General features: G+C 46.8%; 1 long non-coding RNA gene across 1 annotated transcript; it reads left to right on the top strand.

Moving 5' to 3' along the window:
- Positions 1-47,577: 47,577 nt before the first annotated feature.
- On the top strand, positions 47,578-141,109 carry LOC146869681 (uncharacterized). Its single transcript, XR_014981459.1, has 3 exons — positions 47,578-47,607; positions 77,791-77,831; positions 138,346-141,109. It is a non-coding gene; the product is annotated as an uncharacterized LOC146869681 (long non-coding RNA).
- The last annotated feature ends 3,070 nt before the right edge of the window (positions 141,110-144,179 follow it).

Here is a 144,179-nt window from a genome sequence, read left to right as displayed (position 1 = left end):
GAAGTCGTCCAACCCAGTGAGAACTCGATTCACCAGCCTTTGGAAGGTGGCAGGTGCATTTTTCAAACCAAAGGGCATTACCACAAACTGATAATGCCCACCCGGGGTAGAAAATGCTGTTTTGGGCTTGGCCTCCTCAGCTAACCTGATTTGCCAATACCCAGCTGTCAGGTCAAACGTACTTAAGTAGTTGGCCGAGGCCAACCGGTCGATAAGTTCGTCTGCTCTTGGTATCGGGTGGGCGTCAGTCTTAGTGACCGCATTGAGACCTCTGTAGTCCACGCAAAACCTCATCTCTTTCTTACCGCCCTGGGTGTGAGGTTTCGGCACGAGCACTACGGGACTAGCCCAGGGGCTGTCCGAGGGTTCAATGACTCCCGGCTCCAACATTTTCTGCACCTCTGTCTTGATGCAGTCTCTGACATGATCAGGTTGCCGATAGATTTTACTCTTTACGGGCAGACTGTCCCCAGTGTTGACCTCATGGGTACACCACTTGGTCTGACTGGGTGTCAGAGAGAACATATGTCGAAAGGATTGAAGAACCTGTTTACAATCCTCTTGTTGATGTCCAGAGAGGCTGCCACAAAAGACAACACCATCTACTGATCCATCGTCAGGGTTCTGAGAGAGCAGGTCTGGGAGAGGGTCACTCTCCTCCTCCTGTCCCTCATCTGTGGCCATGAGCAAGCCCATGCCCTCCCTGTCGACATATGCCTTGAGCCTGTTTACATGGAGCACCCTGTGGGGGCTCCGGGGAGTTCCCAGGTCTACCAAGTAGGTGACCTCTCCCTTTTGCTCAATGATCGTGTGGGGCCCAGACCATTTGTCTTTGAGTGCTGCTGGGGCCACTGGCTCCAGCACCCACACCTTCTGTCCAGGCTGGTACACAGTCAGGACAGCCTTTTGGTCGTGCCAAGCTTTCTGTAATTCTTGGCTCGCCTCCAGGTTTTTAGACGCCTTTTCCATGTACTCCGCCATCCGCGAGCGGAGACCGAGTACCTAGTCCACAATGTTTGATGCCGGCTTTCTGAGAGGTCTCTCCCATCCTTCCTTTACCAAACAAAGGGTTCCCCTTACAGGATGTCCGAACAGAAGCTCAAAAGGGCTGTAGCCAACCCCCTTCTGCGGGACCTCTCTGTAGGCGAACAAGAGGCAGGGTATCAGGACATCCCATCTCCGCCGAAGCTTTTCAGGTAGTCCGTGAATCATCCCTTTTAGGGTCCTGTTGAATCTCTCAACAAGCCCATTGCATTGTGGGTGATAGGGTGTGGTGAACTTGTAGTTGACACCACATTCCTTCCACATAGCAGTCAGATATCCCGACATGAAGTTTGCACCTCTGTCTGAGACGACCTCCTTAGGGAAGCCCACTCTGGAGAACACTCCAAGTAGGGCCCGTGCCACCACAGGTGCTGTAGTGGTCCTAAGGGGAATAGCTTCAGGATACCTGGTGGCGTGGTCCACCACCACCAGTATAAACTTGTGCCCTGATGCTGTCTGGGGTTCCATTGGTCCGACAATGTCGATCCCCACTCGTTCAAAGGGTACCCCCACCACTGGTAGTGGTATGAGGGGGGCCTTTGTCGTGCCACCTGACTTACCACTGGCTTGGCAAGTGACACAGGAGCGGCAAAACTCCTTCGTATCTTCGGACATGTGGGGCCAGTGAAAGTGTGGAACAATTCTGTCCCAAGTCTTATTCTGGCCTAAGTGACCTGCAAGGGGAATCTCGTGGGCCAAGGTGAGAAGGAAACCTCTCAGAGACAAGGGGATGACCAGCCTCCTGGTCGCACCAGGTTTGGGGTCTCTTGCCTCAGAGTACAGGAGTCCATCGTCCCAGTACACTTTGTGGGTACCTGTGGCGTTCCCTGCAGCCTCAGCAGCAGCCTGCTGTCTGAGGGGTTCAAGTGAGGGGCAGTTTAACTGTGCCTTCCCCAGGTCTTCCCTGGAGGGTCCCCCTGAGCCCAGAAACTCAACCTGACCAGGTTCAAGCTCTTGCGGCTCAGTTTCCCTCAGTTCTTTAAGGTCAGCCTCCTCGGAGACTTGATCCACGACCTGGGGCAAGGGGGAAGGCGAAGCCTTACCCTTACTGCTCCTTTTCTTGGAAGGTGTCTGGTCCGTTCTTCCAGGATCCAGCACCTGTTCAGTGGGGCATCTTTTGGCCTGTGACCTGGTCACAGCAAGGACATGTGCTGGCAAGCCTAACATCTCCATGTGAGTCCTCTGCTCCACTTCTGACCATTGTGACGTTTCCAAATCATTGCCCAACAGACATTCTACGGGGAGGTCTGAACTAACCACAACCTTTTTCGGGCCACTTACCCCTCCCCAGGAGAAATCAACAACTGCCATACTGTGATTGGTAGTGACGTTGCTGGCATTGGTCACTAGGTAACTGGTACCTAGCATGATCTGTCCAGGGTCCACGAAGTTAGGCGTCACCATGGTGACACTGGCACACGTGTCCCTGTAGGCCTGAGCCACTCTTCCATTTATCAAAGGTGTCTGTCTGTATTTGCCCAAAGTATTGGGACTGGCATCAGGGGACATATCCATATCCCCTGTACAGACAAGGACGGCCTGAGTGAGCGTGCCGACTAAGTCGTCACTCCCCTCGGTTCCCAAGGTTAACCCAACTAATGCCTTGGGAGGCGCACTACCACTGCTGACTGTACTAGGGGGCGCAGGTGCCTTAGGGGCTGCAGTGGCAGGAGTTTGCCCTCCTTTCTTGGTGCACTCACTAAACCAGTGAGTCTTACTTTTACAGTATTGGCACCACCTTTTTGACTGGCCTTCTTGAGTCTTCTTCTTCTGTGAAGCCTGACCCCCACCCTCTTTGGTTTGTTGGGGACCTGTCGAAGACTTCTGGTCATTTTGTTCGTTCTTGTTACCCTTTTGGTCTGCTTTCTTCTGACCACCCTGGTTCTGATTCTGGTTCTGCTTGACCCTTGTTCTGACCCATCTGTCCGCCTTCTTTCCCAATTCTTGGGGAGAGGTCAGATCCGAGTCGACAAGGTGCTGATGCAACAATTGGTTCTGACAGTTGTTTAAAATCTGTTCTCGCATGATAAGATTGTACAATCCTGTGTAATCAGTAACCTTGCTACCCAGCAACCAGCCTTCCAAAGCCTTAGTGGCACAATCGACAAAGTCAGCCCAATCCTGAGACTGAATTTTCTGGGTGTCCCGGAACAGCACCCGGTACTGTTCCGTGGTTAAGCCGAACCCATCAATCAGTGTGTTCTTCAGGACTTGGTAGTTGTTAGCATCCTCAGCTCTTGTAGTGAGGAGCTTGTCCCTTCCTTTACCTTCAAAGGAAAGCCACAGTATAGCTGCCCACTGACTTGGGGGGACTCACTGGACAGTGCAGGCCCTCTCCAAGGCAGTTATCCACTTGTGGATGTCGTCCCCTTGTTTAAAGGGGGGCACTATTTTACTCAGGTGTCTAGTGTCTATACCCCTGTCTTTCTCTCTATTGAGAATGCTGCCACCAGTGGGATCTAACCCACTTAATTTCTGCTCTCGGGCCAAGGCAAGTCTTTCTTTGGCGAGGGCAAGTTCTTCCCGCTCGATCCTCAGATTGACCTCCCGCATCTTCGCTTCATGCTCCCTCCTCTGAGGGGAAGTCATTCCTCTCTGAGAAGATGCCTGAGAGACATGTGTATGAACCGATCTGCCAGAGCCTCTGGAGAGAGACCTAGCTCGTCCGTTCCCAAGGTTAAGCCTGCTTGAGCGTGGGCCCGGGGCTCCCCCAGCTCCATTCTCATGCCTGCTTAAGTTGGTCCTTGTAAGCCTGCCGACTACCACTGGACCTTTGTCTGCCTCGTCTCCCGACAACTCGTCCTCGTCCTCCTCCTCTGTGTGGAGGTCGAGGTCCGTGGTACTCCTCTGTTGAAGGGGAGCAAGAGCCAGTCTGGAGCAACCAGACTAGTGATGAAACAAAACGTGGTGCGTCGTGAAGAGGGCCACAAGCCGGTCGGCAAGTGGTCGGACAACGCGGTGAACAGCAAGGAGCGGAAGGGCCCCCACGCAGATCTCGTGGATGCTGGGGAGACAGACTTCGATGCTGGAGCTACTCAGGGTTTAGGGCTTCTCAAACCCTAGGTGCACTCACTCGAGGGTCCCTCGGTGGGCGTGCTAGATAAGCGTCGTGCAGGTTCTGAAGATAGCCGGTCCCGCAGGTCTCGTCACACCTACGACTCTCAGCTGGGCTGATGAGGTAGGTAAAAGGTCAGAGATGGCAGGGTACTCGGGTCTCGTCGAGCTGGGCAGTCTTGATCCGTAGGAGAGACTTACAGCAAACCGCAAGCGCTTAGGTGGTGCCTGCTGGTGCAGGGTGGCTACTCCTTAGCCACAAGGGAGAGTCTTCAGAAATAGTCAAGAGTTCCTTTCGTGGAAAGTGGTTCGTGATTCGGAGTTATCCGATTATCTGATTATCCAATTTGGGAAGGGGACTCGCTCCTACCTTTATTCTAAGAAAAGGGGCTGGCCCGTGACTAGGTTCTACCTATGGGTGGAGCCAGGAGGGGGGTGGTTACACCCCTAACCTTTGTCCGGCTTCGCGCCAGCTCAGGGGCTGGTGTGCCCCCGAAACTGGTTTGAGCCGGGCTATGCACAGTGAGCACCGGGGTGCCACTTGCAATCACCTTCCTTTCAGCCCTGCCTACCTGGGATACACAAACCCTGTCTGGGACGGTGCTAACACCGCCCTCGACAGGAAACCCTTTGTCCAAGCTCCCCTTTCTGGAAGGTCCCCCAGCAGCAGGAGGTCAGACTTGTGTCTGGTGGCAGCATCCATTTTGTGATGCTGAGGCTTGAGTCAACTTTAACCGGGTTTCAAGGTTACTTCCATGTCGTGTCCCTCTAAAGGGGGGGAATGCTAACCCCGTCACCAGGACTGGCGAGGGGTTCGTATTCCCATTCGTATGACACCTTACTCGACATGTATAGGTGATGTGAGGCCAAAGTTAGCAAATGCATTAAAAGTAGTTGGCCCGCGTCACCATGGAACGGCTATTAGGACTTGGTTCCGCAAGCCGTCGACGGGCTCAGCTCGCGCCAGAGCACCGTCCCACATGATCCCCTGCACTCTGCCTTCAGGATTGATAAGGCCTGCTATAGGAGTGACTGATAGGAATCCATGTGTCCATGTTAGGGTTTAGGTGTAGGAATACTACACCTACAGCAACGGGTGATTACACCACGTGGCCCCAGCTGTCGTGCAGCCAGTTGTGTCAGATTTGGGCGGCCATTCCAGGGGTGGCATAATACATGCTTCCGCCCCTGGTAGGCCCTGGGTACACCGATGCCCTGGATACCTGTGGTATGCTGAGACAGGGACTGACAAGGCGGCCCAGTTCCAATTAGTGGATGCACCTAACGTACATGTGTGTTAATTTCGAGAGAGAACAGCTAGGCTGTGGGTCTGATTGGCAGGCCCACAGCCGGAGAAAGTCGTAAACCAATGAAGCAAAAGCAAAAAATCTGGGTGATCATAGGATTGCAGACCCTACTCTCCTACAATGATTACATAGTATCATCAGTCATATTTCAAAAAACCAGTTATATATCAGTGCATTAATCATAATATACATATATAGAGATCGGCACAACTCCCAAATTTCTTATTTATAATCTTTAAGAATATAAGTGGCTAGAGCATATCAATCGCAACATTTTTTATACAAACTTCCAATATCACTGAATTCTAACCATAGTTTCATACCTTAAACAGTGTTCAATCGTGTTAATTAGTCTGTAATTAAATTGGTGAATATCCTAAATGTAGGAGGATGTATCTTTTAATAGCTTTTAGGTCATCGCTATTTTCGGCATCTAGAAAACAAAGGTAAAAACAAAACTCTTTTGCATATGCCAAACAATCACATATGTGTATTACCATGTACGCATAGTAACAAGTTGCATAAGTCTAAATCAGTACAACTACGTGCAGAAAAATAAGCAGACTGCCCTCATTAGTCCTAAGTAATCAGTAAGCGAGGCTATTCTTAACGCCATTATCGCCCATCTTCAAAAAGGCACAGAGTTGGTGGTTTCCAAAGGGTTGTCACTCTATTACCAAGCTTCACAAGCCGGGCATGTTCAGCAAGTCACGGGCTTAAGAAGCCAAATCTCAAGATTGGTGGATGGACTCTCAGGCATATATCATGTAAAGTATAACCGCCATCTTGGAGGGGCTTTTTAATCAGATTCTACTGTACATGTAATGAGTCTCCATTTATATTTGACACATAACACCAAACGGTTTGCGATCTCTACATGAAAAATTAAACCTTAATATTTTAAGGCACATAATTCTAGATGCCAAATAGCTATTCCTATCGCAACATACTAAAGTCAACCTGTTGTTAAGCGGGAACTAATCACATATACGCGTAGATACATGACACAAGAAAGTTTTCGTTTTTCTACAAAAGCGTGCAGCATGAGCATATGATTTTAATGTAAAAACATGAAGAAATCAAGTTTGTTTTGTGTCAGTATGGTCTTTTTATTAATCCTCTGACAGTACTCTATGAGTTTCCCATACTGTCTAATTTCCATACTGACACACATGGTACCTCTACTATTATTGTTATGAAGGACTATGTGCCTGGTGGATTGGATCCATGAACCTTTTGAAATGTAAAATTGCATCGAATCAATACAATTATAATTGTAAATCTGACTGTTTTTTTTATAAAAAAGTTAAAAAAATCAGAAAAAGAAGCTTTTATGATAAAAAGTTTTTTAACAATAGTTATTATTTATGTTGTAGCCCTGAAGAAGTCCTTAAACAGGATGAAACGCGTTGGCTACTAGGAAGGCTACTAGAAGAAAGAATATGAAAATAAAGAACAATTTAAAAACACACAAATTGGATGGACTTGTGTCTTGCATTTGAGTGCGGATCAAAATTTCTAATATCCCTGACTACTTTTGACCCTCCAAGAGACAGTAGAGGGGTGGACCTTCATTGGGGGGAATGCTGGGGGGTTTCCCTAGATCTTTTAACATAAGGTCCTGCAGCTAGGTGAGGCCCAACAGGTGAGGGGCCATTGGCTCCACTGATGACATGCAGGTGCTGTGCAAGACGGCCAAAGCCATGGGGTCTGGGAAGTGAGGTTGTCCTATTGCTGAAGAAAGCATTTGCAAACAATTCCACCAACTACAGACTGATCTCCATGCTACCATTCCAGGCCAAAGTCGCAGAGAAAATCATCAACAGATGCCTCACTGAATACCTCAACAACCACTTACTCCTCAGCCTGGTTTCAGACCCAACCACAGCACTGAGACCTCCCTCATCGCCACCACGGATGGCATCCACATGACTCTGGATGAAAGAGACACAGAGTCCTTCATCCTCCTGGACCTCTCCGCAGTGTTTGACATGGTCTCCTACTCCATCCTCACCCAACCCTTACACAACATCCGAATCGAAGAAAACGTACTCCGATGGATCTGTTCCTTCCTGACTGGAAGGATACAGTCAGCATAGCACTGTACAACTTGGACACCTGCAACCTCATCTACCGAGTTCCACATGGATCCTCACTGAGCCCAACCCTTTTCAATGCATACACAATGCCTCTAGCCAGCATCATCTGCTCACAACATCAACATCTGATTCTACAACAATGACACACAACTCTTTCTGTCTCTCATGGACAAGATGCCCACTACCCGGATTGCGTTTAATGCTAAACACCGACAAGACTTAAATCGTGATCTTCAGAAAGAGCACTTCACAGTTGGTCTCCTCCTGGTGGCCAACAGAGCTAGGACCTAACCCCACCCCCATCACCCATGTCAAGAACCTTGGGATTGTCAACGACAGCAAACTCAACATGACCACTGAAGCCAAAGCCATCACCGCCTCCTGAAGATGCTGAGGAAATTTTCAAATGGTTCCCAAACAGCATCTGGGAAGCCATCACACACACCTTTGTCACAAGTAGCTAGACACCCCCTATACAGGGATTAACAAAAAGCTCACCAGAATACTGCACACCATTCAGACGTTGGTGGCCAGAATCACTCTCAACCTGCCATGCCACACTCACATCATACCACACCTGAAGGAGCTCTACTGGCTCCCCACACACAGACTAGCACAATTCTCCTCACCAACACTTTCAAGGCTCTATATAATACTGGCCCCGCATACCTCAACAATCACATCGGCTTTCACAAATCTTTCAGATACCTCTGATTGTCTGTACTAGGACTTGCATACATCCCAAACATACAGAAAAACATATCCAGCAGACAAGCCTTCTCCTGCATCACTCCTAAAGAGTGCAATGACCTGCAGCTACACATTAGAACCTCCACCTTCCCTTGAATTCCACAGGAAGTTGACAACCTGGTTTTTCGAGTACTCCAAATAGGCCCTAGGTTTGGCTAAACTAACGCCTACTCAGTGTCAGGATACCCTTTGGGTGATGGTGTGTTCTACAAACCTACAGAACATAACATAACTCTGCAGCAAACTTTGAACGGGCTGCTTTAGGAAGCCTGTTGGAGATGGCCCTTTCTGCAGGGTTATCCCCAAACTTGTTGCTTCTTCCTCCTGTTGTTTCCTGACCTGCTGTTATTGGTTTTAGGACTCTGGGCACTTTACTACTGCTATTCAGTGCTAAAGTGCATATGCTCTCTGTGAAATCTGTATTATGGATTGGTGTTTTCATGATTGGCATATTTGATTTACTAGTCAGTCCCTAGTACAGTGCACTGTGTGTGCCCAGGGCCTGTAAATCAAATGCTACTAGTGGGACTGCAGCAATGATTGTGCCACCCACATGAGTAGCCCTGAAAAGGTAACTCAGACCTGCCACTGCAGAGTCTGCGCACAGTTTGTAACTGCCATGTCGACTTGGCAAGGGCACCCACTTGCCAGGCCCTAATCTTCCCTTTTCTTACACGTGAGTCACCCCTCAGGTAGGCCCAAGGTACCCCTGTGGACAGGGTGCAGTGTATGTAAAAGGGAGGACATGCCCTGGTGTGTGTGGCATGTCCTCATAGTGAAATACCGCCAATTTTGTTTTTCACTATTGCAAGTATTCCTGTTACCATAGGATAGAATGGGGAGTTTGCTTATAACATCTTATAAACATAACAACCCCTGGGAACAAGGTGGGGAAATAAAGTTCAGTATGCTTGAACTCAGAATCTAAATATGCATCTTTTAATAAAGGTGATTAATAAATTCTGTATTTGAAAAGACCCCTTTTAGAAAGTAGGTATTTTCTTGCTTAGCCATCCAGTGTGCCTATGCTAGGATGTGTATTGACTGTCTTACTTTGGATGAATAGACCTGGGCTGCATTCAGAGTAGTGGGAGGAGTTGTCACTAGAACCTGAATAGGCCCGGTCTGCATTTAGAGTGGTGGGAGGAGATTTCCTTTGCACCTGAATAGGCCCTGTCTGCCTTGGACAATGCTGTCTCCGCCTCCTGCTGGGACACTGGGTCAGAGAGACCAAACTGGTTTGGACTAAGCACAGACACTCTCTGCCTGAGAGGACAAAGGAATTTGGAGTATAAATATTGGGGCCCTGACCCCAGATCTTTAAAACTCTTTTGGACCAAGAAGACTGTCAAGAACAAGAGCTGGAGAAGCTGTGGGGAGGAGCTACCACTTTTCTGTGTGCTTTTCTGTGTTGGCCTGCAGTGGCTGCTTCTGTCTTGGGCAGTGAAAGGACTGGGCTGAACTTTCTGCAATCTCTTTTTGTGAATTTCTCCAAGGGCTTGAGGTAGAGCTTGCCCCCTGTTCAAGAAGTCTCAGGAACAGCAAAGACTTCAAGTTCTTCTGCTCTCAGAACTGGGGACTGTGTGTTTTGTGCTGCAACAGAAGAAAAAGCAACCTGATGTCGTCTACGACGCCGCTGCTGACTCTGTGTCCTTAAAGCACCGCAGAGGGCACCGCCGCAATGCCGCACCACAACCCTGGTCTCACCGATGATGCCACCGGATGCAGCAACCGAGCTGATGCTTGTTCCGCGACCTGTGGACCCCGCACTCAGCACTGCTTCGCTTCACACCATTACTTGGTATCCCCAATGCTGCCGCTTCACGCCGACATCAATGCTGCTGCTTGCACCGTGGTTCAAGGGCACCGCTCGTAAGATACACAAACATACCATCCTCATCCCGCAACGCAGCCTTGGCCTACCCATGCTGGTGCCATCGACTCAAGTTTGTCAGCTGACGGCAGCGCAACGATGACGCCGCTGCTTGCACCGTGACCTGCCAGCACCGCGACGAGCCTCGCTGCACTTCGCACCATAGCACCCGACGCCTGCTGACACAAGCGCTCCTGACTTCAGCCGCATGGAGTTCGATCTGCAACTTATGTGACTTCAAGGGCCTGACGACTCCTGCACCGACCTCTGGAACTGACGCCTGCAGATGCCGTGCTTTCGGACTTCAATGAGAGGTCACCGACGCCCTGCATTTCTACAGGTATTGTTTTGCAGGTCTTCCCGACACCACAGCTGGCCCGTGACGCAGCGGTCAGCCAGAACAGTTTGGAATTTGTTGTTCACGATGCTGTGATAGTCCAGACGGAGGTATCGACTTCAAGGAACTTTATTCCAAGTTTATTTTGATAACTGAAGATTTCTAAGTGCTGTATTGTGGATTTTTAATCTTTTTTGGTCTTGTCTTAAGTATATAAAAATATTAGATATCTTTCTAATCTGGTGTGGTTTCCTTTTGTGGTGCTTTCTCTGTGTTACTGTTGGTTATCTGCAAATGCTTAACACACTGCCTCTAAGATAAGCCTGACTGCTCGTGCCAAGCTACCAAGGGGGTGAGCAGGGGTTATTTTCAGAGTGTAACTCCCTTCTCTTGACTAGAAGGAAGGGCCACTACTTGGACAAAGATGCAACTAGAGACCCTTATTTCTAACATTAAGCCCCAGGGAGAAAGAATGTGTCAGGAACCCAGACAGAGGACAGGTCCAGTAGCTGGAGCAGAAAGCCAAGCTCCAGCAATACAAAACAGATTTAGAGGCCAGATGGTCTCAACAAAATGCTACTGGTGGCTAGAGCTGACCACTAGGAGCAGAACAACACCACAATGGTGCCAACTGGCCCCACGAGCCAAAGAGAATAGCTGGAAAATATTGGTATCTCAGGAGTACTGGGGGAGAACAGACAATCTAACACTCTGCTACCATAATTGGAAATGCCCCTGTGGATGGACAAGTTTCCAGGAATTGGGGCAATTTCAATATTTGTATTTTTTACGGGGAGTTGGTATTTATGGAGCCTGGTCACTGAGCAAATGTTGGCCCTGGCACCCCATGCCCCAGGGCCTGACACAGTAAAAATTACAATTTGTCCAGGGACGTAAGAGGATGAGTGCCACGGCGATCCAGCTTCCTGTGCCTGTTTCTGGTGGGAGCGGGGGGCATGCCACCAACATCTCCCCACCCGTGGGGACTGTGAGCGTGAACACAGTGGAATAGAACTGGTGTTCTAAGTGTCCAAGCTCCCCTAGTTGTCCTTATCTCCCAGAAGTGCCTGTATTTCAATGCTGAGATTCTGACTCACAGGAAAGTTAAAGAAATGCCCCCAAATACTGGAGGATGGGATGGTTTATCATTCTAACTCCAGTTCATTAAATATTTGGGGAAAGTGCTTGTTTGTGCGCATTGGCATGCGCACCAGAAACTAGGGGATATTGACAAATGAGGAGCCCAAATAGATGAAACACTGACCCACATGTGTCACACGAAGAGTGCAGAACCCTCAGGGAGTCAGCCAGGGCTTTAAGGGCCTTGGGGCTCCCCCCATGAACACCTGCAACTGGGCACCTGAGCGGGCACCAGTACCCAATGTTAAACAAGAAAAATAAAATGAAACACACAGTGCATGGCTGCATTTAAAATGAAATAAAGCCTTCCTAAGCAAGCAGCAAAGCTGCTCATTCATTATTCATTCAGGCTGGGGCCAAGGATCAACCCATGAGCCCCTGGAAGGGCTTTAAATGTACATAATGTTTGTTCCGAGGTGCCCCTGGAAGGGCAGGGGCACCACCAATGTCCAGAGAGAATGTTTGGGGTGCCACACAAAAGTTGCCCTAGGTCCCTAGAGGTCCTTAGGGGTTTGTTCGATGCCCCAGGGAGAAGGTTTACCACATTTAAAGCAATCCTGGAATTTGTGCTTTTGTACACAGGTTCTGGAGTGAATAGATTTCTGTTGGATAATGGGCCTTAAAAGTGCAGTAACAGTATGTTAAAAGTAGAAATGTGGTTCTCGAACATTGTGATGGTGTCTCCATAGGCATTTCTTTCTACCTACTTGTACGTATTTGTAAATTCATGCATTGTATTCAGTAGAGTGTGCATAATAATTATTTTCCAGAACTGACTGTTGAGTGTTGTTATTTTCATTCACATTCCTTTGGGTTAGCCACACACGATAGACACCCTACAATTATTCTAACATCACAAACTGAATCCAGCCCCTACTGCTTCACATTACCCTCCCCTTATGGTTTTTCATTCTACTTACTGTTTCAACTTTCCTAAGCCCTTTTCATCTTGCCCCTATTTCTGCAATATCAGCATTATCTTTATTACTAAGACCTGTTTCCCCTAAAAGAAAGCCAAAGGCTTGACATTGGCCACCAACATCCGAATTGTGAATTCCATATACTGCCCACTTCGCCAAATGTTCTCTACTCTATTACTGTTGTACTTGGCCCTTCCTGAAGGGTCATACCCAGACTTCTCGCCTTCACCTTCCTGTTTTCCAAACCCATTATTGTTTGTTTTTAGCACTCTGTGCACTTTACCACTGATAATCAGTGCTCCCCTTTTACACGGTAAAGTTGGCTTACACCCATTTATTTGTAAGTCCCTAGTCAAATGGTACTACATGTACCCAGGGCCTGCAAATTGAATACTACCAGTGGCCTGCAGCACTGATTGTGTCACTCACTGAAGTGCCCTTTAAACATATCTCAGGTCTGCCACTTCAACCTGGCAAAATAATTCTCTTGCCAAGCCTAAACCTTCCTTTGTAATACATATAAGTCACCTGTAGGTTAGGCTCTATACAGCTCATAGGGCACGGTGCAGTGTATTTAACTTTAAGGACATGTACTATTAAGTTTACATCTCCTAGTACTGAAAAACTCCTAAATTTGTGTGTTCACAACTGCATGGCTTGCCTCTCCTATAGGATACCATTGGACTTACCATATTACATTTAATAAGTGATAACTTACAATTGAGAGCAGGTAAACATGTTTAGTTTGGTGTCTAAAGAATTGTAATTTAAAGCTCACTTTAATGGTAAAGTCAAATTTTAAGTCACAATTCTGAAAATGCCACTTTTAGAAAGTTGTTGTTTTCTTGCCCTGCAGGAAAGTAAAATCTGCTTCTTATGGTTACCCCTACTTTTTGCTTGATGTGATGCTGTTTTAGACTAGTCTGACTGGGATCCTGCTAATCAGGACCCCCATCTATCTGCTTTCTCCTTAGACTGTTGAGTCATGTACTTAAGTACATCCCAGATTTGATACTGGGGTACCCTTGTCACCCTAGTTCCTGGTGCGGATGTACCCAGTGCATAGGTACCCCCAGAGGTCTCCCATGGGCTGAAGCATGTATTATGCCACCCATGAGAGACCATTCAAAAAGGAACTACAGGCCTGCCATTGCAGCCTGTGTAAGTTGGTGCATGCACCACTTACTAAAGATATAGATTTACTATATCTTAGTGTCACTTCACTTAAAACCTATAAGTCGCCCCTATAGCAGGCCATTACAAACCTGAAGGCAGGGTGCTTGGTTCTAAGTGAGAGGGTGCCACTGCATGAGCAGGATACCCCCGCAGCCTACGGAGTCCATTCTCCCTGGTTGTCAAAGAAGCAGCCATATACTTTATAGAGGGTCACCGCGTAATCACGCAATGACTATCTTGAAACGGCTGCAACAAATCCTATCATTGGTATCAAACATGTTGGAATCATACCCCCACACTGTAAATGGTGTGGGAGGTATGATTCCAAGCACTGGAAGAGCCCTCGGTTAGGCTCTCAGTGTTCCAGGGTACCAGCCTTCTAGTCCTGCACAGCAAAAAAATGTTGCTGCAGACAAGGGACACATTTCTGCCCTCCTGCTGCTGAGCCAAGCTCGAGCCGGGGAAGGTAGAACAATAGGCATCCTGTCACAGGTAGGTGTGACCACCTTCTAGACAGGATTTAGTGTATTAGGGCTGGGTGGGTGCACTTGCCAGCGCCTGAGAGTCTGCATGAGGGGAATATTTGGTGTCCCTGTGAATAGTCCAGTTCAAATCAGTCCTGGGAGCCGTTGGCTCCCGCTCTGGTGCGAAACTGGACAAAGGACATGGAAGTAACCTTCCCCCTGTCCAGACCCTCCCCTGGGAAGGTCCCCTGAATCTTCTCAACCCTCTCCTTATGGTAGTTAAGGGCTTACCTGGTTGTAGGTCCCTAGATTTATTGTAGAATAAGATTCAGAATTGAAACCACTGCACTTCTACTGCCTGGGCACTCTGGACTTCGCTGGACTTTGTATGGGCCTGACTTTGTCTACCTTCCAGTCTGCTACATCGTCTGTGCCGGTGCATCATACAGGAACCGTCCAAGGCCTGTGAAGCATCAAGGACTACCGAAGTAATCTCCCTTGGAGTGCAGGAGTCATTCCCCTGCAGAGTCAAGGTCACCATCATCCTACCTGAAGCACCTGACATCGGAGGGCATTCGTCTTCCAAGTCTTCTGGTCACCCCTAAGTGACATATACACTGTCCCCTCTGCTTTCAGGTACTCCTCTTCAAGAATCCACGTTTGGCTTCCTCTGGACACTGTCTCTTCTTCCAGCAGCGACACTTTCCTGAAGTCCTCCATTGAGTTTGACTGCGGTTTCCGACGTCATTTCACACCTATGCACTCGGCCCCCCTGTGATAGGTAACTCGGGTACCATGGTATCCACCGGTAGGGTGTCTCTCCAACCTTCTGTCTTCCACTGGTTTTCTTCATGGTTCAATGGGAAGGGTCTCTAATCTTTAAAAATCCAACAGTAACTCACACAGACTTGTACGGATCACGCAGGATTGCGCACACGCTGCACACACTCTCTCCGTGGGTCCCTATCTACTTACCTTGGGTAGTTCTGTGAGTCCCCAGCAATTCTACTTCCTCTCCACATTATCATTCTGGTAAAACAAGCTGCTTTACACTCTTTCAAGACTAAGCCTGGAGGCTGCTTCCCACAGCTACCACTTGGATAGCTTTCTAAGGTTGTCTGAGACCTCTTAAATACCCATAAGGGTCTACTGGATTGGTGCAAGGTGCCCACTTACATTAGTGGACATCATATACCAGGCCAGCTTCTCACATGCCCTAACCATTTGGTGCCTGCAGCCTGTATCCTGGGTCACATGACTAGGTGTAGCTGGCACTTGGTCTTTGTTTATTGCTCCCGGACAGTGAGACGAAGGGAAGCTAGTGGTTGGCAGGATGGGCCACTTTGACTTAACAAAGGGGCAGGTGCTGTCACATACCTCACTTGCACATCACAAAGGTTCTGCCTGCACACACTCACAAAGGATTTGGCACTAGTTTTTTGTGTCCCCAGGCAAGCGGGGGCAGGGCAGGAAGGAAGAAAACTTCAAACAGCTCTGGGGCTGGACCCTTCTAGAAACTGATATGTGAACCCTTACAAGAAGAATGACTGTTGTGCTGCTGAAAGGAGTGCCATCCTGATGGATTGCCGCCCTGAAGGACTGCTGCCCTGCTGTGTTGTCCTGCTGCCTTCCTGCCTGAGTGATAAGCACTAGACCTGCATCTTGAACCCAGGACCACCAGAGTAACTCCAAGGGCTAGTTGGCTGGCATCCTGGTTAGAGCCTTAGGAACATAACCGTCTCTAATAATCTTGAACCCAGCATCTGTACTCTGCCAAATGTGAGTCCTACCCTCACAAGTGGTACTACCCCAGTCCTTGGCCTTAGAAGTGGAACTGAAGGTGCTCTACCAGCCATCTGTGGTCCCAGCAGAAATGACACAGGGTGAAGCATCTCTTCACAGGACTCTGAATTGCTGCTGCAGCGCAATGTTTCCCTGACAGAGGACTTTGCAACTCAATCTGCAGCCCATTGGAACAACCCCGGCACGATGCATCTCCACACAAGGACCTTGCATCGCCAACGCAGCTCCTTGGGACCCCCGCTGCATGATGCATCTCCACAGACAGACCTTGCATGACAATCTTTATCTTCCCCAGAACAGCTGCTGTGTGACACATCTCTATGCAAGGTCCTCGCATCATCTCTGCTGTGCGACACATCCTCAACGTGGGACTCTGCATCGCTTCTCAATCAGGATTTAATGTACTTTGTTCACCGGGCTTAACTGGGACCCTGTAGCTGGCTTGCGCTCCATGACTGTCAGCCTGAACTTGGGAGTTTGTCCCAGTCTAGCACGACGACCAGATAACAACAGTTGGCGCCATGTGCTTTTTGCCACTATTTTCACCTAATTCTTTAAAACTGCATATCTCAGGTTCTAGTTGTTAGATATTTGTCATTTTGGTCTTTTTTCATTTATTAAACTTTACTCTGTTTAATAAATAGGTGTGAGATTTTTCTTGCGTTGTGTTTTAACGTTATTACTGTTTGAAGTGCTGCATATATACTTTACACATTGCCTCTGAGTTAAGCCTGACTGCTTTGTTTCAAGCTACCAGAGGACTGAGCACAGGTTCATTTGATGTTTGCTTGTGACTTCATCCTGACAAGGATTCTGGTTGCTACTTGAGTAGGGTTCTAACCCCCTCAACCAGTAACCCATTTTTTTCCATTTCCCATTTCGCTTGCACACTTGGTACCTGGCAGCCATTTGCCATTCATCCCTCAATGCTCCTTTGGTCAACATCAGTGCCCTCCATATCGGTCTCTACCCAGCACACCTATATCCTGGCCACATTGACCTTCAAAATGTATCATCTACTTTTCCAGGTAGTAACCTACCAAACCTGTCATCTCATCTCATTAGCCCCAAATCTCCTTCCTCCTTGAGCCATCTTCCTCCTGCCTCCATAGTGTCCTCCAGTTAAAGCCCCCAAAATATTTTGCCCAGCTATGACTCTTACTTTACTTACACAGGAATACAAAACATATTACTCCAAAAAGCCATTCTCCCAGGCATCTATCATCTTTCTCCCTACTCCCTGCCTTCTTGTCACTGCAATCTTAGTCCAGCTTTTACCTGCTGGATCCCCTGGCCTATACTCATTCCCAAATAGCCCTGTTCAGCTTGTACATCCTTATCCGCTAAAATTCTACTCAAGCCTGGAGTGAGAATGTAGCCTAACAGCTAGGGCGGTCGATCTCAAATCTGGGGAACCGGGTTCGAGTCTAGGCAATGACACTCAACATCCTGTGATTCTGGGCAAATTAATTAATCTCCCCGTGCCTAACAAAAAAACCCCCCAAAAAATCTGTCCTTGTAAGCAACTGGTGCTCATGTAAAGCGCTGACATATCTGATACATTTGGGTCAAGTTTGTGCTATATAAAACTCAGAAAAAGAAAAGCCACTTAACATGCTCTGTTAGTTGTGAGTACCTCCTTCCTTCAACATTAAAAACCACAACTGTTAACTCCTCATGTCTCTTCATCACATATATCTTTCTCCTCTGAACTCCGACACTAACCCCACCATTGAATATCCCAGCTCATCTATAATCCACCCTCATCTACTCTGTCAGTAAACCTGCGGCAATGCTTGTCCCATCCATTTCCTTATCTCCAGGGTGCCACTGCCAACAATGCTGCCGCTCTCCACCCTCCTGGCTCCGTCGGCCACCGCCACAATGCTGCTGCCCTCCTGGCTCTCTCAGCCAACGCCACCAATGCTGCTGCCCTCCACCCTCCTGGCTCTCTCAGCCACTGCCACCAATGCTGCCGCTCTCCACCCTCCTGGCTCCCTCGGCTACCGCCACCAATGCTGCTGCCCTCCACCCTCCTGGCTTTCTAAGCCACGGCCACCAATGCTGCCGCCCTCCACCCTCCTGGCTCTCTCAAACACTGCCACCAGTGCTGCTGCCCTGCACCCTCATGGCTGCCTCAGCCACTGCCACCAGTGCTGCCGCCCTCCACCCTCCTGGCTGTCTCAGCCACTGCCACCAATGCTGCCGCTCTCCACCCTCCTGGCTCCGTCGGCCACCACCACAATGCTGCTGCCCTCCTGGCTCTCTCAGCCAACGCCACCAATGCTGCTGCCCTCCACCCTCCTGGCTCTCTTAGCCACTGCCACCAATGCTGCTGCTCTCCACCCTCCCGGCTCCCTCGGCTACCGCCACCAATGCTGCTGCCCTCCACCCTCCTGGCTGTCTAAGCCACCGCCACCAATGCTGCTGCCCTCCACCCTCCTGGCTCTCTCAAACACTGCCACCAATGCTGCTGCCCTCCACCCTCCTGGCTGCCTCAGCCACAGCCACCAGTGCTGCCGCCCTCCACCCTCCTGGCTCTCTCAGCCACTGCCACCAATGCTGCCGCTCTCCACCCTCCTGGCTCCCTCGGCTACCGCCACCAATGCTGCTGCCCTCCACCCTCCTGGCTCTCTCAAGCACTGCCACCAATGCTGCTGCCCTCCACCCTCCTGGCTGCCTCAGCCACTGCCACCAGTGCTGCTGCCCTCCACCCTCCTGGCTGTCTCAGCTACTGCCACCAATGCCGCCATGCTCTACCCTCCTGGCTCTCTCAGCTCCCGCCACCAATGCTACTGCCCTCCACCCTCTGGCTCTCTCAGTCACTGCCATCAATGCTGCTGCTCTCCACCCTCCTGGCTCTCTCAAACACCGCCACCAATGCTGCTGCCCTCCACCCTCCTGGCTGCCTCAGCCACTGCCACCAATTCTGCCGCGCTCCACCCTCCTGGCTGCCTCAGCCACTGCCACCAATTCTGCCGCGCTCCACCCTCCTGGCTTCCTTGGGAGCTGCCACCAGTGCTGCTGCCCTCCACCCTCCTGGCTCTCTCAGCTACTGCCACCAATGCTGCCGTGCTCTACCCTCCTGGCTCTCTCAGCTCGCGCCACCAATGCTACTGCCCTCCACCCTCTGGCTCTCTCAGCCACTGCCACCAATGCTGCTGCCCTCCACCCTCCTGGCTCTCTCAAACACCGCCACCAATGCTGCTGCCCTCCACCCTCCTGGCTACCTCAGCCACTGCCACCAATGCTGCCGCGCTCCACCCTCCTGGCTTCCTCGGGAGCTGCCAACAATGCTGCTGCCCTCCATCCTCCTGGCTCCCTCGGGCTCCGCCACAAATGCTACTGCCCTCCACCCTTCTGGCTGCCTCAGCCACTGCCACAAATGCTGCTGCCCTCCACCCTCCTGGCTGTCTCAGCCACTGCCACCAATGCTGCCACGCTCCACCCTCCTGGCTTCCTTGGGAGCTGCCACCAATGCTGCTGCCCTTCATCCTCCTGGCTCCCTCGGGCACTGCCACCAATGCTGCTGCCCTCCACCCTCCTGGCTGTCTAGGCCACCGCCACCAATGCTGCTGCCCTCCACCCTCCTGGCTCTCTCAAACACTGCCACCAATGCTGCTGCCCTCCACCCTCCTGGCTGCCTCAGCCACTGCCACCAGTGCTGCCGCCCTCCACCCTCCTGGCTGTCTCAGCTACTGCCACCAATGCTGCCGTGCTCTACCCTCCTGGCTCTCTAAGCTCCCGCCACCAATGCTACTGCCCTCCACCCTCTGGCTCTCTCAGCCACTGCCACCAATGCTGCTGCCCTCCACCCTCCTGGCTGCCTCAGCCACTGCCACTGGCTTTGTTTGGAGCAGAGAATTCAGCCAGATACTGAGAGATTTCTTATAATAGGTCATCTAAGGATTGAGGTTGGTGGAATGCCAGCTTGTGGCATTATTAGCAGTAATGATGTAGTATTGTCCTATACAGAAACAGTAGAGCGGTCCTTGTGTTCTCTGGGTGCCTCAGTGACCGCGTCTTCCAGGACATCTGTGTAGCTCAGCACAGTGCACGGCGACAGAACCGGAGAAGGTGGAATTTCATGCGGTACACCACTTCAATGATATCAGAAATGCTACAGAATCAGATTCCTGGTTAGAGCAGGAACCATCTCCATACCCAGTAGTCCTGTCAAGAGAGGGTGCAGCATCTCACTGGTATTAATGTGGTCCTAATTTTCTTAATAAAGGGCGGGTCATTTGTAGGAAAGAGGGAGTCCTCACCTACAGATAATCAGTCAAATACTCATTAACACTAAGGAAATGCTTGTCCAGCACACAGTGCATTTGGTGCCATCCTAGGCTGCAGGGAAGAAACATTCTTAGCATTGCCCATATATGTGATATCAGGCTATGAAACTGTGCGCACAAGTTCCCAATGTCCCAATTCAGCACTCTCCCAACCTGACCGCCTCAGGTCATCTAAACTGTCTGCATGCAAGTCCAGTTCTTTCTATTTCCGGAGACAATAACTAATGCCACGGAGGCAGCCAGCCTGCTGGCCCTACAGAATCAACGAACCACACAAAGCCCCCGCGGCAGAGGACAGAGAGGCGTAAAGGATGCCGACTGCAGAGGCCTAGTAAGTCTCATCAGCTGGGACTCCACTTTACTTCCGGCACACGGGACTCTCAGAATGATTCATGTTAGAACTGGCGGGGTCTCTAATTGGCAGAGGTAGGTACCTTTGACGAAATAGGGACCCTTGCTTCTAAGTCAGGGAAAGTGGACTACACTACTGGATAACCCCTGCTCACCCCCTTGGTAGCTTGGCTTGAGCAGGCAGGCTCATCTCAGAGGTAGTGTGTTATGCATTTGTGAACACATACAGTAATACAGTGAAAACACTACAGATGGACACCACACAGGTTTTATAAAAATAAGTATTCTTTATATAGACTAAACACAAGACCACAAACGACAAAAATCCACAATACTGTTCTCAAAATAGACTTAAAGATGGTAGAATTCAACAGACAGACAGATAAGCCCAACTGGAGTTATCACGACGTCAATGTCAAAGAAGTACCAAAGTACGGCCCCGACCACGAGGTGCGCGGCGTTGGGCCCGAAGTCAAAACAGACACACAAAAAACAGCAGCTGCACAGCAGGTCTTCTTTCTTCTTGTTCTTCTTTCTTGTTTCGGATTCGGGATCTGAGGAAGGAAGGTTCAAGGTGCCCCTAAATAATAAATTTAGGGGCATTACAGGTAGGTAGAGGTCAGGGACCAATGGGTCCCTTCCCTTGGGTGGGTACACCCCCTAGCCTGACACTCTCCAGTGGGAGGGGGCAGGAGCCTAGTCCTGAAAGGGTAGGGCTCCCCATTTTCAAGTTGGCGAGTGCCCGGAGTTGTGCTTCACCTCGCCTCCCCGACCTGAGGGGTGGGGTTGGCAGAGGCTGGCACACCCCCTTTCCTCACTTGGGTTTTCCCGCCGATCTTCCTGCCAGAGTGGGGGTCAGAACCGGTGGAGATGCCAGGTTGTCACTACCTTGGGTGGTTCCTTGGGGTCCCAGCGATTCTACAGGCTCTAGGCCTTGTGTCTAGTTAAGTCGTTGTTAATAAAGGTTGTCTTTAACGTGAGAAGATGGTCTGGTATATGCTGTCCACTAGTTATAGTGGGCACCCTGTACCAGTCCAAACAACCCCTTATTGGTTATAAGTTAAAAGACAACCTTTATTGAAAGCTATCCTAGTGGTAGCTATGGAGAGCAGCGTTCAGGTTAAGTCTTGAAGGAATGTAAAGCAGCTTGTTTTACCAGTCTATAATCTGCCTAAATGAAAGACAACCACACCAGGTATATATATAAAATATATGTATTTATTACTAAACACACCCTCCTAGACTCTTTATGAGACTAGAGGTCAAAACACATAAGTTACACTTCAAATTTTACAGTAAAATAGCACAAATACACATCAGGCCCTAGGGGCGAGCCAAACCATATACTAAAATAGTGGTATAAGAACCACGACTTAACTAGACACAAGGCCCAGAGCCTGTAGAATTCCTGGGACCCCAAGGAACCACCCAAGGTAGTGACACAGGGGACCCACGGGGGCCGTGTGCAGTGTGTGAACACAGCCGCGAGCTCCCGTTAGCTTCTATGGGAAAAGTCGCAGTTAGATTTTTAAAGATTAGGGACACTTAGAAGTGAGTCAGGACCAAACCCTTTGGGACTTAGGAAGTTCTAGGGCCAACACCCACGGGAGCACCGGAGTACTCGTGCTACCTCACCCAGGGAAGCTGGGTGCATAGGTGTCAAATGGTGTTGGGTCGCATCGTCGATTTTAATGGGAGCTGGCAAAGAAGTGCTCCTGCCGGGAAGATGCGAAGTGTCCGAAGAGATCCAAGCCTGGATCGAAGATGAGAAGAACCTGAAAGCAGAGGAGACAGAGTCTGGGTCACTAGGCAGTGACCAGGAAGGCGATAGGCAGATGCCTACCGATGTCGGGTGATTTCAGGTGAAGAAGGTGAAGCTTGACTCTTCAGCCACGAGGACCAGGTGTCGAGGATGACCAGGAGCTGGATTCGAGCTGTCCCACAAAGGATGTTGAGTGCTGCAGCATCGGTGCCTGGATTGGACACAACAAGCCTTGGCAACAGCAACCCATGCAGAACGAGAAAGGTGCTTCGGTGCAGACCAGCAAGGTCTGTGGGACTCACCTCATGGTAGGGAGTCCGGGCACGTCTGGAGCAACCAGGAAAGCCCAAGGAAATTCAAAGTTACCCTCTCAGGGACCCACCAGTTGACGGACCAGGGATCACAAAGGGACCTTGAGACGAACCACAAAATGGCGGCCCACGGGTCACTCGGAGTGACCAGGCTGACAATCTTCAGTGGATTCAGTGCTCGAGGTGGGTGCTACAAATCAGCCCATGCACAACTTCAGGAGACGTCGAGAAGTCAATGCACTTGCAAAAGTGCACAGTGACCAGGAGTTCCGGTTCCACGCTGCTCACGAGGGCTGCGGGTCTCAAATTTGCTGGGCACTCGGGTCGGCCTGTGAGATGTCTGGAAATCCTCTTCCTGGGCTGCAAATACTTCGGAGTCCAGCGGGAGCTTCAGAAATGCAGACCGGCAAATTGCTTTGTTGGTGCCTGCCAAGCAGGGGAGTCACTCCTTGACCTCAAGGGATATTTCTTCAGTCCTCTCGTCTTGAGTAGAGCGTCGAAGTTCCAGGATTCAGCTTCAGTGTTTTGTCCACGGATATCTAAAGTTCTGGTTACAGAGGTTCCTTACTTATACCTAAGGAAGGGGTTGGACTAGCTCTGGGGACCCACCTATGGGAGGGTTTGGAAAGAGGGGAGGCTACACCCATTTCCTTTGTCCAGTTTCGCGCCAGAGCAGGTACTGGAAGCCCCTGAACCGGTTTGAGCTGGACTATGCACAGGGACATCAAATGTGTCCCCAGTGCAGGACTGCAAAGCATGCAGAGAGTGCTCCCACCCAGCCCCAATACACATCAGCCTGTCTGGGAGGTGGTTACACCTCCCTGTGACAGGAAACCTATTGTCTAGGCCTTCCCTGCCGGAGTTTCGGTCAGCAGCAGGAGGCCAGACCCGTGTCTGTGGCTGCAGCATCCATTTTGTGATGCCAGGGCTCTGTTAAGTTTCTACCAGGTAACCCAGTACTGCTATGTCTCTCCCTCTAGAAGGGTGGGATCATACTCCCACTCCAGTTCCTGGTGTGGGGGTATGATTCCAAGATGTTTGACACCAAACACGACATGTTTCCGTGCAGCCAGTCCAAAGTTAGCATTTACCGTTTGGTTATAATGCACTTAAGAGTATATAGTCAGGCTGCAGCACTGACAACCCCGGAGAAGAGATTCCGAAGGCTGCAGAGGGGCTCAGCTCATGCCTTGGCACCTTCTCACATATAACCAAGCACCTTGCCTTCAGGATTGATAAGGCCTGCCATAGGGGTGACTAATAGGTTTGTATGTGCAGTGATAGGTGAGGTATAGTGAACCTATACCTCAGTGAGGGGTGCATGCACCATCTTACCCAGTCTGCAGTAGCAGACCTGTGGTGTCATTTTGGGTGGTTTTCCAGGGGTGGCATAATACATGCTTCTGCCCCTGGTAGGTCTCTGGGGTACCTATGCACTGGGTACATAGGGTACCATATACAAGGGTACCTCAGGATCCAATCTGTGGTGTACCTAAAGTAGATGCAATCAATTTAGAGAGGAAGCAGCTAGGCTGGGGCCCTGCATAGCAGGGTCCCAGCCAGACTGAAGTCGAAAAACTGTGATACACCAGCAAAATGTGGGGGTAAACATGTGAAGCAGATCCTACTCTCCTACACCAGTAAGCTCTCAAATATAAGAAATATAACAAATTGAACTTGTAAGAAATTACGTAATTGGTTGAGGGGGTGAAATCCTACTCAAGCAGCCACCAAAATCCTTGTGAGGGTGAAGTCACAACCAAACCCCACATCAACCTGTGAGTAGGATCCACATGCGGGTGTGAGCAGTAACCAGCCTAGACTCCAGTAAGACTCCATGAGGTTAAGTTATGATAAAATTAAGTTCTTCTTTAATCGTGAAGGGCCCACAACCGCACTGACCACCGGACAAGCTCTGAGATGAACACTAACCTTCACATTCCATAACCAGCCCAGTGCTCCACGCCAATAGAATTCGAAATAGAGCAAATAACAGCACAATAACATACCTCATGGAATTCAATATAAGAATACAGAATATTTACATATATGAATACTAGACTGTGCATAACCCACTCATACCTTGGTACAAAAGCACTCAGGCTTAGCTTAGGGGCATTGCTTAAAGTATTCATATAGCACTTCAAACAGTAATAAAGTGAAACACAACACAAGAAGAATCCCACACCAAATAGAGTACAATTTAATAAATAATGCAAGGCCAAAATGACAAAAATCCAATCAGTAGAACCAAAGATATGCAGTTTTAAAGATGTAAGTACTAATATTGCCTAAAAGCACAAAGAGCCAACTGTGGTTATCTGGTCATGCCAAAGCGGGACAAAGTCACAAGGTCAGGCTGTCCACAAAGGAGTGTTTGCCAGATACAGAGATCCAGTTAGGACCAGTGAACAAAGTACCTTAAATCTTGGTTGCGGAACGTTTCAAGACCTCACGTCGAGGATGCATTACACAGTGCAGTTCCAGGAAGGTATGTGGTGCAATGCAGGGTCCTGTGAGAAGGATGCTTCACACAGAGAGCAGCAGTTTCGAGGAGATGCAATGCTAAGTCCTGTGTTGAGAGTGCGTTGTGCAACAGCATTTCCGATGAGCTGTGAAGGTCCTGTGTCGGGGAGGCATTGCACAGGGATTCCATTGCAGGGCTGCGAGGCGATGCATCACGATGTGTCATGTCGCGCTGCAAGTGTTCTGCTGGGACCAGAGCTGGGCTGGCAGAGCACCTTCAGGCCCACTTCCAAGTGTTCGGGACTGGGGTAATACCACTTGGAGGGCAAGACTCACAACAGGCAGAGTCATGGTGCAGAGTTGCAGGGTGGTTGGAGCCTTTTCTGTCCCTGAGACTCTGGTCTGCCCTTCTCAGTCTGGCAGCAGGGTAGTAGGGCAGCAGTGTAGTAGGACAGCAGAGGAGCAGTCCCTCTTGCAGTAGAGCAGCACAGCAGTCCTTCTTCTGAGTATTCCATAGGTCCAGATGTGTACTGAAGAGTTAGGGCTGAGAGTCCACTGCTCATCCCTGGTGCCATCCTTTGAAGTAAAGGTTTCTAGAGGTTCCCACCCCAAAGTTGTTTGAAGTTTCCATCCTCCCTCTCCTGCCACCAGCTTATCTGGGGGTACAAAGGACTAGTGTCCTTTGTGATTTGTGAGTGTGGTGGATAGGAGCTCCTCCCCCTCATCCTGACAGAGATGGCCCATGTTGACACTCCTATTCCCCCTTAGTCTGTCTGGAAGCAACACACAAAGACCAACTGCCAGCTACACCTGGTCATGTGATCCAGGATGCAGGCACCAAATAGTTAGGACAAGAAAATGCAAACTTTCTAAAAGTGCCTTTTTTAGAACTGTGACTTGAAATCTGATTTTACCATTAGAGAGGGTTTTAAATTACAATTCTTCAGACAACAAACTCAACCTGTCCACCTGCTCCTAGTTGAAAGTTTTCACTTATTAAATGTAATAAGGTAACCCAATGTTATCCTATGGGAGAGGTAGGCCTTGCAGTAGTGAAAAACAAATGTAAGAGTTCTTCATTACCAGAGCATGTAAAACTTCAAAATACATGGCTCAAATTTTGAATACATGGCACCCTGCCATCTGGGCTGCGCAGGGCCTATCCTATGGATGACTAATATGTATTCAATAGGAAGGTTTAGGCCTGGCAAAAGGATTCTTTTGCCAGGTCGAAAGGGCACTTTTAAAACCGTCTACACAGGCTGCAATGACAGGCCTGAGACATGTTTTAAAAGGCTTCTTAAGTGGTTGGCGCAAGCAGTGTTGCAGGCCCACTAATAGTATTTAATTTACAAACCATGGGTACATGTAGTACCACTTTATTAGGGACTTACAACTAAAAATAAATGACTGTAGGAAAGTGGGTTTTTTTTTGCAGTAAGCCTCCACGTTTTGCCTAGCCTTTGATGCAACTTTGACTGTAGAGTACTCAATTCCTGCTAACCAGGTTCCCAGTACCAATGTTCTTTCCCTATAACTATACCACAGTTGGAACAAGTTCAGCTACCCCTGTAAGTTCCTAATAATTGGTGCCTCTGGTATCTAGGTCTTTGGTACTGAAGAGGTTCCTCTGGGGCTGTAGCCCTAGTTGTGCAACTCAAGGAATCCCTCACCAAGACTATGCACTCTGCTATTGCAAGCTGCGTGTTTTGGTGCAGAGAAATCCAAAGAGTCGACATGGCACACAGTCCTCTGTGCCATGCCTCCCATACACTGCATGGGATATAGGTATGTCACCCCTATTGTAGGCCTTTAGCCCTAGGGCAGGGTGCTCTATGTCCTATGTGTGGGCATATCAGCATGAGCAGATATGCCCTTACAATGTCCAGTTCATTCTAAGATGCTGTAAGTACACAGGGAAGCCATAAAGAGTACACAGGCTGGATACTTTTCAACATGGGTTTCCTAGCTCCATGATGGCTTCACTGATTTCTAAGATGTTTGTCCATTGACTACTACCTGTCTCCTCTTGTTACACCCCTAAATTTAGTATTCGGGTGGCACCCCGAGACCTGAAAACCAAATGTGATAAACAAGAGAAGACCTTGAGAACTGAAGCCATGCTGCAGAAGAAAAAGGCGCCAAATCCTGCCTGCTGCTCCCAGTACTCTCTAATCATTGCTGTTGTGTCATGTTGAACCTGAGAGGACTCCAAGAATCCCGGAACACCTCCAGCCTCAGAGAAATCTCTGTGAAACTCCCTTGGAGTGAAGGTATCACTCCACTGCACACTGCAGGCATTGATCCCATGAAGTCTGGTTTGTCGACATGCTGCTCCCTGACGACTTTGAGGCAGCACAAAATCAGAAAAGGTACAACAGCTCCAGAAGGTCAGATCTGCATCCCCGCTAAGTTTGGAGGTACCAGGACCTACCGAAGCCACGGTATACCAATATCCTGGGTAATGGACCCCCAACAGCAAAAACCGAGACAAAGAGTGCATCCTGGACTCCTGAAGCACCAGAAGCAATCACCCATCAAGGGATGTCAAGACACCCGAGACCCTCTTCCTTAGTGGCCCAGCTGTCCGGAGATCACCTCTCCAAGTTGCCTGCTCCTGACCGTGAGGACCTCAAGACACATCGCCCACTGACCTGTTCGCTCTGCACCCGGAACTTTGGTCCCGGTATTGACCTACAATGAGAAGGTGAACTTCATGAAAGCATTGGCTGAATTTCTGTGCAATATTCAGTTTTTTTCCCATTGTTCCTATGGTGCGTAATTGTGCACAGAAGTGATATACTTAATGAACTTTGAAAATTCATAAATCTGAAATTATTTATCCTAGAACTGTTTTTATGGTCTTAAAAATGATGTAAAAATGTATGTTATTTTTACAAATTGGCCTCAGATTTATTCTTGAGTGTGTGTCTCATTTATTGCCTCTGTGAGTAGAGCAAATGCCTAACACTACCCTCTCATAAGCCAAACTGCTCACCCACACTACCACAAAAAGAGAGTTAGTGTTATCTACTTTGACCTCTACCTGCCTTTTTGAGATCTCTTGAATTCTCTATCTAATGTAATTATTTTGAGTACACTGTACAGAGAGGCAGTTTCCCACATTAGTGGGTCAGTGGTGGGATACACAACATTGCATTTGCTGGACAACTTTGACAATAAGTGACCAAGTGAGTAAATCCCAAGGTTCTTAGAAAGTTCCCTCTTTTGGCATGGTTGCCCCCACTTTTTGCTAAATTGCTGATGTACTTTCACTGAGTGTGCCCTGGGCTCCTGATAATCAGGTACCCAGGGCCTATGTTCTTTCCCTAAACCTGCTTTGAAAACAAAACCCAATTGGCACTCTGGCCACAGGTCAGCATCTTGTAAAGGGTACCACAGGTACCAAGGGCACTGTGGCCAGGGAAGGCCTCTAAGGGCTGCAGCACTTATTGTGCCACCCCTAGAGGCCCTGTACATTTACACACACACTGCCTTTGCAGGCTGCATGTTTTGGTGCAGAAAAAGTGTGCCATGCCTACAACCCACTGCCCTGGCATAGATCAGCCACCCCTCCATCTGGGTTCACTATACCAGTGGTGAGGGTACAGGTGCATGATCCCATTACCCCTACATTGTCTAAGCAAATTCTTAGACATTGTAAGTGTGGTAATGCCTTTAAGAGTAAATGCTGCTGGGAGTTTGTCATTACGAACTCCTTAGTACCATAATGGCTTTACTGGAAACTGGGAAGTTTGGTATCAAACTTCTCAGCACATTAAACCCACACTAATGCCATTTTGGGATTTCATGAAAAATGCACACAAAGGGCATCTTAGAGATGCCCCCTGAAAACGAACCCACCACCAGTGTCAAGGCTGAGAGGCTGCTTTCAGCTACCACCACAAGACATGGTTCTGGACCCCTGGGTCAAGAGCCTGCTGCTCTCGGACGTCTGAAACAATGCATGTCCTGGGACGAGGTGCCAAGCCTCCTCCCCCAGGATGGGCAGGGCCCACAAAGGGGAATCTTCAAAGGCTTGCCACCTTTGTGAGCTTCCCCAGGCCTTTTTGCTGCTTCCAGCAACTGGCCCCCGCCGGTTCTGTCCCCCACTTTGGGCAGCAGAATCGGTGGGAAAACCAAGTGAGGAAGGGAGGTGTACCCACCTTTGTTAACCCCACCCTTCAGGTGGGGGAGGTGAGGTGAAGCACACCTCTTGCAGATGAGGGTACCCAGCCAACCAGAGTGAGGCATATGCCCCCTCCCACTGGAGGGTGGGATAATAGGGGCTGTACCCACCCCAAGGAAGGGACCCATTGTTCCCAACCTTTACTTACCTGTAACACCCCTAAATCTATCATCTAATTTTTCATTGGTCTAATTTTACTACATTTCTAAATTAACTGCGTGGGCCTTGGTTAAGCCCCGGAAACCAAGTGGCTAGAAATGTAAAAGTCTGTGCTTTAGTTAGGACAAAGTATTCAGCGATAGTTATTTTTTGTAACTTCCTAAAAAGGTCCCAACTTTAGTAAAATAATGCCTGATTCCAATAGCCAAGATCAGGAGCTCGACACAACCCCTTACATCGACCTGATTGCTCAACTGAGGGCCCACTGTAAGGGAAATAGAATCAAACCAGGCAAAAGCCATAAAAAGGAATATACCAGGCAAATGATATCTCAGTTGGAGAAAGATCATCCAGAACTAGCAGCCAGTCTGAGGATGATGATTATACAAGTGAAGATGACACTGAGGATGGACACGGGTCAGTCCCCTCAAGCACAGATGAGACCCCCTCAGATGAGCACCTCATGCTGTAAAGATTGACCAGGAGACTGAACTTAGAGGCTCAGCTTCTGGATCTAGAAAGGCAAAGGAAAGAGATGAGCCTAGGACGTATCTCTGGTGGCAGCATACACGTAATTAGGGAGAATAACAGTTCCTATCATTCAAAACTCCCCAAAGGGATTGTCCCTCACTATTTGGAAGGTGATGACATTGCCAAATGGTTTACTGCATTTGAAAGAGCCTGTATTGTATAGAAACTAGCTAGACTAAATTGCGCTCCTCTCTTGTGGGAACTGTTCTCAGGGAAATGCAGGGATAAACTCCTGAGATTTGTATGACCTCATTAAGGGTACCCTGATTGTGGGCTTTGGACCACTGAAGAGTATAGAATAAGATTGATGGAGACTCAAAACACCTAGAGTCAGTCCTGGGTGGAATTAGTTGACTTTTCAGTAAAAACACTAGTTGGTTGATTGACAGGTAACAATGTGAATGACTTTGAAGGGCTTTACAATTTAAATATGAAAGAGTACCTTTTAAGTAATTGTTTCCAGGAAAAGTTGCATCAGTGTCTAGTAGACCTGGGGAAGAAGGCTGATCATTGGGTTAGAACCAGAGTGACCAAGACTAGGCATGGTGGGGGTGACCATAAAACAGAGGCCAAAAAGACAAGCCAGATGAAACAGTGGGTCACTCTGAAAAAGATAAAAGTAAGGAGCTCCCTGTAGGCCCCCAAACTCCTGCCCAGGAGAGTAGGCCCAGAGACAACACCAAAATAAAAGTGAGTACCAGGGTAAGAACTGGGACGCCCAGAAGGCTTGGTGCTTTAACTTTAACAAGACAGGGCACCTCACCAGGGACACCTGTTGTCCTGAAAAAAAATAAACACTTGTACATACCCAGGGGTTGCTAGTGTAGCTTTTGAGGGCAACTCCTCAGATGAGGAAGTCCTCCTAGCCTTCAACTGAGAAATGGGCCCAAAAGGTGAGTTGGAGATTCCAGAGGGAAGTAGACACTTCCACCACCTATTGGTGAATGGAATCCCAGCTACTGCCCTGAGAGATAACTGTGCCAGTCACACTGTGGTGCATGAGAGGTTGGTTCTCTCAAACCAGTATTTCTCAGGGTAAACAAAAAGAGTAAAGGCTATCCCAGGGGAGGTCACTTTTGGGCCTGTGGCTGTAGTGCCCCTAGAAAAAGCTGGATCTCTTAGTTGGAGAAGGTCAGTAGTCAGTAGAGACCCCCCCCCATTCACTGTCTCCTTGGGAATGCCCACCCATGGGTTGGTCTGAGCCAAAGTGAGATTCCGGCCCAGTGCCAGCCCTCACTCAAAGTTTCGGGGGGGGGGGGTTGCTAAACCTGCAGCTATTGTCCCAAACAAAAATAAACAAAGAAGAAGTAGTGTAGGAAAGGTGGACAACTACTAGCCAGAGTTCTAGTGAGCCAAGGAGATTCTACACCAGTAGGGGAGAACTCCAATGCTGGCAATGGTGAAGTCCTTCTGGTGAAGTCCTTCTTCACACACAAAAAGACCTGACTAATCAGGCAACTGCTCAGCGTGAGTTGGTGGCGCCTCAGCTGACAGAAGAGAGAGTGGAATTGGGGTTCACACTACCAGAAGTGGTGTCCCACCACTCTAAAACAGGAAACTGGCAACCTGAATCAAAAGAAGCCTATAAGTTAGCACCCTTGCCTGTCAGTGATGAGCTAAAGGTGTGGTTCTGGGCACTGACAGCATTCAGTGGCTTCTGCTGGGTATTAGCCTTTATGAATACACAATCCTTGGGTGGACATCCTTTGCAACGACTGCGTTACAACGCAGTACATTACCCCGCATTTTTTACTACGCAAAAACTTTTATAATGCAGGGCTTTAAACCGCAAACCATTACAACGCATTCCCCATTACAACGCCCCGGTGGAGTTAGTATAGTAAATTGCAATGTAATGGATTATGCGTTATAATGGAATGCGTTGTAAAACCCTGCATTGTAAAAGATTTCACGGAGTAAAAAATGCGGGGTAATGTACTGCGTTGTAAATGCATGCGGAGGAAAGAGACATATTCCTATCCTTGGCATGGTGGTCTGACCCCCTGCCGAACATCAAGTTTGGCCCCCTGACCCTGTTGGTCATGGTGGGGTTGCTCAAGTTGTGGGTGCCCTCTCTGTTCAAGCTGGGTGTTGCCCTGTCTAAGTTAGAATTTGCAGTGTTGAACAGCTCTGATCCCAAACTAAAAAGATTGGTTAGAGACACTGAGGAGTTAGAAAAGGGGCATTGTAAGCTAGGTCCTGAAAGTGATGAGGTAGGCCAGCTCCCCAAAGGGACTGGCATGCACAGAAGGATGTAAGGCAGAGATGGGTGGAGGGGGGTCTTGGTGTCTGGTGGGGGGGCAAGCAGGGACAGCTTTAGTAACCTTAGTAACCTTAAGAAACATTGTGATTGTGAAGGACTTTGGTATTTATATTTATCTTTTCACTGCTCAGTATCTCCAATACTCAATTTACATTATATGACAGTATGTGACCTATTGCTCAGACATGGACTAACTTGCTGTGATGGCTAGCATCAGAGTATGTTCTTGGAACGTCTGTGGCCTCAATAATAAAAAGAAAAGGGGAATATGTGCACAAATAATACAGAGTATGCGGTTAGATTTTCTCTGCATACAGGAAACCCACCTTAAATGGAATAACAGAGCTTGGTTGGCTGATTTGGGTATGCATGTAATTGGCTGTACTAATCAGGGTACCACTACTAAGGGGGTGGCTATCCTTAGTAGAAGAAATCAGGCTATCCTGAAATGGATCAAGACCGACCAGTATGGTCGGTGGGCAATAGCCGAAATCTTAGTAGACTGTACCTCGTGGACTCTTTGTTCTATCTATGGCTCAAATACAGATGATCCTGACTTGCTTAATTTTTTAAGTGTAGAACTTGCAGACTGGCCTTCCACCCTTATCCTTTGTGGCGATTTAAACATTCATTTGGAAACAGATTTTGATATTCTTCATGAGTCGCCATATACAGGATAAAAAAAAAAGATGTTTAAGGCATTACGTAGTTTGGTCTCTGAATTGGGACTTCAGGGCGTAGGATTTGTAAAAAGAAATTCTCTTTCCGGCTATACTTTCTTCTCAGCCCCCCATCAAAAATGTGTTTGTTTGGACTATTTTCTCATATCTTCTATTTTAATATCTGACTGCAAGTATGAGATTTTCCCAAAAATAATCTCGGATCATAATCCCATTGTAATAGAGATTAAAATAGACTCTGGATCACTGGGTAAAGTAACGACATGGACATTCGAACAGAGGCTTTTAAGAGATCCATCTTACATTGAGCATATGGAAAAATGGATTAAGGATTTTTTTTAGTTTAATATGGGATCAACGTCCATTCAGATGGTATGGGATGCTTTTAAACAGGGGTGAGAGGGGAGACTCTCTCTTTTTCAATCAATAAACAAAACAAGTATCAGCGTAAATTAACAACTTATTATAACGCAGTACTGGAATGTGAAACAAAACTAGCTGTAGCCATTAAGAACTCTTTAGATACTGAGCAGATCAAAGCTACTTTAGCCATATTTAAGTCTAGGCTATATGAGAATTTTGCTTCCAAACTTGCAGAACAGCTCGCTGCTTTTAGGGCACAGGTATACGAGCTGGGTGAGAGGTCAGGACATATTCTGGCAAAAAAAATCCGGCAAAAAGAAATCCTTAACACTATAAATAAAATACAGGACGAATTTGGCCAAGTCCACGATCAGCCCGATAAAATTTTGGAGGTTTTTCGTCTGTTTTACAAGAATTTATATACGGAGGACTTGATATCGTATACATCAGACTCGATCTTAAACTTTACTGCCAATAATATTATCCCTAGGTTATCATCCACACAGACAGCCCTATTAGACAAAGATATCACCTGGGATGAGATAGAAGCAGCCATTCTTTCTCTACCAGCGGGTAAGGCCATGGGACCAGACAGAATTCCTCTTGAGTTTTACAGATCTTTCCGGCATGTTTTAAAACATGCGTTACTTTTCATATGTTTGGAAGCACAGAAAGGGACAACTCCCCCTTCTTGGAGTGAGTCAATTATCATGGCATTCCTTAAAAAGGAGAAACCACCTTTACAACCGGCCTCATACAGACCCATATCTCTTTTAAATGCAGACAGTAAAATCTACTCAAAAATATTGGCCTCGGGGAGGAGCCTAGCGCGCAACCAAGATGGCCGCGTAGGTGCGAGGCTCCCGAGGACCTCCGCGACCTCCTACGAATATCCTGACATTATCCTGCCCTGGATGAGGGGACTAGGTTGGTGAACCTGAGCTGAGGTGGCACCCGTTTCCCGCTTCCGAATCGGACCTCGGACACCGGAGTGAGCACCGATTGAAGTGTGCGGCCTTCCCCTCACCGGACCCCGGATTTGCGCAGTGGGGTGATCCAGGGACAAAGTGAACAACAGCGGCAGGCAGGGCCTGGCGACTCGCGTGCCCCGCACTTTCACTTTCACTTTCGCACCACCTTATTGTCTCTGCAAGGTTGGGTCGCGGAGCCCTTGGTGTTGGTGTGGTGTGGCCTGGCTGGGAGACCCTGCCTGCCTGCCGGCTGTTTCCACCCCGCTGCCCCGAGGGGGCCCCCCCGGGGCCTGTGTCTGCTTTCCTGCCCTACACGGCGTGGCTGGTGCGACTGGGAGACTGGCGGCCATGGCCACGAAACAAGATGGAGACCGGGTAAAGACCAAATCGACCCGGCGCGGTGCCGTCCATCAGGCCAACAGTATGGACCGCTACACCCTCCAGAAGGGATCGCCCGATGGACCGCGCAAGCCCCCTGAGAGTCCTCCTGATGCCCCAGACCTGCCCGCAGATTTGACTCTGCGAGATGTTATGGGCGCCATTGCCGAGATGAAGGCCTCGGTGGGCCAGCGGTTTGATACACTGGCGCAGAAGATTGACTCGGTCCTTGTGGATGTTGGCCTGGTGAGGGCCGATCTTTCCAAAACCAATGACCGAGTAGATTCTTTGGCCCACACCGCATCGGGCATAACGACAGATGTGGCGGCCTTGCAAACGGAGGTGCGCCGACTTAGTCGGGCGACGGCGCTAATGGATCGGCGCCTGGAGGACTCCGAGAGTCGGGCACGGAGGAACAACATCCGCATTATCGGGGTGCCCGAGGGACGCGAGGAGGCGGCGGCGGATCTTTTTGTGGAGGACCTGATTGCTACCCATCTCCAGCCACGGGGGCTGAGCAAGTTCTTCGCTGTGGAGAGGGCTCACAGGGTTCCCGGGGGTCGGCCTAATGTCGGAGCCCCTCCGAGACCTCTCATCGCCCGGATTTTCAATTTTCGGGATAGAGACGCTATCCTGCAAACCTCCAGACTGCATGGACCGGTCAAGCTAGACAATATGGAGGTTAATTTCTATCCTGATTTCACTCCAGCGGTCCAGAAGCAGAGACTGAGCTTCCTAGGTGTCAAACGCCGTCTTCGGGACCTAAACCTCAAGTATGCCATACTTTTCCCGGCCAAGTTGCGTGTGGAGGCAGATGGTCGCACGCATTTCTTTGATCGTCCCGAGGCGGCCGGGGACTGGCTGGATACTCTGCCCGGAGATCGTGATCGGGGGGGCGGGGGGGGGGGGCGGCGGGGGGTGACGGCACGCTGGATCAGGACTGAGGGTCTCATAATGGGCCTCACTCTGGACGAAAATGATGCCACTTTTAATTCTGCGTCAGTTTTTTGTAAGTTCCCCTCCTATGGAGGTTGTGTTGGGTCTCTTGGGGGTTCTCCCTCCTCCTCTAGGGGGCTTAGTTAGTCTAACTATATATGGGGTGACAGGCACACTGCACGTTGGGGGGGCTGTTTGGGCTCATGCAGGGGTGCAGGGAGGGGGGAGTTCTGTTGGGGTGGGTGGGTTGGGATGGGGTGTTGTTCGTTCTTACCACAAGGCAAACGTATTATTGTGTTGGTTTTAAAGTGCTCTCCGGGGTACGAATGATGGCTCTTGTATATGATGGGGGGTAGGGAACTAACTTTGTTATCCTGGAATGTGAATGGACTGGGGGACAGGATCAAACGGGGTGTGGTCCTGCAATTTTTGAAGCGAATCTCGCCTGATGTAGTCTTTCTGCAGGAGACACACCTCATTGGTAACTCCTTCTGCGCCATGAATCGGCGTGGATATCGCCTAGTGGCTCACTCGGGCTTTACGTCCGGCTCACGGTGTGTGGGCATCATGGTGAAGAACTCGCTCCCGTTGGAGATTGATGAGGTGCTCCACGATGATAGGGGACGCTATACGGTCTTGGTGGGAAGACTGGACGGCAAAGTGGTTGTCTTTGTGTCAATATACATCCCGCCGGGGCTGCAGTCGACCACCTTTGCGGACCTTGGGCGCCTTCTCCTTGGCCTTCCGGGGGGGCTTTTGGTTGTGGGGGGGGATTTCAATGCGGTGGTATCTGGATCTTTGGATCGTCACCCCCCTAGGGACCTCCCCCGGGCACAGGCGTGGCTCCCCGGCCTCTTAGATACATTCGGATTAGTGGACTGCTGGCGTTTAAAACACCCCGCGCAGTTACAGTATACTTTCCACTCGGGAGCCCATGGTAGTCTCTCACGACTGGACTATGTCCTTGTCCCGGCGGCCTATGTTGGGAGGGTGGGAGAGGTACGCCATTTGCCACGGGGTATTTCGGACCACTCCCCGCTCCTACTGCACTTTGATGTCTTTCCGAGGGGTGAGGGTAGGGTGGTCCCAATCAATCCTTGGTACCTACGCGACCCCTCCATTCGCGCTGCATTGATTAAATCCCTTCAGCGATATTTTGATGAGAATGTGGGGTCTGTGCCTTCGGCCATACCGCTATGGGAGGCCTTCAAGACAGTACTCCGAGGAGAGGCCCTATCCCTCATTTCCCATGCCCGGAGGCGCGAGCGGGAGGAGGTGACCCGGATGGAGGCTGAAATAGCCGAGTTGGAGGGGAATCTAGAAGGTGGGGTGACGGATGCTGCATTACATGTCCTCCAACTCAAGCAGGCGGCCTACAGGGCCCTCGTCACGGAGGCGGCCAGGGGCCTCAGTAGAGAGCAACAGGGGCGTTTGTATGATGTGGGTGATAAGGCTGGTAAGCTTATAGCGTGGTTGGACAAAAAAGAGAGAGCGAATCGTGTGGTCCCGCAGATTGAGAAAACGGATGGTGTGTGCGTGACCGAGCCAGAAGAAATTGTCTCCTGCTTTGCGGATTATTTCCATGGGGTGTATTCCCCGGTGTCTCCCTGCTCGGAAGAGGATTCCCTCGCCCTGCTCAGTGATATCGCGCTGCCCTCCCTTTCTGGGGAGGACAGGGTGTCGTTGGACGCCGCTCCCACCTCCGACGAGATCGCCCTCGCCATACGCTCGGTCGCTTCCGGCAAGGCCATGGGTCCGAATGGTCTCCCTATCGAGTTGTACAAGTTACGACCGTATACGCTGGCACCCCACCTCCGGGCTATGTTCCTGGCGGCACACTCGGTGGGCTCCCTCCCGCCGGACCAGCGTCTGGCTACAATCGTGGTCATCCACAAGGAGGGGAGACCTCGGAACCGGGTTACATCCTATCGGCCCATCTCGCTGCTGAATGCGGAGCCCAAGATTCTCGCTAAGGTACTGGCCAATCGGCTGGTCGGCGTGGTGGGCGATTTGGTTCATCAGGACCAGTCTGGCTTTATTCCTCATCGCAACACGGCCCTTAATCTGCGGCGTTTGCACGGTGTGCTCGCACGTGCCCCGTTTATACGGGAGCCGGCCATTTTGGCATCGTTAGACGCCACCATGGCGTTTGACACGCTTGAATGGCCATATATCTGGGCGATGCTTGCGAAGTTTGGATTTGGCCCAGGGTTCATCAGTTGGGTCAAATTGCTGTATTCGGGCCCATTGGCGCAGGTGGTGGTGAACGGAAGAGTATCGGCTCCGTTTGAGCTGGGCCGAGGCACTCGACAGGGCTGCCCCTTATCGCCGCTCCTTTTTGCACTTGCCTTGGAGCCCCTGGCGGAGTGGCTGCGGTGGGAGCCTTCCATCCGTGGTCTCCGCTGGACCCCCGAGTATGAGGACCGTGTATCCCTATACGCTGATGACATCCTCTTGTACCTAGCTTCCCCACGTAAATCACTCATAGTACTAGTTGATGTTCTGCATTCATTCGGTCGTAACTCCGGTCTGGTCATCAACTGGGCTAAATCGTGTGTGTACGTTCTCTCTGGGGAGGCTCCTATCCTCCCGCAGGGCTGTCCGATCCAGGTCGCCCCGCAGGGATTTAGGTACCTGGGTGTCTTCATTACTCTGGACCCGGAGGCTCGGTATGATCGGAACTTGCTTCCCCCCCTCCAGCGTCTGAAAGAGGATGTCGCGCGCTGGCGGCGTTTGCCGCTCTCGCCGCTCGGCCGGGCCGCATTGTTTAAAATGATGTCGTTGCCGCGTTTCCTGTACGCGTTACAGAACACGATGGACCTTATCCCGGCGCGCTACTTCCGAGAGGTGGAGAGTTTGCAGCGCCGCCTGTTCTGGGACGGGAGGCCACGTATTGCCCTGGCTAAGCTGACGCTCCCCTGGTATGATGGGGGGATTGCCCTCCCGGATATTAAACGGTATTATTGGGCCTCCCAGCTAGCCGCAATTAATCAGGGCCTATATGGGCCAGCCTTAAACCCTGCGTTTGAAATGGATAGGATGCTACTTCCAGGTGGTGACTATAATCGAGCGCTCTACTCTAGCGCGCCCGACGCTCGCCTGACGGGCCCCACGCGTGTCATGGTGCAAGTGTGGCACACGGCTAATGCTGCAATGGGGTGGAAGGACCATTTGACCCGGGCGTCACCACTATACGCATCTGAGCGGTTGGGCTCCTTGTGGACCTCGAAGGGCTTTGAGAAATGGGATTTAATAGGCATCAGCAGAGTGGGGGATCTCTGGACGAGGGGAGGATTTAAAACGTTCGAGATGCTGCAGACGGAATTTCAGTTGCAGGGCAGCGAGTACTTTCGGTACTTGCAGGTCCGGCATGCGCTGGGCTCCGTCTTTCCGGACGTCGCCTCCATCCCGGAGTGCTCCCCCCTGGAGGATAGAGTGCTGGACGGACACGTCCCTGACAGCACGATATCACTGATCTATAAAAAACTAATCAACGATCGCTCAGACTTGCTGACTGCCCTTCGTGAGGCTTGGGTAGCCGATGGGCTGGAGCTGGACGACGAGGACTGGATCTCCGCGGTGGCCTCCCCGAAAGAGGTGGCCATACCGGCTCGCCTTCGTTTCGTCCAGCTCAAGATACTCCACAGGGTCTATATGACGGGGCCAAAGCTCCTGCATATGGGCTATGCTGAGGACGGTTTGTGTAAGCGTGGGTGTGGTGCGCTGGGGACCTTTTTGCATATCCTTTGGGAGTGCCCGCAGGTGGAGGGATTCTGGCGAGGTGTGCATGAGGTGCTGCGAGTGGTCACGCATGTGGCGCTGTTGCCCGAAGCGAGGAGATGCCTGTTGAATGTGTGGGAGCTTACCGACTACTCGGTGCCGCAGACGTGGTGGGTGACTCTGGGATATATGGTTGCCAAGCGTGATATTGCCCAGCTGTGGGGATCCCAGAGCACCCCGACAGTCTCGGCCTGGAAGGAGCATATGGACTGGTGCATGTTTCGGGAAAAGGTGGTGTATGTGGCGAGAGGTAAGCCTGCGACATGGGTGAAAGTGTGGGGCCCCTGGAACGCCTACCGCGGGGGAATCTGTGCTCCGCCCCTACTGCCTGATCCATCGCCGGCCCCGTCCCCTTAGCCAACTCATCCCCCCGGTACCTGGGCATCGGGTGTCCCCAATCCTAGTTCTGATCTCTCCCCCCCTCTTGAGACTCCTATAGATGGCTAGATTCCCCCTCTAGGGGAGCACGTGTTGCTATTTCGATTGAGGATTGCCTTGTGGGTTTGTTTGTGTTTGCTGTGCTTTAAATTTAAAATGGAACCGTATGATGGGGTCTGCATAATGTGACACGCAACGATGTTATCTCCTGTAAAAGCTCGGCAGCGGCACCATGTGTTTTACAAATGTATACCGTATGCTCCTTATATTGCTAGCGGCCGGCCGGAAGGTTGTAGGCCCATACTTGTACAATTTTTTTGAGTCCTGTAATAAACGGTTTCAAAAAAAAAAAAAAAGAAAATATTGGCCTCTCGCCTTTCTGGGGTTATTTCTACAATTGTTTCGCATCTGCAGCATGGGTTCATTCCAAACCGTGATACTACTGACCATATCAGACGAGTGATTGCCTTAATGGACTGGGCCCATGGCTCAAATATAGATTTGGGAATCACCCTGTTGGATGCCGAAAAGGCATTCGACAGGGTGGCGTGGCCATATCTTTGGGATCTTCTCACCTGTAAGGGCTTTGGTCCTAAAATGGTTACGGCTTTAAAAGCGCTTTACGTCGCCCCCTTTTCCTGTATTAGCATTGGTGGGAAGAAATCTCTTCCCTTTAGCATCCATTGTGGTACTCAACAGGGTTGCCCTGCTTCACCTCTTCTTTTTGCTTTATATATTGATATTTTTTTAAATAGACTGAATAACGCAGACGATATAAAACCAGTTCAAGTGGCTGCTACGACATATAGAGCTTTAGCTTACGCGGACGACATAGTAGTACTGACAACGGATATTAAGGGGGCAATACCAATAATTCAAGATCTTGCATCCCAATTTGGCAATTTTTCTGGCTACCGGCTAAATATACAAAAACATAAATTTTGTTTGTCGGACTGAATCCCCCAGTACAACTAAATATAGTTCCAGTGGCCACCTATTAGGGCATAAAAATTACATCACCAGTTGCAGCTATCCCAGAACTTAACCTGACTCCTGTACTGAAAAAAGTGAACTCTTCTCTAGAACGCATTGATCATCTTCATTTATCTTTATTTGGCAGATGTAGCGTTTTAAAAATGATGATCCTACCTACATTTTTATACATGTTTAGGGCAATCCCATTAGTGTTCCCCTCGACTCTTTTTCAACAGCTGGAAAGAATGTCTGCTAGATTTCTTTGGGGGTACAGAGGGCATCGTAGGTCATACAAAAAAATGATCCTTCCTAAATCAAGAGGAGGTTGGGGAGTCCCTCATTTTCTTTACTATTACCTGGCTGCAGTGCTACAATTCATCTCACCACTGATAATTGGGCCCAGAATATGTATCCCACCTAGTCATTCACCACCAATCTATGAATTTGCAATGGGCACAGAATACCAAGGAAGCTTTTTGAGAATTATTGAGCCTAGCTACTTCAAAAAAAACAAGTTTAAGATTTTGAGTGCTGAGTTTGGTGCTTGGCGGTTAATTAAAAGACAAATGGGCATAGATAAAATCTTGGTGTATACTCCATTTAAATCATCTAGTATCTTTCCAGCAACCTTTCAGGATGCAGTAATGATTCGGTGGCGTAACTTAGGTATTAGTTGCATAGGTGATCTCTGGCAGGATGGTCAGCTAATTCCCTTTTCATCATTAGAGAGCAAATATAACTTAACCTGCAATGATTATTTCAAATATGTACAGATACATAGCTTTTTTAATACTCTCCATCTGCAAGATCGATCTCGCTTAAAGAGGATCCCACTTATTGATAGTCTCTTTACAAAAAAAAAGATTGGCTCATACTATAATTTACTCTTGGCTTCACTTTCAGATGATATTCTGTTATATCAAAACAGATGGAATGAAAAATTGGGTATTGCCAACATTAAAATTCATGAATCTATAGTTCTGGCTAACATTATATTAATAACTGGGAGAGCCCGTACACAACATTATATGGCCTTATTTGATCTATATTATTCAATCCTTCAAAATTAGTAAATGGTGTACTACTGTAGGTACCTCATGTAACAGATGTGGACTTTTTGCAGCAGATGCGAATTCACATGTTTTTTGCGTGCCCTCGATTCTCTTCAGTATTGTCTGAAATTCAAACTTTTCTTAAAATATTGATGGGTCAGACAATTGTTTTGTCAGGAGAACTAGCGCTAATAGGTGTATCGTCTATCGATCTATCTGAAGGTCAGACAAACTTTCTTTTTATTTCTATGGCAACTTGGAGGGCATGCATTACTCAAGCTTGGGTGAGCCCAGACCCCCCTCTTTTTCTTCTTGGAGAGCACGCTTACTAGCTAAATATAATTTGGAATGGGCTATATACAGGGCTAAAGGCAGGAAAAGGAGAATGATGGGTGAACAACTGTGGGCGCCTCTAGAGAATTGGATTAATGAGATTACGAACTAAGATGTTTATTTATTTATCATGTGCCTGGACGCCCTTTATTTTTGCTAATAATCTGTATACTGTGTTAATATATTATGTGTTCTGTTTTTTGCATTAGTTATACAATCATGTTTCCTGCTTGCATTTAATGAAACGGACAATAAAGAGATTAAAAAAAAAAAAAGGCAGAGATGGTTCTGCAATATTCAAACCTCTTCCTCAAATCTTCCTCGCCTGAGAGACTAGAAAGAGTCTCCCAGGGTTGGTTGAGTCACCTGGCCTGTGGGCTGGGGAGCTCATGTAGGAAAGTGGGTTTCTGTTGCAGTAATCCCCCCACTTTTTACCTGGCTTTTGATGCAACTTTGACTGTAGAGAACTGGTTCCCTGTTAACCAGGTTCCCAGTACCAGTGTACTTTCCCTATACCTATACCACAATTGAAACAACTTCAGCTACCCCTGGAAGACCCTAACAAATGATACACCTGGTACCTAGGGCATGGGTACTTTATAGGGTCCTCTCGGGCTGTAGCACTGCTTGTGCCACGCCAGGGACACCGCACCAAGGCCATGAACTCTGACCTTGCAGGCTGTGTGTCTTGGTGCAGAGAAATCTGAAAAGTCGACATGGCTCACAGCCCTGTGTGCTATGCCACCCATACACTGCTTATGGTATAGGTAAGTCACCCCACTGCAGGCCTTTAGCCCTAAAGCAGGGTGCACTATATCCTATGTGTGCGAATATCAGCATGAGCAGATATGCCCCTACAATGTCCAGTTCATTTTGTGATGTTGTAAGTGAACAGAGAAGCATGGGCTGGATACTTGTCAGCACGAGTTTCCTAGCTCCATGATGGCTTCACTGATTCCTAAGGTGGTACTAAAGATCTTGTCTTAATAAATCCTCACTGATGTCAGTGTTGGATTTATTAATAAATGCACACAGGAGTCCCCTGCAAACTTACCAAGCAATGGTGTGGTTCCTGGCTTGTTTTCGCCAGCCTGCCACTACCAGACATGTTTCTGAGCTCATGGGGTGAGAGCCAGCACTCTCAGAAGACAGAGACAAAGCCTGTTCTGGGCTGAGGTCCTTCACACCTCCTCCAGGACAGGATGGCCTTCCTGGAAGGTAACTTCAAAGGCAATGTCACCTTTGAAACCAACCAAGGAACCCCCAGATAGAGGGGGAGGCCAAGCACCTTTTCCTGCTTCAGTTTTGGCAGGAGGAAAGGTGGGAAAATTATCAAGGTTTGGAGGAGGGTCTCCACTTAGCTTACACCACCCCTAGGGTGGGGCAGGTGATTGGAACCCCTCTCCTGAAATTCCACCATCTTGAGATAGTGAGAAAACCTCCTATCAGGGCTAGGATAGTGCTTCTTCCCATAGGAAGTGGTCACAAGTGGGTGTAGATATCCTATAGGTAAGTAGCCCATTGGCTCCTACCTGTCTCCCCTTGTAATACCCCTAAATTCAGTATTTAGGTGCACCCAGATTCGATGGACAAGAGCAGACTAGGACAAAGAAGACCCGCTGCTCGGGAACTGAAGCCCTGCTGCAGAAAGAAAAAGGTACCAAACCCTGCCTGCTGCTCCTAGGCCTCGACAGTCGCTGCTGATGTGTCATCCTGAAACATGGAAGGACTCTAAAAACCCAGTAGCACCTCCAGCCTTTGAGAAATCACTATGAAGATCCCTTGGAGTGAAGGTATCACTTCCCTGAACAACACAGGCACTCATCCTGTGAAGTCCGGTTTGTCGACGTGCTGCTCCCCAACGACCTTGATGCAGCACTGAAGCAAGAAAAGGTACAACTGCTCCCGAGCGCAAGATCTGCCTCCCCACCAGGTTTGGAAGCATCAGGACCTACCAGTGCCGTGGGGTACTAATACCGAAGGTACCGGTTCCCCAACGGAAAAAAACAAGAAGACGAGTCCACCCCAGACTCCCAAAGCACCAAAAGCAAGCACTCGTCTAGGTAGGACGAGACACCCGAGACCCCGATCGCCTTTCCAAGTTGCCTGTTCCTGACCACTAGGATCTCGTACGAGCAAAGCCCGGCTAACCTGTTCGCTCTGCACCTGGCCCCACTGGCCACAGCACTGACCAACCAGCCATGCTCTTATGGTCCCCAGTCCCTTGCAACCTCCTACCTCTAAGGAGACCCCAGACTTACCTCTAAGTCCCTCTCTGCAGTGCTTTTTCAAGTGGCCCCCTTCATCTTTGTTCAGCAGCTTCCAAGACCTCAGCAACTCTGCTTCCAGCCGATCAGGGATGCTTCCGAACTACTCCTGCTGGAACTTTGGTCCTGGTCCCAACATCGACCTACAACTAGGAGGTGAACTTTGTGAAAGCATTGCCTGAATTTCTATGCAATATTCTGCTTTTTTCCCCATTTTTTCCTATGGTGCGTAATTGCTCATAGAAGCAATATACTTATCGATATTTTAACATATATAACTCCAAAAGTATTTACCCTAGAACTGTGTTTATGGTCTTCAAAATGATGCAAAAATCGATGCAAGTTTTACAAATTGGTCTCGGATTTATTCTTGAGTGCGTGTATCATTTATTGCCTCTGTGAGTACAACAAATGCTTAACACTACCCTCTGATAAGCCAAACTGCTCGCCCACACTACCACAAAAAGAGTTAGTATTATCTTCTTTTACCTCTACCTGCCTTTTGGGGATCTCTCGGATTCTCTACAGAGTGAACTTCTTCTTTTTAGTATACTGTACAGAGAGCTGGTTGCCAAATGTGCCAATAGGGTGTAAGGTAATTCCACCATGTGAGGGAGCACAAGCACTTTGTTAGCAGTGGTAATGTGTGCAGAGCCCTAAAAGCCAACAAATATGGGTTCCTAAAACAGGAGGGTGAAGGCAAAAAGTCTGGGGTTGACCCTGCAGAGAGGGCCAAATCCCAAAACCTTACTTTGATTTTATCTCAAGTACTCAACATTGTTTTATATCTCGATTTAGATGTAATATAGTGCACTGAATTAATTGTTACATCCATGATCTCACCAAGTGTCCCAGCGATGGAAACTTGACTCAATATATATTGCACCTCTTTTTTTTTGTACCCAAATCTTTATACATCAATCCGCTGTTAAGGAAATCTCAGTTTAGACGCTGCAGACGTGCATTGTTTTTTCCAACAGTTACAGTATGCAGAGATATGTTCAGCTGTCTCTTTGTTTATTCAGCATGCTGTACGTATCCATAAGAGCTTTAGTGATCGCTGACAAGTCTTCATACACTTTAGAGAGAAGCAGTGTATCTGGGGCTTTGATTTACATTGTTTAACATATTTTAGAGAGGCAAGAAAAACAGAACATGCAAAGAGAAAATTGTTCAGAAAACAAAAAGCAAGATTAGTAGGTCTACTGTGTTTGTCTTTTAATCATGTTCTTCATCAGTATATACAAAGAAATGCAGCCAAAGTGTTTTGCCTTATCACAGGCTTCCTCAGGGCAGAATTAAGTTGAGTAAGCCTATGGAACCATTTTATGCAACAGCGTCGAAGAGGACGAACAATCATTGGGAGCACACATAGATGAGGTAGATTTGCTTGTGTTGTAGCATGAGTGTTAGCTGACCTATAGTTGGGTCAGAGTCAAACGTGCAGAGTCATGAAATCAGCTGTCCGAACCGTGCTTGGCTGAGGGACTACATCCTGCAACCAAATGTTTGATACGCAGTAAGCTAACTCAATTGTACCCTGAGGAAGCCTCTGAAAAGGTGAAACGCGTTGGCTGCATTTGTATATACTGAAGAAGAACACGATTAAACGCAGAAAACATACTCGTCTTGTTTTATGTTTTCTGAACAACTTTCTCTTTTCATACTCTGTTTGTTGCCTCTCTTCTATGTTTAAATGTCTCTAATGTTTGGCCATTTGGTAGCTGGCCTTCAGAGATGGGCAACTTTTACTTAGGACCCAGTGATTACTTCAGGTGGTGCAGCAACACGTCTCTTGCTGCTAGAATTTCTCGTGAAAAGTGTCTTGTCAATGTGATTCACTCAGTGCCTCTTAATTGTGATTGTAAACATTTTTAACATTTATGGTTTTTAATCTAAACCAAATAAAGGTCTTGGATTGATTGAAACATACCAATGAGGAGTTGAGCATTTTTACCATATTTTAGGGGTCAAAGTACGTACACTGGGGATTGGACAGCAGTGCCCAAGTGTTTAGAGTTACAAACCCAGCGTCATCAGCCCACAACAAATGAGGAGTGAGAAAGCAAAATGTGGCCTATTTTTAGCACAAGAATGTAAGCACTAATAAAATATTTTCCTTAAAATTCAAAAGCAAACAAGCGAATAAAAACCAGCCCATGGAACTTCTCCAAAAAGCTACACACATCAATATGTTATTCAGCATCAGAGAAAGGAGACGTTTGAAAATCGGTTATGCAAAGTCCTCTCTGTAAGCTTGCTTGTCATTTTTCAGACCTCCGCAAGCTTTGTCAAATACAAAACACTTCATAGGTGATATTAAAAAAAAATTGTAGGTAAAAGTTCTTGCATAAGTAGTTTTGCATAGAAACTACCCGTATACAATCAGGTTTAGTAACTCAAATTAATTCCCTAAAAATGTTTTTCCAAGAAAGCGTTTTCAAAAAGAATTTGCAAAGTAGAAAAGATTTCCATACGTTGCAAAGTGCCCAGACTGTTTACTTGGGGAAGTGTGCAGGTGAAATATCACATTGTATATTTTCTTTACTTGAGTCCTTTCTTGTTCCTTACTGGCTCTCACCGTGTGTTTCCTTTCAGCTTCACAAACCCAAGGCCTGACCAACGCCCCTCAGTACTGGATGCCACTTTACATCGGCGCGAGTGTGGTCTGCCTGGGTCTCGCCGCAGTTGTACTGACCGTCTCCATACGCAAGAGGAAACGAGGTGAGGGTGCTGGACTCCCACTTTCCAGTCTTCTTACTCCATAGGCCCTGTCGCGACTCAGTAGCTTATTTCCAAAATTCAAAAGTGTGTATTTAAAAGGCTTGTGTAGGAATGCTCGATTCTTATGAGAGCAAACCTCATGCTGCTGTTTCTAAAACAATTATTATTTGAAAAGTGACACCTAAAGGCAGCCTCTATCTTGAAGTCTTTGTTTCATTGTAAATTGGTGGCCAGCTTTACATTTACAGCACGGATAGAGGAGGCGTCCTTTAAAAACATAGTGAATTTTAAGCAAATGTGTTTGTTCGGCTAACCGTCTCGTACTTTGCTCTTTTTCCTTTAGACTCCCGCGAAGAAACAGGGTAAGTTCCCTTGCATACTTGCTTTACTTCCCGTGTTGCCCCATTTGCTCGACAGTAACAGGTTTTTTTCTGTTCCCAGCAGCCCTGTGGTGTATGCGAAGGTCGTGTTCACAGGTAGGAGCACATCTACCGCAGGGGCGGGGTTTGGGCCGCATGGGGGGGGGGGGGCTGTAAAAGCTCCTCCCGCAGCCCATGCAGTGGCACTTGATGAACTGTCAAATGGTGAGACATTGACTGACCCTAAAGTACCCACTGGTGAACTCTGGGTGCAGTGGAATGAAAGTGAGTGGGCACTGAGGAGGGAGCTACCTGTGGGTGTTCTTCCCAGGGAAATATTTTGTAAAAAAAAGGCCCAATTGTGTATTTTATAACAATAGCTCCTCCAACCCCACTTAATGAAATGTTCACATATTTTCATAGCGCTAAGAAAGCCTGACGGTCTCCAGAACTCTTGGAGGTTTACTCGCCCCAACAAAACCTTGGTAATATATGTGGTAGCAAAAGGGTGGATTTGCAGTACAATTTCCCAAATGGATGACTAAAAAGCCATCAATGGAACACGTAGTTCTGTAATTGAAGTTTCCTGTTTCTGTTGCAGCATCTTTCTACCCTCCATTCCCTTTAACTCTCTCATCCAGTAACTTCCAAACAGACTGCCAGTCATACTTAAGGATGGGAGTTTACTTAGATTAGCAGGTGCAAAAATGCAATTTAAACAGGGCATGTCCGCAGAGGTAGAAGTATCTTACACAGGGGCGTAGCTTGGCCAGAATGACTGGGGATGTGTGCGCTTCAGATTTCCCAACAATCACGCTGGCATATAATGTTAAAATCCATTATCAATCAATCAACAATCTATAGAGCGCAGCAAATCAACCGTGAGGGTCTCAAGGCGCTGTTTTATTTTATATGAGAAGCCACAGATTGGGGGAGGGGGGTTTATGGGGCAGTGGAAAGGGCAGAGACTGTGGATTGTAAGAGGTTCTTAAAACACAATATTTTTTTCAAACTAACCAACACTGTTGAAGATCTTCTAAACAGACATGGCAGAGTTTGTGTGTTTTTGTCTGTGTGTATGTAAAAATCCCAGGTAAAATCTGACAAGCACCTCTCTCCATATCCGATTGAATGCACTCGTACCCACTGTTTACTGTCGACAGAATAGATTTGTATGGGGGTGTAACACCCCAAACACCGAGCTATACCCCTAAACTTACAGGCTCAATGTCGGAACAGAAATGTCCCCTGTGTGGCTCGTGCTGCCCCTGCCCCATGTTGTTTACCTGTGCAGTTCCTGTGATCTAGAGTTCCCCCAGTGACCCTCACAGTCAGGCAGGTGAATCTTTTTTAACTGCGTCTTTTACCTTTTATGACGTGTGTGTAAATGTTAGGTCCTGCGAGCGGCTGTAACTGGTAGCAGGATGGAATTCGAGTCTCTGGTCTGTCTGGCACCCTGAAAGGGTGGAGGACTCTGTACAAAGAGGTCTGTGCTGAGCTGCGAGCCTGCCTTTTTAGGTCCAGCCTAGCGGCAGCACGCGTGGGCTCCTCGCTCTGCGAGGCATGCTGTAGTAGGGTATGCTGGGTCTCCATTTGTTAACGCCCATAAGGACTGGACCTTTTACTTGGCTTGTTACACGGTGGGCTTAATCTGGTGAGTGAGCACTATTTTGATAATGGACACTGATGGGGACAATGGCGGTTGCAGCTCTATGCGCTCCTAATTCTATGCTTTTTACTTTAATGAGCGCGGTGCCCGCTTTAGGGACACCGCTATCACTTTATTTATTTATATTTAACATTCATGTTGAGCACGGCGTTCACTTCTGGGACACCGCACTCTGTTTAATTATATTTTTTCTACTTTCACAATGAGCGCGATGCCCGCTTCAGGGACACTTAAGGTTGTGCAAGTTGTAGGGAAGCAGCCAATGCATAAAATCAGCATAATAGAAAATTGTTTAAAACTTAAAGTCTTAAATTGTATCCAGTTTCCCTCCCTTTGATCATTCACTGCAATAACTAAATCAGGTGTGCAACTACCATATGGTAGCTCCAAAAAACAAACTGCATAAAAGAGCTGCAACAGGTTACATAAACTGAAAGCTGTTGCAAACAGGGGCCCCCAAAATACTTTTGACCCAGGGCCCCCAAAATCCTTAAAATGTCCCCGTAAAAGAGGAATATTTTAAGTGGAGCAAAAATCTCCACCACAATCAATCAATCGGGAATTGTAAGCACACTTCTCACCCGTGAGGCTCACAAGGCGCTGGAGGGGGACGGTAAGCAGCTCTGTTCAGTTGAAAAGCCAGGTATTGAGTGTCTTCCTGAAGATGTTCATGGAGCGGGCATGCGTTATGTTGATCGGGAGCTCGTTCCAGGTCTTGGCTGCGATGTAGGAGAAGGCTCTTCCATCTGTTCTGGCTCTGTGGATGTGAGGGATTTCGGCAAGTTCGAGGTCGGCAGATCGGAGGTTTCTTTTGGGTAGGTGGAAGGAGATTCTTTCATTGAGGTATTGGGGTCCCGTTTTGTGGAGTCATTTGTATGCGTGGGTGAGTATCTTGAAAGCAAGACCACTGACTCACTGTCAGTGAAATTGCTCTACCACCCTCGCAGCTCCACCATTAAGTAAGGTCCTCTGTGAGCCCCTGCAATCCTGTAGTGCTGGTGTTGGAGGCCCTCCTTCACCCGCAGATTATACCTGCGCCTCATCCCTGGTGGTCCCGTGGACCTCCGACTCCTTCTCTCACTCTGCTTTCTACTTTCTGCCCCCTTTCATCCTCTCCTTCTGCTCCGTGTCACCCTCTAGCTTCTTCACCCTTCAGTCTTTTCATCACTTTTTCTCTGCTTTCTGGTCCGTTTCACCCTTTATTCCATTTGCACTTTTTGCTCTTTATTTCACTTGTCCTCGCTCTTTTGGCCTCCTTACCCCCATTTTTCCCGCTACTACTGCCCCCGTGGCCCCTTCCCTCAGCGTGACCAGCCCGTTCCAGTTCACCTCCCCACTCCTGCCTCCGAACTGTCCAGCCCTCCCCGACCATTACTTAATGGTGGCCGCGCGCAGCCCGTCTGCGCCTGTCCATGACCCAACTGCGACCAGTGCCAGGAACCCTGAATCATCGCACCACCAACGCTATGACCCAGCGGCACTCCACGCACTCAACCCAGGCTGCAACAACAATAACAACACCCACGGACCCTTCATCTGTCACCGCTGCCGGCACACTTACAGCACCGCCAGGAACACTGACCCAGGACAACCCGCCCACAAGAACACACTCGAACCAAAGACCCTGCAATGCATCCTCCTCAACGTCCGATCACTCCACAAACACACCACCGAAATATGGGACCTCCTCAACAGCAAAACCCCGGACCTAGCATTCTTCACCGAAACCTGGACCAACACCACCTCAGGACCGGACATTGCCATCGCCATTCCCTAATGATACAAGATCTCCAGGAAGGACTGCCCCACCCACCCGGGAGGGTGAATCGCCATCGTCCACCAATCCACCCTCCGCCGTGATCACGCTCCCCGAAGAGCCCACAGACCTGATGGAACACTTTCACTTCAAGATACTGGCCAGCCCTACCACCACCCTCTGGGGAACCCTCATCTACCGACCCCTTGGACCTCGCGGACCATTCGCCAAGTCCATCACGGACATCATCTCCCCGCATGCCATCGCATCCACCAACTACACACTGCTGGGAGACCTCAACTTCCACCTCGACAACCAACTGGACCCCAACACCAGATCCCTCCTGGACAACCTCCAGAACATTGGACTCTGCCAGATCGTGACCGAAACAACATACTCAGCAGGACACACCCTCAACCCCTCTTCACAACAGGAAACTCCATCACTTTCAGCCACACCACCGAACTCCCATGGACAGACCACTGATGCATCCACTTCAACTTCAGAACACCCACCATCCACAGCACCTGCTCCCAGAAAGAAACTGGACCAAAATCACTGACGACCAGCTCACCTCCTCACTCAGTAGCTCCACCCCAACCACGGTGGAAGACGACGACCCCAACACTGAAGCCCGAACCCTGCACAGATGGATCTCAGTCAGCGCCAACACCATAGCCCCCTCAAGAAAAACAACAACACTCATGCCAAGAATGCCAGATAGTTTACCACCGAACTTCAAGAGTCCAGACTCATATGCCACTACCTCGAAAAGGCCTGGAGGAACTCCAAATCCACATAGGCCCACAACGACTTCAGAGCCGCCACCAACACCAACCATCAACTCATCAGAAAAACATTAAAAAAGCGATTGAAGACAGACTCTCCACACAAGCGCACAACAGCAAAGAGCTCTTCAGCATCATCAAGGAGTTCGCCCAACCCACCAGCCAGTATACTGACATCCCTCCCTCATAAGACCTCTGCAACAAACTCAGCACCTTCTTCCACTACAAAATCAAGAACATCTACGACAACTTCGACAAAGACAACCAACACACTGAACCATCACCAACCACCCTCGACACCCTGAAGCCAACAATTGACAACCGGACAGCCCTTACCACTGAAGACACACTGAAGACAATGAAGTCAATCCACTCTGGGTCCCCCACGGACCCCTGCCCCCACCACATCTTCAACAGAGCAGCGACACCATCACACCCATGCTCGGCCACATCATCTAATGCTCCCTGACAAAGGAATCATTCCCCGACGACTGGAAACACGCAGAGATCAACCCCCTCCTGAAGAAGCCCTCGAGGGACCCAACCGAACTCAAGAACTACAGACCCATCTCCCTGCTCCCGTTCCCAGCGACAGTCATTGAGAAAGCCATCAACAGCCAACTCGCCACCTTCATCGAAGAGCACAACATCCTCGACTCCTCCCAATCCGGCTTTAGAAAAAACCACAGCACAGAAACTGCCCTCCTCGCTGCAACAGACGGCATCCGCTCCCTACTGGACAGAGGAGAAACAGTAGCCCTCATCCTCCTCAACCTCTCTGTGGCGTTTGACACAGTCTCTTACCACACCCTCACACGCTGACTCCACGACGCAGGAATCTGGGACAAGGCGCTCAACTAGATCCACTCCTTCCTCTTCGGCAGAACAGAGCGGGTCAGACTGCCCCTTTCCTCTCGGACCCTACACCAACCACCTGCGGAGTCCCCCAGGGGTCCTCCCTCAGCCCCACGCTCTTCAACATCTACATGGCTCTGCTCGCCCCCATCGTCAGAACCTATGGACTCAACATTGTGTCATACGCAGACAACATTCAACTCATCCTCTCCTTATCCAACAAACCCAACACCACCAGACAGAACTTTCAAGAAGGTATGGAAGTGGTCGCCAAATGGATGAATAGCAGCTGCCTACAACTGAACACCGACAAAACAAAAGAACTCATCATGGGCCCAAACACCGATGCCTGGAACGTAACCTGGTGGCGCCCCGCCCTCGGAAGCCCACCCACCCCCACGGACTCTGAGCTCAAAATGGACCGCCAGATCCACTTTGTTGCATCCTTCTGCTTCTACACCCTCCGCCACCTACGTAAGACCTTCAAATGGATCCCCCTCGAGCACAGAAAGACCGTCACTCACGCCCTCACACTAGCAGACTTGACTACGGCAATGCACTCTACACCGGAATAAACAAAAAACCTCACCGAAAGCTACAAAACATCCAGAACGCCGCCACAAGACTGGTTCTCAAACTGCCGAGACACTGCCACATCTCCCAGCACCTGCACACACTCCACTGGCTCCCCATTGAGGCTAGAATGACCTTCAAGATTCTCACCCACGCACACACGGCCCTCCACGACACCGGACCAGCATACCTGAACAGCCGACTCCAATTCCACGCAACCCAAAGGACCCTACGATCAGCCCAGCTCTCCTACGCCGTGGTCCCCCGCAGAAAGACCAGATCGGGAGGCCGTTCCTTCTCCTTCCTCACAGCCAGAGCCTGGAATGCCCTTCCACTCCACCTCAGACAGACGTCATCGCTCCCCACCTCCGCCAGAAACCTCAAAACCTGGCTCTTCGACAGACCCCCCCCCCTCGATGGAATGGAACCTGCACCCCCCTCTCTCCAGCGCCTTGAGACTCTTACGGGTGAGTAGTCCCACTCAACAAACACTGATTGATTGATTCTCAACAGGGAGCCATTGGAGGTTCCGCAGGTGTTTGGTAATGTGTTTGTGTCGAGGTATGCTGAATGCGAGTTTGGCTGCGGTGTTCTGCATGGTCTGGAGTTTGTCGAGTAGAGACTTGTTGATCCCGACATAGAGGGTGTTTCCGTAGTCGAGTCTGCTGGTTATGAGTGCGTGGGTGATGGTCTTTCATGAATTGGGGGCTCTATTTGACGGTCTTTTGGAGGATGCGGAGGGTGTTGAAACAGCTGGAGGCGACGGCGTTGAACTGTCGGGTCATGGAGAGGGAGGAATCGAGTATGATGCTGAGGTTTCCAGGGCATGGTTGGTGGGGGGTGGGAGGGCTGCCGAGGGCGGTGGGCCCCCAATTGTTGTCCCATGCAGAGGGGGAGGGTCCGGGGACGAGGACCTCTGTCTTCTCCGAGTTGAGCTTCAGGCAGCTGCTGCTCATCCAGGAAGCAACGTCCTTCATTCCTTCCTGGAAGTTGAGTCTGGTGGTGGTGGGGTCCTTGGTGAGGGAGAGGATAAGATGGGTGTCGTTGGCGTAGGATACTATGCTGAGTCCATACTGTTGGATGATGGCAGAGAGGGGGGCCATGTAGATGTTGAAGAGCGTGGGGGCTGAGCAATGATGGAATGAGCGGATCTAGTCAAGGGCCGTTCCTTGTATGCCGGCGTCATGGAATCTGGCGATGATTGTGCGGTAGGAGACGGTGTTGGACGCTCCTGAGAGGTCCAATAGCATCAGGGCTGCGGTGTGTCCTTGGTCGAGGCGGGAGCAGATGTCGTCTGTGGTTGCTGTGGAATCCGGATTGGGAGGGGTCGAGGATGTAGTTTTCTTTGATTAATTTTGTTAGTTTTGCATTGACGTTCTTCTCGCTGACTTTGGTCGTGAATGAGAGAACGGAGATGGGCCAGTAGTTCTTGAGGTTTGTGGAATCAGCTGAGGGCTTCTTGAGCAGGAGTCTGACTTCTGCGTGTTTCCAGTCATTGGGAAAGTTGCCGGTCTTGAAGTTGGTGTTGATGGTGCGTCGTATTTCTGGAGCGATACCGGTGGCAGCTCTGTAGAAGATGTGCAGTGGACAAGGGTCCGTGGGGGCCCCTGAGCGGATGCCTTTCATGGTCGATACAGTGTCTTCTGTGGTGACCGGGGTACAGGAGGAGATGCTGGTCTGGCTGGCCTTGCTGGAGAGGGAAATGGTTTTTGGGTTGGGTATCTGGTCGTTGAAATTATCCTAGAGGCTCAGATGGAAAAAGGATCCAAGCTTGTTGCAGAGGTCCTGGGAAAGGGTGATGTTCTTGGTTTCGCTGGCCGGCTTGGTGAATTCCTGGATGACGCTGAAAAGTTCCTTGGAGTAGCTGGAGTTGGCGAAGATCTTGTTGTGCATGAAGGTGGGCCTACAATGAGCCCTAAATGCACTGAACCAATTCAACAATGATAACAATATTACAGTCAACCAGGGGAAAACAAAGGTCATCATTTTTGGGAGCTACCACCTGAAAAAGAAAGCGCATTGGCTAATGGGAGATTTGCAAATCAGTACAGTGGCATCCTACAACTATCTAGGGGTTTGGCTCACGGAACGGGCCAAGGCAAACATCCACTTGAAACAGCAGTCTTCTAATAAGATTATATTTCTGTTAAAGCAATTAGCCCCTCTGCTGAACCAATACTGACTGCCCTAGATTCGAAATTACTGCCAGCCATTAGTTATGGTCATCAGACTTTCCCGGGGTCACAGGACGCCCTTCTTATCGCAGCCCAAGCCAAAGCGTATAAATCTGTTTTCTTCATCCCAAGGTCGGCAAGGAAGTCAAGGCTAAGACTGGAGCTAGGCCTGGTAAGGCCAGACATGATGTGTCATGGGGAGATTATAAAACTATACTTAAGGATTTTAAGGGTCCCAACAAAGTCCTTAAGACAACAACTGAGATTCATCTTTGAGGGGCCAAGTTCAGTATGGCCCTTCAGCCTCGGCAAAGCGCTCAGCACATTAAAGATCGAGAAAAAGAGCATACCATTGCTGGAAATTCCACTAAATGCCTGGAAAAAAGCGATAAATAGACAAGTCCGCGAAATTTCATTTGATCTGGATCTTAAATCTCTTCATTCTAGCCCCCACTTAGCCCCGCCGAACAGCTCCTATACGGCAGGCAAGGCACAAACCTACCTAAGCGAGGCCCTGACACCACAAGTCCGAACTAAAATTCTCTCCATGAGACTATGTATATTAGGAATCACCGACTTTAACCCTGCATGGGCCCGCAAGGGAGAATCCACAAACTGCAGGTGGTGCTCCTACATGATGGAATCCTGGTTACATCTCCTATGTTGCTGCCCCACCCTTAGGAACGAACGCCGGTGACTTCTTCGCCCAGTTTGTATCACCAAAGGAACCAAGACATGTAGTGAAGCATCAACCTTGTGCTTCTCTAACACAACCACGGTGACCTTGGCGAGACTGGGTAAATTTACTTATCAGATTAGGATTGCTTGAAAGGCCGCAAACGAACACAATCAAACCATGGTGTCCAGCACGGCACAATAAGGGAGATAAAGCAGATTTCACGCAAACAAGTACAGTACCCTGCACCTACTCACCCATTCTACTGAGACTTCACCATATTTATGGCTCTCAATGGAAGGGCCAAGGAGATTGGCCTACAAATTGCTGAAGTAGAAATTATCAAGGTTTACACAGGTGCCTCAGAAACTTTGTGCAAGGGCTCTTGTCAATGACCATCGGCACTGGCTGAACGAGTGGGCGCCGTGGGGAGTGGGGATCGTACATTAACAAAATTTTATCTGATGCCTTTATACTTTTACTGTGACCATTTTATTTTTACCTTCTTGTTTTTATATTTTTTACTGTAATGATTTTAATTAATTGTACAATTAATAAATAAAATCAATTCAATTGTTGTGCATGAAGGTCCTTTTGGTGGATCTAATGCGTTGGTGGTATTTCTTCATGGCGTTCTTGCAGGTGGTGCAGTCTTCAGGCATTTTACTGTTTCTCCAGTTCTTCTTGAGGCGTCTGCAGGTGCGTCTGGATTCTTGGAGGTCAGAGGTGAACCCGTTGGCCTTCCTGGGGTGCTGTCTGTCGAGGTTGCGCAGGGGTGTGAGCTTGTCTGTGTAGTTGGAGATCCATCTGTGCAGTTCTTTGGATGCAAGGTTGGCGTTAGTTGCGGTGATGGGTGCGTCATGGTTGAGGGTGGAGTTGAGCTGCTCCTCAGTGACTTTGCCTAGTTACTTCGTGGAGGGCGTGGTGCGGGTTGCGAAGAGCTGCCAAATGCTAGCAGCAAATCTGCAGTACTCCTGTTCATTGCCATCAACGTGAAGATGCTGTGTACTCTTGAGTTTTTAATTATGGAAGTTGTTCGTCCTTTAGTAGTTCTTCATTTACATCATATTTGTAATTCACAAAATTCCCATGAAACCTTTCACCACATTTTGTCATTGCTTGCTACCCGAGTGCTTTGTTTTCATGGCTGGTGCCTTTATTCTAATTACACACTCTGGGGTGGGGGCAGAGAGTGTGTGTAAACAACAGGAGAGGATATTGCCCTCCAGAGCTGCCGACTGGGAAGCCAAGTTGGAGCTTCAGCATCAGCCGGACACCTCATAATTCTTGGCAAATAACGTAATCTCCCTGTACCTAAAAAAAAAAAATTATGAAACTGGTGCTAATATAAAAGCGCTCCGATACCTTTGGGTTTGCGCTACTTAAACTGTGGGGAAAAAAACATAGGAGGGGGAGAAAACATGAAAGCCATGGAGCAGGGGTTTGGCAGGGACATGGAGGAAAGAGCAATAGAGAGGAGGCGGAGTCAGCTCACAAGGGAGGGAGCACATAGGAGGAAGAAGCACATAAACGAGAAGAGAAACTATACTGACATCTATTAGGAATAGAATGTATCAGACAAAAAATATGGCCAGGGGCCCATTTAATTAGCTCCCTATTACCTTCTCTTCTACTTTGTCTGCCTCGATACACCTTACTTGGCATTTGAGTTTCTCTCAGTTAAGTTCCTGTGAAAGGATAGCCGAAGTGGCCGAAGTGCACATGGGCAGCTGCAACACCGGATTAGACCCATAGGGAATCCATTTGATCAAGTTCAACATCAGACTGAAAAATTCTCAGTTCTGGGTATATCCTAGGAATCCGACTGGAGTGGAGTATGTCTTCTACGTGGCAGAACTTTCTTTTGCCATGTTTTGCGATCTTGCTACAGCGCTGTGAAGGAGGAAGGCATGTTTCCCTTGTGGTGTGTACAACACTACCAGTGCACTCCCTGGATTGAACGGAATTACTGTGATGGGGTATGTGATGGGCAATTATGTTATTGAGCACCGCTTTCCTGGAATCAAACCCTATGTGAGTGGAGTGTGTTTCATTAAGGAGTTAGGACAGTTGGGGTGACAAGGGCTGGAGAAGTTGCATGGATAAAACTCAGAAGCACTCCCGGGAGGTGTGGGGGGGTGTGGCTACCACTCCTGACAAGGAAGGGTACGAGAGGCCATCAAACACATAGAGAAGGGGTGGGGCTGACCACACCCTACCTATATGCTTCCAGAGTTAAGAGTGTCGCCGAAATCAACAATTGCACAGATGAGGGCTGGAAAATATGAGTGCAGTTTCTAGATAGCAGATCAGTGTCTCACAGTTAGAAGGGGCAGTTTAGTTGGGTTGGAGTAGTTGGCTGAAATAGATGGTATCTGTGAAGGCTTCTGTGTGACGGGTAGTTCTAGATAACAGCTAGAAAAGAATACCATCAATTCTTAATTAAAAGCTGTGTGGAAGGGCCAATGGCAGTGAGGTGCAATAATAACTTAAGTGTGTGTCAGTTTCCCTCACCTCCTGTTTGCTCTTGTGCTCTGTGGTCTGGTGTTTGCAGCTTGGCTGCTGGAAGAAAGTGAGGGAGAGGTGCTACTGGAACTGGGAGAGTACCAGATGGTGGGAATAATGGCCGACACCAACAGGTGGACACCACAAAGCCACTGGCGGGGAAAAGAGCTGCTTTTGAGGCAAAAGGTAGCACGGCCCTGTAAGCTGGAAATGCTGATTATTGAAACAAGCATTTGCAATGCAATAGGACTTACATTTACATGAGACCTATTGCATTGCAAACAGTAGCCATCACGGATAACTGGAGGGTGGGCAAGGGACTAGGCACGGACAATGGGAGTGAGGGGGGGAGAAGGCCCGGGCAACGGGAGTGCGGACAGGGGAGGGGTAGAAGGGGGCAAGAAGGCACAGACAACGGGAGGGAAGGGGAGTAGAGAAGGCAGGAGGAGAACCTCTTTAAAGGAAATAGTGCTCATAGTCTAAATAACACGTACCGTCTAACACGTGAAGTAAAGGGGCCAGTAGCCATGGGAGGATACAAATGATGACATGGCCGTAACAAGGAGGGACTAACAAGCCTATAAACGAATCAGAAGGCAGCATTTATGAAGGACAAAGACACAATCCAATGAAAAATATAGGTGGGGGAGTGGGCGGAACTTCCCTCACGTACTGAACGACAGCAGATCTTCACCAGAGCAGCACTTGCGCACTGACTCTAGGCTCGACCTAAAAAGTGTTTTTAAGGAAGCATATTCAGCACAACTATTCTTATTTGGATTACTGCTGGTCTCTGCATACAACATCTCTTTGGCGACAAGTTATTTTTGGACCCACCGACGCCCCTATGGATTTATACATTACGGATGTAAATGTGGATTCCTGATTTAGAGCAATGTAGTGTTACATATTCCATCTTCGCTGGTGTACCACTAAATGTATGGATACAAGCTACCCTGATGGTGATGGAGAACGGATATCAACTTAAGGTACTTTATCATATTCACCCTACCGTTACCTGCATCGGCAGTTTACTTTGGTGGTATCATTCAATTCTGGAGGGCGCTGCTACATCTTTCAACTGTACAGCTCCCTAGCGCAGGAGTTTGTTCTTTGCACCGTAACAGTTGTGGACATTGCCGCAACATTCTTTAAAGGCATTCCGTCTTCGAGGAGTCTCTTCTTCCTCCAGTGCTGATGGAATTTTCAATACATCAGCTTCAGGATTGTACCTCAATGTGCTCTATTTCCAATCAGAAGGACGTCCAGCATGTCGGCGGTGGCCATATAGATTTTCTACTCACTGCTGTTCCTGATGCATAGCATGCTGTCAGCTGATTTATGTGCTTGCCTTATTCAGTTTTCAAACTTCCACTCTTTGAAGAGGAGCCAACCGGGAGAAGAGCACACCTAGCCGCTCTTTGTTCATTAAAAACGTCCATTCATCCAAACGAGACGAGACGAAGGATTATGTGACCGTTCTCCTTTATGATGTCAGGCAACTCTGACGACCTAATGGAAAATTCGTTCTTTTTCCATCTACACTGCTACTTTGAAGCTTGTTCAACGTCAAATTAGAGCAGCGATTTGTTGCCATTTCAACTACAAAAACCTCCCCTCCCCTGCCTGTTTAGAACACCTACGAAAGAGACCTTCGAACTTTGGCCCCAGATCTAACAACCCCCTCTAGTGGATGAGCTTTATTTCATCTGTATGCTCGCCCCCTTTAAGAATTTTTAAAGCTGATCAACTGGGTCCACCAACACTTTCTTTTTTCCTTACGGTCCCATGGAAATCGGACACGAATAAGTTCACGCCCTGAAGAAGGTGTTACCCCAGGAAAGGGGGTGTCACACCGAAACGCGCGTCGGCGTCTTGAATCGATTTGTCCGTTACACAGATTCATTGAGACTTTTCAATTCCAAAAGAATAATCCCTTGTTCTTCTTCTTTTTTTCCCCCATTGAATACCCTTGACTGTAAATCTCTACCTACAATATATTACTTTGTGTTTTTTCATGTAAAAAAGATATGCCAACCACGTTGGGCCTCTGAATTGTTCACTTTCCAGATTTTAGGATGTATGTGTAGTATGTTGTCATGGTTTGAATGGATTTAAGTATGAGAGAGAATGTTTGAATAATTTATGTCTTAGATTTTCCATGGGCATTATTGTTCTTAGGACCATTATGTCCTTTGTTAGTTGAACCGTTTTTTCAACATATGATTTGTGCATCCAAAAAAAAGATTCTTTCAATTAATTTGAAAATAAAAAAGTATAAATATGGCAATTTGATTCGTGGCATAATTTATATGCATGGTCTAGATAGAGTGGTTTTCTATTACAAACTGACCTAAATGCGTGTTGTTAAAATATATAGGTACAGCAGACTCCTTCTTGTTTACTTTTGATTTATCCCCTGCTGCTCTACCTCTATTAACTCAGGGGTTCCCCTTTTGTAGGGCTTGCCTTATTCAGTGACAGGCACAGTTTCATTTTGGACTGCTTGTTGCATATTAATTGGGTACATTTGCTGGATATTTTACTCACACTTCTCCTTCATGTCTGCTGTCTGTTGCATCGTGAGTTCAGTGACAGGCACAGTTTGTACTTTCATATTTTCTGCTTGGTCTTTCATACTTACAACAGTTTCTGGTACTGTCAAGTAATATTTATTTATTGTGGCTTCTTCAAACAATGTTGTTCAACCTCCTCCTTTCTTACAAAGTCCTGGAAAACCCTTAATGACTTTTAGGAAATGGCTTAGGGTTTTTGAAAACTACTTAGTAGCTATAGATGCTTCTAAATATAATGATATCCGTCGTGCTGCTCTTTTGTTTAATCATTTAGGCGATGCTGGTTAGAAAGGTATTGATAATTTGCTGATTGTTACTCCACCTCTTTCTGATGAGGCACCCTGGGATGTTTATTTAGCAGCTATTGCCTGATTGTACAAACAATATAGAGATGAACCTTCTGTTATGCTTGAAAGGGATAATTTTTAAAGAAAGGAAATAGATGGTTGATGAATCTATAGAGGAATATTTAGCAGCACTGAGAATTCAAGCTTCCAACTGTGAATTTCCGTGTTAGTCTTGATGTATCTTTACGTGACCAGTTAGTTTTCAATTGTTATAAAAAAAACAATCCAGGAAGGGATTTTGACATGCAAATATCCATCACTGGATGAAATCATGAATATCGCCCGTAGTATTGAACGTTCTGTTGTCTCTACAAAGATCCCCCTATTTGATCTTAGAGTAAAGTAGGGTGATTCGAATGTCACGTCCATTACAAACGCTGATGACTTAGTTAGTGTAATCATCAATAAGCCTGCTTACATTTTCTTTTAACAGAAAAGCTATGGTATATTATAGATATATATTAGAATTTAATTTTGATATTATGTATATCCCTGGTGATAAAAACATCCGTGCGGACTGTTCATCTTGCCTGCCTTTCCAAAGTGAGAAATTGCATTTGGAATTAGCGTGTTATCATAATTTCAGATGTTATTTCTAAGTTCCTAATTTCAGAAGCAGAGTGGAATGAATGTTGTGACAATGATGATGTGTTGAAGAGTGTCAAGAAGTATGTGGTGAATGGATGGCCTTGTGATAGGAGTTTAGTTTTGAATTAAAAGCATTTTCTCAAGTCAATTCTGAATTGTCCCTTGTTAATGACATTGTGGTTAGACATGATGCATTTGTTACCCCAGTGGGACTGAGAGATAAAATTGTTTCTCTAGTGAACTTGAGGAGTTAGGTATGTCTGCTACTGTTAAAAAGATTAAACAATGTTATTGGTGGCTTGGTATGGATGGTCAGGTTAAAACGTTTGTGGATAATTGTCATGAATGTTTGTGTTCAGATAAGCGCTAGAAGTTTTCCACTTCTTCTCTTTGTCCTGTTGAGTGGCCAAAAGGGGCATGGGAAAAAATTGGAGTCGATTTTTCTGGTCCATACAAGGTGTTGGGTGACAGTAATAAATACATAATTGTGCAATTGATTATGTTTCAAAATGGCTTTATTTTTCTTGTGTGTCGTCTTCTGATTCGGTCAATGCCATTACATTTCTTGAATGCATTTTTCGCTTAGAGGGTTCTGTTAAGGAATTGGTTTTGGACAATGGAACTCTTGCATTTCTGTTGAGATGTCTAATCTTCTCAATTCATGGGACGTTAAACATATGAAGGTTCCCTTATATAGTCCATCTTCCAATGGTTTCGTAGAGAGGGCAAACCGTAAGCTTAAAGAAGGGATGCAGACTGCTGTCACTAATAAGTTAAACAAGGCTGAGGATTTGCAGCCAAAGGTGTGGAGTTATAATACCACTTCCCATAGCACTACTAGTGTTTCTCAGTTTCTTTTGTTGAGAGGAAGGAACCCATTTGCGTTATTAAGTCCTTCTCGGCTAGATGATGGATTAGAACAATGCCATAAGGGTGTGAATTTTGAGGAAGTGAGAGAACGTGTTGTAGCCAAGCAAGTGGCTGTCAAGAGATATTCTGATAAAATCAATATTGTGAAAGAGTTTAAATTGAGTCCTGGTGACTGAGTTTTGGTTACAAAACCTGGCAAAATAACGACAGGTGTTTTGAAGTTGTCTAATCCCACCAAAGTACTTAAAGTATCCAAAATGGCAGTATTACTTGAAAGAAAAGGATGGTGGAAAAAAATGCTGTTGTTAAAGTGAATGAGAAGCAAGCCAAAATTATCAGTGAGGGTGGTGGCAGTCCTAATTTGTAAAAATGGTAAGTGCTAGGACCCTTCTCAGGAGGCCACTGCAGCGTGTTCCACCCATTGCCCCTTCAACTGCTGCCAATGGCAGGACACACGTTGGACGGAATCTTTTCAAACCACCCTCAGCTCCTGTACACAGGTTTGTTACCTCTCACCTGGACAGACCATGCTGCTGTACAATTTGAGTTAGCCCTTCCCGCTCAGTGCACTACAGAGAGGGGCATTAAGATTCAGATTAAAGCAGAGCCTGGAACAAAATCGTGGGGGCAGACTTACAAGATGCACTTATGGCATCTGCTCTGTCAGATACCCTCAGGAGTAGAGGAGGCCGCCGCTCATCATACAACTTGGGTGAAAACAGCCTGTAATAAACTAGCCCCAGTCAAAGATTTGTTTCCTAAAAGCTCTCAACCAACTGCGCCCTGGTATTCAGAAGCACTGAGGAAACAAAAACTCTCCTGTAAGTCTCTAGAGCAGAGCTGGAGGAAAGAATATAAGGAAGGGGAGAAAAAGAGTTATAAGCAAAGTTTTGCCATCTATAAGCAACTCATATTTGAAGCAAAGAAAAAGTTCTTTACAAATCAAATTAATTCAGCAAATATTCTGCTAAAGAACTTTTCAAAACTGTATCGAGTCTGGCCTCCCCCAACCCGATGAAAGTTCAGGCGAGTCAGGAACTATGCGATGATATCGCTAGGTTCTTTTTGAACAAGGTGGAGATCATCTTCTCGGATTTTAGTCACCCAAGCCCGGGAGGAGTTGTAGCTTTGATGGAGGGAAGGAGGCCAGTTGTGGACCCCTCCCCGGTCTTTAACAAAGTTGCACCACTGTCTACAACTGACACTGAGAAGCTTCTCCTGTCCGCAAGATCAGGCTCTCCCTATGATCCTTGTCCAGTCTCAGTGGTCAAACAGGCCCCGGTTCCCGTGGCCCTTTTGCTCACCCCTCTGTTCAATACTATGTTTGAAGCAGGGCATTTCCCTAGATCTTGGAAGTTGGCTTCTATAATGCCTCTGCTAAAAAAGCCCAAGTTGGACCCAAAGGAGCCTAATAATTGCAGACCAATCTCACACCATTACCTGCAAAATTGGTTGAGAAACCCATGAACGCGCAACGTAGCGCCTTTCGACTTGAAACCCAAGTTTTAGATCCCACTCAATATGGGTTCAGAGAAGGGCACAGCACAGAATCCTCCCTTATAAAATCCACCAAAGAGATAAGGGAGGCCCTGGATAGGGGAGGTAAGGCTGCCATAATTATGTTGGACTTGTCTGCGGCCTTTGATACGGTCCATCATAATGGATTGATGGACTGTTCATGGAATGTGGCGTCCAAGGTAAAGCACGGAAGCTCCTGAAATCCTCATGGGGTGGAAAAAGCTTTATTGTTTATGCAGCAAAGGCCTGGAATGACATTCCCCTATATTTGAGAAATGCCACCGACCTCCTTACGTTTAGGAGGGGATTGAAAACCTGGCTTTTTAACCTGTAACGTTGCCTCCTATTTTAATTGCTCGGAGAATATTGGTTAGCGCCAGGACACCCTCGGGTATTTGCCGCACTTTAGAAATACCTATAACATAACATACCAACACAACTACTAACCATCACAATCTTACAAGTGTGACCATTCCAGGACCCCAAACCTATAAGAATGGCTTTGGCGGACGGTATTATAAGTTTTAAGGTATACTGTCTAAATGAGACAGACAGCTCACTATGTGGTGGCCTGTCATTAGTGCTGGTGTTGAGAATTAAGTGCCGGTGCCAAACACTGAAAACTACTGGTTCAAATGAAGCACTGCCCGTGAGACTCGAGAGGAGGTGTCAACACCAGTTATTTCTCTTTCACTTTTGTGTCAGTTTTCAACCAACCTCGTTCCTTATTTTCTTTTATTCTATTAATATTATTATTTTTCTCCTCCTCTGTTCCCTTTGGTCCCTTCAGATAAGTTCCTCCCATTGACCCTGGTAGTAATTTTCTTTCGGTTCTGCTTTGATTTGTACCTTTCCTGGAAGCCTCTCATGCAGTCCTGTTTAGCATCACAGAACATTCAGCACTTCCCCAAAGTGGCTGAGGTAGGTCATCTTCAGTTCTTGGGCAAGTTTCCAGGTTTTCTAGGTGGCTAGTTACAGTGAAACTCCTCTTCTCATGGGGTACGCGTTTATGTACATTGAATTTACACTGGGTGCAATATTTACCTGTTTCCTGTCTCTCAGTTCTCCTACTGCTGGGTGCTGTGAATGTGTGACAGGGTGCCGCCTTAGATCTAAGAGTGTAGTGTATTCTAGCAACCAGCCTGCTGGTATGAGTGTCGCTCTCTTTCTCCCTTCCACACCCACTTCTCCTCTGAGCCCTGGGTGGTCTTAATGGCTCTGGAGATAAGTGGTAATGGGAGTTGGTGGGTTTGGCTCAGCTATTCACTATCTGGTTACTGTAACCCAAGTGTGGTGACAGACTGCAGAGCACTTAATATGGAAAGCAGGGTTAATCCAATGCAGCTGATAGCACAAGCAATAAATAACATTCAAAATGATCTTGGTATTGCTCAACATGAATCCTCATATTTATCGAAGAAACTTAATTAGAGGCAGGAGTAACCATTCCAAACCCTTGCAGTACCCTCATCTACACTGGCCAATAGTGCTGCTAGGATTTCCGGTACTTTGCTTACATCTCAACTGTTGACAGATTTTCACGCGGATTCCTATCTCTTCCAATCACCCATGGAACAGTGAATGTTTCACTTTGTTGGCTAAACCTGTGCAAGTTGGTACACATCAAGCGAAAATCACCTTTACACTGTGTACATCTGCAAGGATGCATTACCCTGGGCATTTGCGCAGCAGGTTACTGATTCATTTGGATGAATACAGACAAAGGCAGCTTCACACACTGGGATTCCTTACCCAATACCCTCCTGTAAGCTTCCTGAGATGCAATTGATCATATAAGTCACCATCATCAATTGGTGGCTGAAGCTGCCTAGACTTATGAATTGGCTGTAGTGGCATTTTACCAATACCTCTGAGAACATCTTAAAAAGGGGTTGTCTTTAGTCATGAAACAATTTACAACTGCATGTTCCTTATATATATATATATATATATATTACCTACTGGCGGTCGCCAGTAGGTAGTTATAGTTAGGACCACGATTCCATAGGAAATCCGCCACATTCTATTTTGAATAACTTTGGCGCCGGTCGACGAATCCTCGCGAATTTTTCAAAATAGGTGGGGCGCTATGCTCCGCTCCTACCCTGAAAGTCTCGGGGGGATTCGTCAAGCGGGGGCTGAGATAAAAGGGGGGTCCCAAAACGCGTTTTTCCCATGCATTTTTCCATAGGACCTTTAGACAGGGCTACAGCCCGAACGGCTGAACAGAATTACTTGAAATTTGGCAGAGAGGTAGTCCTCAGGTCAAGGAAGTGCCTTTTGTAGGTTTGGTGTAAATCTGTTCAGTAGATTCTGAGAAAATAGCCTTTAAATCAATATATATATCTGAGCCAGCTTACGGTGCGCTTACGGTACGCTTACCGTACGCGTACGGTGGCGTGCGCGAGCGCGATTCTGATTGGCTCTTAGATCTTAGTAAACATTCGAATCGGCCGAAACCAGGAAGCGGCGGCCGCCATTTTCTCTCTCGCACTGAGAGTGATGATGAAAATACAAAGCACAAAAACATGTAAAGGGGCTGTTTAGACAGCTCCCACACACATAGCCATGTTGAGGGAGTCCCCAAAGATCCCCCAAGGCCAAAAACGGAATTTTTTTTTTTTAGCTAATTTCGCCGATTACGCTTACCGTACGCGTACGGTAAAAAATGATATAAAAAAAAAAATAATCCACACTCTCCCCACCCCGTGTGCAATTGGCGGCCGATGGCCACCATTTGTGCATGGCTTATAACCTATGAGATAAAATATAATATTTAAAAAAAAAAAAAAAAATTATCCACACTCTGTCCACCCCGTGTGCAAATGGTGCCCGAAGGGCACCATTTGTGCATGGCTTATAAAAACTACGAAAAATTAAAATATTACCTTTCAAAACGAAGTGCATCATATGTCCTCCATGTGCGCACGGTGCGCGAAGCGCATCGTGCGTACATGGCCCATCTAGCGTAACGTGGGCACGCGGTGCGCGTAGCGCACCACGTGCCCACCGTGCGTGCACGGCACTAACTGCGTAAAGTGGGCGCGCGGTGCGCGAAGCGCACCGCGTGCTTACTGTGCGCGCAGGGTGCGCGAAGCGCACCGTGCGCGCACGGAACGAACTGCGTTAAGTGGGCGTGCACGCCACGAATGGCGTAAAGTAACTTAGCATTTAAAAAACCGTACAAATTCACTGAAAAAACCATAGGTTTCACACACGTTATAGTTAGGAATTAGCATTTAAAAAACCTTGCAAATTCACTGAAAAAACCATAGGTTTCACACATGTTATAGTTAGCGGAAATTTTACTGATAAAAAACCAATGAAATTCCCCCGTTATAGTTAGTGCAGGCAACTATAACTCACGCGACCGCAATCTTCTGCTGATGACATACGTGTCTTTATGAAAAAAAAATATTTGTAATATATGTATAGCTAAAAATGTATGGAAGAAGACATGGGCAAATAAGTGTCTAAATACAGTATTAGCATCAGCAGAGGATTGCGGTCGCGTGAGTTATAGTTGCCTGCACTAACTATAACGGGGGAATTTCATTGGTTTTTTATCAGTAAAATTTCCGCTAACTATAACATGTGTGAAACCTATGGTTTTTTCAGTGAATATATATATATATATATATATATATCACCTGGCAAGCAGCGCTGAGGACAGGAAGGTCGTGTGTGCAGGTTTTCGAATGTGCAGCCCAGAGGCAGTGGAACGATTTCCAGACCCACTGTGGTAATATTTTCTTTGAACATTGACACTTTTATTTGAGCAGCTCACTGCAGCAAAACGAATTTAACTACAAACACCAGCAGGCTCTGGGAGAGCCAACGCCCACTGGGGCAGGTGTTCAAGATTTAATCAGCCGGTGCTCCATGAAATGTTCACTAAAGCCTCTGAAGAAATGCTGGAGAAGCATGAAACGCGTCAGGCTCACTAATACAGTTGGACTTTGTTTCCCTCCACTGCGCTGACAATTTGCACAATAAACGAAGATTTTACCTACCTACAAGTGGCTCTTCTAAATGGGGTAACTCTGTTTTGGATTTCTTACGGCCAATCCCGGTCGGGGAAGAGCCCTGCCACATAGAAGTGGACCGAGCTGCAGTCACCTGGCAAGCAGCGCTGAGGACAGGAAGGTCGTGTGTGCAGGTTTTCGAATGTGCAGCCCAGAGGCAGTGGAACGATTTCCAGACCCACTGTGGTAATATTTTCTTTGAACATTGACACTTTTATTTGAGCAGCTCACTGCAGCAAAACGAATTTAACTACAAACACCAGCAGGCTCTGGGAGAGCCAACGCCCACTGGGGCAGGTGTTCAAGATTTAATCAGCCGGTGCTCCATGAAATGTTCACTAAAGCCTCTGAAGAAATGCTGGAGAAGCATGAAACGCGTCAGGCTCACTAATACAGTTGGACTTTGTTTCCCTCCACTGCGCTGACAATTTGCACAATAAACGAAGATTTTACCTACCTACAAGTGGCTCTTCTAAATGGGGTAACTCTGTTTTGGATTTCTTACGGCCAATCCCGGTCGGGGAAGAGCCCTGCCACATAGAAGTGGACCGAGCTGCAGTCACCTGGCAAGCAGCGCTGAGGACAGGAAGGTCGTGTGTGCAGGTTTTCGAATGTGCAGCCCAGAGGCAGTGGAACGATTTCCAGACCCACTGTGGTAATATTTTCTTTGAACATTGACACTTTTATTTGAGCAGCTCACTGCAGCAAAACGAATTTAACTACAAACACCAGCAGGCTCTGGGAGAGCCAACGCCCACTGGGGCAGGTGTTCAAGATTTAATCAGCCGGTGCTCCATGAAATGTTCACTAAAGCCTCTGAAGAAATGCTGGAGAAGCATGAAACGCGTCAGGCTCACTAATACAGTTGGACTTTGTTTCCCTCCACTGCGCTGACAATTTGCACAATAAACGAAGATTTTACCTACCTACAAGTGGCTCTTCTAAATGGGGTAACTCTGTTTTGGATATATATATATATATATATATATATATATATATATATATATATATATATATATATATATTCACTGAAAAAACCATAGGTTTCACACATGTTATAGTTAGTGGAAATTTTACTGATAAAAAACCTGTGAAATTGCCCCGTTATAGTTAGCGCAGGCAACTATAACTCACGCGACCACAATCCTCTGCTGATGCTAATACTGTATTTAGACACTTATTTGCCCATGTCTTCTTCCATACATTTTTAGCTATACATATATTACAAATATTTTTTTTTCATAAAGACACATATGTCATCAGCAGAAGATTGCGGTCGCGTGAGTTATAGTTGCCTGCGCTAACTATAACGGGGCAATTTCACAGGTTTTTTATCAGTAAAATTTCCACTAACTATAACATGTGTGAAACCTATGGTTTTTTCAGTGAATTTGCAAGGTTTTTTAAATGCTAATTCCTAACTATAACGTGTGTGAAACCTATGGTTTTTTCAGTGAATTAGTACGGTTTTTTAAATGCTAAGTTTTTTTCCCTTATAATAAGCCCTGTACATTTGGTGGCCTACGGCCACCAAAAGCACAGGGGGTGGGGTAAGTGTGGATAGTGTTTTTTGCCCTTAACATAAGCCCTGTACATTTGGTGGCCTTCGGCCACCAAAAGTACAGGGGGTGGGGTAAGTGTGGATAGTGTTTTTTTTATTTTTATTTTTTTTACCGTACGCTTACGGTAAGCGTACGGTAAGCGTACCCCGCGAAATTGCCGAAAAAAAAATAAAACCGTTTTTGCACTTGGGGGATGTTTGGGGACTCCCTCAACATGACTATGTGGGAGGGAGTTCTCAAAACAGCCCCGTAACATGTTTTTGGCCATCATGTTTGATAAACAACACTCAGTGCGAGAGACAAAATGGCGGCCGCCGCTTCCTGGTTTCGACCGATTCGAATGTTTACTAAGATCTAAGAGCCAATCAGAATCGCGCTCGCGCACGCCACCGTACGCTTACCGTAAGCGTACGGTAAGCGTACCGTAAGCTGGCTCAGATATATATATTGATTTAAAGGCTATTTTCTCAGAATCTACTGAACAGATTTACACCAAACCTACAAAAGGCACTTCCTTGACCTAGGGACTACCTCTCTGCCAAATTTTGAGTAATTCTGTTCAGCCATTCGGGCTGTAGCTCGTTCTAAAGGTCCTATGGAAAAATGCATGGGAAAAACGCGTTTTGGGACCCCCCTTTTATCTCAGCCCCCGCTTGACGAATCCCCCCGAGACTTTCAGGGTAGGAGCGGAGCGTAGCGCCCCACCTATTTTGAGAAATTCGCGAGGATTCGTCGACCGGCGCCAAAGTTATTCAAAATAGAATGTTGAGGTTTTCCTATGGAAACGTGGTCCTAACTATAACTACCTACTGGCTATCGCCAGTAGGTAATATATATATATATATATATATATATATATATATATATATATATAATACTGCTGATTGATAATCAGAAGAAAAAGAGACACAAAGAGAGACCACTCGCCCATAGGAGAGTGTTCAACGACTCTCCAAGTGACACTGTCGAAGACTCTTCGATCACTAGGAGGAGCCAACATCCGAGGAAAGAGCGAGAAGACATCAAAAGCGATTATGTCAATATTACGGCCTAACAGGTTATTTTATGGAAGAACGTCGGCAATGACAGGAAGCTCCCTAATGTGGCTGTAAAACACCAACCCGACAGAGTTCTCCTTCAACCAGAAGTTAATCTGCAGGAATCTTTTGGAAAAGCTAATTTTCAACTACTGGTTCAGATTTAATGCCCAATAAGCCTTTGAAAGGGTTTGCTGTAGTCGCACCTGGATGTTTTTCAGGGTCACACTTTCCATGTATTACACAACTTACCGAAACAATATGTTTAAAAATACTCCTGAAACCATTTTAAGAATTGATGACCAATAGTTTTTGGTATTTATTGGCTGAAGGAGTTTGTTGGGAGGCTTCTGAATTAGCTATGGTTTTAAAGAATGGACATTCTGAATGTGTTCAGTGTGATCTGATTATTTGTCCAGCAATCTACAGAGCAAGTTGAGAGGACAGACTATTACTTTTTCAGATTGCTTTGATGAATGTTAGTTTAAGAGAAGATCTTTCCATTACCCTGTTGTATGGCGCTACCAAAATCTCTCCCTCATCAGACTCTAGAACCCGACCAGGAATTCTCTTACATCTTTAGTAAGAATTGGGCTAATCAGTTACGAACACCCAGTTCTTATGACTGTCTCAATGAGCTCAATGTATTGTCTTTAAGTTAAAGAGGTGCCTCAATAAATGCAAGAACATCTGCGAAAAGGTTTTATTTGACAGTCCAACCCTCCAACTGGTGCCTCGGATTTCTCAACCAATGGGAAAGATTGGTCCATGCATCAGACCATTAGCATACGCAATCAATATCCTTTGTCAATCGTATCTATATTAATGAATTAGAACAAATCGGCCAGCATCTTCCTAAAACTGTATTTAAGAGGTGAATATTTTTAATCCTGGGTGCAGAGCACTTGCGTAGATCCGCGCCAAAGATTCATTGTGCAGCTGAGGCGATGTGTCAGATGCGGCGAGGCTGCGGTGCGAGGTCCTGATGTGTAGTTATTGATGATCTTGGAACAAACAAAAAAATAACTTCTCCAGAACAATGTATATACCATATGCAGTAGGTCTACAATATGCAGAAAGCCAGGAATCAGAATAGTATTTTTGTAATTTATTAATCTCATACAAAACTATATATCTTTTTAAAAGTTTCATGATACCAAATGCCTTTTTAAAAAAAAAATGTATATATATTCTTCTTTTATGTATACACCAGAACAACGATCCATACAATAATGTAGTTGTGAGCACCCACAAGTACAGTCAACCAGTACATGTCTGAAATATAATACTGCACTAACAAAAAAAGAACAAACCTAGTGATTCACAATACAATAATAACAAGAACCACAATAATCAGAAAAACAATATAAAGCACTGAACAAAACAATAATTACATCACAAACAATGGGACAAATCACAATTGAAAGGAATAACTGCTCGATGTGTAAATATTAATGACATTGTTGGATGTTGACTCAAGCTGACAGAAAGACGCCTACACGCTAGGTAGTTTCGGTAGTTAGCCGCGGTTGAGAGCAACCTTCATCAGGGCGCTGCTTGTGCAAATAACGTCTGTGGCAGAGCATCATACATAACTGAGTACTAAAAAAGGGGGGCTCACAATCTTCACAATCCCTAGTTGTAGGAAAAATATCCAGTACGAAGCAAAGGATATCGTTATGCCGCAGTCACAAAGATCATATGGCACCCACTGTTTATGTCCGGGTCATAGGAGGAGAAGAGGGTGTGGAGGGAAATAATGGAATCCCACCGGAACTGTAATACGATATCCTCAAGGGAATAGAGTCAAATAATGCAACTCTTCCGACCAGACTCGGAGGACATTGAAAATGTTGGCCCTCATGGTATAGTTTTCCTCAAGGAAGACGAGATAGCTAAAACTGAGAGGTTTTGAAAAAGAATATGGATGAATGCAGAATCTCCTCCTGGTATTGTTCCTGTCTGTTATTGAGGATCTTGTCAACAGGGATTGTGTGCCAAAGTACAGTGTTGAGAATGCGAGGTGCAGCAGAGGCAATGCACCAATTCCAATGAGCCAAGAAGCTGTGATGCAGAGATCTGACGTCGTCATCGAGGCTGCTGTCAACGAGGGATGCAAGGAGCTTGCGGCAGAAAAAGCAACCCGCAGAGTCTGTTCCTAAGGCGATGCATCAGTCCCAGATGCATGAGGCTGCGGCGATGCAAGTATTTTGCAACGGGTCCAATCCATGCAACAGTGGTGATGCATTGGTTCTGCTCGAAGATGCGCCGCTCAACCAAGGAGCTGCATCGGTTTTGCTGGGGGGTGCGTCGCTTAGCAGAGGATGCGTCCGTTCCACTGGAGATACACCTTAGGCCTACTTCCAAAGGTCCAGGACTGGGGTGGCACCGCTTGACAGTGCAGTCTCACAGATGGCAGAATCTAGTTGCAGGAACCAGTGCTTCTCACCCAGAGAGTAGGGCAACAGGCTAGCAGGCCAGCCCAGCAGAGCTGGAGTCCAACAAAGCAGTAGTCCTTCACAGGGGCATTCCTTCAGCAGCACAGCAGTCCTTTTTTCTGGCAGAGTATCCACAGGTCTAGAACTATACTGAAGTGGTGGTGTTTGATGTCCAGTACTTATACCCAGTGGCACCTTTGAAGTAGGGGAGACTTCAAAGACAGGCCTTTAAAGTGTACAGAGGTCAACCCAAAGACACCAGACTTGCAGGGTTTATCTCTTCCCAATTGGAAATTACGTATAAAATTTTATAATGAAACACCAATGTTATCTTATAGGAGAGATAAACCTTACAGAAGTGAAAAACAAAATTCAGAGTTTTTCAGTACCAGGACATGTAAAACATAACAATACACGTCCTGCCATTTTGATACATTGTAACATGCCCTTTGGTTTGTTCAGGGCCTCCCTTAGGGGGGACACATGTATAAAAAGGGATGGTTTGGGTGTGGCAGACGGTTTGCTGTGCCAGGTTGAAATGGCGGTTGAAAACTGCACACACAGGCTTTGCAGTGGCATGGTCAGTGGGCTAATTAAGTGGATGGCACAATCAGTGCTGCAGGCCCACTTGTACCTTTTAATTTACAGACCCTGGGCACATGTGGTGCACTTTACCAGGGACTTATTAGTAAATTAAATATGCCAATTAGGGATGAACCAATATTACCATGTTTAGTGGAGAGACCACATGCACTTTAACACTTGTTAGCAGTGGTAAAGTTCACAGAGTCCTAATACCAGCAAATATGAGGACAGAAAAAGTGGAGGAGGAAGGAAAACATTTGGGAGGCAGGCAACCTAAGGCTGTCAGTTCTAACATATTTAGTAAGAAAGGGGTTGATGAGTTACAACCACCCAGATCTTATGACTGTCTTATTGAGCTCAATTTATCCCCTTAAAGCTAAAGGTGTTTAAGTGTTGCCTCAAAAGATGTAAGAAAATCTGCTAAAATGTTTTATTAGAGATTCCACCTGCAACAGGTGACCCAGTTTTCAACAATCAAAAATCAAAGGGAGTGATTGTTTCATGCATTAACTTTAGAGCATAAGCAATCAATATCCTTTCTCAATCATATCCATGTTAATGGATTAGATCAAATCTGTCAAAATCTCCCTAAAACTGTATTTAAGGTGTGCATATAGTCTAGTGAGAATATAGAAAAGAGAGAAATATAAGCCCATATTAACATGCGATACAGGCATATTCAATACCTTGTGATGCCTTTTGGTCTGTGCAATTCAACTAACATTTTATAAACTATATTTTCAGAGACATTCTATATGAAAGGATAGTGCTGGATGGTGCTCCCAGGCCGCAGGAGCCTCACATGAGTGCGGCCATCTTGCTCTCTAACGCCCCTCTGCCCGCACCACATCCTCAACAGAGCCAGTACTTCCATCGGCCCTGAACTCTGCCACACCATCAACTGCTCCATCAGCTCCGCCACCTTCCCGGAAGACTGGAAACACACACAGATCAACCCCCTTCTGAAGAAACCCTCTGCCGAGCCAACGGACCTCAAGAACTACAGATCCATCTCTCTGATCCCCTTCCCAGCCAAGGTCATCGAGACGGCCATTGATGCCCAACTTTCCAAGTTCCTCAAAGTGAACCACATCCTGGACCTCTCCCAAATGGGCTTCTGAAGCAACCACAGCACTGAGACCACCCTCCTGGCCACCACAGACGATGTCCGCACCCTCCTCTACCAAGGCAAAACTGCAGCCCTGATCCTCCTAGACCTCTCGGCCGCCTTTGACACCATCTCCCAATGTACCGTATGCACAAGACTCCACGACGCCAGCATCTGCGACAAAGCCCTGGAATGGATCCTCTCCTTTCTCACCAGCCAAACACAGAGAGCCAGCCTATCACCATTCCACTCTGAACCCACAGGGATCAGCTGCAGAGTGCCTATGGGCTCCTCCCTGAGTCCCACGACCATCAATATCTGCATGGCCCCGCTCGCAGTCATCAGGAACCACGGACTCAACATTGTCTCCTACACCAACGATGCCCAACTGATTCTCTCCCTCACCAATGAACTCACAGTCACCAAAACAACTTCCATGACAGGATGAAGGCTGTCGGCACCTGGATGAAGAACAGCTGCCTCAATCCTCATCTTGGGCTCCACCCCCTCCACTTGGGATTACTCCTGGTGACCCACAGCACTTGAACCCCCCCACCACCTACAGACCACGCAAGAAACCTTGGCTTCATCCTGGACTCCTCGCCCACCGTAAACCATCAACTCTGTCTCATCATCCTGCTTCCACACGCTACGCCTGCTCTGAAAAGATCTTCAAGTGGGTTCCATGAGTCCAGAAAGACGGTCACCCATGCACTTATCAGCAGCAGAATCGACTACGGCAATGCACTCTATGCTGGCATCACCCAGAAACTCCTCAAGAATCTGTAGACGTTCAGAATGCCATTAACACAAAAGTCTTTGTCTTGAGCAAATGTCTAAAAAGATGAAACATTCACTAATATGTGGTCATAGAGACTCCTTTTTATTCCAAACGTCCAGTTTTAGTTCAGCAATATAAGAGCCAGCTTTACATCGTTGTACTTCAGAAGTTGTATTTAGAGCCTCATGAGCACCGGCGTCTATTCAAATGGCAGATGTAGCCAATGTAGCCAGCAAGTGTTTCGTCTTGGGGTTAATCTCCCGCGGCTTTCTCAGGGCTACAACAAGAACAGAGGGAACCCATAAGTATCTACATCATTACGGTTTCCCATAGTTAGTATGGTGTCAAGAGCCAGAAAAACTAAAAAGAAGTAAACCGCTGTGATCCTAAGTATTAAAGGAAAAGAAAAAGAAAAAATGAAAAGAAACTGAAACTGAAATAAAATAAATGACAGTATAGTGGATAGCAGTTGTAGCTTCAATCCAAAACCTATCCATTATACCATATCTATAATCATGCCATCACAGGTGAAGAACCCAAAAGAGGGGGCGAGGTGAAACCAAAAAAGTGTTCAACCAAATTCGTCACCAAAGTATTACATAGGCATAGGTCAAGTCACCAAAATCAAATCAGGGTAATGTCAATATTCACGACACCAATGGAAAGCGTATACTTTCTCGAATACCTAATCATCAAATCATAACATTAATCAAGTAGCAGAAAAGCTACTTAAAAAGAATGCTAAGTATTTACAAGTATTAATAAATCATACCCATGTTTTCAATTTGGTCCTCACAGGTAGTCAATTTTATAATATAATCTGTAAAAGTAAGCACCATATTAGCAACCAGCCGCATCAACAAATTGTGACAGTTAATCTCCATATATTTACATTTAAAGGAGAGTGCTTTGCAGTTCTGTATTAACGCCTGGTCTCCTGTGAGTTTGAGATGTTCACTATAAATAACTTCCAGACCCCCACCTCGCTTTCCAACCCTGTCCAATATAACAATATCATAACCTGAGGGAGGTATGGTGCCTATGTCAGAGTCCGAAAATGTATCAGCCCAATGTCCGTCAAAGGCAATGAAGATCAAATAATTCATGTTTACGTTTAATGCTGAACGGGTGTTCAGCAATATACAGTTGCCTTTAGGAACACTGTTAGCTTGATTATGCAGGCATGGTCTGGCAGACCTCTTGGCAATAATGGCTTCATGTTACAAGCAAAGGGACAGTTAGAACATGCATAGTTATTCGTTTTTAAACTAAGGTGAAATTTAGTACACAGTTAAGGGGACGTACCACCATCCTTGTTGAATTGTAGCAGTGAGAACCCCTGCATGCTGTGAAGCAGGGGTTCTGGCGCCGGTCTCCGTCCGGTCGTGGATGAGTGCACACGGGCTTGCCTTTTGCGCCAACACAGTCTACCTCTGAGTTTAAAGGCCAGCACATACCCCCACCCGTGTTACTCTTGCTCCTTTTAAGCCTGTCAAGTCTCCACCCTCTCACCAGTACAGGACCACCCCCTCACATACACACATACTGCATGAGGCTGACCCCTCATCGTGGCTTCTCTACCACCTCTCGTTTACAGTAGAAGGAATTTATCATCCCTTCGTATCTCTGCTCAACTCTCCTAAGTGTTGGGAGGGGTTCCTAGCACAGCCCTAGATCTCAACTATCAGCAGAGAGAATACCCATCTGGGTATTCAGGGGACGGAAAGCTCCCTGAGAGGGTACCTGCAGGTGGTGCTGGGACACCAGCTCTGATGGCAAATCAGTGCCTCTCACATCATACTGTCATTTGGGATATAGAAAACCATTGAGCGAAGAGAGATTTAACCCGAAACCTCTTTCTGTTTGTAGGCAGAAAAGAAACTTCTGGTCGGAGAACAAACCTAACGCAGGTGAGATGTTAATATGTAGTATCTATGTGCTGCAATGTCCATGTTACAGTGAGCTGAGCCCTGAGTGTGTGTGTGTCTGTGTGTGTGTGCTTGTATATTGCTTTATATGTACTTCGGTGTGCATGTGTGTGTGTACTGTGTGGTACACGTGCTTGGGTTTGTGTATGTGTTCTATGCATATACGTGTATTTTTCTGTAACTCCAGTTCAGTATGTGTGCAAGTGCAGTTGTGTGACAATACATTCTGACAATCCCTGGTTGCTGATCCCCATCTCAGATGTCATTTATTAGGTCTCGCCTTGGCAGCGCATGCGCTGCATGCGCTGTCTCAGCGAGACCTAAAGTAATCTCTATATGTTGGCAAGCAGCAGGTAGTTTTTCCGGTTGCTTGCCATTGGCTTAGTGTTGGCGTACTGTTTCTTACCTTGTTTTTCAGTGGCCCAACTGACTTCCGTGTAGTCCGGAAGCAGCGGCCCCAACTACAGTTTTAGTCCGCACTGCTCGGACTTTTTATTTTTCTTGCGCATCGCTACCTGACCTAAACATGGCAGCGGCGCATGCGCAAGACAAACAAAAAGCCGGCCGGTGTGTGTGAGGGGTGGGCAGCGCATGCTGCTTGTTTTGTTTCTTACTTCCATACAGCTATTTCTCTGCCATTTTCACACACTTATTCTTTCTCCCTTCCATGACTTCATTCTTTTTCTCATAAATATTTTACTCTCTCCCTTTTTCTATCCCACTTCCAGTTCCACACCACATTCCCCGCCTCTATCGATCCTGGTCTGGCCAAACAAAACGACTTTGTGTCCCAGGTCAGGATTTAATTAAGATTTTAATACATTTTTGATGAACCCTGTTTTTTTCCCCAAGCGCCCTGCTGTTCCCTTTGCAAGTGTGGGCCAAGGCGCGGCGTGGGCCACGGCCCTTTCGCGAAACTTCGACTTTAACAAACTCAGAGGGTTTCTGGCTGTCATTAAAAGGAGAAAGGGAAGAAACCCCAGAGCAGGTTTATGAGGCCGACTGTTTCCTGTGGACAGGAATGTGCAGCAGTGTGGGCCGCGTTCTTTTTTTAATCAAAAGTCTCCCCGTGGACGGGGGATAAAACAGGGAGAGGGAGGTCAGGTTCCCAAAAGAACACGCAGTGCTCGTTTCCTTTTCCCTTCACTGACATGTGTTTTTCCACACTCGGGGGCTCTTGCCTCCATCTGTTGTTCTGTGTCGTTGTTATCCTTGCTTCAGTAGGGTCCACGCACGTAGGAGAAGCATAGTGCTAATGCTATCACAGACCCTAGAACCGCCAGGTACTGTAGCACCTGCCAACAAAAATAAGATACTGTAGAAATGCCAAGCAGCCCGTCAGTGTTTGATATTGGATAAAGTACATATTTCCAGTCAAGCCCAGCTCAGGCCAGCACTGGGATGGCACCATGCTGACAAGACAATTAAAAGAATCAAGACCCCTTCAGTATTCAACAAGCATTTGCAATGCAATAGGTCTCGCATTTACTAGAGTTTGAGCTATTGGCATTGCAAATAACAATGCCTTTTATATTTGTTTTCATTTTAAAAACAAATAAAAGGCATTGTCATTTACAATGGCAATATCTTAAACTTGCGTAACTGCGAGACCTATTGCTTTGCAAATGCTTGTTGAATACTGAAGTGGTCTTGATTCTTTTAATTGTCTTCTCACTCCCTCTATGTACATCGGTGCATGTGTGAAATAGAAACAGCGGGTTAACTTAATTTATATAACCCACTTAGACTGGCTCTTTCAAGCGATGGTGAAAACTTCACCATGAGATCAACATAAAAAGACGATTCATTAAAATTAGTGTTTTCACACAAGAGTAGCCAACATCACCAGCGTGGGGTGAAAAATTATATATAATTTTCTGGTGCTGTTGGGCATTTAGGACGTCCAGAAAACATCTTTCATTGCTTGGACGTGTATGCATGTATGTTGTATATATGCATGTATTTATATTTAGTATGTCTAAAGCATTACCGTAGCTGGCAAGCAACGGAGCACCCCAGTGAAGGTACATGGGATAGGTGGATGACAAAGGGAGGGGTCAGAGTGTGAGAGGTCAGCTTATCTCAGGCAACGTCCTTGAAAAGGTGAGAGGTCAGCCTATCTGAGGCAGTGATACTTGAGGAGGTGAGAGGTCAGCCTATCTGAGGCAGTGATACTTGAGGAGGTGAGAAGTCAGCCTGTCTGAGGCAGTGATCTTTCAGGACGTGAGAGGTCAGCCTGTCTGAGGCACTGATCCTTGAGGAGGTGAGAGGTCAGCCTATCTGAGGCAGTGATACTTGAGGAGGTGAGAGGTCAGCCTGTCTGAGGCAGTGATCCTTGAGGAGGTGAGCGGTCAGCCTGTCTGAGGCAGTGATCCTTCAAGAGGTGAGAAGTCAGCCTGTCTGAGGCAGTGATCCTTCAAGAGGTGAGAGGTCAGCCTGTCTGAGGCAGTGATCCTTGAGGAGGTGAGAGGTCAGCCTATCTGAGGCAGTGATCCTTTAAGAGGTGAGAGGTCAGCCTGTCTGAGGCAGTGATCCTTAAGGAGGTGAGAGGTCAGCCTCTCTGAGGCAGGAGGTGAGAGGTCAGCCTGTCTGAGGTAGTGATCCTTGAGGAGGTGAGCGGTCAGCCTGTCTGAGGCAGTGATCCTTCAAGAGGTGAGAGGTCAGCCTGTCTGAGGCAGTGATCCTTGAGAAGGTGAGAGGTCAGCCTATCTGAGGCAGTGATCCTTCAAGAGGTGAGAGGTCAGCCTGTCTGAGGCAGTGATCCTTCAAGAGGTGAGAGGTCAGCCTGTCGGAGGCAGTGATCCTTGAAGAGGTGAGAGGTCAGCCTGTCTGAGGCAGTGATCCTTGAAGAGGTGAGAGGTCAGCCTGTCTGAGGCAGTGATCCTTGAAGAGGTGAGAGGACAGCCTTTCTGAGGCAGTGGTCCTTGAGGAGGTGAGAGGTCAGCCTGTCTGAGGCTGTGATCCTTGAGGAGGTGAGAGGTCAGCCTGTCTGAGGTAGTGATCTTTCAGGAGGTGAGAGGTCAGCCTGTCTGAGGCAGGAGGTGAGAGGTCAGCCTGTCTGAGGCAGTGATCCTTGAAGATGTGAGAGGGCAGCCTGTCTGAGGCAGTTATCCTTGAGGAGGTGAGAGGTCAGCCTGTCTGAGACAGTGATCCTTAAGGAGGTGAGAGGTCAGCCTGTCTGAGGCAGTGATCCTTGAGGAGGTGAGAGGTCAGCCTGTCTGAGACAGTGATCCTTGAGGAGGTGAGAGGTCAGCCTGTCGGAGGCAGTGATCCTTGAGGAGGTGAGAGGTCAGCCTGTCTGAGGCAGTGATCCTTGAGGAGGTGAGAGGTCAGCCTGTCCGAGGCAGTGATCCTTGAGGAGGTGAGAGGTCAGCCTGTCTGAGGCAGTGATCCTTGAAGAGGTGAGAGGTCAGCCTGTCTGAGGCAGTGATCCTTGAATAGGTGAAAGGTCAGCCTGTCTGAGGCAGTGATCCTTGAAGAGGTGAGAGGTCAACCTATCTGAGGCAGTGATCCTTGAGGAGGTGAGAAGTCAGCCTGTCTGAGACAGTGATCCTTGAGGAGGTGAGAGGTCAACCTGTCTGAGGCAGTGATCCTTGAAGAGGTGAGAGGTCAGCCTGTCTGAGGCAGTGATCCTTGAAGAGGTGAGAGGTCAGCCTGTCTGAGGCAGTGATCCTTGAATAGGTGAAAGGTCAGCCTGTCTGAGGCAGTGATCCTTGAAGAGGTGAGAGGTCAACCTATCTGAGGCAGTGATCCTTGAGGAGGTGAGAAGTCAGCCTGTCTGAGACAGTGATCCTTGAGGAGGTGAGAGGTCAACCTGTCTGAGGCAGTGATCCTTGAAGAGGTGAGAGGTCAGCCTATCTGAGGCAGTGATCCTTGAGGAGGTTAGAGGTCAGCCTATCTGAGGCAGTGATCCTTGAGGAGGTGAGAGGTCAGCCTGTCTGAGGCAGTGAACCTTGAGAAGGTGAGAGGTCAGCCTATCTGAGGCATTGATCCTTGAGCAGGCTTCATGGCAATGAGTTCTGTGAGTAATACCACTGATTCACTGCACAGGATCTAAATTCTCTTCATGAACATGGTCTTTTGTTCCACAGCTGTTGTTTAGTGGTTCAATGTTACCTTCCAGCACATTATTCCCACTTAAACCACCCTAGGGTTGAAATAAAGCATGTGTATCTTTTTTCCCTTCTCTTTCCCTTTCTTTCAGTATGTCTTCTGTGCCAGTGTGCCACTAATCTGTTTCTCATTATTGTAACCATGCTTCGTTACAAGAGGTGCACACAGGTGGTTGCTAAGGCCATGGCAGCTTCTTTCCAACTCCAGCACCACAAAGACAAACAATGAATATATAAAGTGTTAATAAAACACGAAAGTAGTGCCTGTGAAAATCAAGTGAAAAAGAAAACCTCTAAAATACTCAACTACATATAACTTTATACATTAATGCACTATAAAAGGGTATCCTAAACGTAAAATAATGAAAGCACTCACTTTTATGTACCACCCCCACCATAGGAGCAACAATACTGAACAACTCAGCTAGAAACCTGCTCGTCAGCCAATACCTTAAAGGTACAACCATGGAAAATGAATCTGCAGACACTATAAGACAAATTGGGAGGAGAGGAGGGACATTTTGAGTCGGTAAAGGAACGAAGCGAATCAGGATCTTTCAATAAATTGACAAGTATGATTAGGAAGGACCCGGCCGACCACCTACTTTCAAAAATAATCTGGCCATCAGATATAAAGGAGCATTCTGTAAAGCGGCAACTATCTGAGTCAGGCGTGTCGGATTATATATGGCATGGCAAACATTGTTTAGAATTACTCAAAAGGCACCCACATTTCCGTTTTTATCCACATTTAAATAATAAATACAGACAAAAAAAGAATGTTTTCTGTCTGTATTTATCTGTAAAAATCAGTAAAAACGGAAAACAGGGAGCCTTAATTATAATATAAAGAGCAGTTTACCTTGATGGGACAGGTGCAACGTTATTTCGTACTCTAGACAATAAAATATTTAGCTGATGGAGCACTATCCACCAAGACAAATAATTTGCGTGTGGTGTCTTGTTCTACTTTGGCTCCCATTCTGAGTTCTTCTACCCTCTACTGAAGTCGTATGGTTTAAAATTTCTCAGTAAAACTCTACGTTTTTGGACAACATAAATGATAAAACTGTGCGAGATTGAGTCCATGCACGCCATCAGGATTTGTTTGCTTTAGTCCTGGCTAGCTCACCTGTACCCCTAACCTAGAAAAGTGGACAGCATAGCTAAGGGCTTAGGGCCAGATGCATCATGGCAAAAACCGGTCGCAAACGGGCAGATTCTCAGAATCTGCCCCTTTGTGACCGGTATTTTTGCATTTGGGATGCATCATCCCAAATGCAAAAATCGCAATTTAAGAAATGGCAACATTGCGATTACTTAAATTGCGATTGCATTTAAGGAATCGCAATTTGCAATTCCTTAAATGCAATACAATAAAGTAAAAAGAATTGCGATTTTGCAATTAAGATTCACAATTTACCGTCAAATGAAAGGTGATGGTAAATTGCAATTTCTTTGAAAAAAGCACCAAAGTGCATTTTTCAAAGTGCCATGTTACACACACATGCCCTTGGGACATGTGAGTGCCTAACATGGGTGCACATATCAATTTCAGGGGTGCAACAGGGTGTCCTTTTGACACCCTTGCACCTTTGAAATTGCATGCGCAATTTGCGAGTACCTGTTGGTTATTCTCAAATTGTGCATGCAATTTCCCATTCATTCCTATGGGCCTGTAGGCCCATAGGAATCAATGGTAAGCCATTCCTTAATTGCGACTCGCAATTAAGGAATGGTTGGGAATCGCTATTTTGTTAGCGATTCCTACATGCATAGGCTTTTGCGATTCCTTAATTGCGATTTCTTAATAATCGCAATTAAGGAACCTCAAAAGCATATCTTGATGAATGTGCCCCCTAGTGCCTAGAATGATTCAGGACACCCCTGTAGGAAATGCTGGCCTAAAGACCAGCTAACTCACAGTGCCACCATAAGCCCCCCTAACCTTACCAGGGAGTGAATGGTTTCTGGCAACCACTGAACATGACAACCCTGACCCCTCAGGGATCATGGAAACAGATTAGAACCTTTAGCTCAGTCACTCATGCCTACTAGTACTGAGAGAAATATACAGAAAACACGTTTTCAATATATTTATGGAACCAAAGTTATTCTCGTATAGAATGTATGTGCTGCGATTATTGGTAGACAGAAGCAGATGAAAGTGATTACAAGCACCAAAAGAGTAAATAGTAGATATAGTTCTACCATGGTTCTAAAACTGTGTATATATGCAGGCATATAAACAAAGCAGTAATCAGGCGTACTCCTACTATGAGTGTGTGTAGGTGTGAAGTGAAGAATCCCTCCAAGAGACGATCCAACCACATTTCTTTGTGGGAGAGAATGTAGGAGCCCGTCTTGGTCACAAACTGGACACCCCTCACAAAGATGTCAGACCGCTGCTTGGTTGAAGTCTCAGCATGCAGGGACCCTTGTTGTCAGCGGAAGTGTCTCCTATGCTAATCTATCGGTATGCTCTTTATGCGCCGGGGGCCGTCGGGAAGATTAAGCAAGCTATTGCCCAGAGTCACATGGTGCTGGGCTAACCTGCCGCTGGAGCAGCAGATCGAACCTTGAATCCTGTGGTCCAGAGTCAGGCACCCTGGCAGCTGCGCCACACATCTTCCTACCTAGTGCTCCCTATCCTAGTGTGCCTAGGGTGGGTTAATCTGGCAGAATCCCTTACGGTGATCTAGCTCCCCAATTACCTGTGGGTATGTTTCATCTGGGAGCCTGTCTTGGTGTAGATCTGGGCACCATACTTCTCAGGAGGTAAACAGGATTCAGCTGGCCTGAAATTCTGGCATGGGGCGACCTCAACAGTGTCAGTGAAATGCTCCTGTAACTAGACCAAGGCGTGATGTTGTTTATTTAACAAACTTCACCCATGATGGAAGTTCCAGTCATGCCGCCATTGACCCCAGAAACAAATGTTGTTTTATGCACTTTTTATCCTTGCAACGTTTGCACAGTTGTTTAACCTGCTGTTTTGCACAGAGACTGAGGAAGGTGAGATCATGAACAGAATCAAAACTTAAAGGACTAGGACATTAATAAAGAGCGTGATAGGTATCAGGGCTCATCTTCCTCAGCATAATTATCCCAAGTACTGTATGACATAAGCACTTTAGCTGATCCATTAAAAAAACATAAATTCGACTGAGTTCAAACCTGAATAGACCTGGAGCATTGGTCACTCAGGAACAGAAGCCTTTATCTTGCAGTTTAAATCTGCAAGAAAAATTTGCAAGAGGACCCACTCTCCCTATCATTACTACCCAGAGCGTGGAACTTCACCAGAAACCATTCATTTAGATAAAGCACAGGCACTTTATATTTAATTGATATCTCCAATATTTTTGCACATTTGTCCTGAATTGTCCATCAGGTGAAGTTAGATAGTAGATGGATGGGAGCCTAAGTATAGTGGACTGTAAAACTGACCCTTGGCTCAGACACTACCCTACACAGATAGTGTACAGTTGCAATATTGATTGATTGAAGTTATTATTTTAAATTTCTGCCTCATAATAGAACTTACAAAGTAATTTTAATGATGTGTTTCCCACATAGTACTTTACAAATAGTGAAAGTAGCTCATAGAAGTCAAATGAGTATAATATGGCGAGTATGGAAGACCATGTAATATAAAGGAAAGTTAGTGGTCCTGTTGCCTGTCTGGTTTTAATTGCACCTGTGGAAGGCTACGGCTGAAACTCGTCGGTCAGTTACTGTCCTGTATGTAAGATGAATTGAAATAAAACACACTACTTCACCGGAGCTCTGCCACTTGTCTCTTTGGGTCCCGAACCCGGATGGAAAAAAACAGGGCTTTTGTGAGCGTATTTCTAGTTATTCTCCTACCTAGCACTCCCTATCCCAGTGTGCCTAGGCTCTGTCAGAACCCCTTAGAGTGATTTAGCTACCCAAACAGGATTCAGCTAGCCTGAAATTCCAGCAAAGGGCGACCTCAACAGTGTCAGCGAAACGCTCCTCTAACTTGACCAAGGAGTGATGTTGTTTATATAACAAACTTCACCCATGTTAAAGCCCCAGTCAGGACGCCATCATTGAGCCTATCCTGGAAGTAGCTATCGCCAAGTGGACAATACCAAACAACAAGATTTTGTGCAGTGTACAGAATGTTCAAGACTCTGATATTAAGCCTATAAAAAAGTGAATATGTAAGAAAAGTTATTTCAGAGGATATATTCCCATACAGGCACGTAAGCAAATGTGTGTCAAGTGTCAACATTCAAGAAACATGTCAACTTTAAACGTGAGCATGTAAAATGGCTCATTTCTGCATTCATAAGGTTTCTCCCATCTCTCTTGTTCTCCTTCCCCTCCTCTTCCTTACTCAGTGGTAGTTTCTTGAAATGTTAACAATTGTCCTGGATTTACTAGTCATTAAGTCATCTCATCAGCCTGGTGCTGACTATTGAGAAATCAAGTGTCTACGAATTAACAAGTGATATTTCTTTGATTAAAAGACTGGGGTGAACCTAGTTTTGTACAGACCAGCCCTTGTCCTGCCTCTGGTCAGCAGGTCTTGGGGCGGGAATATCGAGTATCTGTTAACCTGGTTTTTGGATTAAGGCTCACACTAATCCAATGAGTGCATTGACGTCTGGACCTGCCCTTGACTCATGAGAGTCAAGGTCACACGAGCCTTGTATCAAGCCCTACTCTGAGTATCCGAGGCTGTCACCTTGTAGCACCTTGTGCTGATAATAGCGGCAGGCAGCTGTGATGCCGAAGATCTCAGCACCCGATTGGGTTACTGCCACCATGTCTCAGGAAGCTGCCTGGAGAAGAGGACTGCCAGCCGCCTCCACCTGCAGAGGCTACAGCACGATTGACCAAAAGAGTGATGTGACCAGATCTGATAAATCCTGCATATGTCTCGCGATCATCGAAGCCCAGAAATGGACCTACGCCAGATGTGCCTGCATCTGCTGCAGCCTTTCCAAGATTTGCTGTGTGTTATGCGTTGACTTGTGTGGGATGTGAATACCACCTGCATTGTACACAACAATGTTTCTCTACCCTGAGTGACCGACTACTTGTGGAACTAGCTTCCTGACATTTTTTTGGGTCCTGGTGTCACACTAATTGATCGTGTGCGCTAAAGCCTGGCCTTGTTCCTGATAAGGTTAAATCCAGAACATGGTCTGTGATCTCATAGCAGACAGTCTACCACTGCCCTTGTCCTGGCTGTACAACCTAAGGCGGTGGTGACAGCAGACCATGCTTAGTGAATGTTTAGAGCGACCAGACCTATTTAACTGTCAGTGAGAATGTGGCCAACAGACCTTCTTGTTTAAAGTTCCTCTGTTATGTGAAACTCAGAAACTTGTGCTAACATGTCTTGTGCATGTCAGGTGCGTGTGTGATGCATGTATGATAATAGGACTGTGCTTCTGAGTCTGAGTACTGTTAGAGCTTAAAGGACTGGCCAAAGTTGTCTCTTAAATTAAGGACCCCAATTTACAGATTAACCCTTGGAATCCAGATGGCGCTTCACAGGTCAGATGGACCTTTGACACCCCCTTGCGAATGGAGCTGAAACAAAAACACAGGTCATGCATACATCAACTGCCAGATCCTTAATATTCAGTCAATGATGAGAGGGTGAAGAAGTTTTCAAAATCTTTATTTATCTTAAAGGATTATTAGAACATTGGAATGTGGAGGACTCCATTGAAGACAATGGAGTGCTTTGTGCTTCTAGGCCCGCAAAGCAACATTCCAATGTTGTTTTCACAAAGGCCTCTCGGAGCCCGAGGGGATTTAACCCCCCTCGGGCTCTCGAGAGGCCTTTGTTTTATTTGGTAGAACATTCTGCCCTCTAGTGGCAGAATGTTCTAATAGCCTTATTGCCCTTCGTAGCTGGGTTATACTGGCTATTATAGTCCCCCTCCCTTGTTAAAGGCCCTCGCCTTCTGCTACGGCCTTTAACGCTGGAGCCGGCCTTTAATTGCCAGTATAGCCCGCTGTGGCGGGTTATAAGCAGTGGCGGCTCGCAGAGGGAGTGCTGCGGGGTGGTGGGGTGGGGAAAGGGTAGGGTGGGGGGTAGTGGAGTCGGACATACGACGGCAAGGAGTAAAGTAAGTAAATAAATCTTTAAAACAATTTACCTTGCGCTCACTGCATCGCCAACTCGGAAGTCCTTGTCGCCCAACTACCCCTCCTGTTACCTCCAGTAAGTCCCATACAGTGGGATTTCTAAGAGGTCTTTGGATGCCATGCCCCCCTTAGTACACCACTCTGCAAACATGCCTCCTGGCACTCTACTGTTGGGGATGAAGTCCACTTTACTCCTGAGGGACTTTGGGGGCCAAGAAGCCCTCCTGGTACCTACTGCAAGTCCTACGCAGCGGAATTCCAGAGCGCTGGTCGGAGGCCCAGCCCCCTTTCTCCACCACTCTGCAAATGCGACTACTACTTAAAGAAGCATTTGCAATGTAATGGGTCTTGCATTTGTGGGAGTTAGAGCTATTGGCGTTGGAAATGTAAAACATTTTTACTAATGTTTTTTGGAGTGAAGTGGATGTACGTTGTGTGTAGTGGAATTATGTGGTATGTTGTGCAGTGAAATCATGCTGAAGGAAAGCATGTGGTATTTCATGTATAGAAATTATGTAGAGTGGGATTATGTGTTATGGAGAATATTTATGTGGTATGGTAGTCTGTGTTGTGGAGTGATAAGCTCAGGTTTAGTCTTCCTCATTTCCATAGAAGCTAAACTATAAACTCAAGGATACGAAAAAGAAGAAGGAACCCCTGAGGAGCACTTCTGGACCTAGTTAGAGGTATGAGCAGGGCCACTGGAATTATGCGACTGTTCGGCTCCACCGATTTTTGCATTATTATACATTTTCCCCATTTGCCACATAATCCATCATCTGCTGCATCATCTTCAGATTTGAAACAAAAAACCTTGTTTCTAGCACAAACGGCTCAAACGATACTAAAAATGCAGCAACACATGTTACAGCGTGGTGGAAGGACCTTTGCAAACCTGAAATGGTCACCTGTTTAATATTGCTAAATGTGCGTGTCAAATTGGTAATAATGGTGCTCAAACCACTGTTGCTTCTTTCTACGCCTCTCTTGCCTCTTTCTGCATTTCTCTTGCTTCTTTCTGCACCTTTCTTCCTTTTTCTGTACTTCTCTTGCCTCTTTCTGCACATCTCTTCTGCTTTCTGCACCTCCCTTCTTTCTGCACTTCTCTTGCTTCTTTCTGCACCTCTCTTGTTTCTTTCTGCACCCTTCTTCCCTCTTTCTGCACCACTCTTGCATCTTTGTGCATATCTGTTGCTTCTTTATGCACTTCTCTTGCCTTTTCTGTACCCCTCTTGCCTCTTTCTGCACCTCTGTTGCTTCTTTCTGCAATTCTCTTGCTACTTTCTGCAGTTCTCTTGCCTCTTTCTGCACCTCTGTTGTTTCTTTCTGCACTACTCTTGCCTCTTTCTGCACCCCTCTTTCTTCTTTCTGCATCTCTTGCCTGTTTCTGCTCCTCTGTTGCCTCTTTCTGTAGTTCTCTTTCCTCCTTCTGTACCTCTGTTACTGCTTTTTGCACTTCGCTTGCCTCTTTCTATACTCCTATTGCCTGTTTCTGCACCTCACGTGCCTCTTTCTGCACATCTCTTGCCTCTTTCTGCACCTCTCTTGTGCCTTTCTGCACCTCACTTCCTCTTTCTGCACTTCTCCTGCTTCTTTCTGCTCTTATCTTGCATTTTTCTGTACCTCATTCTCTTCTTTCTGCACCTTTCTTGCCTCTTTCTGCACTTCTCTTGGCTCTTTGTGCACTTCACTCTCTTCTTTCTGCACCTCTCTTGTTTCTTTCGGCATCTCTCTTGCCTCTTTCTGCACCTCTCTTTCCTCTTTCTGCATCTCACTTGCCTTTTTCTGTACATCTCTTGCTTCTTTCTACACTTCTGCCTCTTTCTGCAATTCTCTTGCCTCTTTCTGCACTTCTGTTACCTCTTTCCACACCTGTTGCTTCTTTGTGCACCTCTCTTGCCTCTTTCTGCACCTCTGTTTCTTCTTTGTGCACTTCACTTGCCTCTTTCTGCACCTCACTCTCCTCTTTCTCCACCTCTGTTGCATCTTTCTGCACCTCTCTTGCCTCTTTCTATACCTCTCTTGCCTCTTTGTGCACCCCACTTGCCTTTTTCTGCACATCCCTTGCTTCTTTCTGTACTTCTCTTACCCCTTTTTGCACTTCTCTTGCCTGTTTCTGCAACTCTCTCGCCTCTTTCTGCACCTCACTCTCTTCTTTCTGCATCTCTCTTGTTTCTTTCTGCACCTCTCTTGCCTCTTTCGGCACCTCCTCTTCCTCTTTCTGTACCTCACTTGCCTTTTTCTGTGCATCTCTTGTTTCTTTCTGCACTTCTCTTGCTTCTTTCTGCACCTCTCTTGTTTCTTTCTGCACCTTTCTTCCCTCTTTCTGCACCACTCTTGCATCTTTGTGCATATCTGTTGCTTCTTTATGCACTTCTCTTGCCTTTTCTGTACCCCTCTTGCCTCTTTCTGCACCTCTGTTGCTTCTTTCTGGAATTCTCTTGCCTCTTTCTGCACCCCTCTTTCTTCTTTCTGCATCTCTTGCCTGTTTCTGCTCCTCTGTTGCCTCTTTCTGTAGTTCTCTTTCCTCCTTCTGTACCTCTGTTACTGCTTTCTGCACTTCGCTTGCCTCTTTCTATACTCCTATTGCCTGTTTCTGCACCTCACTTGCCTCTTTCTGCACATCTCTTGCCTCTTTCTGCACCTCTCTTGTGCCTTTCTGCACCTCACTTCCTCTTTCTGCACTTCTCCTGCTTCTTTCTGCTCTTATCTTGCATTTTTCTGTACCTCATTCTCTTCTTTCTGCACCTTTCTAGCCTCTTTCTGCACTTCTCTTGGCTCTTTGTGCACTTCACTCTCTTCTTTCTGCACCTCTCTTGTTTCTTTCAGCATCTCTCTTGCCTCTTTCTGCACCTCTCTTTCCTCTTTCTGCATCTCACTTGCCTTTTTCTGTACATCTCTTGCTTCTTTCTACACTTCTCCTGCCTCTTTCTGTAATTCTCTTGCCTCTTTCTGCACTTCTGTTACCTCTTTCCACACCTGTTGCTTCTTTGTGTACCTCTCTTGCCTCTTTCTGCACCTCTGTTTCTTCTTTGTGTACTTCACTTGCCTCTTTCTGCACCTCACTCTCCTCTTTCTCCACCTCTGTTGCATCTTTCTGCACCTCTCTTGCCTCTTTCTATACCTCTCTTGCCTCTTTCTGCACCCCACTTGCCTTTTTCTGCACATCTCTTGCTTCTTTCTGTACTTCTCTTACCCCTTTTTGCACTTCTCTTGCCTGTTTCTGCAACTCTCTTGCCTCTTTCTGCACCTCACTCTCTTCTTTCTGCACCTCTCTTGTTTCTTTCTGCACCTCTCTTGCCTCTTTCGGCACCTCCTTTTCCTCTTTCTGTACCTCACTTGCCTTTTTCTGTGCATCTCTTCTTTCTTTCTGCACTTCTCTTTGCCTATTTTGGCATCTCTATTGCTTATTTTTTCACTTCTCTTGTCTCTTTTGGCACCTCTCTCTCCTCTTTCTGCACTTCTCTTGCCTCTTTCTGCATTTCTCTTGCTTCTTTCTGCACCTTTCTTCCTTTTTCTGTACTTCTCTTGCCTCTTTCTGCACATCTCTTCTGCTTTCTGCACCTCCCTTCTTTCTGCACTTCTCTTGCTTCTTTCTGCACCTCTCTTGTTTCTTTCTGCACCCTTCTTCCCTCTTTCTGCACCACTCTTGCATCTTTGTGCATATCTGTTGCTTCTTTATGCACTTCTCTTGCCTTTTCTGTACCCCTCTTGCCTCTTTCTGCACCTCTGTTGCTTCTTTCTGCAATTCTCTTGCTACTTTCTGCAGTTCTCTTGCCTCTTTCTGCACCTCTGTTGTTTTTTTCTGCACTACTCTTGCTTTTTTCTGCAGCTCTCTTGCTTGTTCCTGCACCCCACTTGCCTCTTTCTGCCCCCCTCTTTCTTTTTTCTGCATCTCTTGCCTGTTTCTGCTCCTCTGTTGCCTCTTTCTTTAGTTCTCTTTCCTCCTTCTGTACCTCTGTTACTGCTTTCTGCACATCTCTTGCCTCTTTCTGCACCTCTCTTGTGCCTTTCTGCACCTCACTTCCTCTTTCTGCACTTCTCCTGCTTCTTTCTGCTCTTATCTTGCATTTTTCTGTACCTCATTCTCTTCTTTCTGCACCTTTCTTGCCTCTTTCTGCACTTCTCTTGGCTCTTTGTGCACTTCACTCTCTTCTTTCTGCACCTCTCTTGTTTCTTTCGGCATCTCTCTTGCCTCTTTCTGCACCTCTCTTTCCTCTTTCTGCATCTCACTTGCCTTTTTCTGTACATCTCTTGCTTCTTTCTACACTTCTGCCTCTTTCTGCAATTCTCTTGCCTCTTTCTGCACTTCTGTTACCTCTTTTCACACCTGTTGCTTCTTTGTGCACCTCTCTTGCCTCTTTCTGCACCTCTGTTTCTTCTTTGTGCACTTCACTTGCCTCTTTCTGCACCTCACTCTCCTCTTTCTCCACCTCTGTTGCATCTTTCTGCACCTCTCTTGCCTCTTTCTATACCTCTCTTGCCTCTTTGTGCACCCCACTTGCCTTTTTCTGCACATCCCTTGCTTCTTTCTGTACTTCTCTTACCCCTTTTTGCACTTCTCTTGCCTGTTTCTGCAACTCTCTTGCCTCTTTCTGCACCTCACTCTCTTCTTTCTGCACCTCTCTTGTTTCTTTCTGCACCTCTCTTGCCTCTTTCGGCACCTCCTTTTCCTCTTTCTGTACCTCACTTGCCTTTTTCTGTGCATCTCTTGTTTCTTTCTGCACTTCTCTTGCTTCTTTCTGCACCTCTCTTGTTTCTTTCTGCACCTTTCTTCCCTCTTTCTGCACCACTCTTGCATCTTTGTGCATATCTGTTGCTTCATTATGCACTTCTCTTGCCTTTTCTGTACCCCTCTTGCCTCTTTCTGCACCTCTGTTGCTTCTTTCTGCAATTCTCTTGCCTCTTTCTGCACACCTCTTTCTTCTTTCTGCATCTCTTGCCTGTTTCTGCTCCTCTGTTACCTCTTTCTGTAGTTCTCTTTCCTCCTTCTGTACCTCTGTTACTGCTTTCTGCACTTCGCTTGCCTCTTTCTATACTCCTATTGCCTGTTTCTGCACCTCACTTGCCTCTTTCTGCACATCTCTTGCCTCTTTCTGCACCTCTCTTGTGCCTTTCTGCACCTCACTTCCTCTTTCTGCACTTCTCCTGCTTCTTTCTGCTCTTATCTTGCATTTTTCTGTACCTCATTCTCTTCTTTCTGCACCTTTCTTGCCTCTTTCTGCACTTCTCTTGGCTCTTTGTGCACTTCACTCTCTTCTTTCTGCACCTCTCTTCTTTCTTTCGGCATCTCTCTTGCCTCTTTCTGCACCTCTCTTTCCTCTTTCTGCATCTCACTTGCCTTTTTCTCTACATCTCTTGCTTCTTTCTACACTTCTCCTGCCTCTTTCTGCAATTCTCTTGCCTCTTTCTGCACTTCTGTTACCTCTTTCCACACCTGTTGCTTCTTTGTGTACCTCTCTTGCCTCTTTCTGCACCTCACTCTCCTCTTTCTCCACCTCTGTTGCATCTTTCTGCACCTCTCTTGCCTCTTTCTATACCTCTCTTGCCTCTTTCTGCACCCCACTTGCCTTTTTCTGCACATCTCTTGCTTCTTTCTGTACTTCTCTTACCCCTTTTTGCACTTCTCTTGCCTGTTTCTGCAACTCTCTTGCCTCTTTCTGCACCTCACTCTCTTCTTTCTGCACCTCTCTTGCCTCTTTCGGCACCTCCTTTTCCTCTTTCTGTACCTCACTTGCCTTTTTCTGTGCATCTCTTGTTTCTTTCTGCACTTCTCTTTGCCTATTTTGGCATCTCTATTGCTTATTTTTTCACTTCTCTTGTCTCTTTTGGCACCTCTCTCTCCTCTTTCTCTACTTCTCTTGCCTCTTTCGACATTTCTCTTGCTTCTTTCTGCACCTTTCTTCCTTTTTCTGTACTTCTCTTGCCTCTTTCTGCACATCTCTTCTGCTTTCTGCACCTCCCTTCTTTCTGCACTTCTCTTGCTTCTTTCTGCACCTCTCTTGTTTCTTTCTGCACCCTTCTTCCCTCTTTCTGCACCACTCTTGCATCTTTGTGCATATCTGTTGCTTCTTTATGCACTTCTCTTGCCTTTTCTGTACCCCTCTTGCCTCTTTCTGCACCTCTGTTGCTTCTTTCTGCAATTCTCTTGCTACTTTCTGCAGTTCTCTTGCCTCTTTCTGCACCTCTGTTGTTTTTTTCTGCACTACTCTTGCTTTTTTCTGCAGCTCTCTTGCTTGTTCCTGCACCCCTCTTGCCTCTTTCTGCCCCCCTCTTTCTTTTTTCTGCATCTCTTGCCTGTTTCTGCTCCTCTGTTGCCTCTTTCTTTAGTTCTCTTTCCTCCTTCTGTACCTCTGTTACTGCTTTCTTCACATCTCTTGCCTCTTTCTGCACCTCTCTTGTGCCTTTGTGCACCTCACTTCCTCTTTGTGCACTTCTCCTGCTTCTTTCTGCTCTTCTCTTGCATTTTTCTGTACCTCATTCTCTTCTTTCTGCACCTTTCTTGCCTCTTTCTGCACTTCTCTTGGCTCTTTGTGCACTTCACTCTCTTCTTTCTGCACCTATCTTGTTTCTTTCGGCATCTCTCTTGCCTCTTTCTGCACCTCTCTTTCCTCTTTCTGCATCTCACTTGCCTTTTTCTGTACATCTCTTGCTTCTTTCTACACTTCTCCTGCCTCTTTCTGCAATTCTCTTGCCTCTTTCTGCACTTATGTTACCTCTTTCCACACCTGTTGCTTCTTTGTGCACCTCTCTTGCCTCTTTCTGCACCTCTGTTTCTTCTTTGTGCACTTCACTTGCCTCTTTCTGTACCTCACTCTCCTCTTTCTCCACCTCTGTTGCATCTTTCTGCACCTCTCTTGCCTCTTTCTATACCTCTCTTGCCTCTTTCTGCACCCCACTTGCCTTTTTGTGCACATCTCTTGCTTCTTTCTGTACTTCTCTTACCCCTTTTTGCACTTCTCTTCCCTTTTTCTGCAACTCTCTTGCCTCTTTCTGCACCTCACTCTCTTCTTTCTGCACATCTCTTGTTTCTTTATGCACCTCTCTTGCCTCTTTCGGCACCTCTTTTTCCTCTTTCTGTACCTCACTTGCCTTTTTCTGTGAATCTCTTGTTTCTTTCTGCACTTCTCTTTGCCTATTTTGGCATCTCTATTGCTTATTTTTTCACTTCACTTGTCTCTTTTGGCACCTCTCTCTCCTCTTTCTGCACTTCTCTTGCCTCTTTCTTCACTTCTCTTGCTTCTTTAAGCACTTATTTTACCTCTTTGTACACCTCTCATGCCTTTCGTAACTTCACTTACTTCTTTTTGCACTTCTCTTGCCTCCTTCTGCACCTCTTTTGCCTATTTCTTCACTTCTCTTGTTTCTTTCTGGACCTCTCTTGCCTCTTTCTTCACTTCTCTTGCCTCTTTTTATGCTTCTCTTGCATCTTTCTGTACTTCTCTTGCATCTACCTTCACTTCTCTTGGTTCTTTCTGTGCTTCTCTTGGTTCTTTCTGCACTTCTCTTGCCTCTTTCTGTGCTTCTCTTGCTTCTTTCTGTGCTTCTCTTGCCTCTTTCTGCACTTCTCTTCCCTCTTTCAGCACTTGTCTTGCTTCGTTCTGCACTTCTCTTGCATCTTTCTTCACTTCCCTTGTTTATTTCTGCACTTTTCTTGCCTCTTTCTGTGCTTTTCTTGCTTCTTTCTGTGCTTCTCTTGCCTCTTTCTGCTCCTCACTTGCCTCTTTCTGCTCCTCACTTGCCTTTTTCTGCGCATCTCTTGCCTCTTTCTGTACTTCTCTTGCCTCTTTATGCACCTCCGTTGCTTCTTCCTGCACTTCACTTGCTTCTTTCTGTACTTCACTTGCTTCTTTCTGTGCTTTTATTGCTTCTTTCTGCGCTTCTCTTTCTGCTCCTCACTTGCCTTTTTCTGCGCATCTCTTGCCTCTTTCTGTACTTCTCTTGCCTCTTTATGCACCTCTGTTGCTTCTTCCTGCACTTCTCTTGCTTCTTTCTGTACTTCTCTTACGTCTTTCTGCACCCCTCTTGCTTCTTTCTGCACCTCTCTTGCCTCTTCCTGCACTTCTCTTACGTCTTTCTGCACCCCTCTTGTCTCTTTCTGCACCCCTCTTGCTTTTTTCAGTACTTCTCTTGCTTCTTTCTGCACATCTGTTACTCTTTCTGCACCTATCTAGTTTTTTTCTGCAATTCTCTTGCTTCTTTCTGTACTTCTTTCACCTCTTTCTGTACTCAAATAGGATGTGCACGCTTTCAAGTTGAAAGGTCTGTGTGCTCTTGTGACTGAGGTATAAGTCTACTTTTATATGTATTCTCACATGTGTTATGCATCTGAAAATGGTAGCTTAAAAAGCGGGTACCTTCTCCTATAGGTGGTTAAATGTTCTCAGTTCTGCTCTGTCATTCGGTTGCACAGGCAGACATGTCTTATATATATAGGTGTTATAGAGCCCTTCAAATATACTATTAAATACCCATGTGCCCTGAATAATGAGCATAATCAAATACATACACCTTTTTGCACACAAATTTACAGAGTATGCTGGTTGAATCACAGATATTCAAGTATTTGTATGTTTATTTTTATGTAACATGTCACTAGGTAAAAGCAGAGACACACGCATGCATACCTTCACAAACTAGGTCAGACTTATGGTAATGATATGGTTAGGATTGCTGTTTTACATTTGGTAGGCCTAACATTCTGAGCAGTCGATGAATAGTGAACCTTCAGGACAAAAGTGAGGTTTAAGACATCTTGGAAGAAGGATTAGTGATTAGGCTACTTTGTATGAGTCTGTGGAAAGGTAGTCGAAGTAGGCCTCTTTCTGCACCTCTGTTGCTACTTTCGGCACTTCTTTTGCTTCTTTTTTGCACCGTTCTTCCTCTTTTTGTACATGTCCTACCTATGTAGGCACAGTTAGAAATGAGCATTTAAAAAAAAACACAGGTTTCAGGAACATTATAGTTAGTAATTATCTTTTAAAAAACCTTAGAAATTAATTGAAAAAAACACAGGTTTCAGGGATGCTATAGTTAGGATTTAGCATTTAAAAACCTTAGATATTCACTGAAAAAAACACAGGTTTCAGGGACGTTATAGTTAGGCTTACATTTTTTCACTCGTACAAAACCAGAGAAATCCAGCCATTATAGTTGGCTGAGCTAACTATAACTCACGCCCCCGCAATGCATTGCTGGTGACATCACATAATACATCACTCATGACATGGTCCGTGACATCACTGATGACATCACTGATGACATCTCAAATGACATCACTGATGACATCATCCACTTAATATCTGATGCACCTCCTCACACCCTATTATAAGCATTCATACACTCACTCTAAAATACAGACTACCATTTTCGAAACCATAGACACACCAATAACATTTAGTACATACCCACTCACTGATTCATAGGTCTACACACATCCACTCACCCATACAGTCACTCATACACGCAGTCACTCATCAATACAGCCACTGATATATGCACTCATATACCCATACATACTCTCACACACCGCAACTCACCCATAGAGTTACTCACACACCTAGTCAGTCACCCAAAGATTCAATCACACTGTCATTTTCTCACTATACAGTTATACACACACCATCTCACTTAGTCCTACAGATACTAACACATACTTACTATCTTATACAATCACTGACACAAGCACACACTCATCCATACAGCCACTCTCACAATCACTTACTCTCACATATAGTATCTCATATACTCTAACACTCACATATACTGTGATTCACATATGTAGTTACTTACACATATACCACTGAGACATCCATTCACTCACCAACACTCACCAACACTCACCAACACAGCCATACGCACACTCACTCACCCATACAGCCCCTCGCAGATGCACTCATGAACCCATACACCCAGTGAATCACCCACTCACACATCCATGCTGGGAGTCACACACACCCCCACCCACCCACCCACACAGACACTCAGGCAGCCATACAGGTACTCAGACAACCAATCATTAACCCATATAGACACTCATGTAGCTACTAACCAACCCATGCAACCACTTACACACCAACTGACAGACTGATGCAGTAATTCTCACAGAATAGTCATTCACCCATGCATTCACTAAAACATGTATAATCACTCACGTATACAGTCTGTTACGTTCCCACTGAATCATCCATTGAGACACTCATACACCCACTCATTCTTCAATACACCATGGCATATATATATATATGTTAGACCTGTCAGCCCTTTGGCAGTTCCCTCCTCATTTTATTATTTTTTTGTCCCTTCCCCTTCTCATTTTTTCTGTCTACTAACATCTTTTTGGGTGCTGATGTAGAGGCTCTGGGCGCCTCATCCTCCCCACCTGAGGGGGAGGCGCAAGGTGCTTCACTGAGGAGACAGATAGTGGAAGGTTAGAGTAACAAAATGGTGGTTCCAACTGTCACCTCAGCGCCTGGGCCATGACTGCCATGGGAGGTTCCGGAACCTTCTGGGCCCCTCTGGCCAGTCAGGCCCCAGGTGATAAATAGAGGTGACAGGCGGGCGGCCATTTTAGGACAGAGGGCACTGCGTGGTAATCAGGAGTAAGGCGCCTGTGTGAGGAGGTGGTTGTACTTGAAAGGGAACGGACAGGTCTAAGTGTCTGCACAGATTCCCAAACCTAGTGACATCACCCCTAAACTTGTGACCGGTCCCTGAACGCAGTCAGAGATCTGGTGGAACAGCGTTATACTGGGGTTTCACAGGTGGCCAGAATCCTTGAAGGAGGTCCAGGATTGCTGTCTGGGACCAACCCATCCCTCATACCTTCTTGGCCGGAGAGGGGGAATTAGACTGGCCATGGCGATTACCCCTCATTCCTGATTGAGGAGGAGATGACCGCGCCCCGTAGCTAGTAGGGCTGTGTCATTCCAGTCAACTGTACCGGAGAGTTCCTGGCAGCTTCAAGTGCAGCCCCCCCCCCTCGTTATATTTCCTCAACGAGTCCCTACCTGGAATGGACCCCACCGCCACCCAGTGATCGGCGGGTGACCGGTTTTCCTCTGAAGTGGACTCGCTGTTGTCCCGAGAGCTGAAAAGGTGAGGGGCTGGGAGCCAGCGACGCTGCTGATCATCTGAGGAGAGTCGCTTCAGGAAGGAAGGGGGGCGTGACCGGCCCGGAGGCCGCCGTCCTCAGATCACATGGGAAGGGGCCGAAGCGCCGCCCTCCATTGCCGGGAGTTGAGGAAGACTGCGCCCCCGCACTGCTTCTGAAGGCGGTGAGCGCGTACCTTCCAGGTCCCCGAATTGAGTCGTAACAGCGGCCGGCTGACAAGAGGCCGCAGAGGAGGGAGGCACAGATCTGTGGGGAGCGCCCGAGCGAGGATTATCTTCCCGGAGGGGGTCTCCCATAAGGTTATTCCTCGGGGGTGGGAGTTCCCAGATTCTCCCCTCCTTGTGGAAGGGAGCACCTCGTCAGCGAAGAGGCCCGTCTCCCACAAAGTGAGGGGAAGTCAGCTCCAGTTCCGTCTGGACTCCTGGAGCAGAGGACACCGGGACTGTACAGTAAGCTGGGCCTTGGAGGAAGGGGGGAAGAGAGTCCAGGGAAGCACGCAGCTTGGATCAGTTAACGTCCTGATTATACCCTGTTAGTTTCTCAGAAGCCACGTTCCAGAGTAGATAAACACAGACATCTATGAGATTAAAGCCTAGGTATTGTGGAAATGAAGTGAAATGTTTGAAATAGCCGTTAACCTCTAGTTGCCAGGGTTGAGGCAATGCCTACAATGTAATGCATTATTAACTGGTGATAAAGTAAGTTGCTTTTATACAGCCTAGAGATCACCCGCTAAAGACCAGGAATAGAGTGAACCTCTCGCTTATCCCTAACTGTAGTAGTTGCAGAATTGGCGACAGCAATAAGGACCAGGAGGTATAGTTAGGGGAGCCCGTGTCAGAAGAACATTGTATAGACTGTGTAACCAACTGATGTACAGAGGGATGTAAATGTTTTGGGGAGCGCGTATATGGGGAATTAAAGTGGCGCTCCAGAGGCATAGAGTTGGGTTGGAACAACAGCGGAGGGGTGTAGGAAAATGCTACATTGGGGTAACGAATGTGAATCTAGATTGTCAAACCAAATGTAATGAAATGTTTCATTCCGAGATATGAACATGTTTAACCACAGTTAAAGAGAGAGGATAAAGACTACTGGTAATCTTTAACACTAATCTGTGTAGTGTCCTTTATGAGTGGTGTTGCGCTAGATTGTGAGCTGGGTAGGATGCAAGCACGAGATGCCATGTTGAGATGAAAGCCTGTTAACCTGAGCCAAGCTACCCCTAGGACGTAGGTCCAACAAGTTGGTGTTCAGCGGTGGGATTCTTAATCTGTGCTTGCATCCACTCATTAGCATTTTGGCTCGTGCCACAACCTACACCTGATTGTTTTTACTGGAATTTTCTCCAGAGTGCCTCCCTAATTGGAATTTTGTTTTTAAAATTATTCTGTCTGGTGGTGTATTTCCTCTTAAAGGAAAGGTCTCCTTTTGTAAACTCCTGTTCTGCGGGATTGGGTCCCACCTGGTAGGATGGAGTTTGAGTTGGGTAGGCTGGAAGAATATACGGTAACTCAACTAAAAGAATTCTGCCAGGAGAGGGAGGTGTTTTTCAAGCAAGGGGCAAAGAAAATAGAACTCCAAACTAGCTTGAGAGCCTGGGTCATGGCCCACCCTAGCGGGAAACGGTAGGAGGGACCAGAACTGGACACCACAGAGGAACCAGAATTACTTTTCCCCCCTGAGAGTGGACACATGGATGCAGGACCTAGTGCCCCTTCAAGAGCAGGTAGTAGCGCCTCGGGGGGGAAGCCTGTCATCAGCTGACTTAGTTGACAGGAGGGAGGAGAGGCAGTTTAAAATGGAACTGGTCCGTTTGGAGAAAGAGAGGGAGGAGAGGAGGTTCCTCCATGAGCTCCATTTAAAGGAATTGGAACTCAAAGCCCTACAGTTGGGAACCCCCAGCAGTCCCATTGGTGGCAGCGTACCTAGAGAAATCCCCAGGGAGCCCAGGCCCTACCTGCCAAAAGATGTAGTCGCCAGCTATGGTGTCGGGGATCACATCGTTAAATGGCTGGCTGCCTATGAGGTCTCCTTAAGAGCCCATGGGGTCCCCGAAGCTCAGTGGGGGGGGTGGTCTATATAGGTATATGCCTCCGGTGGGGAGGGATGCCTTGTTAGCTTTGGAACAGCAAGATCAGACCAATTACCCCATCATGAAGGTCGCCCTAGTTAGGAAATTTGGGTTGACCCCTGAAAAATTCAGGCAGAGTTTTCGGGGCAGTCAAAAGTTGGCCACCCAGAATTGGGTACTTCTTGGACTATGCCAAGAAGGCCTTAGAGGGCTGGGTGCAGGGCAGTGAGGTAAAGGACTACGAGGGATTGTATAATCTGATTTTAAAGGAGCACCTCCTCGAGAAAAGTTTTCCGGAGCTGCGTCAGCACCTGGTGGACAGCAAGCTAACTAATCCTAGGAAGCTTGCAGAGGAGGCGGATATCTGGGCAAGTACCCGGGTATCCTCAAAAGGGACTGGAGGGAATTTCCCGGGGGCTGGACAGGGCGCCCCCCAGAAGAAAGAGGGGGGAGACAAAAAGAAGGAGTTCTCCAAAGGCCCCCAAAAGAGTCCACAAGGGAAGGGAGTAGGATTCCCTCCTAAGGTTGGCCCCCACAAACCCCCTTATCCTGACCATGGTCAGCAGCCTAGGGTTGTCCGATGTTATGAGTGTGGTGAGGTTGGGCACTATAAGGGGGATGTCAAGTGTCCCAAGAGACCACACCCTCCCATTGGAGGAAAGAACCCTGGGGTGGCGAGTGTAGTGCTTGGGGAGGAGTTGCCCCTAGATAAGGGAGGTGAGTGGGCAGGGCTAACCTTAGTGTCCTTGGGGGATTGTGAGATGGTTCCTAAGACCCAGGTGCCCTCGAATACTACTAAGTACAGGCAATAGGTCACCATCAATGCCCAGAGGGTGGAGGCTCTGAGGGACACAGGAGCCAGCATGACTATAGTAAGGAGTCAGCTGGTGTCCCCAGAGCAGGTGGTTCCCAATGTAGTCCACCCGGTTGTGATGGCTGACAACCGAGAGGGTCACTATCCGGTGGCCCAGATTCCCTTTGAGTGGGGAGGGGTTGCAGGTCCTCTACGAGTTGCGATAAGCCCTGCCATGCCGGTCGACTGCCTGTTGGGAAATGACCTTGAACACTCGACGTGGAAGGAGGTCGAGTTCAGGGCCCACATGGGAATGTTGGGAACACCTGAGTGGACGTGTGCCAACACCCGGTCCGTGACTGCCCGAAGAGGGAGTTCACAGAGGTTGGAGCCTGGGACAAAGGCCCAACCAGCTGCCGGAAAGGGTAAACGGGGACGGGGGAAGCCTGCCCCGTCATCGGAACCTCCGAAGGCGGATGGGGCGACTGGTGTGGTCCCGGAGTCTACGGAGGGGGATGTAACTTCCCTGGAGGGCTTACCTACCCCTGCAGACTGGCAGGTGGAAGGAGGACCTACTAGGGAGGAGTTTTGTCGGAGTGCCCTACCCTTGAGGGTTTACGGCGGCAGGCCGAAGCCCAGGCAGCGGGTAACGATTCGGGGAACTTCCATATATACTGGGAAGATAGACTCCTTTATAGCGAACCCAAGGCTCCGGTGCATGGTTCATCCCGGGCCTTGGTGGTTCCCCAGCGTTACCGAGCCTTCCTATTGGGATTGGCTCACGAAATACCCTTGGCAGGACACTTAGGACAAGACAAGACCTTTGCTCGACTTGTCCCTCATTTCTACTGGCCTCAGATGAGGATTACGTCCGATACTTTTTGTAGGACGTGTGTAACCTGCCAAGCTAGTGGGAAAACAGGGGTGAAGCTGAAGGCTCCCCTGGAACCACTGCCAGTCGTTGGCACCCCCTTTGAAAGGGTGGGCATCGACATTGTTGGGCCATTGGATCCACCAACGTCTGCCGGTCACAGGTTTATCCTGGTTCTGGTGGATCATGCCACTCGGTACCCAGAGGCTATCCCTCTGAGGACCATTACTGCACCTGCAGTGGTACGGGCTCTTATGGGAATTTTCACCCGGATGGGATTCCCCAAGGAAGTTGTGTCGGACAGAGGTACCAACTTCATGTCGGCATATATGCGGGCTATGTGGAAAGAGTGTGGAGTCACTTACCGGTTCTCCACCCCTTATCACCCCCAGACCAATGGTCTGGTGGAAAGGTTTAACAAAACCTTAAAGGGCATGATCAGGAGACTGCCCGAGAGCCTGCGGAGGAAATGGAACGTCCTCCTACCTTGTTTGCTGTTTTCTTACAGGGAGGTACCACAGAAGGGAGTGGGCTTCAGCCCCTTCGAGCTGTTGTACGGACACCCTGTGGGCGGACCTCTCAGCCTGGTGAAGGATTGTGGTAAATATTTTATTACCGGTACTATTTTTTATGCGGTAAAGTCTAGTAAGAATAACTCAGTATAAATAAGAGGCAGAATCCGTGGTATTAGAGGTTCTGAAAGGCTTTATTCCTCTATAAAGGAATTATGGTTCGAACCATAGGCATCAAATTCCATCACCGCGAGGGTTCAGGAAGGGAAGGCAATACATTATTGACAAGTAAAGATATTTATATGAAAAGCATTACATTAAGACAGATGCAGGAGGCGTAACAGCTGATAATACAGATAATACTACACATACGTAATGAAAATAGGCGTAAACATAGGCGTAACTAGAAACGTCATTAAACATGATGTCACAAGTGGGTGGATCCATAAGAGAATCCTGCAATGTCAGCAGAAATACTTGGCAGAGATGCGTGCGCAGCCGCATGACGTGTGATTGACGTGTAACTAGAGGGTGAAGGGGACTTGACATTTAGCTCTACATGTGGAGACAGAAGTCTGAGGGGTCATGTCAACCTAATCCCAAATCATATCTAATATCTTATGTTTAAAGAACTGTATTATCCAAAAGGAAAGGTCTCTCGGACGAAATCTATTCTATACTGACTGTTAGTGCTTGTACAAGCGTCTAAGTGTCTACATGAGATGCGAGGGGGCAGGAATCTTCCATAGTAACAGGGGCTATGAATTACTTGCGTGAGGACAGTGAGGCCTGGCCCTTTGCTCGGTAGCTGGAAGAATGTTTACCTAAACTACTAGACAGGAATGCATCGGATGAGGAGCGGAGCAGATAATCTTGAAGGTGAAATACAGTTTTTGGCAGGCAACGGGCCGGATCAGGCATCGGTAGCCGCACAGGGAGTAGGACAAAGTTCATGGATACAGATGCGGGCTCGGACTGGAGCTTTCAGAGGCAGAAAGCAGGGAAAAGCTTGATGGCAGAATTCAGGGCCTACTTGCCTGAACTGTAAAATGTGGAAAGTGAACCACATAAAGTCGGTGGCCTTTCATACTTAGGAACGGAATATCCGACTCATTCATGGTGGATCTGAAAGAGGACATGTTGACTGTGGACGCACATGTATTTGCGTCTTCATAACTGGAACTGGAGGGAACATACATGTACTTGTAGCATGTACATGGAGCCGTTGGGGTCTAAGATAGGGGACATACCTGATCATAAAATTCATATTTCCTCATTCCCTCCTTGTCCCCTACGGACCCTCAGGAGATATCGATCTTCATCAATCCATCAATCTGTTCATATAGCATCATTTGTTCTTCTTTCTTCTTCCGGGATCTTGAACGAAAACTTGAAGGCGGGATACACGATGTGGCACACAGACCACAAATCGCTGGCCCACATTGTAGACATAAGCAGCAACTGAACAATAGGAGAAAGCCAATACCTAGGAAGGATAGAATCCTCCATCCCCAGGCTGACAACACGCTCCAGAACCAACCGGACCAAGTCCAGGTGCCTGGACTCTGGTGTATCTGGCTTATAATCTTATGAAGGCGAGTTATGGCTTTATATACTGACGGCGAGTTTTCTGGTATGAAAACACAGCAACTTGATCCGATGACCCTACAAGCTCCGCCCCTATCGGCCAGAATGACGTCAAGGACAAGACGATTTTGAAGAACAACAATCCGCATCGCAGACTGCTCCTCTGTTAAATTGCCTAGGGCGGAAGTAGTCTCATTCACTACTGCTTCAAGGGTTCTAGTTAATCTACGTATCAGTTTACTATTAGTGACTGTACCTATATAGGGAAAGAAACCTTTATTGAAATCTGTGTATTGCTCCCATGCCGTTTCAGTGTAATCGACAATCGGGAGATCTCTCTGCTGTCTATTGTGTACTAAATGGGTATTTCTGTGATAGTCAGGAGGGGCTAGGAAAACAGGTGGCAGAAGGAATGCTATGTAACAGGTACCATCCCAATCTAGAGGTAAGCGTATATATGCAGTCTGGCCACATATGAAGTAGGAATGACGAGAAGCTCTAAATGTAGACTTGCCTTGATCACTGAATTTTATCACAGTGGTACATTTACTATGGCCCAGGTGTATGGAACCATTCTTTCTTACACATAATTCACCTTTAACTGGAAATACTGACATAGCGGGCAAGATTGGTGTAGCTTCGGATTCAACATTCAGAATCATGAGGTTAAGTGTAAAGTTACCTAATCCATATACTTCATTTTCTAGATCAGTTCCTGTTCTTTTGGGAAGTCCCTCCTTGTTAGGGTAGCAGACTTTAAGCAAAACTAGGTTCAGGTTTCCCCATACCCAGTTGTCTTGATAAACTACGGAATTTGAATCTAAGGAATTAATCAAACTAAACCATGCTCCACAGGAGCCATTGTGTGTGAACGGATACGGAAAGAGAGGCAAAACTCCCTTATAGTTCTGATAGGGAGGGAGTCGGCCACATATCCAACAATTGGTAGCATTGCTGGTCTGATGGGAATGATGTAACATACTAATAAAAGTGTTGTTGCGCAGCGCAAATCTATAAGACAACTCATGCGGAGGTAGTTCGCTAAAAGAATGTTCAGCAGTGGCATTGTAAGCACGCTTAGAAATAGGGTAATACATATGTAGCAATACACTAGAAATGATGATCAGAAGACTTAGAAAAAACAAAATTAATAATGTCACTATGCAGTGACTACGAAGCGATTTACAGTACGCATGTTTTTTAAGCTGTATCTGTCTATTTTTCTCTCTATTTCGGTCCAGAGGATACATGTCAGAGACAAATTCAACCGATTCACCTTGGAGAGGACTTAAACAATCAAATTGTCTGACTTGCTAGACCTTAGTTTTAGTTTATAGAGTTCAGTCTCCGACCTTTCAACCAAGGGGAGCTTTGAGTCTGTCTGTGAGGGAATGCAGGGCTGAGTGTTCACATCGGACGGTAGTCCATAAAATTTCTTGATATGGCTCGAGTGCAACCACCCTTTACGTCCCTCAATCTTCACGGCTGTCCTTGTAGTCAGCAGTACGAGTTTGGGCGACTTCCACCTGGGCTCCAGCTGGGTCTTCCGATCAAAATTCCTCACAAGAACCAGGTCACCTGGAACCACGTCATGGGGCTTCACCTCAGTGTTATCGGGAAAAGCTGCAGCTACCTGTGAACGACAAGATTGTAGTGCAGACATCAAGGAAGCCAGGTAATCTGTCAGCATATTACAGTCAACATCAGTTATTTTACGAGGTATAGGCATCCCCCACATATTTGGTGGTCTACCGAAGATCACCTCATACGGGGATAGCCCTGTTTGAGAATGTGCTACCATTCTCATGTAAAAGAGCGCAACTGGTAAGGCTACTATCCAATCGACACCTTTTTCTCTACATATTTTAGACAATCTAATTTTCAGAGTTTGATTATGACGTTCCACGAGACCTGCTGCCTCGGGATGTCGGACACAGTGAAATTTCCATTTGTAACCTAACAGAAGTGAAACGTGTTTCATCAGTTCGGATGAGAATGGCTGGCCGTTATCTGAGTATACAACACGTGGTAAACCGTATCGTGGGAAGAATTCTCGAACTAACTGTTTGGCAGTAGTCGGGGCAGTGTAATCTGAAACCGGGTAGGCTTCTGTCCAACGGGAAAGAGCACAAACAACTACGAGAACATATTTGAATCCTCGACATCGTTCCATCTGGATATAATCCATCTGGAGGACTTCAAAAGGGCGATCAGGAGGTTGAAATCCACCCTGCTCTACGGGAATGCTTTTACCTGGATTAAACTGACAACATATCATACAGGTACGTACTTTCTGTTTGGCTGCTGCTCTCAAGTGTTTGTTGAACCAAATGTGTTGAATGCTGTCTAGCATAGCTTTTTCTCCTAGGTGTGCTGGACTATGTATTGTGTTAATGATGACTTGAACCATGGAATCGGGAAGAAACCATATAGATTTTCCCTTCGTCATCCATCCTTGATCCGTTTGGATCCCTCCTAATTCAGTCCATTTCTTTATTTCTTCTGGTGTAGCATGTGTCTGTATGTCAATTACATCAAGGGCGGGATCCTTAACTGTCATGCAATGTGTTGGTGTCGGAACTATTGTCTTTGTCGTGACAGTTGTATGAGTCTGATTCTGAGCAGTCTGTTTAGCTGTTCTGTCAGCTAGGTCGTTACCCTGAGAAATGATGTCGGTAACTTTTGTATGGGCTTTGCATTTCATAATCGATATTGCAGTAGGTAGATGAATTGCGTCTAATAGAGCTTGAATGAGGGGTCCGTGTTGGATGTGGGCACCGTGAGAAGTTAAATAACCTCTCTCTCGCCACAGTGGGGAACAACCTTTACAACGCAACTGTTACAACGCACTACCATTACAACGCATTTTTTACAACGCATAATCCATTACAACGCATGATATTACAACGCATGACACTACAACGCATTTTTAAAAACTACCTTTACAACGCATTCCATTACAACGCATACTACCATTACAACGCATACCATTACAACGCATAATATTACACTATACTATCCAACACTTACCCTACTGATGCACCCCCTGGAGTTAGAATAGTAATTTTTACCCCTATACTATCCAACACTTACCCTACTGATGCACCCCCTGGAGTTAGAATAGTAATTTTTACCCCTATACTATCCAACACTTACCCTACTGATGCACCCCCTGGAGTTAGAATAGTAATTTTTACCTCTATACTATCCAACACTTACCCTACTGATGCACCCCCTGGAGTTAGAATAGTAATTTTTACCCCTATACTATCCAACACTTACCCTACTGATGCACCCCCTGGAGTTAGAATAGTAATTTTTACCCCTATACTATCCAACACTTACCCTACTGATGCACCCCCTGGAGTTAGAATAGTAATTTTTACCCCTATACTATCCAACACTTACCCTACTGATGCACCCCCTGGAGTTAGAATAGTAATTTTTACCCCTATACTATCCAACACTTACCCTACTGATGCACCCCCTGGAGTTAGAATACTAATTTTTACCCCTATACTATCCAACACTTTCCCTACTGTTGCACCCCCTGGAGTTAGAATAGTAATTTTTACCCCTACACTATCCAACACTTACCCTACTGTTGCACCCCCTGGAGTTAGAATAGTAATTTTTACCCCTACACTATCCAACACTTACCCTACTGTTGCACCCCCTGGAGTTAGAATAGTAATTTTTACCCCTACACTATCCAACACTTACCCTACTGTTGCACCCCCTGGAGTTAGAATAGTAATTTTTACCCCTATACTATCTAATACTTACCTTAAATGTAATTTAATATTATGCGTTGTAATGGTATGCGTTGTAAAGGTAGTATGCGTTGTAATGGTAGTGCGTTGTAAAGGTATTTTTTAAAAATGCGTTGTAGTGTCATGCGTTGTAATGTCATGCGTTGTAATGGATTATGCGTTGTAAAAAATGCGTTGTAAGTGCATGCGTTGTAATAGTGTGCGTTGTAACGTCATACATCCCGCCACAGTACGCCGAAGTCATGGACGACTCCGAATGCATAGCGTGAATCTGTGTATATGTTGACTTTCTTATTTTTGGCTTGAATACAGGCTTGTGTCAGAGCGATGAGCTCTGCTGCTTGAGCTGACAAAGTGTTAATACAATTGGTTTCAATGACTTCAGTGTCTGTTGTGACTGCGTAAGCGGCCACTAACTCTCCTGTACTTGTTCTCATACATGAACCATCTACATACAATGTCAGGTCCGGATCTGATAAAGGGATGTCTGTCAAGTCTTGTCTGGGTTTCGTCGTGATGGTAATGACTTCAATACAATCATGTGCTAATGGATCTGTTCCGTTTACTGGCAAAAGTGTGGCAGGATTTAATGTATTACAACGTCTGATTTCTATGTGTGGCTGAAACAATGTTAATTCATAACCGGTGAGTCTTGCTATAGTCAAGTGTTGTGTTTGTGTGCGGTTCAAGAGAACCTCTACTGCGTGTGGTACTTGTACTGTCAATTGATGTCCTAACACTATGGCATCGCTTTGTCTGATTGCTAAAGCTGTTGCTGCCACTGATTTCAGGCACACAGGAAGAGCCTGAGTGACGGGATCTAATGTACTAGAAAAATAAGCACATGGTTTGTGTGATCCTGCTTGTTCCTGAGTGAGTACTGACAAGGCAGTACCTTCGCGTTCTGTAACAAAGAGTGTAAAAGGTTTACTGTAACATGGTGTTGCTAAAACAGGTGCTTGGCATAAAGCTTTCTTTAAGCTTTCAAAGGTTTGCGTATGTTCTTGAGTCCAAGGGAGGACAGTCGATGTGGCTGCCTCCTGTGTTGTCAACTGAATGAGTGGTTTTGCTAGAAATGCATATTGAGGGATCCACTGCCTACAGTATGAAGTGAGACCTATAAAAGCCCGCACCTCCTTTTGTGTCTTAGGTGGTGGCATGTTGGCAATTAACTGGATGCGGTCGGGTGTAAGCTGTCTTCCCTCCTTGGACAGCGAGTGCCCAAGGTAAACAACTTGCTGGACACAGAATTGCAGCTTAGAAGGGGACACCTTGTGCCCCTTGTCGGCCAGAAATTGTAAAACCGTCAGTGACGCTTTTTCACATTCAGGTTCGCTTCGGGCGGTGATCAGCAGATCATCGACATATTGAAGCAAGGCAGTGTTAACTGGCATGTGGATACTGTCAAGTTCTCGTTTCAGTGCTTGGCTATAGATGCTGGGGCTTTCTGTGAATCCTTGAGGTGCGCGTGTGAATTTAAAACTTCGTCCATTTAAACTGAATCCGAACAAATATTGGCTTTCCGGATCTATTGGGACGCTAAAGAAAGCATTTTTGAGATCAATTACAGTAAAGAACGTTGCTTCTGAATCAATAGCTGTTAATAATGAAGAGATATCTGGGACCACAGGGTATTGTGGTACAATGCATTTATTTAATTCTCGCAGATCAATAACTAATCGATATACTGGTGGTGCTTTTGGATCCGTTCTTTTAAGAATCGGAATTATCGGTGAATTACATACATTGGAGTCGGTTTCCACCACCACTCCTTGTCCAATGAGCTCGTCAATGATTTGCAGTAAAGCCACAACAGCATCTGGTGGTAACTTGTATTGTCGCATTCGTGGTAATACCACTCCTGTTTTTAGTGTGACTCGATATGGTGTAATGTTCATGCAACCAACATCAGTAGGGCCTTGTGCCCATAAATGTGTAGGTAAATTCTGCAGCCGGTGATCCATGTCTCTGGACACGTAGTGACCTTTGAAGTCACGTAAAAATAATCGTACTCCTTCCGGAGAACAACATATTATAGCTCCTAGAGCTTTCAATGTTTTTATACCTAACAAGTTTTCTGGACATGATTTAGTAAGCAATAAATCTGTAGTTCGTGTCAATGGACCAACCGTAAGTGGTAGGGGTTGCGATACTTCATTAATGATAGGCTTTCCTGAGAATCCAAGGGAAATATTCTGTGAGCCTGAGAGGGGTGCCCCTGGAACTTCACTGCGTCGTATAGTTGTTCTGCTTGCCCCTGTATCAAGTAAAAACTTTCTGTCTTCCCCTAATAGTTCACTATGTACATAAGGTCCCTCTTGATCTACAGGAACCTCGATAAGGGGTAAGCCAACTTCCCTCTCTAGGCTATTTCATGTGTATCGTTGATAATCGGGATAATCAGTTTGTGCATACTGGTACATCTGTTGTGTTGTTGCTTGTGTTGCAGCAATAGGCTGCTGCTGTGGTGTGGCTACGGTCTGTTGTGGAGCTGCCTGTTGCGGAACTGGCCTAGATTGTGCATGCTGAGGGATTTGTTGTTGGTTCTGATCCTGTCTAGGTGGACGTGGTCTTTCCTGTGTTTTACCCGTGGCGATATTATGTTTCAGAACTGCACAATCGTGTATATAATGACCTTGTTGTTTACAATAGTTGCATGTCCCTTTCGCCGGACCTGCGGAATCACCCTTTTTATGACCATCAGCTGGAACTGACTGAGCCACAAGCATTTTCATTTTCGTGTCTTTCATACGTCTTTGTTCATGTTCTTGTTCTTCTCTAATTCTATTGTGGTGATATTGTAACATCTGTAACATCTGTGACGGGGTGTTACCTTGCCAGGTACTCTCAAATTTCAATACTCTATTCTTAACTTGCGGTAGGGAATTTTCAACTAATTTTGTCACAAACAGATGTGGATATGACTCGCTACTTGCTTTTATGCCACTATTTATACCACAACATTTTTCAAATCGGGAATAGAAATCACTAGTGTCTTCATCTTGCTTTTGTTTACAGGCTGAGATTGCACCCCAGTCCTCCTTTTTCGTAGTTAATAAACGTGGCAATACCTGCACTAGTAATCCTGGTAGTGCTGTAGTCTTTTCCCCAAGCCCTGATCCTGCAGCTCGAGCCTTTTCTTCGTTTTCTAATGCTGTCCACTCTATCTTTTGGTCTCCTACCTCCCATTCCTTTTCCTTGAGTTTCTCGTAAATACCGGCAGGCATTAATACTTTTAATATTTTCATAATGTCGGGGTAGGTATACTCTCCCATGAGTAACATGTCTTTTATCTCACGGTGGAAACCTGCTGGATCCTTGTCATGGCTGGGTACTACTTTCTTCATTTCTAATAATTCAATTTTAGTTATAGGCGTGTACACAAACACGCGTTTAAAGGTATTATCTTCACCTCTGATTGGGTGTACTTCGCGTAAGGGATTCTGTCTATCTATGTGATACATTTTTCTTCCCATAGTGGGAACTGGAACATGTTCTGGGCATACGAAAACTATATACTGGTTTCGAAATTCTAGAATTTCTTTAATTAAATCAGTACCTGACCCTCTCCATTTATTCGTGAGTAATTCGGTCAATATGTCAGGTAAGGGTCCAGGATCGGAGTGTTGGCTTTTATATAATATGCGGAGGTGTTGAATCATGTATATACCAGCTAAACGCTGTTCGTATGGGGTAAGGTTCAGAAACGTGTGTGCTAGTGCGTCTTCACTGTATTTGCCGGGACTGTCAGCCCATTGTACTGCTGACCTGGCTAATTCTTGTTCATCCATGGAATCGAGCATATGGTACCCCCTTCGATCTCGGAGTAGTTTATCAGCAGCCTGGAATAGGTGTTCAGGAGACCTTGTATTTAACATAGGGGCCTGAAAATTTCTGTTACATTCTGGACGTATCGGACGTATCGGATCATTAAAGCATCTGGTATTATTAAAAGATCTTCCTTTACCTACATAAGCCATTGTCTCTAAGTGTCCAGTGGGCATTTCTGATTCTTCGTCCTCCTCTCCCTCTGATTCATGTTGGTCTGTCTCTAATCTTTCTTTATGTATTCGTTCTGTTGTAAATTAAGGCAGAATGTGATTAAGCATTTACTGAAAACATTAATGCTTCCCCTTTTGATCATGTTTTCTTCGTTATGTTGACCGAAGTCCGGACTCCATTTTGTATTGGCATGCTGCCATGTGTTCACCACGAGGAGAGTCCGACCTCTGTGTTAGTTGCTCTTGTAATCTGCCTAGCAACAGTTTATAAATAGCTCTCTCTTGTCCGTCTGGCGCATGCCCGGACTTGACCACATCTGTTATAATTAGCTTTGCTTGACCATGTCCTTTCGCGGGCTCAAGGAGTGTGTCGGCTCCGCCCATGTATTGATTCAGTATCGAGAATGACCATAAATGGTAATGTTCTTCGGCCTCATGTTGTATCCACCCACTTATGAGCCCCTCTGTTGTGTATAAAAGGGGACTGTGTACGAATGTTCTTTGTGCTACTCCATGCAATACTGAAGAGTGTTGTGTGGATTGTAGGACCACCCTTAAGGGTTAATAAATGTTGTTTTGTACTTTGCAGTTTCCGTGCCAACTTCCTTATAGATTCCGTTACAGGAGAGCGAACCCTTGTGTCTTGCGGGCCTAGCTGGGGCCTGTATTCATCAATTGGCGCCCGTCACGTGGGGCTCATCGGTGACTCGGATGCTCGAAGGACTGGTCGCGACGAAGGTGAGGAGTTTGGCCGGGGACGTGATCACTGCCAGCGGCGTCTTAGCCCTGGCATCCCGAGGTTTTTCTTCCTTCCCTTCCGAGCTGACCGTCTGGGTGGCGCCGGTCATCGACTGAGACCTCTTTTGTCGGTCCTGCCGTGAGAGCCGTTTGGGCGATTGTGGAGCTTGGCAGTTGGAACCTGGACTCTTGATTGGTAAGAACCGTTGTACGGTACTTGCTCCGAGTTTTGAAGCCTGGGTTGGCTATTTGAGTTTTGATTGATGATGACTAGTCATATTTTGAATTTGTCTTTGTGAAAATATATGCGTTGCAACACATATAGGCAGGTAATGTGGAGAAATTTCTCCAGGAGCTGTGTAAACTTTGAACGGCGCAACGATTAAGTGCCATTTTTCCTTATAATATTGCATATTTTGCACTATTTCTGAGCATGCCTGCTTTCAGCGCACTCCGTAAGTGGTGCTGCTGTTTTGGTAACCGGTTGAACCTCGAGGAATCTGCTCCAGCTCCCCCAGAGGGGACTCCTAATAGGGATATGTATGTGAAGCATGGTCTTTCTTCCATAATGTACAGCACGCTATGGAGGAAATACACGAGGAAGGATCCTGAGTTGCGATGGCCTTTGTATGGATCATTTGATATACGTAAGATTGAGTATGTGGAACAGTGTATGTGTAAGCGACGTGCTCGTCAGGATATGTTTGAGTGTGTGCGATTATGGGTGAAGGAAGTGCGTGAGCGAGAGAAACATGAGAAAGCGCTGTTTGATAAAGAGCAACGGAAGAATGACCATGTGCGAGCGCAGGAAGCGAAGCATCGGGAGGACAAAGAGCATACGGACAGACAAGAGAAAGAGCGTAGGCTACAGGTCTCGGGTCAATATGTTGTTCGCCAGCCGCTTTATCCTGTCCTTAATAATCCTGATGATGATTTTTATTTACTAGATCGCTCTCCGCCCCCTTATGTTGGCGCATCTGCTCCGCGGCCGCAAGATTCTGGCCCGGCTCCGGGTAAGGTCGACACACGGTCCATGTTATCGGCCGAGCATATGGCTGAGCTTCGGAAACTTTCCCTCCGTGCACTTAAGGGCAAGATGTCTAAGGAGGAGTTGTTCCATACTTGGGGGTCGTGGCAAGATAGAGAGAGGGTGTATTTTCTGTCTCATTTCGCGGATGAAGTAATTGCTGCTTTCCGAAAATATTCTAGTGTCCTTGAGCCTGACGAAGTGTCTTCGGATGCCGGAGCATTACGTAATGGTGTTTTTTCTCCCCCTAAGGCTCCTGAGGCGGCTCGGCGGCTGTTCGCTTTACGGGACGAGGTGCTGGCCCTTAGAGAGAAAGCACGCCAACAAACGGAGGAGGGGAAGCAGTTGGATTCGTCTGCAGCAGGGGGCCACCCATCCGCCTCCCAGTCAGATAAGGATGATATAGTGCATGCTAAACCAATGCGAGAGGCGGCGCCTTTGTATGTTCCTCCTAAGGGAGCAGGGACTAGCTCGGATATTAACTCCGCCGATGCAAGGGGATATTTTGTATATAACTGGGTTTACACTCCATGGCATAGGGCCGATGTTATGGCACTAAAGAATGCGTTGCCTGACCCCCGCAAGAATCCAGCGGCCTTCTATGAAGAAGTCGAGGGGGCCTTGAATTCTTGCATTATGACCTTAGCGGATATAGACCTGTTCTTTGGCCTTATCCTACCGCCGGATACGTGGCGCTCTGTCCGAAAGGTAGATGATGCGGTTGCCTTCAAGGCCCGGTGGTCCGACCTTGAGGATGAGGATAGGGAACGGAAGCCTGCACAGAAACCACCCCAGAATATTTTAGATCTCCCTGCGGCTATTGTGGCTAAGTTGAAGACGATTATCCCCCCTAAAAAGATTGACTGGAATATGTTAACTGCATGTAAGCAGAAAGTTGACGAGTCAGTTGCGGACTTCTTTACGAGCTTTGAGGAGACGTTTCATGATTTTAGTGGCCAGTCGCTTACTGACGACACGGGCCGCCACCTTTTCGCGGACAAATATGTGGCTAATCTGCTACCAGCAGTTGCGGCCCGGTTAAAAGCGAGCGAGAGTTCCTGGTCCTCCGCGACGCCGACGGCCCTTCTGACTATCGCTCAGTATTATGAGCGTCAGGAGCACGAGGCGCAGGGCCAGGAGGAGAAGAAATCGAAAGATCTCAAAACCAAGGTGATGTTAGCACAAGTATATGGCCCGCCCCGACGGGGTAATAATCATAGAGGAAGGGGCGGATCTTATGGTCCCCCTTCGGGCCGATCTGATTTGAATAGGAACCAGTGTGCGTACTGCAAGCAGTTGGGCCATTGGGCCAGGGATTGCCCAGCGTTGCGTGCTTCGCGTCAGGGGCACACTCCGGGTGGCCCGAGAGGTAGAGGGGGCTTCTCGAAGAGGGAATTCTAACGATAATGTCCGTTTCGATACTGCCGGGCGGCACCGAGATGGCTCAAATGTTTTTGATCGCCAGCACCAGTATCATGTATCGGACATCGATCAATCGGGATATCATGATTCTCAGCATGCATAGGAATGCGTTGGATGGGGGTCCGAATCAGTTGAGGTGCCGGTCGATCAGACGGGTCCTTATGTATCGGCTGAGGTTTTAGGTTCTACTGATCAGTTCCTAGTGGATACAAGAGCGACACGTAGTGCATTGTCTAGGTACTTGGTTCCGGGGGCTCCCCCATCCGGCTCAATAGTTACATCGGTAGGGTTTGACGGTACACTCTCCCGAAGCCCTCTTTCACAGCCCCTTGCATTTAAAGTTGATTGTTTTTCTGCGCCCTGTCCGTTTCTGCTTGCTCCGTATACACCGGATAACATTATGGGCCTTGATATGTTAAAGTACTTTAGGGCTACAATCCGCTGCTCCCCTGAGGGTGTGAGGGTGATCTTGAATGACAACTACCCCCGGTCTGGGAGGATGTGTACGATATCAGAGGATGCATTGTTGGCTACCCTCCCCCGAGCTTTATGGGCGACTTCGGACACAGATGTGGGGCAAATGGTGATTCCTCCGGTCCACATTAGTGTCCAGGAGGGGGCGGTGCTACCACGCCTCCCGCAGTATCGTATTTCCCAGGAGGGCGAGGAGGCTCTCATACAGATTGTGCAAGACTTGATAGCAGTTGGGGTGGTGGAAGAAGTTCCCTATAATATCTGTAACAGTCCGATTCTCCCAATTTTGAAAAAGGACACGGATGCAAAGGTCTATCGGTTCATAATTGATTTGAGGGAGGTGAACAAGATCGTGATACCTCAGTACCCGGTGGTTTCCGATATCACGACGTTGCTTACCTTGGTCCCGCCTACGGCGACCATGTTCTCAGTGATTGATTTGAAAAATGCCTTCTTTTCTATTCCCATTCACCCTGATAGCCGATTTCTTTTTGGGTTCACATTAAACAATAGATCTTATCGTTTTTGTAGAATTCCCCAAGGCTATACAGAAAGCCCTAGTATTTACAGTCAGGCTTTGAAACGACAGTTGGATTCCTTTGTTCTACTCGAGGGGGTCGCCCTCATTCAATATGTCGACGACATCTTGTTGGCGGCTGACACCCTGGAGTTGTGTGAAAAGAGCACGTTATCCCTCCTTTCCTTTTTAGCCTCCCACAATCATAAAGTATCTAGGAAGAAATTGCAATTCTGTAGACCAAAGGTGACTTATTTAGGTCACCTTTTGTCTAAGGAGGGGCGTGCACTCACACCAGATCGTATCCAAGTAATTTTGGACACACCGAGACCATCCACGCAGAAGGATGTGCGTGCATTTTTGGGTCTTGTTTCTTTTTGTAGACAGTGGATATTGGGGTTTTCACACATAGCCAAGCCATTACTAGCTCTCTTGACAAAAGACACGCCCATTCCGATCCCCTGGTCAGATGAGTGTGATGCTGCGTTTCAGCAATTGAGACAGGCCCTTTGTTCAGCACCAGTGTTAGGGACCCCTGATTATGCAAAACCCTTTTCGTTGTATGTGCATGAGAAAGATGGATGTGCATTGTCAGTCTTAGTACAGATGCACGGCGACAAGCAGCGCCCTTGTGCATACTTTTCGGCTGTGCTTGATCCTGTCGCCCGAGCATTACCAGGGTGTTTTCGCTCGGTAGCGGCGACAGCTGTGTCAATACGCCAAAGTGAAGGAATTGTGTTGTCCCATAAATTGTTGGTGTTAGTTCCCCATGCTGTGGATGCCCTGCTTAATCAAACAAAGACGCAGCATTTGACCAGTGCCCGTTTAACGGGATATGAGCTGACGCTTTTGGCTCCTCATATTACGTTAAAGAGGTGCGTGACATTAAACCCGGCCACATTGTTGCCATACCCCGAGACCCAGCCTGAGGCGCAGAAAGCGCATGATTGTATTCTTGTGACTGAGGAACAAACAAAGGGTCGTATTGATCTCCAGGATACGCCCTTTTCAGAGGTAGATGGAGAGTTGTGGGTAGACGGATCATGCCTGAAGCTACCAGATGGTACGACTTCAGCAGCGTATGCAATTACCACATTACACACGATAGTGGAGACAGCACGCATACCACAGAAATCAGCTCAAGCAGCGGAACTGATAGCCTTAACACGAGCATGTGAGCTCAGTACAGGATTGTGTGTGAATGTTTACACAGATAGCCGCTATGCCTTCGGAGTAGCGCACGATTTCGGCCTACTCTGGAAGGAGAGAGGGTTCTTAACGTCACATGGGGTACAGATAATGCATGGGGAGTTAGTCCACAATCTCTTAACCGCATTGACATACCCGAAGAAAATTGCCATTGTTAAGTGTAGTGCCCATAGGAAAGTAGTTGATAAAGTTGGAGAAGGGAATGCGTTAGCAGACCGAGTAGCACGGGAGACTGCGACGCAGCCCGGCGCTACTGCCATGTATGTAGTAAAGTCACAGGTGGAAAGATGGCGTGATGCGAAGGAGGAAGTGCGAGAAATGCAAAGGACCGCTTCTGATAAAGAGCGGGAGCAATGGGCTAGCGAGGGAGAGTTGGATGATGAGGGCTGTTGGAGAAATAAGCAGATGGATAGATGGAAGTTACCCACGGCTTTCGTACAACCTATGGTTCAAATGGCACATGGGCTAGCACATGTTGGAGCTTCCGCAATTGTGAAATTGCTTACCCAAGTCTGGGAGCATCCAGAGATTGCTAGCACAGCAAAGAGGGTGGTGCAGACCTGTATGATTTGTCTGAAGTATAACCCAGGGAAAGGCACTCGAACTCCAGCAGGAGGATTTGCGACGCCCACTGCACCCTTTGAGGTTCTGCAGATGGACTACATCCAGCTTGAGCGCTGTAACAATTTGAAGTATGTTCTAGTAGTGGTTTGCGCTTTCAGCAAATGGGTTGAGGCGTACCCTACGAAAGACAATACTGCAATGACCACGGCGAAGCTGCTGCTAAAAGAGTTTTTCCCTCGATACGGCGTCTGTAGACTTCTGTGGAGTGATAATGGCCCTCACTTTGTAGCGGATGTTATAAAGTATGTCTTGAAGGGTCTAGGCATCACTCAGAAGTTTCATGCCGTGTTCCACCCTCAGTCTGCAGGACTAGTCGAGAAGTATAATGGTACACTGAAGCTTAAGATCGCCAAAATCCAAGCTTCAACATCTTTGACTTGGCCAGACGCCCTGCCACTGGCGTTATTGTCAATTAGGTCGGTGCCACACTCTCGAACTGGCCTTACGCCATATGAAATCGTATTTGGACGCCCAATGAATATTTGGGGTCCACCAAGGCCTAAGGCTGTGTATGATGTACCTTGTGTAATGATGAGCGATTATCTGGCACAGTTAACGGATAATTTGGTTTCTATTCATCAACAGGTCCGAGAGGCGCTCCCTGATCGGTCTACCGGTGAAGGACATGGTCTCCGGCCTGGAGATCATGTTATGGTGAAGGTTTTCGACAGAACGAACAGTTTGGAGCCGAGATGGGTAGGACCTGAACAAATCCTCCTTGCAACGAGGACGGCAGTGCGAGTCTCGAACAGGAAGAATTGGATCCATTCCTTGCACTGCCGAAAGGTACCGCCCGGATTGGTGGAGTCTGCCGTGCTGACCGATCAACGAGAAATCCTAGCAGCAGAGACAGGCCGTGCTGCGAAGCCGAATGACACTGAGGAGCTCTTTCCGGACCACACGACTTCTGGAGGAAGGCGATATCATCTTCGACCAAGGAAGTAAGGTTTCCAGTGCCGGGACATACTGTCAGAACGGCCCTTGGGTTAGTGAAACGGAGAGCCGATGAGGCAAGGGGGGGGGATCAGCCCTGCATTAGTGTAGTGACACCCGTCTTGGCCCGCTGGTGAAGAAATCAACCGCTGCCCAAGGGGAAGAGTTCTGACAGACTTTTTAGTTTCAGGAAGATATCAGGGTATTGTTTCTTTTGACATGGAGAAGAAGAAAATCCTTTGTGCGTTGGGGTTCATGCTAACAGTAGCTATCGTTGGTATAACCACATGGTTTGTGGAGGAGGCAACTCCTGCTCGAAAGACACTTGTGTTGACGACTCCAGTGCCTGCGGAGCACTACTTTTATACACTGCCATATCAAGAGTTGAAGCATCGACAATCCTATTTGAATAACACTTTCATTCAGATGCTGCATCACACCCACGTTGCTACGAACGCTACGAACTGTTGGATATGTGGGATGATGCCAGCCCATCAGAAGAAAGGGGGTACGCCATTCATACCACTTCCTTTCTCTCATAATGGCTCTTGTAGAGCATGGTACACCTTACTGTTTGCCACTCGGAAACCGACAGTGGGACGATTGCTTTTTAGACTTAACAGAGAATGCCATCAAGACAAGAATGGGTACCCACAAGCGAATGGGACAATTTGGGAATGGGAAGAGTACCGACCGGACAATGAATCCATCCCCTATATCTTCACGAACACAAGAGACACTGTGGGGAAGGACAAATTCGTAATCCAAGTAGCACAAGCTCAAGCGGATTTGTGTGTCCAGAGTGTGGGTTTTATCCCTGTTGGTGTCAGTGATTGTATAACTGTACTGAACATCGACGGGCTGAACAACAGTACCTTCCTAGCGTCCCATAATACCTATTTTGTATGTGGAAATAAAGGTTATTACCGTTTGCCGGCTGGGTGGTCCGGGGTATGCTATGTATCATTCCTATTACCTCCTGTATTCTTAGCACCTGCGTCATATCATAAGGATTTGAAACTGTTGAATAATGTGACTGTAAATAGATATAAACGTACTCTATCAATTGATGATGTGGATCAGACCGATACCAGCTTGCAACAGTATATTGATTTTAACTTAGGACTGTTCTTCTTTGTTGGAGCTGCTTTGAACAGTAGGAAGATCCGAAGATTGACAAGAGTGGTAGAAGCTGTGACAAATCAGACTGCTGCCGCTCTTGGGAATCTTACGGAAGAATTACAAATAACTAGGATTGTTGCATTGCAGAATCGTATGGTACTAGATGTAATGTTAGCTGATCGAGGTGGAGCCTGTAAAATTATTGGAAGTAGCTGCTGTGTGTTCATCCCTGATCATACGCCATCCGTTTATAACGCCATTAACAAGCTGCATAAAATAGCAGCTGAAATCCACACAGAAAACGGCACTTGGTCCTTTTCTGGATGGTTTTGGGCGTTGGTTACTGCCTGGGGATGGAAGGTCTTAACTGGTCTCTGCATTATTATAGCAGTTCTGTTCCTTTTCTGTATGTGTATTCAATGTGGACCATTGTGCTGTTCCGTATGCATTTCATTCTGCATTCCAGATAAGAAAGCTATTGCCGATGTTGCTCGACAGAAGGGTCTAGCTAAAGAGGTTAAGGGAATGATGATAATTGATATATATGATGATTATTCTTGGAAACCGGATGTCTTCAGTAAATGCTGAAAGGGTCGTCTGTTGTAAATTAAGGCAGAATGTGATTAAGCATTTACTGAAAACATTAATGCTTCCCCTTTTGATCATGTTTTCTTCGTTATGTTGACCGAAGTCCGGACTCCATTTTGTATTGGCATGCTGCCATGTGTTCACCACGAGGAGAGTCCGACCTCTGTGTTAGTTGCTCTTGTAATCTGCCTAGCAACAGTTTATAAATAGCTCTCTCTTGTCCGTCTGGCGCATGCCCGGACTTGACCACATCTGTTATAATTAGCTTTGCTTGACCATGTCCTTTCGCGGGCTCAAGGAGTGTGTCGGCTCCGCCCATGTATTGATTCAGTATCGAGAATGACCATAAATGGTAATGTTCTTCGGCCTCATGTTGTATCCACCCACTTATGAGCCCCTCTGTTGTGTATAAAAGGGGACTGTGTACGAATGTTCTTTGTGCTACTCCATGCAATACTGAAGAGTGTTGTGTGGATTGTAGGACCACCCTTAAGGGTTAATAAATGTTGTTTTGTACTTTGCAGTTTCCGTGCCAACTTCCTTATAGATTCCGTTACAGGAGAGCGAACCCTTGTGTCTTGCGGGCCTAGCTGGGGCCTGTATTCATCAGTTCTACTTCTTTGCGGATCTTTCGGCACATAACTACTATACATGTCTCTTTATCGTGTTTCCCTTCTGATATATTCTGACCCCATCTGGTAAGTGCTTGTATTTCCCTCTGCTCTACCTCAGGCCTGTCTTGGTTTCTGATCACACAGTTTATGAAGAAGCGTAACAGTTGTCTCTGTACATCCACTTTCTGGTATTCCATGGCTTCGTCAATACTTTCAGGGCCTCGCCCTGATTGGACAAAGTGATATATATTGTCTAAATGTGCCACCATTCCTGGTAGCGTCACTAAATACCTTGAAGCTCGTCGTATACGTAGTGATGACAGCAGCATACCGTCCCGTCTACCGGGCACAGGATCATATCTACAATCCACTAGATGCTCTTTAAACATGTCGGAAGTTGCTAGTTGGGGTGTACGTTCGTATGCTAAATCTCTAAGGGATAATTTATTTCCTCGGGGTGGCGTGGCAAAAATTTCTGTCGTACCTCCTGTCGCACCGTCTGAGGTGCTAGGCACGAAAGGATTTGTTGGATGTAAGATAGAAACTGTAGATGTAGGAAAAGCGGTAGAAACAGATGGGCCTATTGGAATGTGCGTAGGAGTTTGTTGTTGCGGAGGTACAGACGGATGATCTTGGCGTTGAGCACCATCGGTGGGCAGTGTGTGTGGCGGAGCATTAGCATATTCAGGAGCCACATCATCTAAATAGGAAGAAAGGAAAACGTCTTTTGCTGTTTTGGGATGTGCTTTTATCGGGAGTAATGGAGGCGTCAAGTCTTTCGGTATTTCCGGGGTGGCCTGGGGTAACCCTTCGGCCAGAAGAGGATACATACCATTCATAAGAGTGTTTCGTTGTCTATCTACTTGTTCTGCTTTTACTCGGGTACCTTCCTCAACTAATATATTTTCTCGGGCTTTATTTGAATTCTCCCTACCTTTCTCTTCCTGTCTGAGCGCTTTTTCTGTACGTCTATATGATTCTTTACGCCATAATTCGATGGCATCTTTTTAGATGCTCTTGCTTTATTTTTCCATAATACTTCTTCTACTCTCATGATGCAATCTGCATCCCAGGTCCCAGCTGCGGGCCATCTCTGACTTTCTGGTAAATCTTTGGTGTAGTCCACCCATAAATCAAGAAATAATACGGCATCTAGGCCATGTTTATGATACATAAAGTACCCTGGAGTGTCCCTAGGTGGAATGGGAACAGCTTCTTCGAGTACCCCTTTTCTGGTTTTGATCTGTCTTAATTTTGAAAAGAGCGGCATTTTTAGACCTTATTACTTAATCTAGAACACACTTAATACAATAAACACAATAATGAACAATCATTCACACCACAATATGTAGAACGTATTAAAACATTTAACATTTAACATTTAATCGAACGATGATAACTAATAGGAAACTAGTTACTGACATAATACTAATACTAGATAATACTGGATTATATGCAAAACATACTAGATATACTGCTAAACAGTACAGATACACTGCTGAAACAGTGCAGACCGGATTTGTGTACCCAAACCCGTCTTGACCGGCACTACCTATGTGCACGTCTGAATGCCTCCCCGGCAACGGTACTCACCGGGTAGCACGGAACGGAAGGCCTCGGAACTGAACTGGACTGGACCGGACTGGACTCGACTCGACTCGGAACTTCGGAACCTGGTGGGCCTCTGTATACCTCGGATCTTGCTCTCTCAGCTAGGCTCTGGTCGGGATACTTCGCACTTCTCACCGCCTCGTCTGGGTGTTGATCGCAGCCTCAGTCACCTCCGCTTGGCCGGAGGGAGATACAGGAAATCCTGCGGGTACGCGTTGTTGTCCGTCCAGCTGTGGTAGGAGACCGGGCCTGCAACGCACCTCCGGCGCGTGAGATGAGAAAGTGTCCCTGTTCGGGCGCCAATTTATGTGGTAAATATTTTATTACCGGTACTATTTTTTATGCGGTAAAGTCTAGTAAGAATAACTCAGTATAAATAAGAGGCAGAATCCGTGGTATTAGAGGTTCTGAAAGGCTTTATTCCTCTATAAAGGAATTATGGTTCGAACCATAGGCATCAAATTCCATCACCGCGAGGGTTCAGGAAGGGAAGGCAATACATTATTGACAAGTAAAGATATTTATATGAAAAGCATTACATTAAGACAGATGCAGGAGGCGTAACAGCTGATAATACAGATAATACTACACATACGTAATGAAAATAGGCGTAAACATAGGCGTAACTAGAAACGTCATTAAACATGATGTCACAAGTGGGTGGATCCATAAGAGAATCCTGCAATGTCAGCAGAAATACTTGGCAGAGATGCGTGCGCAGCCGCATGACGTGTGATTGACGTGTAACTAGAGGGTGAAGGGGACTTGACATTTAGCTCTACATGTGAAAACAGAAGTCTGAGGGGTCATGTCAACCTAATCCCAAATCATATCTAATATCTTATGTTTAAAGAACTGTATTATACAAAAGGAAAGGTCTCTCGGACGAAATCTATTCTATACTGACTGTTAGTGCGTGTACAAGCGTCTAAGTGTCTACATGAGATGCGAGGGGGCAGGAATCTTCCATAGTAACAGGGGCTATGAATTACTTGCGTGAGGACAGTGAGGCCTGGCCCTTTGCTCGGTAGCTGGAAGAATGTTTACCTAAACTACTAGACAGGAATGCATCGGATGAGGAGCGGAGCAGATAATCTTGAAGGTGAAATACAGTTTTTGGCAGGCAACGGGCCGGATCAGGCATCGGTAGCCGCACAGGGAGTAGGACAAAGTTCATGGATACAGATGCGGGCTCGGACTGGAGCTTTCAGAGGCAGAAAGCAGGGAAAAGCTTGATGGCAGAATTCAGGGCCTACTTGCCTGAACTGTAAAATGTGGAAAGTGAACCACATAAAGTCGGTGGCCTTTCATACTTAGGAACGGAATATCCGACTCATTCATGGTGGATCTGAAAGAGGACATGTTGACGGTGGACGCACATGTATTTGCGTCTTCATAACTGGAACTGGAGGGAACATACATGTACTTGTAGCATGTACATGGAGCCGTTGGGGTCTAAGATAGGGGACATAACTGATCATAAAATTCATATTTCCTCAGGATGGATGGGAAAAAACTCCCAGAAAACTTCCCCCAGATGTGGTGTGCTACATGCTGGCCTTTCGTAGCCAAATGGCTAGGTTGTGGAAGCAAGCTTCTGAAAACCTAGAAGCCAGCCAGACGGTCATGAAGGAATGGTATGACCGAAATGCTCACCCGGTGGAGCTGGAGCCTGACCAGAAGGTGTGGGTGATGGAACCTGGAGAGCTTAGCGCCCTCCAGGATCGCTGGTCAGGCCCCTTTGAGGTGGTTGAGAAGAAAAGCAAAGTCACCTACGTGGTGGATCTTAAGACCCCCAGGCAGCCCCATCTGGTGCTCCATGTCAACCGCCTCAAGCCTCACCAAGAGAGACCCGAGGTCACTTTAATGATGGTGACTGATGGGTCAGAGGAAGAGGAAAGTGAACCTCTTCCTGATCTTTTTGCGTCTCAAGAGAAGGATGGGTCGGTGGAGGGAGTAATCCTCTCACCATCCCTAACTCCTGAACAACGGAAGGACTGCTGCCAAGTTCTGGAGCAGTTTGCTTCCTTGTTCTCGCTTATCCCGGGAAGGACTCATCTGTGTACCCATGATGTGGACACAGGGGACAGCCCACCTGTGAAGTCCAAGTCCTACCGACTGTCGGATAAGGTGAAGGCTAGCATCCATGGAGAAGTTACCAAGATGCTAGAGCTGGGAGTGATTGAGCCTTCAAGTAGTCCCTGGTCCAGTCCGGTGGTACCCAAAGCTGCCCCGCCGGGCACTACCCCAGAACTCCGGTTCTGTGTGGATTACAGGGGACTGAATTCTGTGACAAAGACAAATGCTCATCCCATCCCGAGGGCGGATGAGCTCATTGACCGGTTGGGAGCTGCCCAATATCTCAGTACCTTTGACCTTACATCCGAGTACTGGCAGATTTCCCTGACAGATGGAGCCAAGGAAAGGTCAGTCTTCTCCACACCTGAGGGTCACTACCAGTTCTGTGTGATGCCCTTTGGGCTCAAGAACGCCCCTGCCACATTCCAGCGGTTGGTGAACCAGGTCCTCTCTGGGATGGAGGCCTTTTCGGTTGCGTACCTGGATGATATCGCTGTCTTCAGCCGCAGCTGGGAGGACCATTTGTGTCACCTTCAGGCTGTCCTTCAGGCTTTGCAGCAGGCGGGTCTGACGATCAAGGGCAGTAAGTGCCAGATCGGGCAGGGGTCGGTAGTGTACCTCGGTCACTTGGTGGGTCGGGGCAAGGTGCAACCCCTCCAGGCCAAGATCGAAACCATCATGGCCTGGGAACCCCCCAAGACTCAGACGGAGGTCCGAGCCTTCTTGGGCCTCACTGGCTACTACCGACGCTTCGTCAAGGGATACGGTACTATCGTGGCCCCCTTGACTGAGCTCACTTCTAAAAAGCACCCTCGACGGGTAATCTGGACCAAGGAGTGTCAACAAGCCTTTGACACCTTGAAAAAGGCAATGTGTGCGGCACCTGTTCTCAGGGCCCCTGACTTCTCCAAGGAGTTCATCGTCCAAACGGATGCGTCAGAGCATGGCATAGGGGCAGTGCTGTCGCAACTTAATGACGAGGGTCTAGACCAACCGGTGGTTCTCCTGTCTAGGAGACTACTCCCCCGGGAACAGAGGTGGAGTGCAATTGAGAGGGAGGCTTTTGCGGTGGTGGGGGCTCTGAAGAAGATGCCTGTTTGGCTCGCACTTCCTGGTTCAGACCGACCACCGGCCCCTCAGGTGACTGATGCAAATGAGGGGCGAGAATCCCAAGCTATTGAGGTGGTCCATCTCCCTACAGGGAATGGACTTTAGGGTGGAACATCGCCCAGGAGTGGACCACGCCAATGCTGACGGTCTATCCAGGTATTTCCGCCTTAGTGAAGAGGACTCCCAAGGGGTTGGGTAGCTCTCTCCACTTTCAGCTGGGGGGGACGCGTGTTAGACCTGTCAGCCCTTTGGCAGTTCCCTCCTCATTTTATTATTTTTTTGTCCCTTCCCCTTCTCATTTTTTCTGTCCACTAACATCTTTTTGGGTGCTGATGGAGAGGCTCTGGGCGCCTCATCCTCACCACCTGAGGGGGAGGCGCAAGGTGCTTCACTGAGGAGACAGATAGTGGAAGGTTAGAGTAACAAAATGGTGGTTCCAACTGTCACCCCAGCGCCTGGGCCATGACTGCCATGGGAGGTTCCGGAACCTTCTGGGCACCTCTGGCCAGTCAGGCCCCAGGTGATAAATAGAGGTGACAGGCGGGCGGCCATTTTAGGACAGAGGGCACTGCGTGGTAATCAGGAGTAAGGCACCTGTGTGAGGAGGTGGTTGTACTTGAAAGGGAACGGACAGGTCTAAGGGTCTGCACAGATTCCCAAACCTAGTGACATCACCCCTAACCTTGTGACCGGTCCCTGAACGCAGTCAGAGATCTAGTGGAACAGCGTTATACTGGGGTTTCACAGGTGGCCAGAATCCTTGAAGGAGGTCCAGGATTGCTGTCTGAGACCAACCCATCCCTCATACCTTCTTGGCCGGAGAGGGGGAATTAGACTGGCCATGGCGATTACCCCTCATTCCTGATTGAGGAGGAGATGACCGCGCCCCGTAGCTAGGACTGCTGTGTCATTCCAGTCAACTGTACCGGAGAGTTCCTGGCAGCTTCAAGTGCAGCCCCCCCCCCCTCGTTATATTTCCTCGACGAGTCCCTACCTGTAATGGACCCCACCACCACCCAGTGATCGGCAGGTGACCGGTTGTCCTCTGAAGTGGACTCGCTGTTGTCCCGAGAGCTGAAAAGGTGAGGGGCTGGGAGCCAGCGACGCTGCTGATCATCTGAGGAGAGTCGCTTCAGGAAGGAAGGGGGGCGTGACCGGCCCGGAGGCCGCCATCCTCAGATCACATGGGAAGGGGCTGAAGCGCCGCCCTCCATTGCCGGGAGTTGAGGAAGACTGCGCCCCCGCACTGCTTCTGAAGGCGGTGAGCGCGTACCTTCTAGGTCCCCGAATTGAGTCGTCACAGCGGCCGGCTGACAAGAGGCCGCAGAGGAGGGAGGCACAGATCCGTGGGGAGCGCCCGAGCGAGGATTATCTTCCCGGAGGGGGCCTCCCATAAGGTTATTCCTCGGGGGTGGGAGTTCCCAGATTCTCCCCTCCTTGTGGAAGGGAGCACCTCGTCGGCGAAGAGGCCCGTCTCCCACAAAGTGAGGGGAAGTCAGCTCCAGTTCCGGCTGGACTCCTGGAGCAGAGGACACCGGGACTGTACAGTAAGCTGGGCCTTGGAGGAAGGGGGGAAGAGAGTCCAGGGAAGCACGCAGCTGAGATCAGTTAACATCCTGATTATACCCTGTTAGTCTCTCAGAAGCCACGTTCCAGAGTAGATAAACACAGACATCTATGAGATTAAAGCCTAGGTATTGTGGAAATTAAGTGAAATGTTTGAAATAGCCGTTAACCTCTAGTTGCCAGGGTTGAGGCAATGCCTACAATGTAATGCATTATTAACTGGTGATAAAGTAAGTTGCTTTTATACAGCCTAGAGATCACCCGCTAAAGACCAGGAATAGAGTGAACCTCTCGCTTATCCCTAACTGTAGTAGTTGCAGAATTGGCGACAGCAATAAGGACCAGGAGGTATAGTTAGGGGAGCCCGTGTCAGAAGAACATTGTATAGACTGTGTAACCAACTGATGTACAGAGGGATGTAAATGTTTTGGGGAGCGCGTATATGGGGAATTAAAGTGGCGCTCCAGAGGCATAGAGTTGGGTTGGAACAACAGCGGAGGGGTGTAGGAAAATGCTACATTGGGGTAACGAATTTGAATCTAGATTGTCAAACCAAATGTAATGAAATGTTTCATTCCGAGATATGAACATGTTTAACCACAGTTAAAAAGAGAGGATAAAGACTACTGGTAATCTTTAACACTAATCTGTGTAGTGTCCTTTTGAGTTGTGTTGCGCTAGATTGTGAGCTGGGTAGGATGCAAGCACGAGATGCCATGTTGAGATGAAAACCTGTTAACCTGAGCCAAGCTACCCCTAGGACGTAGGTCCAACAATATATATATAACATTCTTAAACGTTTTATAAACACTCACACTCATAGGATGATGTCATCAGTGATGTCATGAGTGATGTCATTTGAGATGTCATGAGTGATGTCATGAGTGATGTCACTGACCATGTCATGGGTGATGTAATATGTGACATCAGGAGCAGTGCATTGCAAGGGCGCGAGTTATAGTTAGCTCAGGTAACTAGAACTGCTGGATTTCTCTGGTTTTGTATGAGTGAAAAAATGTCAGCCTAACTATAACATCCCTGAAACCTGTATTTTTTTCAGTAAATTTCCAAGGTTTTTTGAAAGCTAATTACTAACTACTATAACGTCCCTGAAACTGTGTTTTTTCAGTGAATATATATATATATATATATATATATTCATAGGGAACAAGCGTTGGTCTTTGTGTTTGGTCCGCGGGCTGGAAGCGGACAAAACGGCACACCCTCCCGATTTGGAGCACCTTGGAGACACCAGCACCTTTGGAAACTTTGTTTTGTGGCAAAACAAGGCGCCCCCCCTAACAGTTGTATTGCCATCTGGCGTCACGAGCTACAATGGGGAGGGAGGAGGCATTATAGTGTGCCTGATGAAGGAATCAGCGAGGTCTTTTTACACCCCCGTGGGCACTCGAGCTGGTTTGCGGACTGGGCTCATGAATGTGAGAGCACCACTTGATGTTTGGAGTGCCTTGAAATATATTCAGTCGCCCACTCGGACTTCAAGTCCCAGCATCCCTTGCCTGTGGGAGTGTCATCGCCTTGCACAGCACATGATGTGGAGGAGGGGCATGTTAAATTTTTAAACAGACTCAGAAGCAACAGCGACTGGACTGTGTGCTGACACTCGATAGATCTGCTGACACCGGCACTGACGAGGCGACTCATCGCCGAAACGCGTATGCCATGGCTTCACGAACTGCCAGCCTGTCAATATGCCTGTTTCTCATGGACTACCAGCAAGGTGATTTGTTGATCTTATTAAAAAGCCCTCGCAAGATTCCGGAGTGTGCCGTGCTTGTTTTTCATAGGGAACAAGCGTTGGTCTTTGTGTTTGGTCCGCGGGCTGGAAGCGGACAAAACGGCACACCCTCCCGATTTGGAGCACCTTGGAGACACCAGCACCTTTGGAAACTTTGTTTTGTGGCAAAACAAGGCGCCCCCCCTAACAGTTGTATTGCCATCTGGCGTCACGAGCTACAATGGGGAGGGAGGAGGCATTATGGTGTGCCTGATGAAGGAATCAGCGAGGTCTTTTCACACCCCCGTGGGCACTCGAGCTGGTTTGCGGACTGGGCTCATGAATGTGAGAGCACCACTTGATGTTTGGAGCGCCTTGAAATATATTCAGTCGCCCACTCGGACTTCAAGTCCCAGCATCCCTTGCCTGTGGGAGTGTCATCGCCTTGCACAGCACATGATGTGGAGGAGGGGCATGCTAAATTTTTAAACAGACTCAGAAGCAACAGCGACTGGACTGTGTGCTGACACTCGATGGATCTGCTGACACCGGCACTGACGAGGCGACTCATCGCCGAAAAGCGTATGCCATGGCTTCACGAACTGCCAGCCTGTCAATATGCCTGTTTCTCATGGACTACCAGCAAGGTGATTTGTTGATCTTATTAAAAAGCCCTCGCAAGATTCCGGAGTGTGCCGTGCTTGTTTTTCATAGGGAACAAGCGTTGGTCTTTATATATATATATATATATATATATATATATATATATATATATATATTCACTGAAAAAACCATAGGTTTCACACACGTTATAGTTAGGAATTAGCATTTAAAAAACCTTGCAAATTCACTGAAAAAACCATAGGTTTCACACATGTTATAGTTAGCGGAAATTTTACTGATAAAAAACCAATGAAATTCCCCCGTTATAGTTAGTGCAGGCAACTATAACTCACGCGACCGCAATCCTCTGCTGATGCTAATACTGTATTTAGACACTTATTTGCCCATGTCTTCTTCCATACATTTTTAGCTATACATATATTACAAATATTTTTTTTTCATAAAGACACATATGTCATCAGCAGAAGATTGCGGTCGCGTGAGTTATAGTTGCCTGCACTAACTATAACGGGGGAATTTCATTGGTTTTTTATCAGTAAAATTTCCGCTAACTATAACATGTGTGAAACCTATGGTTTTTTCAGTGAATTTGCAAGGTTTTTTAAATGCTAATTCCTAACTATAACGTGTGTGAAACCTATGGTTTTTTCAGTGAATTTGTACGGTTTTTTAAATGCTAAGTTACTTTACGCCATTCGTGGCGTGCGCGCCCACTTAACGCAGTTCGTTCCGTGCGCGCACGGTGCGCTTCGCGCACCGTGCGCGCACAGTGAGCACGCGGTGCGCTTCGCGCACCGCGCGCCCACTTTACGCAGTTAGTGCCGTGCACGCACGGTGGGCACGCGGTGCGATGACAAAGCAAGAAAGCACGTCAACAAATCTGTTTCAGCTTTCCTCCGTGACTATGGTATGGGTGCCATTTACCACAACAACTTGCATTATGACATGCAAGACATTTATAGAGGAGATGGTGTGCACTTCAATGATGAAGGGAACAGAGTCTTCCTCTTGAACCTTAGACTCTGCATCGGTACTTACTTGTAAGTACCACTAAAAAAATGACTCCATAAACACAACAGCTCTTTTTAGAGCTCCCTAATTTCTAAACTCTTAAATCTGATTTTCATTTATTTATTTTTATTTTTTTTACCGTACGCTTACCGTGAGCTTACCGTACGCGTACCCCGTGATTTTTTTTAAAATCAATAAATGTTTTTTTTGTACTTTTCTGTCCTTCTTTGTCCCCCTTACAATTGTTAGGGGGTCTGTAACTCTCCTCATTGCCCCCTTTCTTTGTTTTCACTCTTTTTTTTCAGAGTGAAATACACAAAATGGCGGCCGCCGCTTCCTGGTTTCGGCCGATTCGAATGTTTACTAAGATCTAAGAGCCAATCAGAATCGCGCTCGCGCACGCCACCGTACGCTTACCGTAAGCGTACGGTAAGCGTACCGTAAGCTGGCTCAGATATATATATTGATTTAAAGGCTATTTTCTCAGAATCTACTGAACATATTTACACCATACCTACAAAAGGCACTTCCTTGACCTAGGGACTACCTCTCTGCCAAATTTTGAGTAATTCTGTTCAGCCGTTCGGGCTGTAGCTCGTTCTAAAGGTCCTATGGAAAAATGCATGGGAAAAACGCGTTTTGGGACCCCCCTTTTATCTCAGCCCCCGCTTGACAGATCCCCCCGAGACTTTCAGGGTAGGAGCGGAGCGTAGCGCCCCACCTATTTTGAGAAATTCGCGAGGATTCGTCGACCGGCGCCAAAGTTATTCAAAATAGAATGTTGAGGTTTTCCTATGGAAACGTGGTCCTAACTATAACTACCTACTGGCGACCGCCAGTAGGTAATATATATATATATATATATATCCACAGTAACACCTCCGAGAAAGGAGCCCCCGACCCCTCAGGGCGGCCTCTCAAAGGCGGGCACGGAGAAGCCCGTCACTTCAACAACATGAGAAAACAACAGAGGCCCATTTCTGAGGACAAAGCGCTTTATTCCAGGCAAATGCAGCACAAATTCTTCCAAACGTCCAACTAGTTTCGGCATTTGCCTTGATCACGGACTGGGAAGCGGGAAACCAAGTGCGTACGTGCCTGCATTTTGTAGGTGTATTTAAGGTCACATGACTGTAAAGCATACAACTTCCAGAATGCCACGGGGGATACAGGTAAGTGCTGACATTAGAAGAATAGTTCTCATAATTCTGGCAATCGTTAATCCTTTGCTCATGGCAGCCATCCCGTGCATTACACATTAAATAAAACCAAGTGGAATACAGTCACGACAGTTTGTATGCCAGAAGTGCTGAATATACAAATGTCCCGGTAAAAAAGCTCCCGTCCCCAGAACGATTGGTGCCGGAAATCATCCACACCAAATCCCTTCCAGCGTTGCAGTGACTCTTTGCTCAGTGGCATTTTACCTCGATAGGTAGAAACTGCATCGAGTGGGTCATGCTCCTTGATTAACATCCACAGTAACACCTCTGAGAAAGGAGCCCCCGACCCTTCAGGGCGGCCTCTCAAAGGCGGGCACGGAGAAGCCCGTCACTTCAACAACATGAGAAAACAACAGAGGCCCATTTCTGAGGACAAAGCGCTTTATTCCAGGCAAATGCAGCACAAATTCTTCCAAACGTCCAACTAGTTTCGGCATTTGCCTTGATCACGGACTGGGAAGCGGGAAACCAAGTGCGTACGTGCCTGCATTTTGTAGGTGTATTTAAGGTCACATGACTGTAAAGCATACAACTTTCAGAATGCCACGGGGGATACAGGTAAGTGCTGACATTAGAAGAATAGTTCTCATAATTCTGGCAATCGTTAATCCTTTATATATATATATACACACACACATATATATATATTTATATATATATATATGGATATATATCTATATGTATATATCTATCCTCAAAAGACAAAAAACGCGGCACTCCTCTTGATGATAAATGTTGTTTATTCAATTCATGAAATATTATAACTAGTTCATGTTAGGGAAATCAAAGTTGTGATTTTAGGTAGCAAAGCAGCATTTCAATTTATGGACTTCTAAAATTCACTTCTTTGCTTGCACATTAGCAATTTTTTATAAATGTTAGATGAGCGTGAGAGTAGGCCTTCATACTACAACATCATGCACCCATTTCCAAAAATTAACTGGCAAAGAAACAAGGCCTGCCTTTTGAATACATCTGAAAATGTTTCTTTATTGATGTTTGTGTTGCTGTGTGTGGGTGGATGGCTGAGAGGGTGATTGTATGTATGATTGAGTGAATCAACAGAAGAGTGACTGGCTACATGTATGAGTGACAGCATGGATGAGTGAGTGAGCATCAATGCCACCAACGAGACAATAGCCACACCCAGCACCCTGCTAGCAACCGTCACTCATCCCCTTAGCTGTTAATCCAATTCTGCCCTCATTCATTCATCACTCTTTTATCTATCTTCTAGAGGACAGGGGGATTGTATTCCAAGAGGAATAAGTGACCCGAAAACCAGATGCCTGGAAAGTACCTTGCCCACATGGCTACCCAACATTTAGCAGATTTTGCAGCTTAGCCAAGAAGAGTGTTTTTATTGGTGTATATTTGACTGATGGCCAAGCTGCACCCTTTGGATTCAAAACATTTGTGTTCAGACCACGGTGTATCTACTTCACGAAAAAATGTGATCCTGGGTAAAACCATGTTAATACTCTGTACTTCTATTCCCTTGGTGGCCATGATTGGGTACTCCCATTTTGAGATAGCATTTTTGAGCTAGTCAATTCTGTATTGATGATCACATATTCTAAAACACATTGACAAGTTTTGGGGCATATTGCCATGTAGAGAAATATCACTATATTTAGTACCTCCTTCACAGGGCTAAAAATAAGAAAACTGCAACAAGGATAGAATTCCTACTATGTAAGTAATAGATTATGGCGTTGACATCTTTTCATGCTTGCATTGCCAGAAAAATCAGCAATAGCTACATTAAATTTAAAGCACTTCAGCATGTCTGTTACAGAAAGCACTATGAACCAGATGCCCTAAGCATTGAAGGGTCACACACACTCTGATTTGGTGTTTGTGACCATTACATTTCTTTTTCTTATTTACTAATTCCATTTTATGAGTTGTAAAAGTTTTTTTCCTAAAATGGGATTCTGAATTTGGAAGGGGTGTGTAGCAGGCGTCACTTCCATATACCCTGTCGGTTTTGCGACTGAAATCAGGTCACAAAACATTGATTTTTCACCAGAACCTCTAAGGAGGTGATTACCCATTCCCAAAAATTGCAGCTTTAGTGGAGGTGTTTGGGGTGTGACCCCACCAACCAACAGTGGTGACTCCTCCGCTAAGGTGGAAGAGTGTTGCCCCACTGAGCAGGTGAAAGAGGAAAAAGTACAATGATAATAATTTATTGTTATTATCATTTTATGTTTCCCCTTGCTCAGCTGGGTAGGGACGGGCATGCTCTGGGGAGGAGGGGTTTGCCCACTCCAAGTGCGCAGGACGCTTTTGTCTGCCGTCTCAGGCCGGTCAAACCGTAATGCTGACTTTGCATGTTCTCCAGCCAGGCTGCATTACAGCCTGCATGGAGAACATGCCCATCTTCCCATTCTCTGGCTGAGCACCAATCCACGACGCTCAGACCAATCACAATGCTGAATTGCAGCATTTTGATTGGCTAATGGGAGCTGGGTGCTTCCTACCCTTGAAGCGGGCAAAGAGGGAGTGGAGGCAGCAGCGGCAGACAGGTAAGTGTTTATTTGTTTTTCTTCAGTCACATCCCCCTACCGCTGTTTAATACCAGCTGCCACTGTGCAATCAAATGTGTTCCTGGCAGTTGGTAGGGGGGCCCAGAGTCGGGTTTGCATGTGTTGGTTTTTCCCACTTTTTAGTTATGAAAGGTGAGATTCACATCCTCTGGATCTGACCAACTAAGCTATGCCCTTGGCTGCTGGGCCTTCGGAAAAGCAATTTAAAGAGAAAAAATTGGGAAAACAATGAAGGGGAGTGTAGGTGAAAGGTGCTGCAGCCGAGCGGTGAGCAGGGTTTTCGGGGGTGGTGAGCAGATGGGGCGTGAGAGGAGAAAATATATGCACGCCCACATAGTGCCAAAACACAGATAAACACATTGTCCTTAACCCTTTCGCTGCGGCGGGAATTCCGCCGCAGCGCTGGGGGGGGTTTGGGGGCAGCGCGGTGGCGCGGTGCTCATGACGGAACCACTCCGTCATGAGCCACTCCGTCATGGTTCCGTCATGACTCCGCCCACTGCGCTAATCGCCCGCACAGTTGGGGAATTAGCGCCGCGTGGGCGGCGCGGCCGCCAACGGCCACAGCATGACGGAACTACTCCGTCATGAGCACACGGCGACCGTGGCTCATGACGGAGTGGTTCCGTCATGAGTGGGGAAGGGGTTAATGCCAGCAGTGGAAGGATACAGGTGTTTTAAGGTAGACAGTGTTAAAGAAGGAATGGTACAGAGACAGGACAAGAAATGGACTGACCCAAAACCCACGCTACACAATAGGTCTTCGCTACCTAGATGAGACCTAAAAAGAATATGTTGCTGCTCAGTAGTCCCAAGACACACAGTTTCATGCATCTTCTGGAAAAAAAGCAATTCACTTCAATGAAATCCAGTGTCATAAACGAACCGATGCATTTAGGTTAAACACAACTGAACTAAAGTTGATTTCCTTTTCATGCTATACTCGGGTTTTTAAACTTCTTTTATCAAGGGAGTGCACATTGGGGGAAACATGTAACAAAATGTAAAAGTAATCATTATTTAAAAAAATAAACATTTATAAAAGCAAACTGAAATTCAAAAGCCACAATCTCTATCTCACTGTCCCAACCAAGGATTCAGTGTAATAGAAAAAATGTGTAAACCTCACATTAATATTAAAGACATGTACATAAACAAAATTATCAAAAATATATAAATAATTAAATTCCACTGCTATATATACAAATACAAAATCTGTTGACCCGGCGTTCTTCAGGACATACATATTAAAATCAAGAACTTATGTTCTCCTAATATATAGGAACATCTATGATTTTGGAGGAACAAGCTACATTTAGTCCGCTCCTGGTGAGACGTGCCTTAGTATAATGACCAGGATTATTTCTTACCCTCCTTACAATGAATTGTTTGCAGTAGGGTGCTTTATCGCCTGTTATTTAAAAGCAATTTTGCTTGTAGCCTCGTTATGTTTGTAAATTTGTACTGCCAGTTCTATCTTGAACCTCTCATCAATACAACTACATTTGTTCAGTTTTAAAACTACCCTGTCCCTTTTGCCCAATAAGGGTGACTCTCCTTTTGTTTGAATGTTTCGAGTAAACAAGCCCCTTTATCAGGAGTAACAGCAACCTGAATGACAGGAAGCCCAATATGATTCCAGGAGCATGCCGGTGTGCACGTGTTGTCAGTTCCAGTTTCCCCTGATGAAGGTAACCCTGAGCGTAGTACTACACTACGCTCGTGGAGCATGCGTAGTTTGCGCTACTACGCACTACAAGAATTGAACGTAGCACAGTGCAAAAACGTGTAGTGTAGCGGGCATTTTATGCTTGCTCGCGGTCCTCAACGTCAAGTTGGCGACCGCGAGCGAGCAAAATCAACATCCCGGCGAGACTTTTTCCTAGTTCACAATTGGATACATCAAGTTGCCGATCGCGAGCGTGGAAAATAAACCTCCCGGCGAGATTCTCAACACGGGGTGGTCAGGTTTCTCATTGCGAGTGGTCGCGTATGCTCACGATGAGAAACTACCAGTCTGCGTTGAGAAAGCTGCTGCTCGAGTACAAATCTACTCGAGCGGCAGAAAATGACCGCTTGCACTGTGCAAGATGCCGTTTGCAATGACTGCACAGTGCAGACAAGCATCCGGCACTGTGCAATCAGTGCGAACAGCATTTCCCTACCGCACTACGCAGTTCGCGTAGCTATGCACAGCATGCGTAGTGCGAAGTGCACTTCGCGTAGCTACGCGTAGCGCTACTACGCAAACTACACCCAGGGTTAAAGGGTTTTGTTAAACCTGAAATCCATTGCATCATTAGAGTACCTCATTATGTTTTTAAATGTTTTTAACAATATATAGTGCTATCTTATACAGAATGCACCACTGTATTGCACCCGGACCACTCAATCTATCCACATTTCAGAACATGCTGAGATGCCAGTGGTGAGCAATGATTTTAGGACACATTGCCAAGTCCAATATATATTTTTTTTAATTGGGTGGGGAGCTCCACGCTGGTCTCATTAGTGTGTATTAAAATCCTTGATGGGTCTGTGTTAAGTGTTTGATCCAATATGTTTACTTGAAGTTTTACAACAGACTCCTCGGTGCATACATTTTGGGACAGTCAGAAAGTAATGAGCCCCTGTTGATCCACATCTTAGGCATACATCTCAGTCTTGAGCTGATGTCCATGTTTTTGGAAAGGTTTGTTATTGTGAAGGGTTAACAGGTGTCTTTGTGTTTTCCTTGTGACAGGTTGAGCGCAGCAATCACATGCAGTATGCAACACTCCATTTTAAAGAAGGCAAGAAAAAATCCCAGCAATGCAGAAAAGTGCAGCAGGTGGTGTACGCCGACATAGAGACCAGCGTTCAACCAGATGCATCTAAAAGTCCTCTTCAAAATGAAGAGACTGTCCAGTACACAACAGTGCGTGCTGCCACCAGAATGAAGATGGCCCACCAACCCCAGGAGATGCCAAGAAATGTTGTGTATGCCAAGATGCCTCTCGATTCCCAGCCAGATTAAAATAATGTAGTGTTCAGGGTCAATCCTGTTTCACCCTCATCGTTCACTTTCCCAACTCTTTGTGATCCTTGAAAACTCCTCACCCTCCTTTGGACCACCCGTTGATCCGACATGAAGTTCTGACTGACAGTCACTGGGTGAACCTGACCGCACACAACAAAGAATGCATTTTTTCAGTAGCAGCACCCATTTACCTAAAGACATTGTGTCATGTGCTTTGCTGTATTCTGCTTTTGAGCCCCCTCAACGCACACATACATTAGCATTTGCATCATCATTTATACACATTTTAACATGCATGATTTTGATTCCTTACGCTCACAATATAAAGATGCTTTCTTATATGTTGGTAGTGTATCCATAGCTTATATGTCAAGTGCTTAATTTGTAAAATATTAAGCGCAGGTGCTCAAATATTTTAGGTGGCCACACCCACTTTAGCCGCTCCACCCACTTCCTCCAAAGGCTCTACCCACTTCCTTTATTGGTTCCACCCACATCCACAAGCCTTAACAAATCATAGCCACCTCGTCACATCTTGAGTAGTTGCAAAAAGCTGAAGACCTGGTTCTTCACATAAGCACCTCGGGGACCTCAAAGCTACACAACAAGTGCCTGGATACCCTCTTAGGTGATTAGTTTTTCTACAAATCAATATAACTTAACATAATGTAACATATGGGAAACCTACGACAACAAATTAAAAGTGAACTCAAATTGGACAAATGTGTGTACATCTCAAAATGCAGTATCAGGATCGGTCATTACAGGACTTTGAGGTAGCTTTGCAAATTAAAGAGAATGTGCTTTTACTGTGCTGGAAGGAAGGGGTGAAGGAAGGAATACATTAAAGATTGAAATACATTTGTGTCCCTAACATCCCATGTATGTTTGTTTGTAAAGCACATATTCACCAAAGAGGGCTTTAACACTGAATTTAAATTGTTGTTGTTCAGCTCACTGGCACACATTTTATCGACCTCAAAAAGATGAAAGACTCAGTTGCACACCAAGATTTAAATGTATGACCCTGAGAACAAACACTGATTCCTGGAGTGGTTATAAAGAAATACACAAGGAAGGAAAAACATAAAAGGGACAGTGAGGAAGGAGGAGACGTCTGAAGGCAAAGATAGATACGGTGGACAAAGAATGTGAAGAGAAGTGAGGAAAGCAGAGATAGGGAGTGCAAGACTGGAGTGGAACATGATGAGAATGAAAAAAGGAAAGAGGAACAAGCATTGGCATAGCCAACAGGTCTCCCCTTTGGGACCTTATAAGTGTTTAGCCATGCAACAGTTGATGTTGTTGCACCAAGGATATTGTGCTGGATAACCAAAGACTTATAAGGTCCAAACCTTAGAAATTGCTTAGGCTGGGGGTCCCTGACTTCCAATAAAGACTCATCGGGGGTCCCTGAATTCAAGTGATGATTCAATGGGGAGTCCACAGAAGTCAAAATGTTAAGTACCCCTGCTGTAGGTCAAACATTTCATAGTATCTCTAACTGTTAAAGAAGCTCATTCCCTTACAAGTGACAAAAATGCTAAGACTGTGGCATCGCTTCCTGCCACGTCACTGCACACTGTCTATGTGCATTGCCTATGCTAACGAGTACCCCCACTGATTTTTTTGGACTTAGGTCCCATAATTAGGTTTTTAGTAGTGCAGTTTTATGGTTTGAAGAAGTATGCTGTTACATACTCTAATTTGTGACGCTCACGTTAGCAACAATGGCCTGGCCATAGGAGCTTTAAGTACAGTCAGTGCTGTTAAGTCGAGTATTATTGGCAGCACACTGAGGGCGCTATCAGCAGCTATTGTTGTCCATATATCTATTAATGCTCAAAACGTATTAAAAGCAAGTAAATCTTGCGGGAAACAAGTAACAACCCCTCCACCGTTATGCTGTTCCTGTTTTGCTGCGGTGACTGCGAGGTGATAATGGGCAGACTGCTCTTCTAATGTCTCAGGTGCAGAGGTTTATATTTGACTCTATGGTCACAAGTTTAAATCCACTCAGCCTTTCATCCTTCTGAGATCCATAAAACGAGAACCATTGAGCTGGGTAGCAATCAACATCTGGTATATAGCTACATTAAAACCCAATTAGTGAAGGTGCACTTTACAAAAGACACGTGTTGTAGTAAAACAGCTCATGCCTCATTAAGCTCAAATTCCACCTGTGCACTGTCCTTTGCGATGAGAAAGACATCATCAAAATAAGCCATTCAGACGTGGTGCTGTATCTGTATCCCGCGCTGAAAGTTTAATTTTGAAACTTGCTCGAAATAAAAGAAAAGAAGTGCTTCACGTGGCCATATGACCTTGAACTAAAGCTTTCCGAATAAGAATGTGAACATTTAACGTCATTCTCTTTATAGTTACTAAAATCGGATTGATAACTAAAAAACAATGTTCAGTATTGTAGCCACGTACTTCTGGCAATAATCGTACCATTAAGTTTATTAAAGATGACATATTCAGTATGGAAAAGCTCTTGTGGTTCCTAAACCCCACTACAAACATTTAATTCAAGCCATCACTATGTATTTGTCATTCAAGAGTAGGGGTGGCGGCCATCTTGCCTGAACGCGCATTCATTTAAAAGCTCTGCCATTTTTCACATTCATGGGAAGCGCTACTCATAGCGGGGTGTGAGGTGCCATACACTACCGGCTCTGACAGGAAGGCTTGACAGTCCAAAAAGTAATTACAATAAAAGCTTCAATGGTATCAGTGGCTAAAGATTTACAGCAAATTTCTAAGGCAGACGTCAATAAAACTGTGCCTAGGCGACCGCCTATAAATGCCCATCAACATGCAACATGCGTTCCAAGGTGACTCTTGTGTGTGTAGGACAAACAACTGTGCATGCTGTGGGGGAGTCTGTGTTTACATCACTGCAGATTACCTATTTGTGGTGGTTAGGAGAGAGTAACAAGCACTGGTCACATGCCGCACCCGGCACAAAAAAAAAACACGCGAGTGGTGCGTGCCGCGCGCTGCACTGATTAACAAACAGCAGCTGTTTTCGGGAGTGGTGCGTGCGTGTGCGCAGTCTTCACTTTTCAAGCACTGCACTCGTGCTTGTGGCGCGCCGATTCTCGCTCCCACAAGGTGGATGCCGCCACAAGCACGAGTGTGTGCTTGAAAATGAGCAGAACGACAGCTAAAGGCCCTCCTATGCAGTGCATGCACGCTGCTTAGGCGAGACCTAAAAAGGGAAGAAGAGCACAGAGCGGGGGGGTGAAAAGAAAGAGGAAGGGAAAGATGAGAAGGTGAAAAATGAAAAGCAGTTAATGAGGGGAGGTGGCGATTAAGAGGAAACGTGGACGTAGGGCAGAAAGTGAAAGAAGAATGGAGGGAAGGAAAGGAATAAGGTGTGAAGGAATGGAAGAAAAGCAGATAATGGGGAAGAGCAAGAAAAGAGTACACAACTGCTTTATTAAATATAGAGTAATTAATTATGTATAGTTAAGGGGTGACAAGCATTGTTCCTAATAAGGTGCGCGCCTGCTCACGCGCGCAGCAGAGTCTTCCCAAGCACGCAGTGTCCTGGTTTTAGTGCGCATACTGTTCCTGACATCCAGCGAGACCGTTCGCGCTGACGTGTTTAAAACGCGAGCGACGCGAAAATTGGTAATTTCCTGGTTGCGGCCGGGAGGCAGAGGAAGACAAGGGTGACACGAGGTACATTTTCCCCTAGCGGCCAGTGAGGGGCTCGCATTCACCAGCTTTCACTTGCTGCATTAATTTTCCTAACAGTGTGCAGCTTCGAGGTTGATGTGGGCCTTTGAGATAGTAGTCATGTTAATTGCAGTGCACACGGGCGCTGCAATTAACATGAATACAATTTCAAAGGACCACATCAGCCCCGCAGCAGCGCACTATTAACCCCTTCGACACTCATGACGGAACGGTTCCGTCATGCGCGTCGGTTGCGCTGTGCGTATGACGGAACCGTTCCGTCATGATCCCTCCTGCTCAATAGAACCTTCAGCACAGCGAGGTAATCCGAGCTGCGCTGAAGGGGTTAAGAAAAGAAATGCAGAAAGTCAACAAGCAGGACGTGTGTTTTCAGGATTATGAAAGCACACATCATGTTTGAGACTCCATTTCTTTTATTAGTGCGGGGCTGCGGACTGCGTGAAGTGTGCCTAATGCATCTCAGCCCTCATGTGCAGCAGCAAACACCACTTAATGTCGCTAATTAACAAAATATTTGCCACACACTGATCGAATGTTTAGAGGCTTCAATACTCTCCTCGCAGGCAGCCATTGATGCTCTACAGGCGGCGAAGACCACCCTGGTCACTTACGAGATTTTGTATTTTTTTTGGCATCCTCCTACTAGTGAGACCTCATACGGTGGTTCCATGGCCATAAAGGCTACTGTCTTCTAATGATATAATCAAGCTAGTTGGTCAGTATTCAAGGATAGCGAGCTGCCAACACTTCTTTCTGCAGAGTTCCCAACTAAAATAAAGTATGGCACAATAAATTACATGTGAAAGATCAATGTCCAGTCCTCCTCCTGTCATAATAGGATGTGCACTGGCTGGCTGTAACCTGTGTATTTACCTCAGCCTCACTCTGAGGCTTGCCCAATGCTGATTGTGGCCACTGACAGGTCAGGTTGCAAAAAGTATCTGCTCACATTTGGTTCATTTGCTTTGTCCTCATGTTACCACTATTGGATTTTTACTCAATCTCAATTACACAATATGGTCTAATGGCACAATCTCAGGCATTTCAATTAATAACTATAATGCTGAATGCTGAAAATTACAGGTAATGACACTGGCCTAAACTAAATCTTGCCTGGGCTTATTTCAATTACTATTTAAAAATAGATGCACAATCGTTGTCTGTGTTTGGCAGAGCTAGATAAACGATTGGTTTTAATATACACAATTCTAGCTTGTAACTGACAGGCACTTCAAAAATTGAGCATTCGAAATCCTCCGAGGTTCAAAGGGCTCACAGATTTCCTTTTGTCCAGAAGAAGGGCCAGGTGGAATTCCCTAGGGCCATTCTGATATGTCTGAATAACTTCAGGGCGAGAGAGGAGTTATATGATTTGGCCCGCCCGAACAAGAGAAGAAATGCTGGGGGGTGTGAGTTTTTTGTCCAGCCAGATTACTGTCATGACACGGTGGAGCGTCGCTGGAGGTTAAGGCAGTTGATATCGGGTTTTCCAGCAAAGGGGGCCCAGGCGTTTTTACAGAACCCAGCTAAACTTAAAGTCATAAAGGGTGGTCATAGTCAGTTTTTTACGTCAGAAGTTAAGGCAAATGAATATCTTCAGTCAATGTGATGAGTTAGGCAATTTGAGGATTATTGGTATTGATGCTCATAGCGATGTAGTATGAAGCGAGGCAGCCATGTAGTTAAAGGTATGTGTCTAGCTATGCCAAATGTCTATGTATAGTTTGCCTTATTATTCTTATTTGCTATTTGAGTACGGGGGGGGGGTTGAAAGAGGTGGGGTTAAGCACGGGCTTACCATCAACAGGGACTTGTTCCCAATGCCTGTTGCGGGAGGTTCTGGGTGGGGG

Source organism: Triturus cristatus, chromosome 1_1, assembly GCF_964204655.1.
Source record: "Triturus cristatus chromosome 1_1, aTriCri1.1, whole genome shotgun sequence".
In the NCBI taxonomy this organism is placed as follows: domain Eukaryota; kingdom Metazoa; phylum Chordata; class Amphibia; order Caudata; family Salamandridae; genus Triturus; species Triturus cristatus.
This window is presented reverse-complemented; position numbering and strand designations above follow the sequence as displayed.